This window comes from Uloborus diversus, chromosome 6 (genome assembly GCF_026930045.1).
Source record: "Uloborus diversus isolate 005 chromosome 6, Udiv.v.3.1, whole genome shotgun sequence".
Lineage (NCBI taxonomy): Eukaryota > Metazoa > Arthropoda > Arachnida > Araneae > Uloboridae > Uloborus > Uloborus diversus.
Window position 1 is genome coordinate 38,958,310 of NC_072736.1, and position 144,179 is coordinate 39,102,488.

The following is a 144,179-nucleotide window of genomic DNA, read 5'->3' on the forward strand; positions in this document are numbered from 1 at the left end:
AATTTTTCTGGCAGATTATCACTTAAATTGAACTTCATCACGTTTTTTAAGACTCCACTAAGACTTTCAAATGAGTTAACGGAGTTAGTCACTCAATACATAGTTGGAAAACTGTTACTGCTATAAATGTATGACAAACATGAGAGTTTCTTAAATGGAAGTAAAAATGCTAATAAATAAAAAAGAAACTTGATAAAGGGAAAAACTGGAGACGCCAGTTCTTCTTAAAGGTAACAAGAAAATTATCACCGATTAAAATGAAATCAACCTCAACTGAAATCTTGTTTTCATGAAAGTCTTCATGTCATTACTAAATCTTTGGATGGATTTAATACTCCTGAGTAGAGTATTAAAAGTTGAGTAATGTAAGGATTAGATCCTACTGTAAAACACAAATGGGCATTACAGATTTTTATTTTTAAATCCCAGGTACTGATTAATATTAGAAGAACGTATGAATAAGATTTGTGTATAATGTGTAATGAAAATCAAGCTTTATGATTCATAATAAATATTTTAAATTGCTGTAGTTGCACGTATTAATTTAATATATATCTCTAAAACACATGCATTTTAACATTGGCATGAAAATAATGATATATCAATGCCAATCCATTTCAAAACTCTGATAATAACAGCAACAATACGAAGACAAAATATTGCAATGGGAAATTTCAATAATTAGAAATTGTACGCTTTAATTCAAAGAGAATAGAAAAAGTATTAAATTATTCAAATTTCCAGAAGAGGATTAATTTTTAACAAAGCTACAACGTAGCAGAAAAGATTTAAAATACATAATGGTCTCTTTTTACTAAAACACTTATTAGAATTAATCAGTGAAACACAATGATGCCACTTAATAAGGTTAAAATACTTCTCATACCTACGCAAACTGGAATTAACATTTATTGTTTGTAGCAACAATTTGTTTAGTAGTGAATGTGTTTTTCAGCTTGAATATATGTCGCAATTTTTGAAATTAAAAATTTTTTAATTATATTCACTAAATAATCCCTTTCTACATCGCAATGAGAATGTTTAAATATAGTCTTCAAGATGGCGTTCAAATAGCTTAGTCCCTCTCAGCGTTTTCCGTCAGATTTTAATCATTTTATTATTTTATTATTAAAGAAAGATTGAAATGAATATGTTGTGGGCTCTAACGTTGGAACAGAGTATCGCTGTGTATTTCTTTTTATTGCATGGCATATTGTAATTTCATTACTACTTACTAAAGTTAAACTATATTACTGATAAAAATAATTCGATCTGAGATATATTTACCACTACAGGTATATGCAGCAACATTCTTCAGGGACTTTGTAGCATTGCTTTTATGCTACAATTTATGGAAAGAGAACTCAGTAGCAGTGTAACCCCACACAATTTTATTTTAACGTCAGGAAAAAAAATTTAAAAAATGTATGAAAGTGCAATCTCTTAAACTTCACTCAAAGTTCTAAGTTTAAAACACATACAAATAAATTTTAATTGCTAGGCTTCAGTGAGAACAACAAGAATTAATTCAGGCTTTGCATTTCAATAACTTAAACAGGTCATACAGAAAAAAGGAGCTAGGAGTTGGCAGCATTGCGGCAGTGCGCAGGGTGCACAGTGCACACAAAACTGAAACATTAATTGTGATTTTTTTTTCGTATTTGTTATGAGTCAAAAACTGCATACAGTTCAATAATAGGGTATCTGAGGCTCAGAAGAGTCGTTTCGAATGTCGGAAGTCGTGGGAGCCCTGGGCGTTATTGTCTCTCTTTGTGCTATTAATCTTACTTGTGTTGTTTTATAAGTTAACAAAGAAGTTCAGCCTCCGATGCAACAGCACCCCATATCCTCACAGTGATTTATAACTATGACACACTAACAAAAATATTTCACTTGTAAATGAGCGAGACATTGGGATATGAACCTTAAGGCGACCTTTTCTGACACCTTTACCTTAAAATACAGTGGTGGTATAGGGTGTTATGAAAAATTCGATATCTTCAATGGGTGCCACGAGTCGAAAAAGTTTGGGATACCCTTCTTTAGCCAGTTTGCAATCATTACATAAACATTTTTTTTCACCCGTGTTTCATCAATGTAGTCTTCAAATATGTATAACATACAGTCCGATTGCCGGAAACATTGTTTTCCGTCTGAGTCAGGTGGCATTGTCATCAAATGTATCTTTTCCTACTGAAACGATGATGCTCTCCAATTTCGTGAATCAGTTTTTCAATATCTCCTTCCGTTTTCATCATTGCAATGCCAATCTACAGTTTTCCACCAGGTGGCACATTAGCTAGTTTCATTTAATTGAGCATTGCTACTTCTCCATAATAGTATACCGCTTTTTTGAATATAGCTGCAGCCGTTCCAAAGTACAGAGGATGGGAAGGGACGCACACACTTTATGCACGTATTACACTTAACATATTTTCAAAAAACATTTGAAAACACTATGGATATTTAGTTATTGTTGTAAACACAAGAAAATTTGTCTTAAAAATAAATTAAAAGAAATATTAGTACATCCCCGTATAAGTAGGTGACTTTACTGCTATTGTTATCCACTTTATTGTAGTAAATGCTATCGCTTTCTTTTTTTCCCCTTATTTTAAGTGCTCAAAACATTTTATGGTAAAAACCACTGAGTATCCAAGTAATTGAAGTGCGACCATTAACATTGGAGTCATCTATTCGTGAAATAATATAGTTTGTTCATCTAGTTTTCCGGATTTCAACTAGACACTAAGCAGCTCTTCCTTAAGTAACTTCAATGCTTAAGTTAAAATTAAATTCATTTCTTACTCGGATGTTAATTATGAAGGAAAGATGTGATGTATAAGGGCAATTCCATGAAACTAGAGACAACATAGTAAAAAAAAACTTCATTGTATCAGTACATTTTTTCTTTTATATGAGGAGAAAAAATACTGTATTTTTATAAACCTATGCAGAAAAAGTTATAAACACATTTTTTGTAAGTTTTATAGGCAAATTTGAACAACACTACTCAATGCTCAGGGGTCGTTGTATGAGCGACTCTAAAAGTTAATCCTTTTTTTCACTTAAGAAATTAATTGTTATGTCTACAATCTTATTTTTATTAAAATTTTGTTTACACAGGAAGAGATTAGACCAACAAGAAAATTTTAACTGTTATAATTGTCTTTTAACATTTTTTTTTTTAACTAGGTCTCATACTAATGTAATATCAGTCACAAAATGTATAAAAGTTTGCATTGCTTAAACAAAAACAAACCCAAGTTAATGAAAAGTCATATTCTCTTTATTTATGATAATATCTGTAATATTAATCCCTTAAGTAATTAGAAATAGTTGAATTTAATTATTTAAAACTTATTTAAAATATGTAACATCAGTCACAGTTTTTCGTTTCGGTAATAAACGTCAAAAAAATTGCACAAATGCCGTTGATTGCTGCAGAAAGGCAAAAAAGGAGGCGAGATAATTAAGAAATAAAGGAAAACATGAAAATTACAAAAAGTAAAACAAAGTAGAAGATAAAAAGAGAGGACGATAAAAAAAATGATTTTAAAAAACATAGAATAATTACCAAAGTTAGTTCAGAATGGAACTAAAAAGAGAAATTAGATGATTAAGTAGAACAAGAGTAGAACAAATTTTAAGTGTTTAAGTCTCAGGTTTAAATTATAAGTTGCATTACCCCTCTTTAAAATAATGAAACCTTGGTAAAATCATTTTAATTATTAAAAGCGCTCTTTGTTATATCTTCACAAAAGAAAACTGCAACCGTAAAAGAAAAATCCAACATAAAATTTGACAAACATATGCAACTAATTCTGAATGTAATACATTAAAAAAAAAATTGCTATATCATCGATACAGAAATATTTCTAAATGTCTCAGCTTCATGCAAATTTCAGAGCTATCACCATCCGACTTGCAGCCATGTTATAAAGAATTATATTTGAGATAATACTTTTTTTTTAAATTTATAAACTGCAGCAGGTGTTTAGCAACAACACTTTTTTTTTTTTTTTTTTGCAGTAAAGGAGGGAATCACTTCCAGCGAAATTGTTGACTGCAACTGGAGAACGGGTTCTTGAAGGATAACACTAATAATTGTATCACAAGAATTTAGATGCATTGAAATTAAGAACTAAGAGTATTTAGTGACTGTCAGAATTCAAGCAGAAAGACATTAGAAATAGCCTGTCAATGTGAATGAAATTTTTTATTCACATGAGAAAGGAATAAAATATTTAGTGCAATAGATTTAATAAATGCAAGATGACTTTTTATTTTATGAAATACTTAAAAAATATATCTTGCAAAACTTTATAAATGTACTCATCTTGTAATTTAAATACAATTTTTAACAAAACATGTACTAATTTCATTTTTAAGGAGAAATAATTTATAATTGCAGCAATTTATTGTAAATATAACATCAGTCACAAAATCTTTGTATCATCAGTCACGGGTGTTAACTAATTTTTGTACTCTGAGTTTTTAAGTTTTTCCAATAAAAAAAGTGTTTTCATCAGGCCTAAAATCTCTACTTTAGAAGGAAAAAATATGTTTAGATTTTGCGTTATTAGTTTGAAGAGAATTTCAAATTATATTTAAGTCAATTTTCTCAATGTCTCTTCTGCGTAACGTCAGTCACGTCTTTTTATTCCCTTTTATTTCACACAAAAATATTTCCTCAAGTCTGAAAACAAGTGGGGGCAGTGAAGTACCATATCATGATATTTTAGATCAATTTCAGAAGAAACAACGTTTAATTTCAAAACAGTGCTGAATTTGTAAGTTAAAATTAGAGTCAAATTGTAACGTCAGTCACCGTGACCCATAAGACTGCTAAAAGCAGCAAATAAAGTAGATCGTGCTACAATTTTTCACGCAGAAAAATTTAGGCGATTAAATAAAGGATATTTATTATTCTGTAATGCTGGTTTCAAATAGAATTTTACAACTGAATTTAGCTTGAACTTTTTGCAGAAATTTTGCCGTATCACGCAAAATCGTAATGTGTGCCAAGAAGCAGAGCTGCTGATTCGGAGAGAAAATGACAGACTCCAACTCAAATTCTTTAAATTTTAAAGCCTCCTACTCCGATTTCTTTACCGCAAAATCAAATTCCAACTGAAAGTGCATATTGAGACATATCTTGGATGAAAAAAAGTGCGTTCGTCTGCCCATTATCGAGATATACAGACTTAAAGTCTTCCGAAATTAAAAAGAAAAGCGCCAAATTTAAAGACTTGGCGAACAATTGAACAGGCAATGTTAATATGTCTATCCATAAACAAATCGTGTGAAAGCTGTCTTCAATTCGTCACTGAAACTCTTTAAATTTGGCGACTTTTCTTACAACTTCGTCACACTTTGAAAACTCATATTTGGATAACGGGGGCGCGACGCCAAAAAAAAAAAAAATAAAATAAAATTACGCATCTAGAAACAGGTTTTACAGTGTTCCTTCGATTGCTACTTATTGGAAAACATCATGGCTACACTATCGTGTGGTTTCCTAGTTAAAATAAAAATTTCAGTGTGAAAAACCCAGGAATTGTTGCTGCTGCATTTACAATTACTTTAATAACATTAATGTGGTTCTTAAACTCAGGCTAATGTTTTCATAATATGGCGTTAAAACAACATTCTTCAAATTCAGAAATAACGCAACGCAAAATCATATGGGCGCAAAAATTAACTGAGAGAATTAAATCTCGTTGTTATAAAGAAATATTTTTTAGTAGTTATAAACCAAAATTAACAGTAGTATCAAACTTGGAAACTTTTATCTTAGCATGTTTTCCATCACTAAAAAATTTTTGATAGTGAAATCATACGGTTAACGAAATTATACGGTTAGTGATTTTCTGCGATTAGTGATATTATTTGGTTAACAAAACTTTTCAAAATTTGCTTTCTTTCCTTTTTTTTTCGTTCGTAGTATAATGTTTCTGAAATAAATGTCTAGTTATTAAAATTTTAAAACAAAAGCAAAAAAGAAAAAAAATATGATATTACACACCGATAAAAAAAATCATGTAACGACTATTTTAGAAAGATTTCCACTTCAACTTTAGAATTGTCATCAAGATGAACATCCTATGTTGGAGAAAAAAGTCCAATATTATAAAATAAAACAAAAAAAAAAGTGAGAAACACGGAGGCTATATGTCAATAAAAAGTTATTAATTAAAAGAAAATATTAACTCTAGAAAAAGTAACGGGTGAAAAAAAAATACTTAGAGGAAAAAAAATGCTAATGAGCTTGAAATTAAGTGACATGAGGCGGCGCACAGCAGGCGAGAGTAATTTTTATTGATTGGCAACAGTGTACCACCTTCAAGCTTCCTTCTATTCATGATTTTATCCTTAAGACGAATTGATATTGATTTCAGTTCTGTCAGATTTTTTTGCGCAAGTGTTTCATCATTTGTCTTTTAGATTTCCCCCTACAATTACGTGAACAAATGCGGATAATTATTGTTCTAAAGTCATTTCACACACATTGTTAAAACTCCATTCATCTGAATTACTGATTCCGTGTCTTTTGAGGTGGAATTTAATTATTTGCGCGGAGGCTGCCGGCCAAATTTCAATAAAAGAAGAGACTGGCATTTTTTTTTCTAGTCTTAAAAAATAGGAATTATATATCTTAATTTGTCAATAAAACAAACTTTTCTTGTCTTTTAAGTGTGAAAATAAAATGTATCAAAAGGTGAAAACGTTTCATCTTTTTTTTTTTAATGAAAATGTTGTCGTGAAAATTAAGTGCAAAAATAACGTAGATATATTTTGCTATTCAAATGTAACTCAAAGTTTTTTCCAAAGCTATACTAAATACTGATGATTACATTTTGATTAATGTCTTGAAGCTAAAGATTTTGTTTTGTAATATTAATTACACAGTAGGTTTTAATGTGTATTTTAAAATTAATATTTAACCCGTATAGCTTAGTTTTTAGAAAAAAAAAATATACAACCAGAACAAATACCAGCTTTAAACTAATTTCATTCCGTCGTGTTTATTGGTCCGTCTCTTTGTCTGAGTTATTTCAATCAATTGCATTTTCGGAAGAATTATCTGAACAACTGAACTTTTTTTTTTTTAGCTTAATTTTCAAACACAACCTGGATACCCTTTGTCTTGCATACTTCCAGTTTTAGCTTACACACTTTTGCTCAAATATTTTTAAAAAGATTATGATGATGGGGAAAATTTAATAATCCTTTATACAGTTTGATGGAACTGAAGGTTTCATTTCAGACAAAGTTTAAAAATGAGAAAAGCGTACACATGACTTTTTCGGTTCAATCATTTAAATGATCAGTTCATGTTAAGGTGCGCTTTTCCAGTTTTCGTTTCATATCGCAAAAACTATTCTATTGTTCTTTAACGAACTATAAAGCATAAAATTTCCTTAAAAAATATATTTTATTTTTATTGTAGCTGTACGAGGTGCAGATATATTTAATTTCTTAGTCCATGAATGTTGATCCAGATTCCCAGTTGAAACGAAAAGTGATGTGCAGACTTTTGCTGATATCAGAAAAGCGTCATTTTTCTAAAAATTTCGGCACTTTGAAATTAAATATCTCCGCACCTTTTACAGCTACAACTTTTTTAAAGCATTAAAAAAAATTATATTCTTTAATTGATAAATAAATCATTTTACCCGGAAGTAAATAGTTTTTGTGATATGAAACGAAATCTGTAAACACACATCTAGAATCCAAGATGGTGGAGAGAGTTCCCTCTACGTCCGGTTATATTTTGAATCAAACAGCGTGGCAAAAGCATATTCATCTTACCATAATTAAGGTAAATTAAGGTAAGGCCAGTGCTTCAGTAGGAACCACTTCAAGTTTACTTTTGAACTTTGAAGAAAAAATTGACAATAATAATGTGATTTTTGTTGGCACTTAATGTAATTATCGCATTGAATCAATTTTATTCATCACTTATTTACATTTAAAGTAAGTCATGTAAATACTTCGAATAAGAAAATGTCAAATGGCCACTAAAGAATTTTTCAAATTTTGGATTAGCCACTGCTGGATCAAATCTGAGGTTTGTGAAAAAAATTGATAAAAATTAAATACATTGAAACTCTGGCATTTTTAGAAATTGAAAGGATTTCGAAGGCGTTGGGCTATAAAACACTCATTGAGTTTCAAGAGGGCAATCAATTTTATAGACCTACAGTTTGAAAATGTGCTTCTGCGACTAATTCTAGTGCGTTTAAAACCTTGTTTTACCTTATGTATAAAAATTTTGTTTTGTTCAAAAATAGATGAAGGTAGAAATTTGCTGAGTGATCTTGTATTTAAAGGGTTGAGATACGTTTACTAGTCCACTTTGTTGACAAAGGAAGTTGTAGATCAAGTCTTTTGCTTTAAACTAAAGGCTTTTGCTTTAAACTAAAGGCTTGATTTCTAACGAACTTGAATCTCCATATGTTTTACAGTAATATAATTTGAAAGATAGTGGGGTAGATTAGTTTTTAGTAGATTTGATCGATTGTACCACGAACGATTATTTCTGAAATCGCCGTTTACAGATTTTGGCGCCAATATATATATATATATATTCAAAACTAACTATATGAAACAGAAAATAACTAAATGAAAAAACATTTCCGGGGAACAATTTTGCGCTTTCAAAACCCTTATTGCCTTATTGTGTCAGTGAGTGTTTTCATGCTACTGGGAGATAAATTTATGACTAACAGATTGCATTCTATGCGTTGTACTTGAGAAGTGTAGTAAATATCTTCATTTATATGTGCAAAGTGGGCTTTTGTAAATCACTTTCGTCTCAAAACGGTAGAAATGGGAGGAGAAGGGGTTGAAGGGTAGAGTTGTAGGGTGAAACGTCATCGTTTTGTTTTTACATGTGTCAGTAGTGGTTTATAACAGTTATGAGACTCCGCCTTTTCACATAATAGAAGTAATAAAACAGTGACAGTTTGCTTGGTTTTGAATTTTGTATACTGAATTACACTAGTGTTCCCGTTTGGGAACATAGAAGTTTGATAGCTTATAGCGAATGCACTTTTATGTACATTTATTTTGTCCTGTTTGTTCATCAACATGATCCTTAGTTAAGTAAGAAATAACAACGTCAAAAAGCACAAACTTTTGTCGGATGTCTTTTCATCTATTAGCTCATTTCATTTTGCATTGAAAAAGGCGTTCCCTGTCAGGCTGAAACACGTGTCTACTGTAACTTGCAATTGTGCTTTTTGACGTAATTATTTCTTACTTTACTTTTCCGCACAAAGGTATTTATTTTTCTTATGATCTTCAATTATTATTGTACTGAAATTTGTATAAGCCGTAGGTTTTTTTAGTATATTTTATCCATTTTTTATTAACATGCCCGAAAATCAACAAAAACGATGTGTTTTTGTTGATTTTCGGAAAAAATCAACATTCCCGAAAATCAACAAAAACGATGCGATGTGTTTTTGTGTCTTTTTGTAAGAAACATTTGTTATAAAGGAGAAATAATTTTCGCTCAAAAAAAAAATCAAGTCTACTCTTGATAACTGTTTTAATAACTAGTTAACTGTTACTTGATAACTACTTTTAACTGTTTTTTTTTCTTTAGCCCCCAACTTAATTTTTAACTGATAGAACTCAATTTCTCCTCCTGCAACACAAAGTTGTCACTATTTGTGAGCAAATTTTTCGTTTGATTGCATTTTAATTTTTAACTATTTTTCACTAGTTGTAGATGAGTATTTAGTTTAAATATATTTCAAATACTAAATATTAATGAAATGCTCAACCAATTCATATTTTATCATCTAATTTCATATAAATGTTTACCTACAAGAAAACATTAATATTTTATGCTTGATTTAAACAGCAAAAATTTGGTGCATATTTAATCCTCGAAATGGCTGCTAAAAACGGAACATTTCTTTTAAGAACATTTAGTTCAATTTATTGCTGTGCCGTTTGGAATAACCCATGAATTTTAAGGAAGTTTTTATAAACCGATGAATTACTAAGTAGAAGGAATCACGTTTTCGCATGGTTTTCGAAAATGGTAATTAAGATTCAGTTAAAATGTTAATGATGCTCATTAAAAAAGAAACCATTATATATCATGGGAAGTTAAGATTTTTTTATTATTGTTGTTATTAAACCATCAATGTGATCATATATGTATGATTGCTAGTTGCTGGTGTTAATGGATAATATTTCGCGATATGGCTGATATTAATAAGGGTTTTTAAACTTATGTTAATAAAATAAACTTCTAATTGGTTATTTACTTGTATATTTGTAACTTTCATCCCTTTTGACGGATTTGAACTGAATTTGTCCCAGAAAAAATAATCATTATCTTGAAAGAATTGCATTGTTTCACGTTTAATATCGTCCAAAAATTTAGATGAAACAAAAATGGTTCAGAATGGAGTGGTTGGCAAAATTTTAAAAGTATTTTTTCTAAAAAAGCATGCTTAAAAGGATCTGACCATTTTTTAAATAATTTGACTAAGTTTAATATTTGTAAAAAATTTCTTGAATCGGTGCGCTTTCATTGTTTACATTTCTGTCGTGTGACATCACAAATGATGAAATGCGTAAACTTATTATTTAATTAGACTAGAAAATCGCCCATCATGGTAGGATGGGTGAAAATTGTTTCTACTTTGAACGAAGCAATTGCCTTTTTGGTGATATTTTGAAGGTTGAAATTTTAATTCTAACTCCAGTTGATTAACCCTAAACGCCAGTAGATAGCATTTATTGTTGATTACTTTTTCGTTCCTTCATTCTCCAAAAATTAGTTTTACCAGTAAAACAGTAAACTTTCCCAGTTAAGCCCTGTCAAAATCAAGTTTTTCCGTTCATGTCTAACATTACCAAAATATCATCAAATTATCATGCCGTGGCCCAAGCTTCATTGTTGATGACACCAGGATTGTAACTCGATCTTTGAATTTGGTATTATACAGGGTGTTCCGTTTTAACCTGCAAGACTTTTATTTTCACAACCGTTGGTCCTAGATGTATACTTCTAAATGCAAAAATGTTCAAAATCAGATGCAGAGTTAAGATATTGAACGTTTAAAGTAAAAATAAACATATGTCAAAAAATACTATATATAACTTTTTATACGGGCCCCAGGTCCCCTTACTTATATTTAGGGAAAGTTTCTCCATAGAAAAATCATTCTAACAGAAAAAGTTTGACATAAGTACGAATAGCATTCGCCGAGCTATGAAACGCAGCGTTTTGTGACTTACACCGCTTTACACTAGCCATCAATAACGCCTTTTGGGGGGAAAATAGAGCGCTTAACAAGGGTTTAAAATTATATGTGTGCATATAGTGTGATTTTTCAAATTGTTCGAGGTTTTGTAGTGTGCTTTTGCATATCAAGGCATAGCATTTGCATTTATTTTGGAATAGCAATGAAAAATATAAATACTTACTTTATTTACTTCGAGTACTTGTCATTCTTCTGAAATGGCATCAAATTCCAATCTCATTTTCTGTATGGTTCCCTAAAACTTTGAACTCAAATATCTCCTTGAGTTTTGATCGCAAAAATGTCAAGTTTTTTGTGACAGTAATAGTTTTCAATGGAGATTATTTCTCTAAATATTAGTTAGAGGATCTGGGGTCCGAATAAAAAGTTAATTTTTTTCTTTTTTGACTCATTTTTATTTTTGCTTCAAACCTTCAATATCTTAACTATGCATCTGATTTTGAACATTTTTGCAATTGGAAGTATACATCTAGGACCAACGGTTGCGAAAATAAAGGTCCTGCAGATTAGAACGGAACAGCCTGTATATTGGAGGATTATTTTTTTAGATGACGTGGCGAGTAAGTAACTTCTTACGAGATAAAAATAAGTTTCAAAAAGATGTGATTGACATACCCTCAAAAAACGAGAATAGATTTCTTAGCAAAGAATAAGAATTTATTCTTCACCCTCATGGGGGCAGGAATACACCCGCTCAATGTTCAGCAACTTTGTAGAGCATACAGAACCACAGTACACTCGGGTTGGCCACCAGAAGCCCAATAAAAATTCACCGAAAACGAACAGTTGGTTCTCTATTTAACGACTTTCAAGGGTCCACAAAACATTGTTCTTAAGTAGAATGCGTTCTTAAATAGAATGCCACTAAAACTGCAGTGGAGTATCCTGGACCGTGAAAAATCGAAACTAGGGAAATGCTACCCTTCTCTGAAAACGAAGTTCACTGTTCTAATTAAGCGAATACACTTACTCAATACGGACAAGCTTAATAATTAGTAATATGCTAAAATGCATTTTATGCGAAAAGAAGGATTAAAGTGTAAAGTCTGGATTTGTTTATCCAATAATTACGATTGTATTTAAGTTTTGCATCTTTTTCTCTCAGAATTGCCCGATTAGACAGGATAATTCCGTGCAAAGTAAGTTTTCAACTTTTGTTTTTTAAATTTATTTTTAAAAATACTAGCGGTCAGAGAATTCTGCGATGGGGAGATCCCGGGTTCGAGTCCCGGCTAGGGCATGAATGTTCTTTATCTCTCCTCTCCTTTCTTTGTGTGAATGTGTTGATATGCTGTGATTGGTTGCCTACTCTATAAACGGGTTTTTATGGCATGTGTGTACTATGGAAGTCGGACTTCACACCAAATTAGGTACAGATGGGAAAGTGAAACAGCGTACCCCTAATTGCCGGCCTAGCTGGCACAAAACAACAACAACATGTAAAATAATAAAAATTTTCTGATGCTTTGTGTGGCAAATTTTCAATGTATTTTGTTTTACATGTTTAAAAAGTCAGACAAGACGTCGTTAACTTCAAGGTATTGCAGCTATGCGCAGTTGAGTTCAAACTTTGCCCCAATTATTTTTTTCTACAACACAAACTATGTCAGAAAATATGTAAATCAGCCATATTTTAAAATTTAAATACTAAGCTTTGTTTCATAGAAGTAAGGGTTTCAGTACTGGGTCTATGCTTGGACTTGTTTCATTTAAATTTATTGACAATCAAGACTTTAAAACGATTTATTGCCTTTAAAATATTATACAAAAAGTGATTTCATAATAATAAATGTAGAAACATTTGGCATGAAATATTCAAAACGAACAACGATAACTGACTTTAAAGTCACAGAAACATTTAAAAATACTAATATAAAGGTAATTGTTTACGTAAATACTTTGTATTAGATAATTTCAATTAGACTACATATTTTTTATTTTTTGAAATTAAGTTAAACTTACTTATTAAAAAAATAATTTCAAAATATCCTACTCATATTAGTTTTATAATACAATATAACAAGCTTTTGGCACAAAACATTCAAAATAAAACTGCTCAGTGTGTCGACCGAGTATTGTAGTGGTTACGCGCTGGTTTCTTTCGCTCGAAATTGCAAGTTCAAACCTGGTTCCAGTCAGTAGATTTTCAAGCTGCAGAAAATCGACAGCGTCGATGTCGTATGATTACGAGGCATGTAAAAGATTATTTGAGTACTAGCTTGGCTAGGTTCAATTCCTATTGCAGTTTCACATCGAAGAGAGATCAGGTGGCTACATCAAGTGGGAAAACAGGGACTCAAAGTTCTCGTTGTAAAAGCATCCGCTGATGTTGTGCTACGAGAAAGAATAGATGCTATTTTAAGGGATTGGACTGGGTCTGCAAAGGGTTGTGCCTCTAACGCAGCCCCATTTGAAAGAAAAAAAAGTTATACATTGTGCCCTGGAGCAAATGATATTTATAAAATATACAGAGCAATATAATATTAATTTAGTAGTTCCCCAAATTTATTTTCTTTTACCATTTTCAATATGCTCAGAACAATTTAATTAAAAACTATTGAAAATAGTTTCTCTTAAAAAAAATATTGCTTTTGTATGATTAACAGCCAACGTAAAAAAAAAAAAAAAAAAAAAAAAATGGCACAAAATATTTAAAGTGAAGTCACAGCATTCAATTCAATAACATATATGCCGATAAAGGAAACATAAAACCTTACTTTTTAAAGAATTTTCTTAAACCTGTTAAACATTTTTAAGACGTTTACTTCTTTTTCCAGTACAAATGTAAATAGCTGTGACATTTTCAACTTTTGAGGCGCTCAAAAACGCATTCATAAATCAGCCCCCCCCCCTCAAATGTCGAAACGCCCCAAAAGTAAGAGCTTCGCAAAAAAGTGAAAAATACCCGTCAAAACATCCCCTCCATAGATTTTAATGGCGCAGTTTGCGCCAGGATCCCTCCTCTAGGTGGGCACCTTTGCAGAAATGCAGTGCTGATAAGTAAAGGCATAGTTTAATCTCAAACGAGCACAATGCCATCATACAATTGCAAAAATCGTGTTATACGTATTTTTCACTCACTTTACCAATAGTTGTACTAGATAGTTCCTAGTGTCTAATATTTTTAATTATTTGAAAACAGCCTGTATTGACAAGAAGTTTACAGTTTACGAATTACAAACTGATGTTATCTGTAACACAAAAGATTGTCTATTGTTGTTAGTGTTCATTGCAGGTACGATGCGGGATCGATGGCGTCTTGACCTCTTTTCAAGACGTACGATAGTTGAATTCACTGGCTTAAGAAACAAATGAGTTAAGTAATAAAATGCCAGTTAGAAGCACTATGAACCAGAGATTCATCCACCTTTTTAAGAAGGCACCTAAAAGAAAAATATATTTACAGATTAAAAATTCAGGAAACTATTGCGGTAAATATTACTGTAAAATGGAATGTTAACACTGCAGAAAAAACTTACAGAAAATTGTACTGTAAAAATAAACGAGTGTAGTGCCAATTGATACACCACGTGACTTATTGTGCGGAGCACCATAACGTTGTATTTCCTCTCACTCGATACGTCCCAGCTCATATGGTGGTCAGCCAAGCCGTGTGCCGATACGAAGGACCAGAGATCAAATTTTCCGTCAACGTATTTGCGATTTTTACTCTCGCTTATTCTACCGTAAAAATTCCAGTAAAATTAGGATTTTACGGTAAAAGTTACTGGCAACATGGATGCCAGTAACTTTTTACCGTAAAATTTCAAGATTTTTTTAAAAACATTGTATGTGCATTATTAAAATACTAAATCAGATGAATCGTTTATTCAGATGTTCGTATAACTAGCAGTGAATTAATATTTAGGCTTACAATGTAGACTATATTCAACACAATCAACTATATGAAAAAGAACATGTAACAAAAAGATAAAAATTGACTTTTAAAGTTTTTAAAAAATGTGTACAGAGTTTATACCCTCTGTAGGTTTTTATAGAACGTTTTTTCCTATATATACTGTACAGCCGGTCCTGCATGATTTACGTTTGCCATTTCGTGCTCCAAAAACAGATGAGATTTTATTAGTTAGTCCGTCCATTCTCTTTTGCACTTCCTTACCGCCTCCAGAAAGTTTTTTTCTGAGGATTGAATTCTGGATTGTCTAATGTTTATTGGTGTTTACAGTCTAGGTCTCTGATCCGCATAAAAATATCAGCATTGCCATTACCTTGAAAATTTTTATCTGAGTTTCTATTCGTGTTTTATTTTTTAGGATTATGTCTAATAAAATAGTAAAAAAAATAGTGAAAATGGATATAAAATAGTAAACATTTATAATTTTAATACCCCTCGAATAAATATTTATAAATCTTCCTGTTCAGATTCTACTTGCAATTTGGTCAACAAAATGTTATACGCCAACTCATTCTCAGCTTAACAGCGTAGATACGCCACCTTGAGGTAATTTGAGAAATCAGAAGAAAAAAGAAGGTCATTACTATTTGGCACAGAAAAGGCAAATGTCTGATTGGACAGGTTAAGTTGGTTTACCTTTGTTTTACCTTTGTCAGCAGCCATTTTCAAGATAATGAAAAGTCTCCTATAGTTTATTTTAATTTTCAATATGCAGATAAATCAATTTCAGATCTTAAATATAGGTTTAGAAATAACTCAAAACTTTTTATAAGAAAATAATAAACAATCAGTGTGAAGGTTTTTGATACTTTCTAAACAATGTTTTGCTACATTTACTTCCTATTTTTGAAAAAATAACGGGTTGATTATTTTATTATTGAACATCCCCCCTCTTTCTGTTGTTTATATCACTCATCAAAATTAATGAAATTTATACTAAATATTTCTGTTTTTTTAAAACCTAATACTTAACAGTTTGTCATAAATTTTTTACAGCTTCTGAAGTACATTTCCCCTGGGAAGGATCAATATAAGGCTCTTCAAGAGTTAAAGTTTTAGTCAAAAAGTTCCACCATTATATTTAAAGACTTTCTTTCATGGTGTTGAAGTCTCCATAAAATAATCGTTATACTCTGTCCCCTTTCCTATTTTATCTTCGGACGATTTATTTTTATCTCAAGTGATAAAACTTGAGATATATACAGAGTACACTGTTACGGCGTGATTTAAAGTCGGCCATATAACAGACTTTGATGGGATGGCGGCAAAAAACACAACGCTTGAGCTAGAATGCGCCAAAAATGAAATCTGTCATCTACGTTGAGTGCACTAAGTTAAAAAAAAAAAAAGTTCCATGACTGAAAATATATTAAGGGGTAATAATAGAAAGTTCGTTTTTAAATACGCATTAATAAGTAAATCTTGTATAAAACCTACTTTAGAAAAAAAGCTGAAAATCTTGTAGATAGAACTTCCGCTTAGCAGGAAATAATGACAATCCGAATTATATAAAAGCACTTCTTATATTTTGTTTGTTGTCTGGACAAGCGTTTGTTTTTAATTTAATGTTAATGCATGAAGGTATAATGTGCACATAAAACATGTATTATTATATGGATTTGTTGTTAAAACAGGTTAACTGATAGACATAAGTATCCATTTTGAACTTAGTTAAGCAACTTTTAGGCTTTCTCTCGTAATATCATTTGCAACATAAAATATCTTAAGCACACTTAGACATGATCACCATTAGTCGGATAAGAATGTGTAGCCTCTTCCTGATTTTTTTCAAAAAAAATTAGCATTTAGGAATCACTGAAATTGTTTCTGTGGTCAATTGATTTCTTTTGAAATCTCTCTGGTGACAAATACCCACAGCATGTATTAAAAATACAAACACTTCAGTAAGGAAACGAAAAACATGCAAAATGTTTTATTGTTGACAGTAAATATTGAAAATCATACATTTAAGCATATTACGTTACATATGATCTCGCTGAAAAACTTGAAACAGCTAATTTTTAAAAGAAGGTTTTTTTTCTGAAGGGATCTGAAGTTTTGAAGGGGATTTATTTAACCCGTAACAGAGGAGGTGAAAAGTAGGACGTAACAAGGGACGTGAGGTCTCAGAAACCGCTCTATTTAAAAAATTCTTAAAAATCATGTAATTAAGATACATTCGTGTAATTTCCCTCAGGTTTTCTTTGAACTTTTATTAGCACGTATTAGAACTTAGCACGAAAAAAAATATTTTTTAACTTTGAATCGAATTATACTTCTTCCGAGGAACTTTTGTTAAGAGTCTTAAGATTTTTCGAGAAAGTCATATGCCCTGCAGTAAATAACTCACTATTCTTAATAAAAATGAATCTATTATTTATTAATGATTTCATTTTAGTTGTTTAATATATACGGAACATTTTAGTACCAGAAAATTGATTACATCAAGTTACGGGAAAATTTTGACAGCCCTTTAACTACTAGTATTTCGCGTCGTATTTCGAGAAATAATTTAGTCTTCATTGTCCCTAGAACATCATTGCGTAATGTTTGTGAACATTTCAAACAACTCCCAACCTCATCTAGAATATTTTGCATCTCTTACACATAACGCGGATAAGAGTAAATGAACCTATATCCGCGGTTTCTAACGTTAAGAGCCATGTCTACTACTGACGAAAATAGTAACACTGAAGGGCAGGTGCGGTCTCACAGACAGCTTCTAAGAATGCAATGAAATTTAAACCAGATGCACTTGCCTAAAGATACTGATAATCAAGGAGGGTGTTCAAGGTCAAAAAATAAAAAGCTATTGGGAAAAACCATTCAATCGGACTGAAACTGAAATAGGGGTCATCGGATGAACTTTTGAGCGGTCGGTGAGATCGCACCTCCCCTGTTAAGGGTTAAATACAAAATTAAACGTGTTCAAAATGCAACTACAAGTAAAACAGGTCACTTACCTGACAAATGCTCTTGTGATTCATCCATCTGTGTGTTTGTGGCAAGCATATTGTTCTCTAATGAAGAACCAATTCTTTTATTTTCTAGAAAAAATTAAAAGCATCATTCTCACAAGTAATGGGAACATTTCAAAATGCAAACAGTAATGAGATTTTGAGGTTTAGAGGAGTATTTTAGTACTCGCTATATTTTCAGCATAGTTAATATGCCATACTATGAGGGACAATATATTGTTTAGGTAAAATATAAATATTCCTAATTTCTGGAAGATGTGACTACAGACAAAAGAAAAATTTGCAAAAACGTGTTCTTCCGTATGAGTTCTAGAATCTGGTCTATAGTCCCTTAAATAATAAAGGCTGCAAACAACATTAAACAAACGTTTTTAACACTTACAGTAGATTTCTAACACCAAACTATGACTCTCTTATCTCATGAAATGGATACGCAAGAAGAAAATAAACGAATATATTGCAGCGCATTTAAACAACACTGCTATTTTTCGAAACAAAAAAATCTTTAATCATTTTCAAAAAGGTATCAATAATAACAATAATAACAACAAGCAAAAATAAAAAACATATTAAATTATCTAAATTTTATCCAAAAAAAAAAAAAAAAAAACCCTGTTTGATGCTCTTTCGTTTTGGGTTAAAAAAAAGGCGTCTCGGGATTTATTTTTTCCTTTTAGCAAAATTTCTGTTTAAAAAATTGTATACCTTAGAAAATAAAAAATTAAATAAAGTAGCATAATTTTCATTGAAAATAGGATAATTAAATTATCTTGAAGCTGTAGCAATTGATATAGATTATCCGCCTACTTTGATTGATTGAATTTATAAAAAACTTTCAAATAAATCACAAACTAATGTTCTTAAACGAACCTTCATCAGAAAGAATTTAGTTGTTTTGCCATTCTTTCATCAGCTTTGCCATCAGGTTGCTAAGATTGTAAAACGTTTCCAATTCCAGGTGGTGTTCTTTCCTATTAATAAACTTTCATTCTCTTCTCTTAAAGATCCTATTCACCCTCTTATTTGTTGTGGAATTTATAAAATTAATTGTAGTTGTAAAATTGCCTATATTGGACAGACTCGGCGTACTTTTAAAATTTCGCTTGAAAGAGCATCAAAATCATGTGAAAAACAACAATTAAATGAGTCTAGTATTGCTCAACATTGTTGGGATTCGAATCACGCTTTTGATTTTAACTCTTATCAGATTATTCAAAAATGCCCCAATTCATCAGATCTTGACTTTTGAGGAACAGTTTTAACTTAGTTAATGATCTTAAAGCAGTTTCATATATTTCCAACGTTTGACTCCCATATCTTTAACATAGTTATTTCCCCAACCATTTTTTTTCTATTTTGCATACTTTTTTTATTCCATTCATTTTTATCTATCTTGCTTTGTTTATTTTTACCTTTTTTATCATAGTTGACATTAACCCTTTTTTCTTCTATTTATCTTTATTTTTCATTTTTCCGAATATTTTTGTTTCTGTTTATTTTATTTCCTGGTGTTTTCTTCTTCCATTCAGCTTTTCCTTTCTTTCGGTTCACGGTTATTGACATTTTCTTTTGTTTAAGCTTTGGCTTAATCTTTGTCTAATTGAAATCTTTCTTTCGGGTTAACTGTACCTCAGAGAGAGCTCTTGGCCTTTGCTTGCATTCCAATTGGTTAGTTATCGGTTTATAATTTTATCATCGGTGTTTGGCTAATCCGCTATTTTTATCTTTTAAGCTGCATGCTTATCTGCTCTTGGCTTTTGTCGGATGTCTTTTAGCTCTTTACTTTTTGCATTGAAAAAAGCGTTCCCTGTAACGCGGAAACACGTGTCTGCAGTAATCTGCAATTTGTGCTTTTTTGACGTTGTTTTATCTTACCTTATTTACCTAAGTTTAAACCAAGTCCTTTTTACTGTACCTAGTTGATATATCTCGCCAAATTAGTAGCCTAGCATGTCATAAATTGGCATTGCAAAAAATAATAAGAAGAATGAAGTGTTCCCAAATTCTCATATCTTTCTCTTTTTTTCGTTTTCTTTGAGGTTTTTATTTACTTACTTATTTTTTTTTAAGTAAAGATTTTTTACACTTACATTTATTCTTTTATTCCAATCTCTTTAATGCATTGAAGAGAATATTTAAAGTGATATTCTTAAACTTCAATTCACATTTTGTGTGTTTCGTTAATAAAAAAACAGCTTTGATGAAGAGAGAGCGGGGGAATTAAGAATATATAATGTACTCTTTTTTTTTTTTTTTTTGAATAAAAATTTGAAAAAACTTGAGTAAAAAAACGCTACAAAAGAGAAAAACCTTCATACATAATCGTTCCAGTTATTAAATCGACTAAAAAAAGCTATTCACGAATGATGCAGATTTTACTTCCAACCGTTAGAGTTAAAAAATATATATAAATAAAAGGAAAAAATAATAATTTAAAATTACTGATGATAAAATAAAGCGTTTATTCATTTAATCCCATTAAACATAGTAAATAATTACGTAATAATCACTTTTTTCCAATATATATGTATAAAATTATATGTATAAAATTACATTATTTAAAATTTTCCTGTGAGACTCCGAAATATGGTAAATATCGACATTAACCAGTGAATATCAACATTCGCGTCTTAAAGATATCAGTAGAGGACCAAATATTTGGAGTGAATCACCGGTGACATTCGATATTCTCCAATTTTGGCCTTTTACAGTAACATATGAGGCAGTACCTTTTTGTCTTTACCAATTGCAATTTTTTCGTTTTTTATATACAAAAACTTTTCTTTGTAAGGACTTTAGCAATAGCATTTTTTTTAGTACTATAGCAATTAAAAACAGTGAAGAAAAAAAACGGTGTAGTTCCTAATTTTTTATTTTATTTATTTATTTATTTATTTAAGTTATTTATTTATTAAATTTTTTGTCATTTAAGTCTTTACCAACTACGCCAACCAGCTTTTCCACGTTATACCGACTCGAAATAATAAAATAATAAATGTATTTTTCGCTCCCCTCTGTAAACCGTACGTTTGACACAGTTTATTGGCTTTTGATGTTCCGTAGTTCATAAGTTTTAGAGAATGCTTTTGGCGAGTTTTTAAGTACAACTATTCACAAAATATCATTCCTTTAAAGCTAATTTTATGACGAAGCCTGTCGTATAATAAAGTCACTACATCCAAATGAATATTTCAAGTTTACTTTATGAGAAATAAGAATAAGTTTAGCTATCAATTAAATTGTTTCAGAGACATCATGCAGAAGTATCAATAGATTCAATATGTTTTGAAGAATCTTCAAAAAGCAAGTTTCTACAAGAAATCAATTTTTTTTTCTGAAACTGTGATTTTAAAAAGGCGATTTTATTATAAGCGTAAAAAAATGCTGACTTTTACATTATTAAAATATTGCAACTTTTTCAGAGAAAAAATTTATATTAAATTATAAATTAGCCGGAAAGATTTTATATGATGTCTTATGCAAAATTAAAACATGTGCTTTTTAAGTGATTCAGAGACTGATCTCTTGACCACTGCAAAATTATTTACGAATAAGAAGGTGAAGATATAAAAATTATCTTCTGTACCGAAGTGAATCTTACAAAATTTGTTGATTGCGATTGGTAAATGTATCTTTTGTACCTTGATGAATCTCCTTTTCCATGATTTGCTAATTGCGCTCTGGCTTTACATATTTCTTTATACGTGATGTCTTCTCCTCCGTCCTCTATATATGATGACTCATTCACTATGCCTTTACTTTCGAAATTAACCTTAGAGCAGGAAATTGTAAGTGGAGGAATCAAGTCATTGGCGTAGGAGAAGCTGTGATCCCAAGTCACATAGTTCATCTACGACGAATGGATGCACGCTTCAAGTGAAAATAGTTAAATTAACCTGATTTATTCCAATACTTTATTTTAAAACGTATCACGTGATTTGGGATCATTTCTTCAAAAATTGAAGGCTTCACTCTCTCCACCTTTTATCCGTTCCCACTGGAATTAAGTGGTAAAGCAAGTCTTGAAACAATGTTCGACACGCTACATTCACATTGCGTCCGCACATCCGTCACCGACGTATACTTTTCTCCCTAAAACCAGTTTTCGGCCGGCGTTGCTATGACAGCATGCCGTATTGTGCGGGACCCGTCAACGTGCCTAGAAGCCAGATATCTGACGGATCTGACGTCCATAGAGTTGGGAGTCGCATTTCATTGGTCTCCACGAGATGAGCGCGCTCTCGCTATTGGGTGAGAGTATCGACATGTGCTTTACGCGCGTTCGAATGTATGAATGTTTCCCCCTGTTCGGAAAACGTAAGTGTGTCCGCTTGACGTGGCGAACGTGATGTGAGGACCCTTTTTGAATGTTTCGTAAGAAAAAAGTCATGCTTAACTTACCATAAAGTCTTATGAATCCTTCTTTCTCACCCAGTGTATTTTTGGCCACGCATTTATAAGATCCAAAATCATTCTCTCGCAAATTTCCGATGCGGATTCTCATATGGATCTTGTAACCGTCTCTATCTTCTTCTAAATGATATTTCTTGTTATTGAGTAACATGAGTCCATCGTGACGGATCCAAGATGTTAATGGAGTTGGTGAAGCTTCTAACTTACATTCAAGGACAACATCTACACCCGTAGCAGCACCTATCAGCTGTCTTGGGACACGAATTTTTGGACGGACTGCCAAAACAAAGGCAAAAATAAGTGACAAAACAAAATAAGCATATGACTGAGTTTTTGACAGGATTTTGGCAGGTGTGTAGCAAAAATTTAGATCTGAGTTTATGAAAGTAATAAATTGGAATTCTGCGGCATGTGCACGAAATAAAGATAACCTAAGGTTTAGACCCAGATGTTCTTGCTCATTTAAAAATTACTTGATTTAATAATGAGTTTCAGTGCTTTCTTTAACCTACTCATATAAAATAAGAAAAAAAATCATTCCGTGTGAAAATTTAAGTTTATATTACGTTGTCAGCATTTTAGCGAAAAATGAAAGACTTTCTTTATTTGGAACGCGCGTCCTCAATAAGGTCAACTCTGAAAAAACTCTAGAAATGCTCTAGATTAGCAGTCACCCGTTAACGGGCGATCCTTTCATTGAAGATGGCTACCAAAAAAGCAAATCTTAGTTGCCAAAAGTTTCGACCATGTGTTTCTTTACATATCTAAAATCATTTCGTATATCTACGACAACACGCTTTCGATTCTGAGGCGTCCAACGGTAAGCTTTATGCATATTTTATAACTGTTGTTAAAAGTATCTGTGATAAGAGAGAAATCATGCTCACTTGGATATTTAATAAACTGAATGCGAAGTTATCAATACAAATTTGTTGTTACATAACAGCACCTGTTTTAATTTTAAAAAATATGTCTCGATCTTTTACCATTACTACTGCGATGGTTGATTCTGGATATGATTAGTAGTTGTGCGCAAAATTCATAGAAGATACCGCCGTGCCTCGTATAACATGGTACTTGTACAACACGATTTCGATATTACACAGTACTAAATTTGCGATTATTATCACACGTTTTCAATAAATAAAATCTTAAATTTAGTACTTCATGGTTTTGATATAACACGAAAGTTGTGTTTAAAAAAGATAAAAAGTTTCATTTTTGTTTACTACATTCTGTTAACCTTTGGAAATAACTCCAATAAGTTTTTACTTTGCTTTAATGAAACTTGTCTTCGATATAACAGGGTACACATCCTTTGATTCACATTATTTCTAAGTTTCGTATAACACGGTTTCGATACCACACGGAACAAATTAATCGTGTTTAACAAGGGACGCCTATATATCACTGAGATTCATAGCAGACACATTAAGTCATGGAAATTCAACATTGCGATCTTTTTATTTAAAAAGGTAAAATTACTTGAGTTTCCAAGTCAAAATTCTTCCGATTTCGTAATCAATGAATCGTCATTCTTAATAGTATTCGTTTTGGTGTTTAGAAAATCTAAGTATCAATGGAGGAATGTTTTCTCTACTTACATTCTGTGAAACAAATATATTCCAACCTTTTAAATGAAATATTCATGTTTTACTTATTTGTTAAAATAAAATCTTTATGTCAAAGAAAAAAAAACTAAATTATAATTACAATTAACTTGAAGCATTATTCTCTTGCTTACAGATGGCGGCACACCATTTGCGGCTATGCATAAGTAGGCTCCCATATCTTCTCTTGAGACTTGGCTGATATTTAAGTATTCTCCCTCAACTCTTAAAGCTAAATAAAAATAAAACATTTTATCAGCACTCAACGTGAAAATTACTGAATAAATAAATATAAAGTGAGTGGAGTATCGTATTTCAACTGATCGCTTCATTTTAGACTTATCTAAGGCGGCGAAAAATTTCAGCATTATGTTATGCCTTAAGAAAGTTTAAAAAATTGAATCAGGGAAATTACTATATGAGGTATATTTTTTTCGTTCGAATCATAATTAGCTGCTAAGATAATTACATTTTATCTTGAAGGAAAATAAGGCAAAACAAATGATAATATGTATCTATGATTTTAAAGATTTCCGAATAAAAATAATTTTGTGCTAATTATTATAGAGTAGAAGTGTTTTTTATTTGGGATGATTGGACATATTAATATCAAAGAACCGTGTACGATTGTTAAACCTTAATTCATTTGTATGGTTTGGTAGTACATTGCCTCGATATGATTGTTGAAAGATATGGCGTAATTTCAATCTTTTGGGGATAGTAAAAGTTTAAGTTAGTGAATTATTTATGGTACAAATGTCAAATTAAATGTTAATTTTTCATTGTTTTTAACTTTGGACATTGTGCCTTTGCATTCTAACTTTAACAGAAATTAGGGAGAAAAAGATTAAATAAAATAAAATGAAAAGGGAAAGTACTAAGAAAAAATATATATTCTTTATTCTAAAAAAATCCTTAATTCTTAATATTTTATGTTACGTGCGTGATGTTCCAATTGATAAGAATTCTTTTGAGATGAGAGTGCGGTTTGAATAAAAAAAAACTCTAGTGAAAGCATCAAAGGTTGAATTTGCATCGAAGAAAAAAAAACGAAATGATGAGTGCATGACTTCTTTTTAAGCCAGTTTAATGATAATAGTGCCTTGAAGTAAGCAAAGAAGCACTTTAAAAAATTTTACCCCAAGTTTGCTGCGAACTGAAGCAAAAAAAAAAAAAGTTTTATACAGATTAATTTTTCAACTGTTGGACATTTCAATGTGATTCAATTTGGCAAAAAAACTTGGAGAACAAAAGCTTAGCGATATATCGCCAAGTGTTTGCCAAATTATAACACCACTTGAGTTTGCACTGAAATTAACAACGATTTCCCCAAAAAAAGATCGAAAAGACTCCCTTTAGAACATTCAAATGCAGTCAAAAGAGAAGCTGCACAGCTAAGCCCTACTAGGAGTCTACGTACCAAATTTCAACTTCCTACGACACACCGTTTTTAAGTTATGTGAGATACATACGCACATACGCACATACACTCATACGCACACACGCACATACATGCGTACGTACGGATGTCACGAGAAACCTCGTTGTGATGTATTTCGGGTGTATATACGTTCTTAGATATATATCCACATGTTGTCGGGTTGAAAAAAAAACTCAATATTCATTCGATGGCGAGCAAAATAGAAATTAAGGCCGATTTTTGGGTGAAAATTTTTTGCGAATACAATGCTTCCTTCACTTCGTAAAATGAAGTAAAAATTTTAAGAAATGCTTTATTGGAATATCACATCCTATTTGTAAAAATAAACATTTAAAAGATTTGAACGCAAAGAATACTTATGCTTTGTGCTATGAAGAACTAGAATAAAGGAACACAAAGTACTAATCTTGGCTCCAAAGTAAAACATTATAGTAAAGCACATACTGCCCAAATAAATATACAGGATGTTCTGCTCTAACCTTCAAGACCTTTATTTTCGCAACAGTTAGTCCTAGATGTATACTTCCAATTGCAGAAATGATCAAAATCAAATGCAGAGTTAAGATATTAAAAATTTGAAGCAAAAATAAAAATTAGTCAAAAAAAAAAACAAAATTTAACTTTTTATATGGACCCTAGATCCCTTAACTGATGTTTAGAGAAATAATCTTCATTGGAAACTACGACTGACGCAAAAAGTTTGAAATTAGTACGACTAATATTCACCGAGATATGAAACACAACGTTTTGCAACCTACACCACTTTTCACTCGCCTTCAATAACACCTTTTGGAAGAAAATATAGCAGTTAACAAGTGTTTAAAATTATGTGTGTGTATAGAGTGTGGTTTTTCAAATTGTTCGAGGTTTCGTAGTGTGTTCCTGCGTATCACAGAGAAAAATCAAGTTGAAAGAAGAATAAAGTGCAAAGAGCTGCTGAAAACACTCTGCTAATACTGAAACTTTTTCGAAAGAGAAATTATTTTTTTAACAAGCATCTCATAATAGGAAAAATAACAGGATTCATGCAACATCAATGTAGAATATCAGTTCAACTAAAAGAGGTTCCAGAAACCATTTTCAGTTATAGTTTGCGGTGCTATAAGCAAGTGAGGAAAACTGCCCCTTCTTTTATTGAAAAAGGTGTGAAAATTGACAAAAATTATTATTGACAAAAAGTATTGAAATTATTGAAATCTCACATGATTAAAGATGCTAAAAAAATGTCTAAAAATATTCATTCACATTTCAGCAAGATTCGGCACCCACCCACAAAGCAAGGATTGCTCAACAGTGGTGTAAACAGAATTTCCACAGAACTTTATGCCACAGCAGAATGGCCTGAATCCAGTCCTGATCTCAATCCACTGGATTATTGCATATGGGGATGTATGGAGAATAAATTGAAAAACCTATGTCCACAATTAAATTAAAAAATTTACTACTAAAGATATGGAATGAAATTCCATTCTCTATAGTGCATGCCGCTGCATAAGCCTTTCCAAAAAGAGTGTCATCTGTAGTTACAGCTAAAGGTGCGAGAATACAAACCATTACTAAAACATTGATCAACAATGATGTTACTTTTGTTTAACATTTATTTTATAATTATAGGAAAACTTATATTACTGTAATAAAATTTTTTGTACAGTCAGTTATTTGTGGGCACCCTGTATACAGAGAGAAGGAAAGAATTTAAAGCTAAAAGATAGAAATTTTGTTCCCTTTACCCTAAATACCTAAATGACCCAATCATAACTGTCTCTTTCAAAAAACTCACCTGTGAATTTTCGTCCTCCATAAGATCCGAGATGGATTTTGTTCCCATCTTCTCGACGCCACGTTACCTTAGGCTGTGGATAACCATAAGCCTCACAACGTAAACTGACCCTCTTTTGTTCTTCCACCACAGTGTCTGAGCTCGTGCGACTTTCTATGATTGTAGGAGGAACTGCAAAACATAATATTTTTCAGTTATTCTTTCTTCAATGTATACTTAACAAAGTAAATGGGCGCAAGTACTCGTATGTGCGTATTAAAAATGGTGTTTCATAAATTAAGTTGTTTTTATAAATGAACTGGTTTTTAGTTCAAGGGAGTGAGCAACTTTGATATAAAAAGAAGCGAGACATACATTATGCTAAGGAATTGAAATGATATTGAACACGAGGTGGTAAATAATAAAAATGAGCGGCATACAAAACAATACAGGAAAAAAAAACAGTCAATGTTAAAAAAAATAAGTGTTTAATATTATTTCTGTTATAATTTCTTTTCTTAGCACATCTAAATAAGATTTATAGACATGTCTATTAGAAACAACTTTTTTTTTTTTTTTTTTTTGCATTAATGATTTTTAATTCCCACTATCATAAAATTATACACTATTTTGTCTGACTGTGTTTATAAACATACCTTTTATGATGTACGAGTTGGTTATCTAGTTTAAATACTATTTTGTTCACACGACTCAATATAATGAACAAATTAGTTTCCATAAAATAATCTTCTTCTATTTCTTAACATTCAAAAAGCGTTCAGATAGTTATATTTTAGAAACAGCTTTTGATGTTAATTACAGAGCGTTATACATTTTTAAAGAACTGTATTTCAATAACATTTATTATTTTAAAACAGTTCTCATTGAATATTAATGGATTAAAATGCATTGCAATACTTGTAGATCTAAGAGAACAATACATGCAAAAATATCGTATATTGGAATTCAATCTTATATCAAAAGAATGTACATATTTTACGGAAAATCTTTATACACGGCAAAATTTATGTATATTTTAAAACTGTTAAAACTGCTTAGAAATGCAAAGTAACAGATTTATTTACCATATTCTAACAAGTTTACGTACTTTCAGTAGATGCATTAAATGATATTTGTGATATTTATAACAACATAATGTTTAATATTTTAATTAGTACCTACTGATTAAAACATTTTTAAATTTTTGCAACATTAAGAGTATAAATTTATAGCATCAGTTTGTGCTGAAGTGTTGCAATACAATATGTCACCCATATTGTTCTGTAACATTACAATAGTATGATAGAACGCAAAGTTTGTCCGTTCTGCGCAAATTTTACTCGAGTCCTTATTATATAATAGGGTGGTTCGAAAATATCAAATTTTTTACTTCGGAATAGCGCTACCTCACAAAAGTTGTAGTTTGATGTCCTCAATCAGAGAAAAAAATTTAAAATATACTGTGTTGACATCTTTATTTGACGCATAAGACTGAAAAGTTTAAAAAATATGTTAAAAAATGAATTTTTCCCAAATATAAAAAGTTTTTTTTCTCTCATTTTATAGTACAACAAGCATAAATTATGAGTGTGTTCGTCAGCAATTATTTTGTAATTAGCTATGACATGTAATGTTTTTATATGCAAATATGTGTGTAATTATACTTGTACGTATAATACTGTAATAGAAGATTATATTCAGCAAATTTACGGTTTTTAAAATACTTTTGAAAAGTAAATATGTCATGTATGTATAATTGCATATTAAACACTTTAATTTCAAATTTTAAGCGATATTAACCCAATTCAAGGCGTATGCGGCAATTAAATATTTTATGTAAAAGCTACAAAGTATTTTTTCCAGGTTCGAACTACGCTTTATACTGATAATTTATGGTCGTTCCACTATAAAAAAAATTTTAAAAAAATTCAAAATTTTTGAAAATTTTATTTTTAACATATATTTTTAAATTTTCAACCTCATGCACGAACTAAAGATGTCGACTCAGAATTTTTTCTATATTTTTCCTCTCAATTGAAGATGTCAAACTACAACTAACGCGATTCCACCATAAAAAAAAATCGATTTTTTTCGAAGTGCCCTAATAATACAGTGCTGGCCAAATTATTAGACTAAGACTGTTTTAACAGCGAATTCTTTATTGATTTCATAACTATAGACACATTAACGAACAGTGAAATAATTATCTAATATTTAGTATGCCTTCCCTTGTTCTTGATGAGCATTTTAAGTCTTTTTGGCATACTTTTCGCAAGGTTTACACCATTTCTTAACTTTTTAAAAAAGGAGGTAAAAAAATTTTTATACTCACTATTATATATACTCACATACACATATTCACTAATTATTTAAAACTAACTTTAAATACAACAGAACACACTAATAAAAATAACTAGTGAACTGTTTAAGCTGCTTGAGATTATGTTCCTGGTAAGTAGATAAACAAAGCAGACAGTGCTGCCACCTGCAAACATTAAATTATGCTAAAATAACGTAATAATCAGTGTACAGTATGTACTGTATTTTAACAGTAAAATAAATAGTATTTTAGTACAAATTGTGAACAGAAAAAAAACTCTTTAGTCTAACAATTTGGCCAACACTGTAATGACTGAAATATTTTTTGTTGGAACAATAAACTCTTTCTTACTGAATGTAGTTTGCAACATACATACACTTCTGCACTGGACTTACCCATGACATCAAGGTATCCTCTTTCACTCACCATTGGCTGCGTGTTTATCTGACACATGTAATAACCTCGATCTTTTTTATCTACCTCCTTAATGTGAAGATTCCACTGCATATTGTTGTGTGTGACCCGAATTCTTTGGTCTCTAGTTATGACATTCTTGTGTATGCTTAGCAAGGTCTGGGTGTCCATTTTAATCCATGCTACCTAGAAAACAATCCCTTTAGAAATCATTGGAGTATCGATTAGTGATTAAACTGAGATTTGTTTTTATTTTGCTGCGTTCAAAAAAGGAAACGAAAAAAAGAAAGAAAAAGAAAAGGTATATTAATTTTGAAATGAATCTCCAAGGTACATTATTTTTCGTTTTGTTTGGTGCCATAGCGTGTTACATACAAAGTAGAAGGCATATGGGAGGGTGTCCCAAAGTGGGTAGGTTTTCGAAGAACGTTCGAGAATTGTAGTTTTTGGATTTTTATCGCAACAAATTCGGTTTTATTTCTTAGCTGAGTTCTTAAACTTCAAAATAACACGAATTTCTGTCTAGAACTAGACGAGCCTACTTTCCCGTATAAACATTCTAACTACTAGTACCTGATCAATATTCTCAAAAATAGCTAAAATCGCAAATGTTTTCAAACATATTTTTAAAATACTTTATACTGATTTCTAGGAACAAAATATTCCTCACCCATCTAAAAAAATAGATGCGCATAAAAAAACAAAAAACATAAATAAATAAATAAATAAATAAATAAAAAACCGAACAAATAAAATAGCAGCAACTTTTAAACAAAGCAGCTAATACACTTACACTTTTTTCCATTAAAAAAATCTTTAACAGCTTTAAAAAGGAAAAAATAATAATTAAAATTAATAAGCTCATTAAAATAAATACATATAAAAAAAATCGTTTCTTTTTCCCCTGTTGCCAAAAGCAATTTTTAAATGAATTATTGCACTTACTAAAATAAATAAAAACAATAAAATGTCAACTTAAAGAAATAATTTTCATTGTCAAAATAATAATAATAATAATAATAATAATAATCGTCTGCGCATATCTTTATGTAGAAACATAAATGACTTCGAGTTTATTCGCCGAAAACTGAATACCTAAATTAAAACTTTAGCGTAAAAATAAAAACAAGTCGGATCAACAATAATTATTTCACATTCAAAACCATAGCAGAGTCGGAGTCGGAGTCAATCTCATTTTGGAGTAAAGGAGTGGGAGTCGAATATCTAAGAATCGGAGTCAGTCATTTGTCCTCCGTGTATAAATTTTTGCCGGTGCGAAGTCAGAGTCTAAGTCGGGGAGTCGGAGTCCGATTAATTGTCGAGCACAGGAGTCGGAGTCGGAGTCAAGTGCTTCTATATTCTCGGAGTCGGAGTCTGGAGTCATGAGCTATTTCCAACCAAATTTGTTTGAAGTAAATCCGCCTTCAAGTGCGGAATCTACATTGTCTTTCAGTTTTCCCGTAGGCGCTAATGTTAAGGGATTTGAACTGTTCAAAATTGAACGGAAAATTGTTCAAATCAAAAAGATATTTTATATACAAGTTTTTTATCAAAAGCTTTTTTCTACAAAGTTTATTTGAAGCAAATTCGCCTCACAGTTCGGAATTGCCTTGAATTTCCCCGTAGGCGCAAATGTTAAGTTTTTTTGAACTGTTCAAAATTGAAAGAAAAATGGTTCAAATCAAAGAGTAAAATATGGGAATGAAGTGTCCTTGCCGAGATCTTTCGAACAAAAAAAAGTTTTTTCGAATCGGACTATTCATTCAAAAGTTATTAGGGTAGGACAGACAGACAGACCGACAGACCGACAGACATTTTTCCCCATCTCAATACCCTACTTTCCAATTTTTAATTTTTCAATATTTATTTAATTATTTTATTTATTTTTGACTTTTTTTTGTTGTTTTTCGCGATATTTTTAAGATACATTAAGCCTTCTTTCATGCTTTTTTCTTCTTTTTCTGACTTTTACTGGGAAAGTAGGCTAAAAAGTGATTTTCGCATTGTTTCAGACTAATATTTATTTATTATCAAACTTTACAAACATTTCAAAAACCCGCTTTGCCCTACTTGGAAGCCCAAAGCGGGTAAGCTTAAGTAATTGTGTTTTAGTACATTTGCCAATCATATATGAAGTTATAAATGATTAAAATAGTTGACTAGATACCTGCGATTATAAACAAAAAAATATATGTAAAACAGTTGTACTTATCCAACTTAAAGTCAGCACATTTGTTCATAAAACACAAAGAACTAAATAATTTAATTAATAAACTAATTGACTTCCATCCTAAAAAATAAATTTTTAAAGTTATACTTATCCTATTGAAATAGAAAATCTAAGTCAGCACACGAGTCAAGAAATTATAAGTAAATATATGATTAAATCCTATATCCGCTTTGCCCGAAGGCACGTTTTTTATTTCAATAATTATAACCTTAAATTTAAAAAATAAACAAGCGAAATGACTATCGTAGTATGTAGGTGGATGGTGTCTCAAAAACGTAATATTATTGACAATAAAAAAAAGCTGGTCTTCGACTAATCACAAGCTACAAAATTTCATTTCTTTTAAAGTAGCTTTTTTTTTTTTTTTTGAACTGTTCAAAATTGAAAAATAAATGGTTCAAATCAAAGAGTGAAATATGGGAATGAAGTATCCTTGCCGAGATCTTTCGAACAAAAAAAAGTTTTTTCGAATCGGACTATTCATTCAAAAGTTATTAGGGTAGGACAGACAGACAGACCGACAGACCGACAGACAGACCGACAGACATTTTTCCCCATCTCAATACCCTACTTTCCAATTTTTAATTTTTCAATATTTATTTAATTATTTTATTTATTTTTGACTTTTTTTTTTTTTTTTTTTTTTCCGCGATATTTTTAAGATACATTAAGCCTTCTTTCATGCTTTTTTCTTCTTTTTCTGACTTTTACTAGGAAAGTAGGCTAAAAAGTGATTTTCGCATTGTTTCAGACTAATATTCATTTATTATCAAACTTTACAAACATTTCAAAAACCCGCTTTGCCCTACTTGGAAGCCCAAAGCGGGTAAGCTTAAGTAATTGTGTTTTAGTACATTTGCCAATCATATATGAAGTTATAAATGATTAAAATAGTTGACTAGCTACCTGCGATTATAAAAAAAAAATATATGTAAAACAGTTGTACTTATCCAACTTAAAGTCAGCACATTTGTTCATAAAACACAAAGAACTAAATAATTTAATTAATAAACTAATTGACTTCCATCCTAAAAAATAAATTTTTAAAGTTATACTTATCCTATTGAAATAGAAAATCTAAGTCAGCACACGAGTCAAGAAATTATAAGTAAATATATGATTAAATCCTATATCCGCTTTGCCCGAAGGCACGTTTTTTATTTCAATAATTATAACCTTAAATTTAAAAAATAAACAAGCGAAATGACTATTGTAGTATGTAGGTGGATGGTGTCTCAATAACATAATATTATTGACAATAAAAAAAAAGCTGGTCTTCGACTAATCACAAGCTACAAAATTTCATTTAAGTAGCACTTTTTTTTTTAATTTTAAGCCTGGTTGCATCATGCCGCTTTGATGGGACTGATTAAATCTCGGGAGTGTTCATGTACACACGACATACGTATGCATCGGCGCTTACACATCCTCGGGGGGCATACGAAGGTCTACCTGCTTTGGGCGACCTACCCTACGTATCTAAAACCTACCCTACGTCTCTACGTATCTGTTTTTGTCCCTTTAAAACGCTTTTATATTATATTTTTTCTTCCGTTTAACTATTAATATATGAATTTCAGATTTCTGTCACTTTGAAAAACATTGATTTTGTTTCATTTCGGAAGTGATATTATTTGTAACTGCTTTCATACAGATTGGAAAAAGTAAAAGTAGCTCGGACGATTCGATACAATTGAAAGTGAATGTATGCATTCCATTTCAACATTTGCAGAAGCATCAATACATCGCACAAAAAACCTACAGTTATTTCCAATAGAATGTAGTAACTGCCCATACAGTCCGCTGAACCATGGATTACCAATCCTGACAGTTGTCAGCAAGGGTCAATCTGGTGCCAACCTTGGATGCCACCTCAGGTCACGTAATACGATTGTGTGTGATTACTTAAGTGGGAAACCCTCGCGTCTAAAGTTCATCAAAGTAAACCACGTGGTCTCCAAAAAGATCGATTTAAGCTCTTAACGAAGCCAAGCTTTGATCTTCTTTCTGCAACTTGCTAAATAGGACCAAAAAAAAAAAAAAAAAAAAACGTAATGACAGACCGTGTTTTTTTATCTCATCCATTTTAACCAGGTTAGGGAACTCATGACATTCCTTTGCTTTGTTTCTTTGTGAACTTACACTATTTTCAAAGCCACATAAATTTGTTCCACCCAGTAGATATTTAAACGTGTGCTAGAGCGGGTATTTAAGACCAAACTCTTGCAGTGCCCATCAGTTCGAATCTTACAAAATATTTGAGCGCGGAATAACACAGACACATCGTAAGTGCACCACATTTTTCCATACGGCGTGCACATGAACAAAACCAATGGAAAGCGATCAAATGCAATACTTCTAAGGATAAGAAACCTTAGAGACAGTCTGCTCACAACCTTAGAATCAATACATGTCGTTCTCAGCGCATTTCTTTGTATATATTTTTCTTAATGTTTCATATACCTGTAATAACGTTTCGTATAATAAATAATTTATATTGAATAGCTTAATTAACAACTTAAACACAGAATCACAGCTCTCCCATCACAAAAAGTCGCATTTTTAATATAGTTTTGTCCTTTTTTTAACATGCATTTTATACAATGTTATTAAAGAGAGAAAAAACTAACTCAATGCCTATTTTACAATTTACCAAGAAGTGTCAAATTAGGATTAAAAAAAGCTTTTCAAAGTCCATGGATTGAGATGGTTTAGGTACTAAACGCCTAAACTATTCTTTCCATGAACAAGCTTAACTTGTCTTCAATCTTAATCTCCTTTTGACGCGAGATTTGAGTATAGTTTATTTATTGTAATTAGGTATGTACTTTAATACAACTGTTACAGTCACTACGGAGTAGAAGTAGTACGCATAGTACTATTTCCGAGCTTCATTTATCTTTGAAGTTAACCTTATGATGTAGTAAACTACTTAAAGAGGTTTGTATGTATTACTTCTCCTTATAAATTGTTACAAGTTAAAACTCCAAAAATAAATAACGAATACAACAAGCATAGCTTCTAACGCGCGTATATGAGAGCACCCACCCACAGTCTCTATAATTTTTTTTTTTAATTTTTCCTTTTCGTTTTGAAACTATATCTTCGTAGAAATTAATGTTTGGAATGCAATGTAAAGAGATATATTATATGGCTATAACAATGTACCACAAGACTAAGCTGATATCATCAGACATAAATATCAAATATAAATCATCTTACCTTATAACTTCCTAGGTTCTCAACGGTGCATCTCAGGAGAGCATCGCGACCAATGGGAACTGTGACGTTAGGAATTGTTTCGGTAAACTCAGGTTCTAAGGAAGCGACTGGAAAACAAAAGAATCATCTTTGTTTTAAACAACAATAATGTTAATATTGCTGAAATAAAGATATGCTTATTCTTTTATATGTCAACGTTACCTAATCGTTAATAGATAATCCATCGTAACCGTAGAGCTGTGGGTCTCAACTTTAGAATAGTCCTGCTCCCCCCCCCCCCCGCTCCCCATTCAGTTTGAAGGGAGACGCGAATGTATTAAAAAACTATTTTGAAAAGCAGAACTAAACATACCTAACTCCGTTTTGTGGTCAAGTTTAACTTTTTTCTACACTATCCTTTTTTTTTTTTTTTTTTGCTGTTTTTAGTGCAGTTTTCATCCACTTATCTCTGTGAATCTGGATTTTTCAGCAATGGCATAAGGTCAAAATATTAAACGAACTTGGAGATTAAAAGTGTTTGTGATTCGTTTTGTCGCAGTCACAACGTGCTGTTCAAAAGTATGTCACTGACAAAAAGGGGCAGCCCTCCTATCGATGTTCTGAAAGTGTTTCGAAATACATGCCAATCTTTCCTATTAACTAAAATTAATTTATTTTTAGTTCGTTGTTTCTCTGATTTCATGTTTTCTAAGAGAAATGTGGTTAAAATAAAGTTAATGTGAGTAATAACGCATCTTTAATGCGAAAGTACTATCTATATTTCAATTAAATAACCAGCATCAGCTGTACTAACCAGCATCAGCTTCAAACTGCGGTTGTATTGTGAAAGGGGATGGGGCGCGACCCTACTTCAGTGTCCAGAGGCAGACGCAGAGCCTGAAAGGTTGAGAATCTATCTGAACCTACTGGAACCGGTCATGGCTCGGATAAGCCAAAGTTTGGATAACAGGACAACAAACTTCAGTGATACTTCTGAGTACACTAAAGCTAGCTAAATACATGTTTTGAATGAATTGACTTTATATTATCATTAAATGTACTAGTGAGTAGTTATATCCTTAAATAGTGTATGTGAACAGCTTTTTTTCAACCTTTATCTAGACTTAAGACTTAGAAATTGTCTTAACTTTGCTTTTTCTCCTTTGCGAAATCCATTCTGCTGCACATTGGGGTTATGTTTTCGCCTTTGGTTGCTCAGTCATTAAAAAAAATTAAGAAAAACAAAGTGCTCGAACAATTGGACATTTCATTTAGTTGGATCTGAGCTAATTAGCGTGCTAGAGTGTTTTAAAAATGCTTTCTACAAAATTTTGGTCTATTTATGTTTGTTACATACTGTGTTTCTTCTTTTAACATTATGCATTTAGAACATTATTTGTTGTTTTGTGCTTTTCATAATTGCGGCATCCTGTGTTTTGTGAAAGGAACTTTAGATTGCAATTAAGCATCCCGTATGATTTAAACGAAAGATATCAGAAGGTTAGTGTTACACAATAAAGAGCACTATTTTTAATAGAGATTTATCTATAATGAATTACTGTTTAAATTGTAGTAAATAATGTAGGTGTTTAAAATTGAATAAATACATTTGTTTTTGAAAAAAAAAAAAACGAGATAACAACATTTAATTCCACGAAATTGCAGATTATCTGCAATTAAATAATAAATTTTGTGCAATTAAACCCTGTTGTTTCTTGTTTTTTTTTTTTTTTTTCTTATTTTAATGTAGGCCTTTATTTGTCATTTGTCATTTGATTACTAATTAAAATGTAGTGAACAACCTAAATCTTTAAAATTGAATGAAACCTTTGTGCTTGAACTCTTAGATAAGAAATAACAGTGTTTAATTGTACAAAGTTGCAGATTATCTGCAATTTTTTGTTCGATTAAACGTTGTTATGTCTTGTTTTACTTCCTATTTTAATGTAGGACTATATTTGTCATTCAGTTCTTGGGCTCATTCCATCCATAGTCTTATTTAAACCCTTGTAGTTCAATTGAGGCAGTGAGAATTAAAGGAATGCAAGTGGCAAAATTAAAAAGTTGGAAATAACCAGTACTAATAGTAGACAAACCTCTCCACTGTCTTGGGGTAAGAGATGGTACTAGTATCCCTGGTAGATGCTGTAATACAGCATGAGTTGGAAAAATTATTTCAATGAAAGCTTACCAGGGAACTTATCTTTAAACACGTTTTACTCAAAACTTGAACATGTTCATTTACATCTCTTTGCTCTTCACTGCCTCAATCGCAGATTAACAAAAATAACAACACAAACAATTGCTAAAACTCGTAACTTTAAACTATTTTTCAATAAACCTCAAATGTATCAAGAAATTACATTTAAAACATTGCGCCCCGTCGCTGAAAATAAAAACTGCCTCCTGGTTAATGTTACATTGTTTGTAACTGCCAGCAAAATATTAAAGACACAATGCAGGACGTATTTCCACTTCCAGTAACACTTTAATTTTTAAAAAGTCCCTAAAATGAAACTGAAACATAAACGTCCTTCCACATTTTTATCCAGTGCATGATGAAAATTACATCGCAAGTGAATTCCCCCGTTACGCTGCCCCCAAACCCCGTTAGAGGTTTCGTTGTGAAGAATAATCTTATCACAGCGATTCGCCCCGTCTCGAAGTTCACCCAAGCGTCCCCTACTTTCGACTGTCGGGGACTGATAAGAGAACTATAATTTTCCGAGAAAAGCGATGCTATGCATTTGATGTGACGAAAAATTATTTGTAATTTATTACATGGTATCTCCGGAATTTTACATTAAAGAAAAGAAATGCCGATTCTTGTAAGCTAAAAATTAGAGGACGAAGTAACGTGTGTTTTAATTTGCTGAATAAATTTGAATAATTTTATGTACAAGTTTCGTGAGTTACTTGTGACTCTTTTTTAGATATATTTTGCAAAATATCTATGTTACAGAATGACTGAATTTCAATTTGTTATTGCGATTGGGAACGCTGTGATGCAGTGTAGTATTGCTTGATAAATGATTGATTTCGTGTATTTAAATTTACTTGCGTAACTTTAAATAATAATGCCATCTAACAATCAAAATTTATTTTTCTTAGTATTTTTAGCATTTTAATGAACTACTTAAGTTTATCTGATAAGAATTTTCTTGGAGAAATGAACGTTATCGTACACAATTTAAATGAAAAAAAAACTCTTTTCGTACAGTATTTAACCCCCCAAAAAATGTCTACGTACATTTTTAACATTGGTTTCACCAGCTCTATCAATATTTTTTGCAGTTTTGAAGAGGATTTAAAAAAAAGGGGAACAAAAAAGGAGAAAAGTAATACAGTTTAAGAAAAAATAGAAATTCATTGCGACGTTTCTTGGGATTCGAAAGTTTATTTATTTATAATTTAATTAAAATAAAATTCTGTGTTGTAACTCATACATTTAAAACCAATCTAATTTGTAAAAGGAATTTCTAAAGTGCGCCAAATAACGCCAAACTAGGATTCAGGACCAAGTTTCTCTTTAATTTATATTTTAAATTTCTCCAATTTCCATACATTCACCAAATGACTCATAATTTTTTTAAAAAAAGGCATTCGATGTGAAAATTTGATGTTAAATTATGTTTGTCAGCAGATTAACATTTTGTAACAAATTAGTTTCACGATAAACATATATTCAAAATACGGCCAAATCTTTAAAAATAAAAAACGCTAAACGCTAAAAAGAACTATCTAACTTTTCGTTAAAAAAAATGTCAATATAAAAACGTACTAAGCTATAATTGGTAATAAGCAAGCAGATTATCAAAAAATTCTTATTAACTTCAATGGAAAGGGAAAAGATCAATTGTATCATTCGCATTAATGATAAGTAGATATTTTTAATTTTTTGGTCACTACTGCGTACAGCTTGTGCACATATGTAGCAAAGGGTTATATCCTCCACAAATCAATAATCAAATGACAGAAAAAAAGGGACCGTGCACAGTAACATTTTCTTTTTGAATTTATTAACTACATAAATTAGTACCTAATTTATATAGTTAATAAACTCAATCTTCTAGAAGAGTTAATATTGTTGAAATGAAGATAATAATAGTGAACCATGAAGAAACAAAATTCACTGTAACATTAAAACAGGCGGTTTTAACAAGATTTTTAAAAGTATTGTATCTAAACTTTGTCTTGCAGTTGACTAATTAATTGTTCATTTTGCTTTATCATCAGTTATACTTTCTGATGAATATAAAATCAGAATCTAGTGTATTTCTGCAGTCCTAGAAAGGGGGGGGGTAGCTTAATTCGTTTACAAAGCTTATTCGTTTACAAAGCTTTATTTGGCGCTTCCTTCTAAGATGTTTTAGCATTAATCAAGATAAAGCAAATCAATCCGTAACCAAATATATAGGAATTTAAAGCACGCTCCAGAATCGTATATTTTAATAGGCATTGCCAAATCTATTTCAGTTTAGGGAATCTTTTTTCATACATGGAAAAGCTGTATAAAGCATGGGCTATGTAAGAAAATAAAACATCACTTTAAAAAAATGTCCTCTTCTATTCTTCTTTATGAACCCGTGTTACATTACAATTAATTTTGAATGCTTAGCTTATCTTAAATACAATACTTATTTTTTCATAAACTAAATATTATGCACTACATACTCGTATATACGTAAAAAGCGATTTTGCACATATAGGCAGAAAAAAAGCATTAAATTCAATTGAAACTCATAAAAAGCAAGGAAAAGTTCTGAATTCTCTAAAATAACTCATAGGCGTCTAATAAATCTATAGCGAAATCACAAGTTGTTGAATGATGAATGAATTTCCTGGAGAAAAACTGAAACCGATCACTAATATTATTCTCCATCATTGGGAAAGCATCATTACTGTTTGAAAATCCGATAGAGGGAGAAAGTTGCCAAAGATTAAGTTGTACTGTATCGAACCTTTTTCCGATAAGATCGTACGTTTTTATGTTTTCTCCACCTATAAATAATGTCATAAAGAATGTGAAAGTGAAAGTAACAGGACTTGATATTCTCCTGGTTGGGAAATGCAAAAAAAATATTTTTTAGGAGGTTCCAGTTCTAATAAAAATATTATTTGTTTTTCTATATAGGGGGAGGAGGGATTTTAGTATACGTTACTGTATACTTCTATTTGTATTGCCGAACAAAAAGTATTTAATTGAAGAACTGTTCATACGGAACTGGCTCTTTGCCAGTTTTGGATAGTATTGTGTAATTGTATTTATCTATTTATTTACTTATTTTGTAAAGTTACTTGTTTTAAATATGCAAACTAGAAAAATCAAATGGGATATAAAGAACCGGCCATTAGACTTTTCAGATAAGATCGTACGTTTTTATGTTTTCTCCATCTATAAATAATGTCATAAAGAAAGTGAAAGTGAAAGTAACAGGACTTGATATTCTCCTGGTTGGGGAATGCAAAAGCTATTTTCCAGGACGTTCCAGTTCAAATTTTAAAAAAATACTTTTTGTATAGTATTAGGGGACTCTGCCCCCTGCTCACTAACGCTCGCCAACCCCCGAATATTGCTTCCCAATCTTATTTGATTCGCAAAGATTTAAATCACCAATTGGAAAAAAAACTGATTAAAAACGCATTATGAGCTTTCCTTGGATCAAAAAGCACACCTTCTCCGGGTTTCAAAATAACAGAGAGCCGTAAGGGCTAAGGGGCTCCTGAGCATTGCAAAACTGCAGTTGTGTACGCTTGGAAAGTCGTTTTCATATTCGTAGTCTCTAGTAATATATTTTGCTCTTTAGCTAAAATTGGGTCGAGCTTAAGATTTCCCGTTAAAATCGAAAACCTTGAAGTTTGTGAATAAGAAAGAAGAAACCTGCGAATCGAAAAGACGTAACTATGGCAACGCCAAATTGAACATCAGTAATTTTAATGCTGATGAGATTATTCCAACTTGATTTTTTACGGCTTGTAACTTTTTTTCCTTTGGAGATAAAAGCCTAGTTTTTCGACCATAGATCGAGTTAGATCTGGAGTAAAAAAAGACGCTTTTTCCAGTGGTGTCAAAAAGAAAACTGTAGGACAATTCCTTCAAATTTTACTGATTGATTTAAGGAAGAAAGTAGTGCCTAAATTTAAGCTAAGCCTAAAACAGTTCGAGCTAAAAACGCAAATTACTACTGCCGCATTTAAGTTAAAGCATTGAAATGAATTGCGTAGAACACGGAAAATTCTACCTTTTCAAAAGATGTATTATATTACTATGTTCAAGTAACGTTTCACCCCTGGAGGAAAATTTGTGAAAAAAAAAAACGGTTTATTTAGGCCGCGCGGTTTAATCTAGAAGAACGCCCGTATCCGAATAAACATGTATCAAATTTTATTATGTTTATACGTTTCCTTGATTTTACATTATTTGTTATTTTATAAAATAAATAATTAAAGAAGCTACATCACTTTTTAAAGTATTCTATTTTTAAGTATGTAATGGAAAATTAAAAGACGTAACTTACTTAATCTAGAATTCTATATAGTGAAATGTGAACATTTTAAACAGATCATAAGTTTTAAAAAAAATAATAATGATTTCATTTGAAATTCTTTGTGAAAACTATTTCAAGGAGCAAGCTATTTACCATGCGTCTCTTTTTCTATAAAAACAAACTCTACTAAACCTTTTAGTGCTAGGACTAAGTATTGTATAATGTATTTAAGGGAAATCTTATTATTTTAATAAAACCGTAACGTTATGTTAATTACTACCTGGAGAAGACGAAAAATCGCCATAAGAAGCAATTGGGAAACATCCTGAAACTGTCAAGTCAGCTCTTCTCATTATTATCGAACAAAACAATGTTCGCGAGCAAAATGGGATAGACACATCCTCTGCAACTCTCGGTTCACTGCGTTAGCGAAACTTGATTCTCCAAATCTTTTCTTTACTTGTTGGGAAGGAAACAAAAGTTGACAAATCACAGAATTGAGATAGTATAAGATGACGATGGGAAAAATGCAGAGAATAAATATCGTGTTTTGATATGGTACATAAAAAGGGGAATTCTTTTTTTTTTAAGCTTTATTTTGTAACTAGCAGTACGTGCACGGCTTTGCCCGTAGAAGAAAAGTAATAGGTCATTTAGTTTGCCTGTATATTTAAAAATAATGGATGATGAATTTCTCGCCAATGTGCTATGGTAATTTACTGGTCCCTGTTATTATAGTTTACACACCCATTATATGCCTACACACATATAATAAGTTTACGTATCCATAATTTGCTCCGTATTGCTGCAGAGCAATTAATTTCACCAATGGTGGCTTAAAATTGGAACATTAAAAGAACAAAATCGAATTTTTGAAAAATCGCATGGAGGTGCTCACCCCTATGTACGAACAAATTTTATGCCAAATTTCATGAAAATCGGTCGAACGATCTAGGAACTATGCGCATAACAGACATCCAGAGATCCAGACATACAGACTTTCAGCATTATTATCAGTAAAGATTATATAACGTAACTCAAAAAAAGCTACAATCATGTATAAACGTTTTGAAAGTTTGAGAACCCTCTCTGGGCATTACCGTGCCATGCAATCCTCATTCAAGTACAGAATGAGTATGAAAACTGCGCGTTGAACATTTTCGGGTTTATTGTTGAAATTTCAATGTGACAACGGTTCAAATGTGAATTTCTGAAACAATAATAGTAATAAAAATTATATGTGTAGAAAATATGAAAAAATCCTGACCGTCAAAAAACATATTATGGCATGCAGTACTCAAAAATGTAAAGTAGCATGAATTGCGAATTGTTGTAGGTTCTGAAAGAAAGGGAACTTAAAAAAGAGAGTAGGAGCAAAGAGGGCAATGTGAACTTTTTTTTTTTTCAATCAAATAGACATTTTATTGAGACAAACCCTGGAGCGATTGGTTTAAAAATTAATCAGTACCAATTTACAAGGGCTGCACCATTAAGCTCATTTGCGTGCTGAGATTCCAACTGTACCTTCTATATATTTTAGATATTTGGCAAGGTAAAAAACACCGAATTCGGATAAACTATCAACATAATGCTAGACTGACTAGAAAACATATTTTACGTATGTTATACAAGCAACCGTTAGTCCTGCATACTACGAATTGCAAAAGTGTTCAAAATCACACTGCAAATAAACCTGCACAATTTGGAACACTTTGTTTCAGAAAAAGTGATCCTAATATGTGAATGTGCACTATGACGTGTTCTGAATATACTCCGTCAGAAGGAAAATATTTCAAAAGTATTCATGATACAAACTAACTTTGCACCAAATATCATGAAAATTGGCCGAACGGTCCAGGCGCTATGCGCGTGACAGAGATCCTGACAGACAGAGAGAAACTTTATTGTTAGTAAAGATTTAATCTGTAGTTCAGAAAAGTTTGCTCTATGTTTAAGCTCAGAAGTCTAGTTTCCATTTACTTGCATTTCTTGAAGACATGATATTAAGTCAGAAAACGTAAATCAAAGATTATTACAAAATGAACCTAAATAAATGCAATAACTCAATCTCTCAATGTGAACAAAATATTTTTCCACAAGTTCACGAAGTTTCCAAGCTTTAACGAGTCCTAAAGACAACTATTGCTATTATTGAAAATTCGTTTTGTAATAAACTATACGTATGATTTCATAAATTTGTTTACTTTTTAAAATAAAATAGTTTTTTGACTTTTCATGTGAACATTGCAATTAACATTCCAAGCCATTTTTATACTACACTGGGTCTTTAAAAGCTAATTATCAATTCTTTTCTGATCTACATGTTTCAAAACAATCCCTTTTTCAACCTACATTTATGTTAAAGAAATAAAATCGTGCTTCATATATTAATATATTATTTATAAAATGCAATTGTTTGCTAACGGATCCTGAAAAACCATGAGTTAATTGATTTAAAATTATTCTTTTAAAAATTTTCGTAGTTCGTTAATCCAAATGTTCCAAAAACCTTTTAATATTAGAACGGTACATGATAGTAATTCGGGGAATTAAAGTATAATCCCTAGCAGATGTCAGTGGGCGTTACATACACACAGATAATTTCGCATCAATAATATAATTTTCCATTTGTTTTTACTTTTTCAAAAAAAAGTAAATAAATAAATAAATAAATAAATAACACTTTGCAATAAGGTACGACGATAATAGGTTGTTCCTATGAATATTCTAGGTAATATTTTATATATTTTACATACGTTTTTTGAATACATCTTCTATTGCTATTGTGTATTTTACTCTTACGAAATAAGGGGAGATGGGGCACGTTGGTCCGCTTTTTACCCGACTCCGCGAGAGCGACGCAAAGGAGGGTGATGTATTTTTAAGTCTGTGTATGTATGTTTGTTCCTATGTGGCGCGGTAGAGGCTAAACGCTTTGGCCAATTTTAGTAATTCTTACGTCAATCGATTTGTTTTGAAATTGGGAGTGTCACTAAACACATGAAAGTATTCAAGTCTACCAATTGGGGCCTCAGTGGCCGAGTGGTTTAAGCGATTACTTCTCACACTTGAGGCGGCAGGTTCAATTCCCACCCTCGCCCCGCTTCTGATGTACTTTCCCCGCTTTCTGATGTAAATTCTTTCATGTGTTGTTTATATGGATTCTGTACTGCAATCAGTTTCTGTACTGTATTTTGTAGTGTAATCACTTTTAGTTAATAAAAAATATATCATGCGTAAAGGAGACAAGGCACCTAGATTCTAATCCTCATCAAAATAAAACCGTGCAATAAGCACCAAAAGAAAGAAAATCTACTAATTCGATTTTCATCTCGAACACGTTGCATTTAATTTTATCGTGATTCAGGCGACTGAGTTTCACGACGTGTATTTTCTTGACAGTTTTTTTTTTAGTTTTGCGAGAAAGATTTGACTGACGACGTTTCCTAGCTCTCGTCATTATGAGTTATACAGGCTGTTTATACAGGGTGAATTTGGTCGAATCTGCCATACGAAAGGGGGTGATAAAAGAGCTCAAGCGGAGCATAGAACCACCCATTATCGTGTCCAATCCTTAACCGTCACCGAGTTATGGTAGATATAAGGAAACAGAGTAAAAAAATAAACTTCTGAAAAAACGATAGATTTTCGAAATTCCAGTAAAACCTACACAAAAAATAAGTGCATATTTGGAAAGAGCAGATTAAATCCTAAAAAATGACACTTTTCTAATCAAGATAATCGCATTTTGCAGCGAGCAACAAGCTTGGAAACATTGAACACATTCAGAATTAAAATGGTGCCAAAGTTTTGAATCGACATTTTTAAAAACAACCGTACGAGCTACAATCGGGCAAATCTACCAAAAACTGACTCACTTTATAAGCTTTCAGATTATACAACAACAGATCATATTGGGCTTCAAGTTCAGCAGAAATTTAGGCTTTTGTTTGAAACAGTGTAAAAATCTACATTCGTTGAAAAAGGAAAACCAGCGAAGAGTCGCACTTTTCTGTTTTAAATTTTCTGTTTCACATAAGCATGTTGCTTTCTTTGTTTAAGAAAATGATATTTTTATACCAGAATAATAATTTTAATATTTTATTAAAATAAAAAACACATGAGATAAAAATTCGTAGAAAAAAAAGAATTACTTTCCTGTGCTTTTCACAAATGAAAAATCAATAAGGAAAAAGTTACACCAACATTAATGAGTACATTAAATCAGTCTTCAAAACTAACAATAGATGCTGAAATTGGTCGCCGACACACCTGATACATGCCCTTGTGCCCTTGCTTTTTTGCCAACGGAAATAACCGTTGCTCGAAGTGAATTTTCATTTCTTAATTTCATTACTGTTTCATCAAGCTGGTTGCTCACCTCCTGAAAACTGGCTACTTCTGCTTTGTAAACTTCTTGTTTTAAGAATCCTCAAACAAAGAAGTCCAGTGGAGTCAGGTCTGTGGTCTAGGTGGCCACGGAATGGGACTGATACGATCGATCTATTGGGAATACTGTTCAGTCAGAAAATTCCTAACGGTGTTTGAAAATGAGCAGGGAGGAAAAAAAGATTTCCGCTCTCTCCGAACTAGGACAGGGGCCAGGATAGCGGTTTTGCCGATGTTGAGGAGTATGTGCTGGACCGAATGGTGGAAAACCCAATTGTGTGTTCACGCACGATTGCTAGAGAAGGTGGTCTTACACAAAATAAAGTTATGAAAACATTGCACCAAAACAAGTATCACCTTTGCAATTTCACACTAGTACAAGAATTGCGCAATTCAGATTTAGAAAAGCGGGAAACATTTTGTAGATGGCTAATAGTCCGGGACATTGAAGAACTCCATTTTCTAGGAAAGATACTAGACAGATGAGTCGTTGATTACTAGAGGGGGCTTCATAAATTTACAAAACGGGAATCAGTATGCTGAACATAATCCTTTTTTCCCCGAAGCTCATCTTTCCAGTGTGTCGATTCAGCTTAAATGTTTGGTTTGGCGTAACCGGGGATCATTTGACTAGTCCGTATGTGTTTCGAAGTAGCCTAGCAGGGTACATATATTTACAATTCATTGAACATCATTTTCCTGGCTTACTTGATGCTATTCTGTTCCAGAGAGAGCGGAAATTATTTTCCAACATGATGGAGCCTCTACACATTCTTCAAATGTCGTTCGGGATTTTCTGATTGAACAGTATCCCAAATGGGTAGGTCATACGGGCCTCATCCCTTGTCCACCTAGACCACCAGACCTGACTTCAGTGGACTTCTTCGTTTGGGGATTCTTAAAACAAGAAGTTTACAATGCAGAAGTAGACAGTTTTCAGGAATTGAGCAACCGGCTTGATAGAACAGCAATGAAATTAAGAAATTAAATCTCACTTAGAGCAACGGTTGTTTCCGTTCGCAAAAAGGCAAGGGCATGTAGCAGGTGTGCTTGCGACCAATTTCAGCATCTCTTGTAACTTTTTAAGATTGATTAAATGTACTCATTGTGTGTGATGTTGGTGTAAATTTTTTATTATTGACTTTTCCTTTGTGAAAAGCACGAGAAAGTAATGCTTCTTTTATTTCTACAAATTGTTATCTCATGTGTTTTTTTCTCTTAATAAAATGTTAAAACTATTATTTTGATACATCATTTTCTTACACAAGGAAAGTAACATGCTTACGTGAAACAGAAAATTTAAAACAGAAAAGTGCGACTCTTCGCTGGTTTTCCTTTTTCAACGAATGTAGATTTTTACACTGTTTCAAACAAAAGCCTGAATTTCTGCTGAACTGAAGCCCAATATGATTTGTTGTTGTATCATCTGAAGGCTAATGAAGTGGATCAGTTTTTGATAGATTTGCCCGATTGAAGCTCATACGGTTGTTTTTGAAAGTGACGATTAAAAACTTTAGCACCATTTCACTTCTGAGTTTGTCCAATGTTTCAAAACTGGTATCTAGCTGTAAAATGCGACTATCTTTATGGGAAAAGTATTATTTTGTAGGATTTAGTCTGCTCTTTCTAAATATGTACTTATTTTTGTGTAAATTCTTTATGAATATAAGAAATCGGTCGTTTTCTCAGATTTTTGTTTTTTAACTCATTTTCCTTATAGCTACCATAACTCGGTTACGGTGAAGGATCGAACACGATAATGCGTGGTTCTATGCTCCGCTTGGGCTCTTCTATCACCCCTTTTGTATGGCAGATTCAATCAAACTCACCCTGTATAGCTGAGCTGTGGTTGACTTAAGTTCGTGCATTTTTGCTGAAGGTCAAGAACATGTAGCTTTAAGCCGAGTTAGTTCGGTAGAAGGACTAATTATTAGTAGTTTTAGACCGCCGCAAGTTACGTAATTAACCTCACAAAACGAACTCTCTCAATGAAAGGACAAGACTGCAAAAAGTACTGTACTATAATCATAATAGCTAAATCAACGAAAATTAACTAAAAAGTGTAAAATAAAATATTATTAAATAAAAACAAAAACCGAACTGCGTAAAAACCAAAAACAAAAAACTAAAAAGAAAAATGTATAAGCCTAGTAGTTTAGAATGTAATAAATACTACTGAATAACTACACCGTTGAAATAGTTTTATAACCGTACACAGATAAGACACATTGTAAGTTCAAAAGCAGAATTGAAGTATCAACAGTCAGGGCTCACTCCTTTCTGATTCAAGGAGCCTCGTAAAATTTGAATGGGCCCCGACTGTTGATCCTTCTATTCTGCTTTTGAATTTATGATTTGTCTTATCTGTGTATGATCATAAAACTATTTCAATGGTGTAGTTATTCAGTAGTACTTAATAGCATTCTAAACTACTGGGATTATACATTTTTCTTCTTAGGTTTTTATTTTATTACTATTATTATTATTATTATTTTATTTTTTTTTTGGTTTTTACGCAGTCGGGTTTTTTGTTTGTATTTAATAATTTTTTATTTACTTATTATTTTTTGTCTCATCAAAAAACCTAATGAGAAATTTGATTTTCTACAAAAAGTTTCACTAAAGACTCCTCAACATCACAGATTTTTTTTTTTTTTTTGGAACTTTTCAATTGATAATTTTTTTAATGCTATTTTTTCAACGGAAGACATTGTAAAGTGGACTAAAGATGTGTAAAATGATATCTGGGAATATAAAAGTGCTACTTCCATAGGTTTTAAGAAGCACTTTTTTGGATTGGGTTTAGGAAGGATAAGTCATATATTACTTTTATGGAAAGTAACATCAACATTTTTTGCTAAGGGGAAAAAGCTCTTTTTTTCCTTCATTGCATTGCATGAAACAACTTCAAGAAGAAAGGAATCCTGTTTTACTAATACCATATATTTCAAAGAAAACGTAATAAAATTGACAACTTTGTGTTCTAAAATCAAATTTTTAACAATGAAGTTAGATAATCTTAAGTAAAAGTATACTTGTTTATTCTTTTAATCAATTGTTTGTTTTGTTTTGTTTCTATGTAGAATACTTGCTTAGCAAAAATATTTTGTTTAATAAAGGAACTTTATCGCAGCATGTATTGCATATATTTTTTGGAAAATATGAATAGTAAAAAGTGCAGATATGATATAAATCTTTTGGCAAATTTAATTTAGTAAAATTTTTGTTACGTAATTAGAAAATATAGCTTTACTTTTTTCCCCCAAGTTTTTATTATTATTGTTTCGAAACATGTGTAACATAAAATGAAATGAATGTATAATATCCAAACACTTTGGATATTGTTATAATTACTGAGATTTAAAAGAGAAAAAAATAAGCTTTTAATTTATGTGGAATAGGTTGGTCCGATCCAAGTGCCACACAAAGAGCGAACCAATCTACCCCACCTTTTTGGTCTCAAGAAGTAATGTCATAATTTTTTCTTTTCACAAAAATTTTTTTTAAAAAATGCCAATAATTGTGAAGAAAAAAAAAACGAACTTTAAGAAATGAGTTCACTTTTTTCCCACAATCTTGATGAAATTCATTAAAAAAAATTAAGTTACAGTTTTCTGAAAATTACTCAGGACTACTGAAATAACACTTTCTGGAATAAAATTAGTACAATATGACTGTACCATGTGATTTATTATAGGATTTTGTAGGATCATAGATGCTATTTGCTGGTCATAAAATAAAATAAAAAATATTAATAGTATTAAAATAATTGAGACTTGTCCAACGTGCCCCACGGTCCAATGTACCCCACCTCCCACCAATAAGTATGGAAAAGTTAAGTACAGCTAAATATTATTTAATAAATCGTGCTCAAATAGTAGCTAGAAACGCTCCAACTAATAAATAACGCTCCAACGCTATTAAATAAACTTCAATCTGCTACAAGTTAAAGATAAAATCTACAAAAACATTTAAATACATTAAAATGCGCAAATTTGAAACAAATTTCAGAATAGTGTTTTGGGTTTCGGCAGCTGAAAAAAAAGCATACAAAAATATTTTTTGTCAGATGTGTTTTTAACCACACTTATTTTGCATTAAAAACAGACTTTCTTGTACTCGTATCTCAAAAACACGTAACTGCATTTTAGAGCAAATCTGTAAATGTTTCATTTCATTTTTTCAACATTTCAACCAAAGGTATAAACCTATTTCTTTATCCTATTACTGTTAGATTCAGATAATTAGTAAAACTACTTGATACAATTACCATAATAACATACTCTGATATGTTTCGCGCCAATGAAAGAGCAAAATTAACTTCAACTTTCATCACGTATGAAATAAAACTCGATTTAACAATCAGTAAAATCTTTGTTAAAGAAATGTATTCATAGAAAGAGGTTACATTCTAATTGAGAATGCATTGCCCAAGAAAATCACCGACGAAGATGAAAGAATAGACAACTTTTTTCGCGCCAATACCTCAGAGACAGCATGGGGCAAACACAGTAAAAATAAATGTCGCGGAAATGGAACCACGATGACGACAGAGAGCGAAGGAAAAAAAGCGAATGATGAAATTGGCTGATGTCCGGAGTTGTCGAGTCAGCTTTAGGCATTAGAGCCTCAACAAAACAACATTTACTAGGGATAACGGAAAACAAACATCTTTCATTTGGCTCTTCTTGGGTGATCAAGTTTGTAAAACTCGATTCACCCGGTCCTTCTGTTCTTTGGTTCTGAAGAATAACGAATCCCGACATAAAATCAACAGCTATATATTTTGAAAAATGGTGTTATTTGCTTAGAATGGGGTTATTTGCGCAAATTTAAAAGCATTTTTTTTTCTTGAAAGAGCATGCTTAAAAACATAGGATTTAACTTTTTTTAAAAAATAATTTGACAAACTTTAGTATTTTACTAGCTTATTACCCGGCGTTGCCCGGGTGCTTTTCAATGCAACATATCTTTTGGATAATCATATAAATGAATTCTAACTGAATGAACGTAAAAAATTACATTCACACCGCTTTCTAGGTTCAAATCTTCAAAATACTTTAAATAACACAGAAAATTAAGCATTTGCCGAAAAAGTAACATCAACTTAAAGCAAAAAAGTATGAGGAATATTGTTTCGGCTCTGTAGTGTCCACTGGTACGTTGTCTGAGGTTAAATCAGACGGGCGGTACATAAATTGTCTTAATGCAAAGACAAATGTAGTCCGTGGAGTTTGTGATAAAAATACCCAAAACATTTCACTTCCGGATACCAGTCTGAAATTTTTCACAATGCTTATGTACATATCTAAGAACAAAAATCCGCCGGGAGGCATTTGATCAGAGGTCATGAACTCTTAGTGATGACGTCATCAAAATCCCCGCCTTATTAAGAAAAGTACGTTTGTTTAACTGCTTAGAACTCTATAATGGATCTTAATATTGCGATATTAAAGTATATCATTTAAAAGCGCTTTAAAAGAACTATTTAATAGTGATTGACTTATTTTCTTATCACAAATAGTTTAAGAGTTATTACAATTAACGTCATCAATATGGCCGCCTGGAAAGGTAAATACTTACGTTTAACTGCTTAGAACTACATTACAGATCTTTATATTGTGATATGAATGTGTATCATCTGAAAGAGCTTTCAAAGAGCTATTTAACAGATATTGATTTTTCCTCCTAAGACAAGTAGTTTTAGAGTTATTAAAATTTCCGTCATCAAAATAGCCGTCGTGAAAAGGTGAAAAGTTTCGTTTAACTGCTCAAAACGAAAATAGAAATCATTCTTCCGTAAAAAATAGGTACACTAAATAAAAGCTCTGAAACAAACTATAAAAAAAAGCATTTCTTCTCCCAACCTTAGTAAATAGTTCAAAAAATTTCACTGCAATAACGTAACTACATGGTGTGGGAAGGGGGTGCATTCTTATTGAACTGTTCCAACTGTTCCGCCGCATCTAACCGGCACTGAAACTTTTAATTAAAAATTTCTTACCGGATTAAATACACATATGTATTGTCACACAATAATTCACTTCTCCTGCAAGTGCGAACGTCTGTCGTGTAGCGGCAAGAACCAGAACGACTACTCGATTTTTTTTCCGCCAACAAGCTGTAACTTTGGATTGTAGTCCGCCTCGCTTGTTTCTTTCCAGTTCTGCTGTTCTTAGCAATAATTAATTCCATAGTGATATGTTTATTATTTAGATATAATTTTCAATAACTGAATATTTGACTGGTTAATGCTGCAGCAAATAATATCAAATAAAGGTGAGTCATATAATTCTATTACGGTTTGAAATCGATAACTTCAATTGTTGGTTCCATCTTGCATTAAAATTATCATGTAGCTTTTATTCATTCCTTTACGTCCTTTGAAATAAACAAAACGTATTTAAAATTCGCAATATTTTTCAGAATAAATTTTTCTCCTTAATTTTGGTCCATGTGACCTCGAAATGCTAACATAGCTTGCAAACATTTCTTTCATGTGCTTTTGAAAAAGTAAAATATTTAATGAATTGAATGTAATGTATGTCCCATCTACGCCCTGCTAAAATCTATTCAGTGGGCTATGCTGAATGAGTATGGCGAAGATAAAATGTTGGGCATGTTAGGTGGTCTCCACATAGAAATGGCTGTTTCATCTGCAAAAGGTACATGGCTTGAAGGAAGTGGATAAACTGAACTCCTAGTAGAAGCTCATGTAACAACATCGGGAAGAACGGAAAGAACACTAAAAGTTTCGCATGTGAAGAGAAGTCGATACGCTCACGATTTTGCAGTAACCACTCTCCAAGTTCTGTTAGAGAAAAGCGTTTCAAAATCGAGAAGATGTAAACTAAACATTTACAGACTGGGTTAAGCGAAGATCAGAAAATTGGCCTCAGTTTAAGTACTGGAAGATCACCATGGAGCTAGAATGTATACTTTTAAATCTGGTGTGCACTATTCGACAAGGAAATTTCTCAGATTTTACTGTCACTCTTGAGAACATATGTCCATGGATGTTTACTCTCGGTAATACAAATCATGCCCGACGGCCTTCAGTATTTCTGTTCAATTTGAAGCAGTTAAATAGAGATGCATCCAGCTGTTTTTCAAGAGTTTCATAGGGAAAATATATCTGGTTCCAAAACTGAGAGAAAATTTTCCAGGATGGCACACGACCATTTGTATGAGCAAAACAACAAATTAATTTAAAAATCACCAACTAATCTATCACGTTTAAGTCATGAGGCGTCATTAATACAATGGATGGTTGCTGGACCGGAAGTTGTGCGCATGATTGGGGAGTTTGAAGAAAATTAGAGCCTGAAGTCTGACGTCATTACTGAAAGCTACATATTAGATACATGAAGATACTAGAAGCTTTTGTATTCGGTATGAAACTCATTTTTCAGCCTAGTTGAAACATTTGAAGAACACGGGAGTCCAGGAATCTTTTCGAAGATGACTATTTAACAACAGTAAGCAGCAATAAAATTATGCTCTCGGAAAAAAGTGCCATTTCTGTGATGTCAGCGCAAGCCAATTCAATACATTTGTAGAAGATCGCTTAGTGTTAAGAAAATTATCCATACATGATGTTATTAAAAGAAACAATCTCCTCTTGATGAGCAGAAAAATATTTCTGTTCAGTCCAAAGACAAGCAAAACATTGTTGATTTGAGGAAGGACAGCACTCTTTTTGCTAAGCTATATGTTGCCTGTCAAGCAATTCAAATGGATGTAAAATATTTTTTTCTCATGAAAACAGCTCGTGTCCACCTTCTATATCCAACCTTGGCAAATTTAGGAAACCAAGAAAAAAGTCCGATGTAGTTTATTCTTGCATCGTCCAATCAACTAGACTGGTTTTGACGGCTATTCCGGAACCAAATTGTTCATTGATGGGGCTGCACTGATTCACATGTTGTTCCTCAATCTACTCGAACTGTCCAACAATACTGAGATCAGATTGTGAAGCCGTACATATTAATGAGACTAAAAAGCGTTCATAGGGTAGATTTAGTTTTTGATCGGTATTCAAAAGGAAGTTTTAAAAGTGACACGAGACAATTGAGAGGATCTGGACTAAGAATAAGTATTAAATCCAATGTTTTGATACCAAAGTCATTTACTAAATTTCTTGCAAAAGATAAAAATAAAGAGGAGCTTTTCGAATTTTTGGAAGAAAATCTCGTGAAGATGGATCTACCAGATGGGAAGTAGGTTGTATGCTCCTACTAAGACACTGTAATTGCTTCAGTCAAGAACAATTTTGAAACCATGTCTCCCGTATCCCACAAAGAAGCCGATGCGAGGTTATTCCTTTATGTGCAGCATGCAATAGAATACTCGGGTCATGCAAAAGATGACCGTGAAAACTGTTGACAGTGATGATGTAGTTATTGCTATGTTCCGTGTTCCGAAACTGCAAGAGCAATGGGTGGAGTATGGAAGTAGAAAACATCTGCGGTATCTTCTCATCTACGCTTTTGCACCGTTAAGTTCCACAAGGTGTTCCGGATCTTTTGCCTCTTTCCCATGTCTTTACATGAGCATACGGTGTCTAGTTTTGCCGGCATTGGTAAAACTAGGTACTACACAGAAAATGTGGATGGCAATTAGAGATGTTGACGAAGTTTTTTTGTACTATACTAAAGTATCCGAGAGCATCAATGAAGACGATGAGCATTTCCTACTTATTCAGCGCTTCGTAGTCCTGACGTATCATTCATCAAGCTCAGTGGAAACCATAAATGAGGCTAGGAGAATTTTCTTCACAAAGTAAAAAAAACCAGTTGACTGTATTCCACCATCTAGCAACGTTCTTCTGCATCATCTTAAGAGAGCAATATTGCAATATTTACTATGGACAAAATGTCTTCAGCAAAATTTTTAGCTCTTGGATCCATATCAGTGGGGATGGAAAAAAATCGGTGAAGAGTTTGAACCTCTTTTATGCACACCCTGAAATAACAATGGAGAAATTACAGGAACTCATATCATGCAAGTGCAAAGAGATGTCTACACGATGTCGGTGCGTCAGATGAGGTCGGAACTGTACACTTCTTTGTAGTTGTAAGAGTCAGTGCAATACGTAAAACGTTCCTTAAAAAAACTTATTACAGTTTTTGTTATAACAGGTACTTTTTCTTTGTTATTAAAACATGTAATTTTCGTCTATTTCTTTTATATGTTTAAAATGTAAGCATTTTAACAAAACTTTTATTGTACGATAGCATTAATAATTAAGTTCTCAATCCATTTTGGGCGGTGACTTTGATTATTTCTGCATTTTAACCTCTCTTTCATTCAATATAAAAGTAAAATACTGACAAAAAGTGTTAAAACATAAAGTACGAATTTAAATTTAATGAAACTGGAAAGGTTATTTTATAGTGCAGGTATAACAGTAAAAATTTTACTCCAATATCGCAGAATACAGGAAAGTCATTGTTTTCCTATCAATTTTCACGTTGATATTGAATAATTACTAAACTATTTGTCTTCTTTACTAATAATAAAGCTCAAAGTTTGTCTGGATGTCTGTCGGGGTATCTGTCCGGATGTCTCTCTGTGACGAGCACCTAAACCGTTCGGCCTATTTCCCCGAAATTTGGCACAGAATTAATTTGTAGCATGGGGTGTGCACCTCGAAGCGATTTTTCGAAAATCCGATTTTGTTCTTTTTCTATTTCAATTTTAAGAACATTTTCCTGAGCAAATTATCATAACGTGGACGAGTAAATTACAAAATTGTCATAACGTGGAACGGTAACATAAAAAAAAAAGTTGAGAAGGTCAGGGTCTACCCAGGGTTGTCGTGCAACTGAGAAAGGAAAGAAGGAAAGAAGTCCGAGCAAATTAACATAGCAAATTGGGGAAAAATTTATCATCCATTGTTTGTAAATATACAGGTGAATCAAATGACCTTTTAATTTTTCTACTACGAGCAAAGCCGTGCGGGTACCGCTAGTGGAAAATAAAACTAAGCACTGTTAAAGAGCTTTTTTAAATGGCTTTCAGATAATGTATTTAAATTCTACAAATTTATGACCTATTATGTAGTTCTAAGCAGTTAAACCAATGTACTAACAGATATATGGCGGCCATTTTGATGACGTCACCACGGGGGGTCTTGACCTCTAACAATTGCCTCCCGGCGTTTTTTTTTTTTTTTTTTGCTCTCTTATATGAACATAAGTGCTGTACAAAATTTCATACTGGTATCCGGAAGTGAAATGTTTTTGCACAAACTCCACCGACTAAATGATTGTCTTTCGCACATCTTGTGGGAAAATCTTTTACGTGATGCTTCAAATGTTTTCCCCAATACATCAAAAAATACAACAGTTCTTTTTACATACATTTTATTCGGAAATAAATCATTAAATGTTTCCTTAGAAAGAGTCGTGAGTTCGCCAAAAAAAAAAAAAAGTCAATCCTTATTATCAGGCACAAATATATACAAAATAGTCTTCTTGGACACAGTCACAATACTTTCAGATTAATTTAAAATCATCCTCAATGTCCAAAAGCTAAACAGATAACCCACCGTACAGAAAATTAAGAATTCAGTATGTGTTGTTAAAAGACGTTTTTTGGCGATATTTTTCGAATGAAGCGACCAAGTGATAGGTTATTTTGTATGTTTTCAGGCAAGCACAGTTCGCAGAAAAATTTTGCCTACTATAAAAAAAACTTTACAAAATGTGTATGCTCGCTCTTTCTATGGTGATTTAGTGCCATGCATTAGAATAAAATTGGATCAGTGTAACTTGCCTAAAAAGAGGCACGTCAGCTACATTTTATTTTCTTATATTGACGTAAAATTTCTATTTTCGTAAGTAAAAATGATAGTTAGACAGTAATATTAATGTCTTGTAATGATTTGAAATTTGTCAAGATTTAAGTTCTTGTTCAAAATTTTAAAACCTACAACTTGCCGTAAATGTTATATATATTTCACACTGATGCAGGTAGAGAGAGCACGTGTATAAGTTTTGTTGCTTTAGACAGAGTATTCCTTAGAGAACACCAAAATTTTAATTTTTTGAGACGCAGTGGTCATGAGAGGTGGGAATGGGTCCATTGACTACATTACAGTTATTCTTTTAAATATTTAAAACAATAAAAATAGAAGTAAGTGGACGTGAACTTATTGAACGAACCATTTAAATACCGTTAATTAAACTGCGTTATAGAGAAAGAAGTAGGCGTACGCTTTTTGGTTAATATCCGTGTTAGATTTTTTTTTTTTTAATATTGTTTACAGTCCATGAAATTAAAAAGAAACGTCTTGTTTGTACTTACAACTGCCTAATAGACAAATCTTTTGTTTATATTTCACAGAATCTTGTTGCATATTTTGTTCCCCTTATACACAGCTTAAAAGTAAACGAAATGTATTTTCCGTTTTGAAACGTAGTCTAAAAATTCAAAACTTAAATGATTCAAATTTTTCTTATCCATAAATTTAACTCAAAACTTTCTCCTAAATATTGTTCTTAGTCCCCCTCCCAGCACCAAGAAAAATTACATTTGTGAGTGAAACCAACCGAGCAAGTAACATAAAGCTATCTATATCGAAAATAGTTACATCTCAAATGCATCTACAGCACTTAATCGACTGCTCTTATGACTTGTTGTTCGTGACAGAAAACGAAAGTCTCACTCAAGATTACAATCTTTTGAAGTTTAAAAAAGGTCCATTGTGATTACACGTGAGGATACAAAGTATTTCACCTTATTCCTATACTGTTAAAGAGAATTTAAGCTATTACAGTGATAATTTTCCATTCATATCTCACAGTACTTCTTCAAAGACGGTTGAAATGCTTAGAGGTAGCTACAAACTTCCAATATTTTTCGATTGTTTACAATAGCAGTTATCGAACTGAGCTTTGTAATTGCGAACGTAGCTTTGTTCAGTTTATTTCACGATGAAGAAAGAACTTCATATTGTGGAGCAATATTTCATCATGCTTTTTCAAGCGTTAAGGTAATATAAAATTTCAAATGAAGAAATTTGTTTACATAAAAAACGTAGCAATTTTTTGCAGTTTAATACAGTTTAAATTTAAATTAATAATTATTTGCATTTTTTCCAAACTTAAAACTCTAACCCTCCCAAACTGTATGAATTCCGCCGAATTATATTTCCGCGTGGTTTTGCGGATAAAAAAGGTGCACAACCTTTAGTTTTAGCACACATTGGCAATCCTAGTATGGTAGTTTATGTGCATGTAAGAAACGTTATGATCATCCCCTCTCCCTCTTGAAAAACAAATTACAGATACGCTACTGCGCACAAATATGATTATTTTGCAATTTATTTCAGAAATTAGTATTTTTTACCCCTGTTCTTTGTTAGCCTGCAGCGATTAAACTTAGTTGAACCGAATTATGTAAAGATCCGACGTAAATCATGGAATAGTATAAAGAACATATGCATATTGATTTTAAGGACCATCCAACATTAAATTGTTGAAGCTTGTACATAGATAATGAATGAATTATTGATACCGAACTAATTTTGGTATTTTCTGGTCTGTTCATGTGGAAAATACTGATCCATAATTTCGCTCTACCATTAGTGCCTTAGACCGCAATGCACTCCTACTTTGCAGGATGCTATTAAAATAACAATTAACAGCAGCATTTCTTTTCCGTTCGGCTTTCTTGCCAAACATGCTTTGCGCTTGTCGCTTATCACCTTTATAGCCACTGTTAAGTATACCTTTTGTGTTGATTGCATTTAAAATATCTCCTGGTGGTTATATGTTGCTGAACATTTTCATTTGCTTTGAACCAAGGTTCACGAACTTAACGATTACAGTTAATCTTTGAAGAGACTTCATTTAGGGCATTTTTTACAGGCTTTTCATTCAGACCAAACTCATAAAAAATATGAAAATTCGTTACATCGAAAACAGCCTTTTTATGATTAAAAATATAAACTTTAACCTCTTTGGATCTTTTTTAAATTCCAAAAACCAGCCTATATGAAGTCCTCAGCAATAATTTACCTCTGCGCCGAATTTGGAAGAAATCCGACTAAAACTGAATTTGTATAAGGACACACATACACACACACACACCCACAAACATACATCGATTTTTATATATAGAGATGCATGTAAGGAAAGCCTTGACCACATCCCTCCCCTTTGAAAGATAAATTCCGAATGCGCTATTGTGCATTACTATGATTATTTTGCAATTTATTTGCTTTATTGGTACCCGCCTGGCGCGACTTCTATTAAACCGAATTAAGTTATCGGTTATAGTTGAACCGAATTACTTAAAGATTCGACGTAAATCAAGGAATAGTATAAAGAAAATTTACATATTGCAAATTGGTTTCATAAAGATCATAGAACATTAAATTAAATTTCTGTTGTAAGGATGAAATAGATGTGGTTTTAATAAAAGTAGTCTAATGCTGAAACATTCGAAGATTGTACGTCAATATTGAATGCAATATTACTACCTTACTCATGTTCGTATTTTCTCTGCTATTAACGGGAAAAACACTATTCAAAAATTACACGCAACCCTTACTGTTGTAAATTTTATAGTTAAACAATATTTAAAAATTATTATTTAACGGTAGCATTCAAATCAAGTAGCACCAATGGACCCCTGGGGCTTCGTAGGTCGCAGTTTAAGAAACGATGTACAGCATCATATCTTATATCTACGGCTTTCTCGCCAAACATGCTTTAACGCTCTCGCTAAATAGCATTGACGGCAATCGTTCAGGATATATTTTGTGCTGATTGCATTTAAAATAGCTCCTGGTGGTTAGATGTTGATAACCGTTTTCATTTGCTTTGAACCAAGGTTCACAAATTTAACGATTAAAGTTAATCTTTGAAAAAACTTCATCCAGGGCTGTGTTTTACTGGCTTTTCATTTAGACTAAATTTATAACTATACAAAAATTCGTTCGTGTGGAAAAGAGTAATTTTATGACCCAAAATATGAAATTAGACCTCTTTGGGTCATTTTAAAATTCCAAAAACCCGCCTATATGAATTCCTGAGCACTAATTTACCTTTGTGCCAAATTTGGAAGAAATCTAACGAAAACTGTGGATTTGTATAAGGAACATACACACATACCCACAAACATACATCCATTTTTATATATATAGATAACAATTATTCTAAACGGTATACACCTAAACCTGTTTTTGTGAGGTCTTTTTTTTTTTTTTTTTGGTTCGAAATTTTTTTGTGCCGTGTATGAAAATTATTTGAAAAACGAGAGGAAATTATTTATAAAACGAGTGCGAAGTAGTATCTTCAAGTGACGACAGGGACATCCCGATGAGAAGTCCCTGTGACCTCACGAAAATTTCCTTCTTCGAGAACTTTTTCGGGAGTCGGCAAAATTATCATCACTTGGTTTATTTTAATTCCGTTTAAAGATACCTTTTTGGGTTATTTTCTACGTGAGACTTTTTTTTATGCAGTCCCTATCCACCGCATAAATGAAATATTTTTTAACTGTGTTGCGAAAACAACTTTTTATAGCTACTAGTGAAGTTTCGAACAATTTTTTATGCGGTCCCTTTCCACCGCATAAAAACAGGTTTGAGTGTAATTTAATTGTTTACGCTTCTGCATTTGACATCACAAATGATGAAATGCCATTCACTGATGCCATTAGCGCCGAGGGCAATATTTAATTCGCATCTTTACTCACATGTACTGGCAACGATATGGTTGATAACAAGCGTAGAGCGCAATATTAATTTCGCTACTGAATTAGCATAAGCTGGAAACCCGGTAGACAGCAAGCGTAAGCATTTAGCGCGCCAGTGGAGATACGCCAAAGTACATCACTTGTGATGTCATTTTGACCATGCCTTATTTTCAAAATTGGACATTTAAAAAAAATAATTAAAAAATAAGCGTTGGGAAAATGAAAGTTTTTTTTCGCTCCATGTTATTGCTATTATTTTTTTTTCTCATTCTATCAATTTTAGGGATTAAAAGTAGTTCTTTTGACTGAAGGAAATAACCTAATTATTTTTTCTTGCAAACATTTTCCGCGTAATGTAAGCTAATTTCTGCAGAAAATGATAAATTATGCATTTATAAAAATATATATATGCGTTATGTATTTTCCCTGCTTTCTTTCAGGGTAACATCCAAATGTAACGTTTTCTTCTGAAAAATTTAAATCTTTATACGATAAAGTATCAGTTGTCGGCAAGTTAAGAGCTCGATGCAAATTTTGAAAGCGCTATATAATTTCTAAATATTATCCCACCAAGTTTTTATACAGCCAAATAGCGAGACAGCAGCGCAACAGCATCGGGGACATCAAATTAGCATTTGTTTTACTTTTAGACAAATATTTAAAAAAATGTATCGTAAAGTATTGCAGCAATTTGTTATCAGTTCGAATAAATTATTTATAGCAAATACATTCGTAGTTATACTTGAAATTAATAACTTTTATATAAAGGGCAAATGAATGATCATGGAAGTGGTAAAAATAAAAACGTGGTGCAAATTAATGCGCAAAAATAGGATTCGCCACCCCATCTATTGATGAAAATATCATATCATTTTTTTACTTTTTCTGCTTCTTTTGTTTCAGATAGTTGATGAATTCGTGCTTTTGAAGCCGAATTTCATCAAAAGCTTGAGTTAGGTACCAATTGATTTTAATCAAAAACGAAATACATATCTAAATCTACAGTAGATATCTAATAAAAAAACTGAAAACTCTTTAAAAATATACTTATCATTTTCATCTAATACCGAAAATACTGGTATTTTACCTCAGCAAATACCGGTATTTGGTATACCGGTACTGCAATCACTAATCACTATGTTGATGTGTGTGGTTCTGTATCTGCCGTTTTATAATAAGTTTCTTTTCAAGTAAATGCTTAACAATTTTTATTGTTGTCTAATTATGAGCTCTGCTGCAATAAACAAGAGTATTTGTAAAAAAGTTGCTAATTTTGATTTTATAAAAAAATATATAAAAAAGTCAGTTTTATTCTTTTCACTATGAATTGAGAAGAGTTTATTTTTTCAGAGTAATTTGCGTACACCAAACACACACCTTTTCAATCAATTTTTGTTAAAATAGTAGTTATAATAGTGATAAAATAAAACTAAATAATTCCTTTAGAGGAAATACGGTCTGAAAACTGTCCCCTTAAGGATATGAAAATACTGTTTCATAAATTTATTTCACAATGAATAGGAAGCGACCGTATCGATGTAAAGTTGCAATAAATCATGGAAAATGGAGCCGCTGACACGTGACCTGAAACTCAACTTTATTAGATTTATTCGATTTGAGGCTAAAATATATGGTAAAGTGAGTGCGGTTTAAATGCTGTCAATAATAATATAACGGCTAGAATGCTGGGATATAGTGGTAGAAGAAAAAACGTTAATAGTTTTTAATGATGCTGATACAATATAAATTTACGACAGGGCAAAATTGAGCAAAAATGCTAACACATTGTTCTTTCTTTATGTACTATCATTTTCAAAACACATTTCCAATCTGTTCATTTTGAAAAAACTAAGCCATCTTAACCATTTCACTTTCCCCCACATTCCCCTACATATTTTTGTAAACATTAATTTAATTATATTTAAACAATAATTTGGTTGCTTTACATTGCTTTTGAGTTTTTTTTTTTTTTTTTTTTGGCATATTGTTTCTGTGTTATAAGATAGGAATATTTTTTAAAAAAATGCTCTCATTAACTCCTAGCTAATTACAACATTGTTCTGATGTTTATCTTTTTGTAAATATATATATTTTATAATGTTTCTAAGAACTAAGCGTGACCTTTCATATTGTTATAGAGGCGGCACCCGCTAGGACGTTAAAAGATTTTCGAAAATATTACTAAAGCAATGCTCTAAAAGAATTGTTTTGTATACTGCAATAAAAAACATTTTGGAATTTCGGTAAAAATGTATATATATTTATATATATATTTGTTTTAGATTAAACGAAACATTGATCAACTATAAGAAATGACATTCGAAACGTCTTTTGCATATTCTAAAAAAAGCAACAAAATGCATCGTGTTTGAAGTATTTCTGTCATTTTTAAAACTTGGTATAGATAAAATAAATATTTTCTACCGTATTTTTACTTTATCAAAAGTTGACTTTAAATACTACTACATCTTGTGCAGCTTGAACAAAAATGATTTAAACTTAAGAATTAAAACAAAAAACATATGTATTACCAGTGTTTTCCTTGTGTGAGATTTCATTTACTTTTCTATCCTTTTGCGTGACATTTATATTGTTGAAGTGAAAGCAATAAATAAAGCATCATAATTTTAAATCCTACATAAGAATGCAGAGGACTTACCTGAAAGTGAAAAGACTACTAAAATTGCGGGAATGACTAAGTATAAGTCCATTTCTCGCATGTTAACTCGTCGAAGTTGCATGGTAAGGCGGCATCACACTATGCAACAGCAGGCGGCCTCTAGTTGTGGGATATCCTTTTCTCGTAAGCTTCAAACTTCAATCCATCATTATTAATCAGTACCATTTTTTGAAACACATATGATATTTAGTTGGTAAAATAACAAGTTGAATTGGTTTACATACGGAGACACATAATTTTTTTCTTTCAATAAAAAAAACCCTACAAAATGTCAACCGTTATGTTTGTAGTCTTTAACAAACTTCATGCCTAAAAAACTTCACTGTCACATGTGATGTCAGTATTTTGCACATTATATTAAAGACTGATATCTAGGAATTACATGAAAATAATACATTTTTGCTTTAACTGTCAGTCAGGAAATATTTTTGCTCTAAATGTTCAATGTTCATCCTCTTTTTTTTTTTTTATTTTGATTCCAACTACAACCACATTATATGCAATTTAACTGAATAGTTAAAGTATAAAATACTGTATTGTTTCTACGCATTTACAGTTTGTTTTGCTATAACTATGATTTAGTCTATCAAGTTTATCGAAACAGATGAAAAGTGTTTCTTTTTATTGTAATGCTAGATTACTCTACAAAACTTCGTTTACTTGCGCAGGGTTCAATAGGAAGAATCACTCATTTTTGCCGTTTAGATTCTGAAACACAAACTCCAATACTTGCACAAGCATTAGAAAGCATGTATTCTTCTTTTCGTGTTATTTTTTTTCCCATTTAAATAAATCATACAATAACTTAAAATGTTTCGGGCAACTATCAATTCAAACTTCTTATAAACATAAAGTTTAAAAAAATCCTTATTTCTTCAAAAAGAGTAAACAGAGTTCATTTTTTAAATGCGGCAACTATTTTATCGTTTAGGTAATGAATGTTCAAATATGACCTTTTAACTCACATCAAAATATGCATGTTTTTCTTTTCATCTTACTTTATTTTGCCTTCCTCAAAACATATAACAGTTCAGACTGCTTTGGACAAAGATTAATAAAAATTTCTACTAAATGCAAAGTTTAAAAAAATCCTTAGTCCTTTAAAAAGTTCACTCTCACAATACAGCACTTTTTTATCTTTTAGATTATGAAACATCAACTTCAACTTTTTTCTACCATTCAAAATTACAAAATTTTCTTTTTGTATTAGTTAATTATATCACCTTAATAAAGCTTATCATAATTTAAATTGTTTTAGGCAACAATACATAACAGGGTCTTGTTAACTAAAAGTGAGAAAAAAATCCTTATTCCATCAAAGGAAGTAAACAAAGTTCATCCTTAAAATACTGAGAGCACGTTGCTCCCGTCATTTAACTACAGAGTGCACATCGTCCGACTCGCATCAGCCGCAGTTACACGCGGAATGAAAGATTCGCTTCCGCTAAGGTGATTTCCGAGTTATGAAGGCGCCCGCGCATGGCGAATAAATTCGCCTCTAAAATCTTAACTTACTTTTACTGCAACTGAAACAATCGTCGAATGAATTTTTTCTATTTATCGCGCGTTGGCTATCTAATATAGGACGTTTTAGTGAAACATCTCACACATTTTACGTGTTTCACTGTTGTAGATTCTGTTGTAGGGAAGGTATAGCGCAGTGTCTGCAGAAATAATTTTTTCAGATGTTTAAAGAAACGTGTTTTGGATTTCATATTAACATTAGGGTAATATCGGAGTTTGACACTTTTTTCGTGATTTATTTTCAGTGTGAACCAAATAAGCAAGGTTGTAGAAGAAAGCGAAAATGCAATGGATGACGAAATGCAAAATGAAAAAAGAGAGAAAAAGAAAACTTTGCAGTTATTGCACTTTACCTTCTCGCGGCAGCATTTCCTTCAAAATTTACAAAGGAAAGAGAAAGAGATTCAAAAAAAAAAAAAAATGCAAGAAAAATGAAGATTCGGGTGCCAGAAAGGGTTAACTTTATTTCTTAAATACTTTCAGGAACTTTCACAAAAAAAAAAGTTTAAATAATTCATTTTTTTGCGGATTTGTCGTTATATTTAATATTATGTTAAAATTTAACTCGATGAAAGCAATTTCAATTACACTTTAATAAAATATTATGCTCATTCGTTTGTTGCGTATTGGAACTGCTGAGTTCATACTCCAAATTCTTAAAATGACTTAAAACAAATTTTTCAGGGCAATATTTCCTTTACATTTTTCAAAAAACAAGAAGTAGAGATTCAAAAATAATGCATGAAAAATGAAGATCTGGGTGCTAGAAAGAATCAACTTCATTTCTTAAATACTTTCAGAAATACTTTCCCAAAAGAAAGTTTAAATGATTAATTTTTTGCGGATTTGTCGTTATATTTAATATCACGTTTGAATTTACCTCGATGAAAGCAAATTCAATTACAATTTAATAAAATGTGATGCTTATTCATTTGTTAAGTATTGTAGCTGTCGAGTTTATACTCCAAGTTTTTAAAATGATTCCAAAAAAGAGATTAAAAAAATAATGCAGGAAAAAACGAAGATCTCCGTATCAGAAAGGGTCAGCATGGTTAAAGGCTTCTTTTTCATTTTTTTTCCTTAACTTTTGATTATTTAACTGTGATTTTGCATTTCTAGTTCATGGAAAAATCTATATCTCACCGTGTTAGAACTTGGAAATTGCGCTTATATTGCATTTATATCTTTTTAACATAAATTGGATTACACTAGTTTGACCAGTTATGGTCACACTCACTTGGGTACGGGTATGCTAAAACCTAAATGGCCAAACTAGCTGCATTCAATAACACTTTCAGGAAATACACAAAAAAATAATTCAACAATTTTAAAACACATATTTTTCTTGCAATACAATGAAATTCAAAGATGGCTATCCAGCTTTAATATCTTCACTGAAATAACTTACTATAAGCTTTTGAAAGGTTATTGTAAATAACAACAAAAGAAAATAAATAAAAATAAATAAATAGAACTGAACTACTACTACCATTTTTATTTATCTTTTGTCAAATTTAAATCATTTTTTACTATCAACTATGAACAGTAATTCTGAATAAGAATGGAAAGCAAAATATTTATATTCATATATTACCATAACTAAAACATATACTTTGAATTGATTAATTATGGGCACACTAGCATGAAAGGATCTTCTTTATCTTTATTAATGGCAAAAATTTATCTATGTGAAAGAGAAAAAAAATAGTTACCAATAAAACCGCAATCTGATTTTGAAAAAAAAAAAATCACTTTCATGTCCATAAGAAAGAAATCCTTCAAACACTTAAATGCAAAGAAAGTTATCATTATTAGTGTCTGGGAAGCACTATCATAATCAACTGCACTATAGATAAAAACTTACGTTTAGATAATTGTAGTGGGGATAGATCTTTGAAAGATGCTATTTTGAGAATCCACTGATGAGGATCGTGGAATAACGATGCCAAACTTGATATTGACAAGACAAGACAAACCAGCGCATTACTAGTTGGGTGCCCATTACTAGTCATTTACCCTACAAAGAACTCATAATAGTCATGCTAGCTAAATTAAGTTATCTTCAGAAAATACACAAAAAATATGTATCAACATTAAAATACTTCATTTTCCTACAGTATTGTCATTTTTAAAGTATCTTGACTTAACAGTTCAAGCAACATCAAAATTGAAAGATAAGATAACTGACAAATCTGTACCTCAGAGCCAGAGTGAGGCAAATCACATAATCGTTAATTTACAGGAGAGAAGGAAAGCGTTTGCCTGGTGCATACAAAGGATGGGACTTACGCTGTTCTAACACTGGTAAATAGTTTCAAAGGATTTTTTTTAGGATTGCTTTCATATGACTCGATATAGAAAAGGATTATGTGTATGAGGCAGTGAGAAGCAGGGGATGAAAATAGACTTCATAGTTTTGAGTAAAATGCGTTTAAAGTTCAGATTTTAGGTAGGCTTTCATTATTTTTTTTCCAAACTATGCTGTACAACAGCACCTACCAGGGCTACCAGTATCATCTCTTGCCCCAAAGCAGATGAGAGGCTCCCCTACGACTTGAACTTGTTATCCATATTTTATTTAAATTTGGCACTATTTTCATAATTAAAAGCCATGTAACTGAGCCCTGGTGGATTCAGTCTGCAATCTCTCTCTCTCTCTCTCTCTCTTTATCTGTTGCCGAGATAGAGAAAACTTTTTTTAGTGTTTTACCTGTTTAGAGTCTTATTTTTAGCTATTCCTTACTTTTCCTAATCTCTCTGACGGATTTTTTCAAGTTTTTCTACTGGGCCAAAGTAGGTCAAAGTTTTTAGTTTAAGGGATATGTTGCCATTGTCAAATTTAAAAAAAAATGGAATTAGAAGTACAACTATACTACGGCATAGAGTATAAAATACAGTGCTTGCCAAATTATTAGACTAAAGAGTTTTTTTTTATTACACTATTTGTACTAAAATACTATTTAATTTACTGTTAAAGTACAGTACATACTGTACACTGATTATTACGTTATTTTAGCATAATTTAATGTTTGCAGGTGGCAGCACTGTCTGCTTTGTTTATGTTCTTTGTTTATCTACCTACCAGGAACGTAAATTCAATCAGATTAAACAGTTCAATAGTTCTTTTTATTAGTGTGTTCTGTTATATTTAAAGTTAGTTTTAGGTAATTAGTGATTATGTGAGTATATATAATAGTGAGTATAAACAATTTTTAACTCCTTTCTTAAAAAGTTAAGAAATGGTGTAAACCTTGTGAAAAGTATGCCAAAAAGACTTAAAATGCTCATCAAGAACAAGGGAATGCATACTAAATATTATATAATTATTTCACTGTTCGTTAATGTGTCTATAGTTATGTAATCAATAAAGAATTTGCTTCTAAAACAGTCTTAGTCTAATAATTTGGCCAGCACTGTAGTGCTCATAAATAGGTACTTAAAAAACTCTTAGTTGACGTAAAACTGCTTCTACCTGTAAAAGTTTCAGAGGTTATGAAGACACATGTTAGCACAAGGAACGCAGAAGCACTAGTGTCGTTTCTTGAATAGAGCAATAAAACTGCTTGGTATACATTACAGAGTGCTTGGGGATGCTCTCTAACGGTTTCTGTCAAAATTTGTTTAAAAATTGCATTCTGAAGGTTTACAGAGAACTGTGTATCTTTTTCTTCATTTGGGGCAAAGAAGGACCCAAGGGTCAAAGTAGCCCACGTTTACGGTATCTATATGTAAAAAGTTGCTGTTTATTGGATTTTTCATGTTCCATATCCAGATACACGAATTCACATTTGTATTTAGTTGTAATAAGAAAACAATGCAAATCTTTAAATAAAAAACTTTTTAATTTAAAAACTATACAAAAAAAGTAAAATTTTACTTCACTCATCCCCGTCTGTTACAGCTCCTTTCTTTTGCTATGTTCTAGAATATTACTTGGTGATTTCTCTTTTTTGTACATAATAAAATGTAATGTTTTCTTAAATTTCAATGCAAAATAACAGATTAGCAAATATTGAAATAATAAATAATTTTGTCTTTATCTTTAATATTGTACCAGGTGGTCCACTCCTTGCTCGTTTCGCTCGCCAACTCCTTTTAACCACCTGCAGTGGGTGATAATTGATGATTAAATGCTTTACCTCTGGTTGCCTTCACGATATCCAAGAGTGAGAATGTCCTCAGGATATCCTCCGGATTGAATGTTCGGCGCTCTGTCTCCTACCCTTTAAGGTTTAAAGGTGTGATACAAGGCAAAACTGCTTTCCTTTAATGCTCTTAATCCAACGTTACCAGTATCGACCTGGTAGCCATTACCAATCCAGTGGAGATAAAGTTACAAACACATATACACACATACGCACATATACCCTCACACGCACTGTAACGGCTCTGCGTAAGTAATTGTTACGTATCGCAGCTGCCCCGTTCTTGCTCCAAACGCAAATAATATTCATGGATTTTCGTTTCATGGAAATTTGTTGGATACATGTTCGATGTGTCTTTCATCTCTAGCTATAATATGGCGTAAACGAATAGCAAAATTCTGCATCACTCGCTGAAGGGTCGAATTTTCGGTGCTTTCAATAACAGTCTGAATCCCAGCTTTGAGGTCTTCGATGCTCTTGGAGGTTTCTAGTGTTCACTTTGTCTTTGATACAACCCCACAAAATGAATCGCAGGGGTTCAGGTCAGGAGAAATTTTTTAATGAGCCAAAATTCGCTCATTAAAAAGCTCTTCAAGTAGATCAAGCACTTCATTCGAACGATGAAATGGTGCGCTGTGTTGCATGAACCACGCGCTTTCCAAATCCAGCTCACTTTTAAGTGTTGGAATAAACTGATTTCCCAAAATTTCCACATATCGTTCAGAAGTGAGTCTGTTCGTTGGCTTAAACTTAAATTCAGTCGCAAACTTTCGTTGAGTCACAATTGGGTTGTTGTTGTTCGAATAATACGTTCTAACCCTGCAAATGCGCTCAAAAACGCTATATCTCCACATTTCCACTGAAAAATAAATTACAAAAGCCAACTCAATGAGATTACGCAAAAAAATCCGCCAATGCACTGAATCTAACTGCCAAGTTTCGAATTTTGGATATTGAGATTTCTTTTCAACGCGTTAATTACTAGTACTTGAATGCAAAACACAAAAGTAGAGCTCTCTCCTTCAAACACCTAAGGGGAACTGTGTTATCGCTGTGTACATTGATACAATTTATTTAGAGTCATAAAATGTCTCACTGAGAAATAGGCAAACGAAGAAATGTATTCCAACTCCAAGTCGATCATCATCGATTGCGTAATCCTTCCTGGAAGCAGAAAGAAAGAAATAGCTCGATGAAGAAAAATGAGGAGGAATAGAAAAGGTGAGAAAAGGAACACATTGGTGGTGCATGAACGTTTGCTCGTGAAACGAAAGGTAAACAAATGATCGCAAGAATCAAAGCTTGTGGGAATAAGAACTAAGATTTTTTTTTTTACAATTAAGTAAACTCTAAGCTTTTCTTGAAATGCATTCAAAAGCATCATTTACTTGATTAGTTTTACTTTCAATCAAAGAAATTCAGTAGTAAATATGATAATACTTTTTATTTTTTGTTTATTATTAATAAGTCATCAATGACGGAAAATAATTTCATTTTAATTGACAAGCTTGTAAACTTATTTCAAAAAATATATTTTCAATTGTGACTCGGAACCTTCAAAATAGTAGCTCAAAAGCATTTTAAGAATCCGATTTTGGCAGTAGGACGATCTAATCTACTGTCAATAAAATATTCATACCATTAAAACCTATGCGCGTTTTTTTTTCTCTCTCTCTCTCTTTCTCAATGTGTGTGTGTGTCTTTAACCCTACCTCCTCCTGACTGTGAATGTCTACTAGGTCATGACTGGTACTAGTGTTTCCAATCCCGTAATCCCGATCCCGAATACCGTGGAATCCCGCATGATATTTAGCGGGATTAATCTCGCAGGATTGAGAGGAAAATCCCGCGGGATTTTCGAAGATTTTGCGCGAAGATTTTACGTGCAAACGTTTTACAATTTTTGCCGTCCATAAAACGAATATTTTTGCAAGCATCATCTGAAATGTTAATCTCCTTCCTGTCTATCTGCTAGACGAGCAAAAAAAAAAAAAACTTGATCTCGCGGGATCCCGGAATATGATGAATAGTAGATTTACCATTCAAGAAACAATACAAATAGAGTATATTTTTGCTGAGAACTATTTGGTATTCGCGTTCGAGATTTCAGTGTTCATTTGATCAGCAATTGCGAAAACGCGTAAAAATTATACGCCTTTTCGAAAACAATCACTAAATATTAAAACTTAGGAAATTGGACTTTAGGAGAAATTTAGAAAGTGTATTACAGAGAGAAAAATTCACTGGAGTAGCCTGAATGCAATGTTGGAGCGTTTCTGTAAACTTAAGGAATGCTCTCGAAACCTTTAACTTAATAAATGTGCACAATATTTTTTTCCGAAGAAAGAAAACAATGTTAAAAATGGCATTTTTTATTTTTGCTCTCTAACCTGTAGTAAGAGCCTGTCGATGTCTTTTTCACCGTGAATCAAATACTAATTCAAATGTGGGTGGTACCTTGAAAATTATGCTGGGTGAGGATCCACAGTCGGGGCACATTCCTTTTTAAATCAAGGAACCCCGTAAAATTTGAATGGGCCCCGACTGTCGATCCTTCTTTTCTGCTTTTGAATTTGTGATGTCTTATGTGTGTATCGATTATAAAGCTAATTCAATGGTGTAGTTATTCAGTAGTGCTTAATAAAATTCTAAACTACTGGGTTCATCTTTTTTTTTTTTTTTTTTCAAATTTATTTATTTATTTATTTATTTATTTATTTATTTATTTATTTTTTATTTATTTTTTTTGTTTTACGCAGTCGGTTTTTTTTTTTTTTTTTTTTTTGTATTTATTTAATAATTATTTTTATTTTACACTTTTTAGTTACTATTCATCGACTTATTATTATGACTATAAGGCGGTAAATTTCGAAATCTTGTCGTTTCATTGAGAGAGTTTATATCGTAAGGTTTATTAAGTAACTTGCAGTGGTCTAAATTACTAATCATTTTAACTCGGCTTCAAGCTACATGTGCTTGATGTTTAGCAAAAACTCGCGAACTTAAGTCAACCACATCACAGCTATATAAAGAGCCTAACTCATGATGACACGAAATCGGAAACGTTGTCAGTCAAATCTTTCTCGCAAAACTAAAAAAGACCATCAAGAAAGTACACGTCGCGAAACTCAGTCCTCTAAATCGCGACAAAAACAAATGTAACATCTTAGAAAAGAAAATCGCGTTAGTGGACTTAGTAAACAAAAAATTCAGGCAATGAAAAGAATACCTGTATCCGTCGCACGCAGGTAGCACGCGACACGATCCCGAAACGACAAAAATGACGACTGATTACCGATGTGATGAATTTTGATTGCTGTCATGTGTTTAGTGACACTCCCAAAGTTAAGACAAATCGATTGATGTAAGAATTATCGAAATTGGCCAAGGCGTTTAGCCTCTACAACGCCACATAGGAAAAAACATACATACATAGAATCATAAACAAATTACCCTCCTTTGCGTCGCGCACGCGCAGTCGGATAATTATTAAATAAATAAAGTGGTATGAACTCGAATTTTATAGCTTTAATTTTTATTTTTAGTTCTATAATTTTGAAGTATACTTTTCAATCGATTGCAGACAAAGAAGAGGTCATTAAAAACCTGATTTTACATTAGAATAGCGCCAAAATTAAACTATATTGAAATAAAGAATCGCTAAATTTAAAACTCAGCAATTCATTATCGAGCCTACATTGTCGGAATATTATTCCGAAAGATTCAAACATTTGTACTAATTAAAAGTCTAGACCCTTTTTCCCCCTTGTTTCAACATGTTTTGCTTTCCATTCAATACTTTTCTAACATGTATACATATAAATGTTAATTTAAGCTTTTAAACAATTTTTTACTTTTACTGAGACAACAGGTTTATCAAAGCATCGAAATGATAACTACTTTTTGTGTATAATTCACTTTTGCTCACTAGTGATTCAACTAAAGTCTTGTCTAACAACTTCACAAGTAAATAATATTTCCCAAGGAGCAGATGGAGTAAAAAACATGAATTAAACATGAGTTCACACTGTCACAGAAATGTGCTACATAAAACAATATATTTGCTTATTAATAAAAAAGGTATAATCCTCTATCATCCTACACCACACAGCTGAAGAAAAATTCAAAAATAATTTTAATTACGATTCCTAAACAAAGTACATTAGTTTTAAAATAAACGAAAAGAAAATTTTTGTGTGCCCAGAAATTAAACAGGACACTAATGTATTAATTGCTTTAAATAATTTCCTTTTGTGTTTTTAACCGAATATCAAGTAATGTTTTTAAAATAAAAAACACAGTGTTTAAATTTTTCTTTGGTAAACAATAAAAAGGAAGATTACTATTTACGGAGAGAAAAAATAGTATATCCTATTAGAACACGTAAAGAAAGAACAGTTTTTGAAGACAAATATTGTGAAGAGTTTTTTTTTTTTTTTTTTTTTTTTTTTTTTTTTTTAATGACATTAGGGTAGTACAACTTGTTTTCTGGTTTGAAGAACGTACATTATTAATCCAGTTCAAATAATGATACAGCAAGAAAAAAATATTTGTTTTACTAAATAGTTATTCTTATTAAAAAATATCTTTACGTTTTAAAATGAGAAATGTTTGCTTCAACTAAAAAACGTGAAATAAAAGAAAAATTTATTTTAATCCTACATTTTTTTCATTTCAAGTATTGAAGTCTTTTTTTTTTTTTCAGGACTTGTAAAATAAAATATTTTTAAGGAAATGATTACCAAATCGTAACTTACTAATGTTTTCTAACCAAAAAATTAACAGTCCAATCACAGTCTGGAATGTTTCTAGAAAATAAATCGCAGCTATTATGCCTAATTTCTGCCAGTAATATATCTGGCAAAAAAAAAAGACGAAACTTTCCCGCTAAAAGTCAGTTATCTTCCAAAGAAGTTGGAAAAAAAAAACTTCCTACAAAAACCAGTCTCGCTTCAGGAATTAAATCAGGAACTTTCCATTAAACTTAGATATGTCTATAGTAATAGCTTGGCAAATTCGTGATTGATTTTATGATTATTTTTTTCTTATTGAAAATGCCTTTATGCTCTAAAATAAAAAATGTGCATCACGAGATACTCGGCAGAAGTGATATTTTTCATATGTTTAAATTATTATCAGTACTTAATCCGATGAAAGTAACACTTGGCTTATGGTAGCTATAATAAGCAACGAAATTTTTGCATTGTATGTTATCTAAAAATCTTGCTAAGACTGCATGAAGTACAGTTCCGTGACTTGTAGTGGCTTCTTCTGGCTTATTAATCATTTGTAATAGTAATTTGGATTGTAGAAACGATAGTAAATTTTTAGCTCAATCAGAAGCAAAATTAACATTAAAATCTCCGGTCAAAATAAAAGGAATTGTATAATAATCTTCATTAACTAAAGCAGAACCTTCTTGTGTATAATTTAAAAACTGTTTATGAATAAATTAAATAATACTTGAAATAAATTTTTTGGAGATGTTTATTGGCAATAATAATTTGTTGCTTTGCTTCATTGAGACATTCCACTACACACATTTCACCAATATCGTTTTGTGTAGCCGTATTAAAGGTTGTAACATTATTAACATGTAATCCTATATTTAGATTGACAATATTTATGCAATCAAGATCATTCTGATAATTTGCTACGCCTCTTGCTCTTATGGTTTATTTTGACGCTTTAATTGCGCAATAGGTTTAAAAGATGGAATAATTTTAGTATCATCATTTTGCCCCTTCCCCTACAAAAATCACAAGACTCAAACCGAACACTTTATTGGATCCCCCCCCCCCTTAAATTACTAACTTTTTAACGAGTGATTGTTTTAAAGTTACAAGTCAGTTTAGATTTTATTCTGTGATACACAAATTAAATGCTTATTTATTATTTTTTCACTTCAAAAATTGCCTTCCTCAATAAATGGACTATTCAACATCAAAATAGTTTTTCAGTTCGAACCAGTAGTTCCTGAGATTAGCGCGTTTAAACAAACTCTTTAGCTTTATATAATTAGTTAATTAAAAGGAAAAATAAGACAATGATACGTATGAAATATTTTTTACGAACAATTTTTAGCATCGTTTAGGACTTTCTCTGAAAAGTACTTTCGAGATTTGCCTCATGGCTGAGTCGAACCTACTCCCACTGGATCGCAAAGGTCGCACTTTCAGGTCAAGCCACAATGGCTACTCATATTCTGCGTTCCAAACATTTTATATAGTGATGTTATATAGCCTATAGCCTTTCTCAATCAATGGATTATTCACAGAAAAATAATTTTTCAGTTCGAACCAGTAGTTTCCGAGATTAGTGCGTTCAAACAATCAAACTCTACTGTTTTATATTATTAGTCTAGATAAAAAATGCTTGATTATCTGAACGGAGTCAAAACTTTAAAAAAAAAAAAAGGAAGAACACCCTTCGATTAAGGTTTTCCAACAGCAAGGGACGTTTCCAAAAAATTGGTTTTTAGACCGTAGGTCTATTTTTCTTCATTAGCCGGCCCGGTAAGCTTTTATATGAGGGTGGAATTTCTTCAAGAAAAAAGAAAGATCTCGCATACCAACAGAAAAATAATCCTCAGAAATAATATCTAAGAAACGATATTGAAGAGAAATGTTTTTATTTTTGAAAATTACTACAATTTTTGTTATCGCAGGCTGCTTGAACTCTTTCTGCTTAGATGGCAGCACGTGTTTATCATTTAGCCGCACGGTTAAATACAAAATCAGTTGAACTAAGTTCGTTTTTTTTAGCGTAACTTTTCGAATGTAGTAAAAACATGACTGGCTATTTGTTTTTTCAGAAAGAGAAAAAAAAAATATTTTACCCATCGAGCTGTTTGTAATTTCAAAGTTTTGCCTCGTATTCTAATAAATATTCAAAGGTTAACTAAATGAAAAGCGTAATTTCAATTTGGGGTAGTAATTATTTTACTTGTGCAAAGGGTCAAAAACTGTCATCAGAAGAATCTACATTTCAGCATACGATTTTTTTTCTGAGCAAAAGTTATTCTATTGTAGTCTGAAATCTTAAACCTGATACTTATATTTTCCCTTATATTATGCTTTAGTTTTCTGATCGAAGCCCTAAGTTTCAAAAACAGAAGAAAACAAAATCCTCACAATTAAGAAACAATTTAGCTACAGGTTGCATCAAGTTTTCGCAACAGCAAAGAGCATTCCAATCTCATATATTTTATTGCCTGACTCGTGTTATTTTTGTATTTTAAGTGTTCATGCAATGTGTGATTAGTCTGGCTTTTCGATACAGATAGTCCAGGCTGGGCCCGAACACTCATTCTTTTGGTTACCAGTCGAACGCTATGTCGATCGAGCCATTTAGCTCTGTCAGACACAGCGCAAGTTGAACTTATAAAATTAACCGAAAACCTCAGTCCGGTGCTTTAAAACAGGTTTTTTGGACAAAAAAATTCTTAGAACGTGGGTGTAATTTTCGCCTTTAGCCTGCACGATAAGCTTTAAAATGAGGGGTAAATCAAAGAAATCGATCAAGAAATCAGGAAGATCTCGCATAGGAACAAAATAAAGGCTTCAGAAATAATATATAAGGAGTGTTGGTTAATTTATAAGAAAAATATGACATTGATGCGTATATATATATATATATATATATATATATATATATATATATATATATATATATTAGGGTGCTCCTTATTTTTGAAGTTGTAGATATTTTATACGACGCCCCCTCAATTTGTTTCATTATACAAATAAATGATCCATGCAAAATTTTAAGTCAATCCATGAATATTAACACGTGTCCCTAGGGCCCCCTTTTTTTGAGTTTTGAAGAAAAAATTGCGGAATTTCTCATTTTGATGTAAAAATATTCCTAGTTTTCATATTTAAAGTAATTTTGAACATCAATAGATGTTGCTACTTCCAGACCAACCATTCTCTCACTTTCATTCTGTAAAATTTTACATATTACATAGGGTACAAGTACACCAATAGCCTTGGGGCAGGCATAACGCTATTCGCGCTCGTTTCAAACCAAGCGGCAGGGGAACATTTCTTTCCACCAAGATGGACACAAGGGATTCTAAAGGCCATTAATGAATGGCCTAGGCCATTTATGAATGATTTTTGACAACAACAAATTGCCTCCTCCAGGCTTTGGGTGTGTTGATTTAGAAAATTTTCTGTGTATGTAATAGGTGTGGCAAATAGGGTCACTAGGTTTTCATGCTATAAATATTAGTAATGACAATTATATTTTAATTCGCTGTTCTTTATTTAAATACTTAAATGTTTATACATTCTTATAATTTAAATTTTGAAAAATCCTCGATTATCCTACCATAAAAATAATCTCTATTTTCAATATCTAAAATATAAATTTAAAAAATTCCAGATCGGAATAATGTAAAAATCTATACTTTAAACTGTCTTCTATTTCAGTACATAGTCCTTTATTATCATCAAATTCCTCTTGCATTTCACAAGATTTAGAAACCGAAATGGGTATCTATTTTAACCAGTTGAACCTTTTTTTCTATATTTGGTCTACCACAACGCAATAAAGCTTGACAACTATTGAGATCTGCTCGCCTTTCATCAATGTTAGACAAATGCCATATTAGGGACAAAGATGCTGCTCATTTATTAACAGCCTATGTAGATGCAGTAAATTTAAATCCAAATAACCTTATGATCAATCGTACATCCCTTAAGAGAGCAAGAGAAAATCTTCGAGAGGTAAAATCAGATTTCATGAATTTAAATCTAGGTTTTTTTATTTATTCCCTGGGATACAAAGCTACATCCAGATGTAACTGGAAAAAAACGCCCGATAGGCTTACCATGATAGCTTCAGGTTCCAATGTTGAACAGCTACTCAGAATTTCTGGGATATTTCTTCAGTTGTATATGATACCTTAGATGATTGCTCTTTATTTCTAACTCTTCAAGCTGTAGTGTTTTATACAGCCGTATAAATTGTGCATGTAATTTTCTTAGAGCAAAAGCTGAACGGTGATATATTGCTTTTGTATTGCCATCATCACGCACTTGAAATCGTACTGCAGAGTGTCTTTAAAGAAGTTCTTGCCTTTCTTAGTTCTAGACTCGATATTCCATTATTTAAGCGCTTCAAAATTCAAGAATTACGCATACCACTTAAATTCTAAAAGAAGAATTTGATGACATATTATTGTTCATAGAAAGCAGAATTAAGAAATATTACAGAGAATTCTCAGAACGTGTAATAATATTTCTTGGTGAAGTCCTCGCTCCTACAGTGATATGTTTTCGGCAACCTGGAGCTTATCTGTGAGCCAGTTGGGTGGTAAAAGTAATTTATAGCTTGAATATTTATATATTTAGGAAACAATTTAAATTGACCTTACATGAAGAGATTGCCCGTAAATGCTGTTTTAGTTAAATGTTGTATGAAGATAAAGCTTTTCGCAGCAACCCTTTCTAGGCCTTTTAAATTAATATAAAGTCTAGTGTCTAAAAAACCTGCAGCGCACAAAATGATGACAAACATGCAGCAGAAGCAGTGATTGAAAAATTCATAAATCACTTATGGTACTTAGGGGATGAACTAGTAGCTTTGTCCGTATTGAATAAAGGAATTAACTCTTTGAAGATAGGAAAAGACTACTTCAAAAAAATGCTTGCTGAATAGGAAGACGTGTCTCATGACTGTATAAAAAATTTCAAATAACAGTAGATGATTTGGAATACTTTCTTAGTAAAGATCTCCCTCTTTATGGAATGAATTACAAGTCAATAAAACTGTTTGATAAGTTACAAACACCAAAAGATGTTTTCCTATTTGATCCCGATTCATGCCAAAATGAAGGAAGCTATTTAAAGAGAAGAAATATCGTTAAAATGCTGAAAGTTGTGAATGATACAACTGAAAGAGGAGCACAATTAATCGAAGAATTTCACAATCAATTTACCAAATATCAGTCACAAAAGCAATTTAGTATTTTACAGACACTCAAAGACTATCAAAATAAAAATGCACGTGATTGAGATACATTGAGAAATGCGAACGATTAAGGTAAAGTTTCTAAAGCAATATTTCATTCTTATTCAATGTAAAATCTTTCGACGATATAAAGTAATTAAAAAGATTAATTTTAGTGCTACCTTGCTGTAAAAATATTTTGCAAACATAGGAGAAACGATGTACGGAGTTTGAAGTAAAAACTCGAAGATTTGTGGAAAAATTATCGAAAGTGTTAAAGTTCAACGTCCTAGGGACACGTGTTATTATTGACCGATCGAGTTCAAATTTTGCACCGATTACTTTTTATTATAGTGTCACAAAACTAGGGGCGTCACTTGTTGAATTCCGAAAAAAAAAAATTCTCATATAAATAAGAACCACCCTAATATATACATTCAAGAGCCAAAACATTATGACCACCTGTCAATAACGAGTTGGCCCACCTTTGGCGCGCAACACAGCTTCAACCCGCCTTGGCATGGATGCCACAAGTCCTTGGTAGATGGCCGGAGACAGATTGTACCAGATGTTTAAGCAATTGTTAAGAAAATCCGAGATATTGCGAATTGATGGTCTTTGAACTCTGAGCTGCCGTCCCATGACATCCCAAATGTGTTCTGTCGGATTGAGATCCGGTGAGTTAGGCGGCAAGGACATTAACTGGAATTCAGCATCATGTTCCTCGAACCACTCCAACACAATTTTAGCGCTGTGACACGGAGCGTTGTCCTGTTAGAACATTCCATTTCCAGCTGGAAAAATAGAGGACATGTAAGGGTGCAACTGGTCCGCAGTAATGTTCAAATACCCTGTGGCACTCAGGCTCTGCTGTACCACAACCATGAGTCCCAGAGACGCCCAAGAGAACGTCCCGCAAAGCATAATACCGCCACCACCGGCCTGTGTATGACCTACTGTACATTCAGGGAGCAACTGTTCGCCCGGAAGACGGCGTATTCTGACACAGTCATCGCCGTGATGCATGACAAAACGTGATTCCTCTGAGCAGGCAACTCTCTCCCACTGATCCATGGACCAGTCGCGATGCTCCCGAGCCCAGCACAGGCACAGTTGGCGGTGATTCTTGGTCAGAAAAGGCACACGAGTGGGACGTTTGCTGCGTAGCCCCATATCCAACAATGTCCGCTGAACAGTGTGCTGCGATACTATTCTACTCGGCCCTGCATTGTATTGCGCTGTCAGCTGAGCCACTGTCTCGCTCCGGTTTTGCTTCACCATGCGAGACAGTCTATGACGACCTTTTTCTTCGATAGCGTGTGGACGTCCAATACCATGTCGTCTACTGCTGGTTTCACCGTCATTCATCCACTTTGCATAAGTACTAACAACTGTAGGTCGCGAACAACCCACGAGTCGTACAATTTCTGAAATACTTGTTCCGAGCCTTCAAGCCATTACAATCTGCCCTCTATCAAAGTCGCTTAGATCCGCAGCTTTTCCCATTACACATAGAAGTAAGTAAAAGAATGATTCTTCAGACTCTCCAGCAGCAGTTAAATACCACTTCCACCTGATCACGTGCCTTCCACGTCATCCAGGCGAGTTCATTGCAAAATGTAGGGGTGGTCATAATGTTTTGGCTCTTGAGTATATATATATATATATATATATATATATATATATATATATATATATATGGGGTTTTTTAAATCCTTTTTAGCAACATTTAGGATTTTCTCCGAAAAGTGCCCTCGAGATTTGCATCTTTTCTGACTTGAACCTACGCCCGCTGGATCGCGATGTCCGCGCCTTCAGGTCGAACCACCGCACATAGGAGTATTTGTATCAAAAAACCGGACAAAATTATTTGATGCGATTTTTTGTGATAAGATGCTTTGAAACTTGCTACTCAATCAAATCAGGGTGTTTATTAAAAGGGAAAAAGATATTTCTTAGAAAATTATTATCTTTTTTTTCCTCTTCTATACACTTACTGCAATTAAACGGTTGCTCATCTAGTATTTATTACAGCGTGATTGCGTCCTGCGATCATCATATTTACTCCTCCTATGGAAAACGACTTTGTTCTTTAGAGCTGCCTAGGTCTCCTACCACTTCTTTAGTAGGGGTTAGAATTTCCTAAGTGTGTGTTTGATCTGCATCTGTTACAATCCACTCGTAAAAATTATCGCGAAAAATGTACTCGGTGATGCGCTTATTTCGGGTTACAGCTGCCTTCTCTGAAAACTAAGCAATTGGTTGGATTGCTTAAGAAGTAAACTTCAGCATCTGGCATCAAAATTTATATATACTTTTAGGCATAGGATTATAACCTTACTCGTATAGGTCGACAAAATCTAACACAAGAAGGAATAATATATTGTAATTTTGTTTCCACCACCATCAATAATTACAACTAGTAGTGTGAGCTCTGTCTAATATTCGCATCGTTTTCGGTAATGTTTTAAAATATTTATTTATACTGTGCTGGTTTTCATCATCACCCTATTTTTATATCAGCACCATATTTTGCTTTTTTCCCTCTGAAGACGTTTCTCCATCCTGTACTATTATATTTATACAGTCGCAACATATCGTGGTCAAGCAGTACGTGAAGTTGAATTTCAGAGACGGTATATGTAACTCGTACTGGGTCCTCACCCGGGTAACATTCCTTCTAAACACTTTCTGCAATGGAACATCTAGGGGTAATTGATTTTGTTATCATTTTAATTTCTTCCCACTACCTTCTAGAGAAGTCTGTCTGCAAAGATTGCGAGAGCCTCTTAAAGTGTCTGTTTCATAACAACAGTTAAATTATTATAGAGGAACTAATAGTTTTCTCGAAGTTTGGTTGATCCGGTTGGTAAAGAATTTAGTTATTTTATGATTTGGGATTTATCACTGTTTGTACAGCGCACTGGTTTATACCAACTATATTTGTCATCTCTTCAGCAGGTACCTATTTTTGTAGTTCTTTAGTTTTACAATTTAGTTCTTGAAAGGACTTTGATGGTTTCTGCTAATTGCGCAGATTTTGTGTACCAGTTATGAAATATCTTAGTCATTGTTCTTTATTTTTCAAGAAACGATCATTAATATAGCATTCAGAAGCCTCTTTACAATTGAACTCGGTTTAAAAATGCTTCAAAACATGACTCAATATGTGATCTGCCTATTTCCCAAATTCCTCAAGTTTTCCTTCCAACAATATAAACTTTTTATCCAGTATCATGGCTTTGAGTTCTTTCATGATATCATGCAATCCTATTCTGGTAAAAGATTTAGCAGTTTCAGAAGAATTTATAAAGAAATAAGATAAATTTCCGAACTTGAAATAGTTAAGTCTTTCTTACTCACCAACTTTAAACTCCTAAAAAACAAAATGGCGGAAATAGGCGGAAGATGTTTTTACAGAATATCATAGCAGACAGTCTATATTTTATGCCCATAATAAAATACAGCCCGACTCAGCTCGGAAAGGAAACAAAAACTTTAATTTCTAAAAATTTTAGTTAAAAATAAACACCCAATTTTGACTTAATTTCACAGAGTAAAAAATTGACAAATGATAAAATAATTCAACGAAGCAGGATTTTAGATGGAGCTACATATCTCCCTTTTCCATATTCAAAGATTTGTTTTACTAAATTCCATCGCATTCAAATACAGTAACAATAAAACGGAGACTTAGCACGAAAAGCGTCGAAAGCAAAAGCGAGAGGTTCCAACAATGTCCAAGTTCCGACTAGCGTACACCAACGGAAATGCAACAGATGAGATTCTTACTGCTGTCCTTTGATAGAACGGTTATCTGACTTGAAGTAAAGCAGGTTTAAAACAACTTTCGTCAAACTTTTGGATTTTGCTTTTTGTCAGGTTTTACTGGTCGAATACTCCTATGTGCACCGTGGCAACGCATATCATGCGTTCCTAGCATTCTAATTATAATTAAATTTACGCTGTTACGCGCGTTATGTCACAAATCGGTTTACCCGCCCATAAGAAGTTATCACTTCAAAAACGTTTGCTTCGGTCAAAATAAGTGAAATGTAAAAAAATAAGTGAAATGAAAGAATTTAGTTTAATCACACTATTTTTTATTTTAAATATTGAAAGTTTTTTTTCTTCCTTTTTTCAGAACTGTATATCAAAATACTTTCAAAGAAATGATCTCCGATTACTAACTAAGGTAGGTGCGGGTATTAAGGCCTGTCGGATAATAAGGCCTAAACAGCGAAAATATAATTTAAAATGGTTGTGGCCGCTCAAAAACGCTATCGTAGATAGTTTACACTCCCAGATGGCACCTCAAACTGGTCGCAACGCCATGCTCAGTTGTTTTGACCAGCGAGCCCAGATTCATTTTCACGGAACGCTTGTAAGACACGAATAATAAAAAATCGTCAGATTGAAATGTAAGTAATTTTTGTAATATCATACTTTTATGCATAGTTTTGCGCTACAGTTATCTGTCGTGAATGCTTCTATCGATATTTCATGTCTGAGGGAAATAATATGATCGAATTATTGTACTTTTTTGTATTTTTTTAAATTCGACGTCAGCGGCTAATAAGGCCTACGAAAGTTGACCGTAGGCCTTATTATACTCCTTTTTTTTGTAACGTAGTTTTTCAGCTGTGCATCTTATTTTGAACCTTTCTCAACATGGTATGAGTGTTTATTAGTAATTGCGGCTGTTTACGACTTGGTTCATTCTTATTTTAGTGCCTACATCACGATGCCCCCCAAACGAGCACTGTGGTCTGATAATGACTTAGTGTCGGCTGTCCAAGCAGTAAGAAGAGGTATGCTGAGCTCATATAAAGCAGCTGTGAGGTATAATGTTCCCAGGAGAACCATTAGAAACCATCTCCAGACCGGAAGTTTGAAAAAAACACTTGGTAGAAAATCTATTCTCAGTGATGACCAGGAAGCTGATCTTGTCATCAGAATTTTGAGGTTTGCTGAAGTAGGGTTGCCTGTGACACCACGTATTCTCCGACGCTTGGTTTATAAATTTTGTGAGCTTAATAACATAAAGCATAATTTTAATAAACTTGCTAAAGTTGCTGGTAAAGATTGGTTTAAAGCATTTATGAAAAGACACCCGGAAATATCTAGACGAAAAGCTCAATTCATGAACCCGGCCAGAGCTCAAAAGCTTAACAAATTTATCGTTAATGATCACTTTAACAGACTGAATGAAATTTATGATAATCTGGACTTGAGAAGTCATCCTGAAAGAATATACAACATGGATGAGAAAGGCTGCCGTCTCACAGTTCACCACCAGCAGACTGTTTTGGCAAAGAAGGGGACTAAAAGAGTGCATTTACAGTCTTCGGAACACGCCGAAAGTGTCACAATAGCTGGATGTGTAAATGCAGTTGGTACTGCTATACCACCAATGATAATATTTAAAGGCAAACGGTTGAAGGCAGAATTATATGATAATTTGCCACCGGGTTCTTTGGTAGAAAAATCTACAAAGGGTTACATGACTAATGAACTTTTTACAGAATTTCTAAAACACCTATCGAAATTTAAAAGTGCAGGAAAGTCCCTTTTAATATTTGATGGAGCGGCTTGTCACCTAGACTTAACAATCGTTGAAGTCGCCGATTCTCTCGATATATCATTATACTGTTTACCTTCGAACACCACTCATGAACTCCAACCCCTTGATAAAGCCGTCTATCGATCATTTGAACACCACTGGGATGCAGAAGTTTTATCATTTATGGAACAAAACCCAGACAAAAAGCTCAACAAGGCACGGTTTAATGTTATTCTTTCAAATGTCTGGTCTAAATGCATGACACATAGTAACATTACAAGCGGCTTTAAAGCCACTGGTTTGTATCCATTGAATCCACAGGCTATTTCAGAAACAGCTTTTGCTCCGTCTGTATTAACAGAAATTCCAGCTCCCGAAGCTGACAAATTTCAAGAAAAAAATTCGCAACCTCGCACCTCCCTCACGCCAATAACCCCAAGGCCTTCCCCATCGACAGCACAAGATGAAATAATTAACAGTACCCCAAACAAACCTCCTGGAGCGACGTACGGCATGGTTTACGGTTCTAGTTCGGACGATGAAGAGGACAATGTACCACTAGCTCCACTAAAAAAAAGGCATTTCAGGAGCTTATGCGTACTCCAGTGAAAAATACTGAAAAAACATCAATTTTAAGAAGAAAATCTATTAATTATCGAAGAATTAAAGTCACCAAAGAACTGTTTGAAGAATATAGAAAAGAGAAAAAAGCAAAAAATGACGTCAACCTTCAAAGAAAGACGATAAAAAAAAAAAAAAAACGATGCAAGTTGGTGCTGTCACGCTTGTGAGGAGGATAAAATGATTGACATGAGGCCCTGTTCAAAATGCAACAGGTGGTATCATGAGCAATGCGTCGGTTTGACAGCCGATGACGAAGATATTTTTGAGTGCCCTAACGGCTGTTAATTTTTTTTTTTTTTTTGTTATTTTGAAGATTTTCAGCATGAGTAATGCTTAAGGATATTACAAATGCTCTCAATTACCAATGTTAATAGCTTATTTTGATTATTTACGAGTGTTAAAATATTAGGCCTTATTACCCTACCGTAGTATAATAAGGCCTAATTGCAAGGTTTTTTTAAATAATTAATTTTATGTTTGTTTTCGGCAAGAAAGGCCGTTTTTTGTTATTTTCGTGTAGTAATTCAATGGTACTTTAATTAAATTTGCAATTTGCTGATTCGGATCCTTTTCTTCCCATTTTATTCCAAATCTCCCTTAGGTAGGCCTTATTACCCGCACCTACCTTAACTAATTTTTCTAACATAGTCCTCAATAGTTCACTAATTTTTGTTTTGCTGCATCAGATGACTGCATCAGATGAATGAATTTCTTTTTTTTTAATATTGCAGTACTTTCCTTTCAGAACTGTATATAAAAATATTCTTCAAGAAATGATTTCCGATTTTCAACTAACTAATTTTTCCAACCCGACCACCAATAGTTCACTAATTGCTGTTTTCAGATGACTGCACATTTTTTTTTAATTTTAAATATTGAAAAAATTTTCTTTTAGGACTGTATATCAAAATATCATTCAAAAAATGATTTCCGATAGCAAACTAATATTTTCCTACCTAACCACCAATAGTTCACTAATTGCTGTTTTCTGATTATTGCCTTTTTCTTTAAATATTAAAGTGTTTTTCGTTCAAGACTGTATATTAAAATATTTTTCAAGAAATGTGTTTTGATCAGTAACTAACTAATATTTTCTAACCGAAAAATCAAGTCCACTAATTGTTGTTTTCAAATGAATGTATCATAAGCATGCAAACTACTAAATATTAACTAAAACTCATTACAGGATACAGAGAAACATTCATCTTCTTCATTGTAACACATTACCATGATGAATGAATGCCTGACATTCGTGCCCCATACTTATTGCAAAAGCATGTTGTGTCTCTTGTTCAAGCATTTTCTTTTACGCTCTGGCTGACGACGAGTGTCAATGTAGATAAATGATCTTTTAACAATGCGTGAGCAAATTCACAGGCAGAACCGTTGAAAATGTAGCACATAGTTGTCGTAAATGCAGATGATGTCATGATTAATGACTTTCGCTGCTTCAAAAGGGATGGATTGCTGAAACAGAAAAACGTGTAATTTAGGAAATAAAAGAAGTTTATGTATTTATGTACCTAATTTAGTGTAACTTTTGCTTTCTGTTATATAGTTATCTGGTTAATAAAGGCTTAACAAAACAAATAGTTTTGTTTTCTTTTTTTAACCGTAAAAATAATGAAAGGAAATTTCATAGCCCAGGCAAAAAATAGTATTCAATATTTTTTATTTTGGCTCGGCATTTCGCGAAAAGTGTCCAAAGCCACCGAAAAAACGGCCCAAGTAAAATGTGCATTATATTTTACAAGTATGAATGATTTTTCTATGTAAAATACATGCTTTAATACACGTGTAAGCCCTGTAAAAGAATTCAGGAACGTTCCTAGAAAATGATGGGCCACTAGTGTACCTAATTCCTGCTACTAATATAATACCAGTAGCAAAAAAAAAGGAAGTTTCCTGCTAAAAGTCAGTAATCTTCGAGAATAATTCAAAAAACTCCCAAATAAATGCCAGTCTCGTTTCAGGAATTAAATCAGGAACTTTCCATTAAATTTAGGTATGCATATAATGATAGCTTGCCGCCTTCATGATTTACCAGGAAGTGTCCAAGATCATTTCAAAAATTATGGCCTAAGGTAAAGCAAAATCGCAAACATATTCTACTTAGCAGCTTATTTGCCTCCAATTCTCGCAAAGTTACAGTATCCAGAGACGAATTTATGACCTTGAAAAGGCCGCAACACAACTGCAATACGCCCTTGTCTGAACCTCAGTCAATCTGACAGGTTTGCAAGTTACTTATAGGCGAAGCACCTAATGAAGAAGATGAGTTTATCTTCGAAGTGGTAGCTAAAATATTTTTTCACAGCAGTGAAAATCCTGCAGAATCATGTAACTGTAGCAATTCAGGGTACGTTTTGCAACTTTACTTGTTTTTCAAAGGAAACTGGTGGAAAACCATGAAATCCCGAAACGATACATTGAAATAATATGTGACGTTTCCGAATTTTCTTACAGGAGAATAGATTTCGGGCGTTTTACATTTCTAATAAAATACTAGCATCAGGTTATTTTTCCCAGTGATCAGAGATATATATATATATAAGAAGCGTGATGACCTCAAAGAGTGTGTAGAGGTAAATAAAATACACAATTTTTACGAGCAGTCATTTAAGCAGTAAATAAAATACACAATTTTTATCTGCAGTCATTTAAGCAGTAAATAAAATACACAATTTTTATCTGCAGTCATTTAAGCAGTAAATAAAATACACAATTTTTATCTGCAGTCCAAAATGAGTCATAATTACCTTTTTCTGACTGTAGTCCTACCTACATTCAGAAAAACAACGATCAACATAGCACTATTTAAAGTTCATAACCAAATACATTTTAACTCAAAGAGCTTCTTAGTTCTAGATAAAGTTTATCCTAGTAGAAAGCACCTTCATGGCCACCTTCATGTCACAATAATGACACAGCACACGAAGTGCATATAGTAAACTATTTTGAGCACATTGAGACTTAAACAGAAATATGCTCAATTTTCATTCTAAGTGAGTAAAAATATGACAGCGTGTATATATGTACAAATAAAAGCATTTAAATAAAGTTTAAAAAAAACTCTACAAACAGTTGTTTCGAAGTTATATAATCAAACCCCTTCTTCAGTGCATAAAAAGAACAATGGAACACTCAAGTCCAACAACGGACAAGTGAACAAGATTTTTTTTCTTTTTCACTAGTCCGTTTTTGGACTTTGGTGTTCTATCGCTCTTATACTGCACTGAAGAAGCGATTTGATTTTACAATCCCGAAACAGCTGTTTGCAGAGTTATTTAACTCCTTTTAAATGCATTCATTTGTACACATATTCATGTTATCAGATTTTTACTCATTTCATTGCAAAGAGTTTTTGACTGCATCTTTTACATATTTAGCCCCACTTGGGTTAGACGGTACGCGCTGCTTCACTAGTGTATGGAAGTACAGGCCATTGATGCAGAAAATGTTAAGTTATAGGGTTCTGGTCCTAATTTTTAAGATTATCTGCATGCCCATATAAACTAAGTTAGTGTAACTATTTTAATACTTTAATGCCGTCATATTGTTATCATATGTATCATTCGTTGAATCATATGTATTAGAATTTTTCGTCACCGATTGCCCTTTATTTACGATGCTTTTTAGGAAAAGTGTCAGTTCTTTTTTTTCTTCACTAAGATATCTGGAGATATTACCAAACCACGAGAAGCTGTGATGTACAGTCAACTCTCAATATCATGAAGGCTCAAGGGACCGGCTAAAACGTTCGAGTTATTGGTAGTTCGAGTTATGGGAAGTTTCTACAATTCTCAAAAAATCGGGACCCAATGAAAACTTTCAGATAAAAAAATCGAGTTATAAACTTCGAGTTATCAAGATCCGACTGTATATGACTTTTCATAAATTATAACATTACATTTTCTAAATTTTTTACTTAAGTACCATTAGGGTGACTATTGTTTTTAAAATTAAAAATCCATCAGTTCATTAAAAATCATTTTTCCCTTTGTCACAAAAAGCCCCTGCTTGAAATAATTTTAATATTAACTCAATGTTGGACATGTACTGTTCAGAAGCTGTCTGAATTACAGGCTCATTAGCATAACCATTGTCAGATTTACATGCTTTTGAAATTTTATCATTTTTTCGCAGTAAGCCCGGAAATGCTCCCGTTGGTTACATTAACGGGGCATCCCTTATCAACAAGAATATTAAGATAAAATTTGCAAATGATTGGTTTTTAAGAATTGCAATTCGCAATTCCTAAAAACCTGAAAGTCGCCTGTCAAGGGATGACAGGTAAAAATTGCTTCTCTTCTACATTTTAACGAAGTACTTGCGTGTTCAACTCCAGTTGATTAATCCTAAACTCCAGTAGGTACCGTTCATTATTGCCGACCATTTTTTCGTTTCTTCATCCCACTGAAATGACACAGTCTTACCAGTAAACTAGTTAAGTTACAGGATCGTGTTCAGCCTTGTCACGATAAAGCCTTTCCCTGCATGTTAAATAATACCAAAACATATTATCAAATTATCATGCCGTGGCGCGAGTTTCATTGTTGAAACACGCGGGTTACTCGATCATCGGTTGTTATATATAAGAAGATAAAAGCACATGCGGACTATTTCATTATAAATCTAAGGGCATATTGAATAAAAACGTCCTTTGTGTACTTAATAACATTATCGTTTGTAAATATAAGATGATATTTAAGTGTCAAATAAACTTATTTTCATTTTACATTCCAATATTTTTTCTACCCAATTCTCGGAAGTAGAATACACAATAAAGTAGAACTACAAGCATAAAGTAGTTATAAAGTAGAATTTCAATAATAGAAAGCATTATTAGTTCTCTCCTATGCTAAGATTTTATTTCAACTCTAAAATAGTTTAAACTAGACAAAACGGGGAAACCTTAAACTAAATTTAAATTTTCAAAAGAAATATGATTATTTCCAAACAATTTTTTTTTCAGCCAGAATCAATGTAGATGAATGTTTTTAATAACTAATTATAAAAGTTGACACATTTCGTTTATCCTATCTTAAAAAATATTCGAAATTATATCTGATTAAAATTAAAATATTTCAAAATATTCTTTCATTTCAAATGCAGTAGTTCTATTTATACTTAACTCAAAAGAAAAAGATCGTATTGCACTCGGTATTCGAGTCACAAATAATAGCTCAATTAGAAAAACAGAACTCGCAATTTATTCAATTCCAAGATCATAGCGAAAATCGTAACCAAAACAAAAACTTCAACAAACTGAGCTCATTTAAACTTTCAAAATTTGAACCCCCACTGGGAACAGTCGAGAACAATAGCATCGTCAGAACAATAGCAGTTTTTATTCAAAAGTAATTTTACCTTTTCGCGTACATGCATGTTTATCATACTCCTGTAAAGATTTGTCAACTTTTATATGTCATATCCCATTTTAACTGGATATTTTCTTTAAAAAAATCATCAATAAATGTTTAGGCATTTTAAATGGAAGTATTAATGCGAGAGTTTTTTAAATCCTTTTAGAGAAAGAAGGGACGAAGTACTGAATGAAATTACACGTTTTCTAAAAGTTTTTTTTTTTTTATCTTACCTTAAATACCGTAAGATAGTTACTTCGATGCTGATAAGAGATTCTTTCTTAAAAACGTAAAACAATACTTCGACATTTCGTCGTCTTTTCAGAATAATTATTATTGATTTCATTCTACGTTTAACAAAGCTCTTTTCTGCAAAAAGGTAACTCTCTTGTTTGTACAATGACGATAAGTATCTATAAAGTTGATTTACTCTGCTAATTTTCGGTTGGAGGAAGAAATTTTCCATGCTAGGAAAATAAAAAGTAAATGTTGAGTTTTCTTTAAAAGAAAGCTCAAGGTTCTTAGACAAATACGTTTATGGAGTTAGAGATCAAGAGAGAATTTTCTTGAGAAAAAATGCCGAAGTAAAAGGAATAAAAAAACATCTAATAAAAGTTTGTGGCGTCAATTAACTCATTATCTTGGAGCTAAGTGGAACATTTAACTATTGGCAGAAATTTGCTAGATGCTAAAACGAAACATAAAGCGTTTTAAGAATGGAAGTAAATTAATAGATGTATATGCGTTTTAACTTATTGTTTCAAATGTCTTTTCACTGTATAAGATTGTTCATGCTAAATAAACGTTTCATTACAATGGTTTAAGCTACTAATGACCATTGAAGAACATTTGACACACATGTTCGTTAACATTACCAAATGAATTTAAAATAAAAAAAAGGTTGCCATTTTTAACTTTTATACAATCTAGTAACTATTTCCAATTCAATTTTTATAGTAATGGGTCAAAACTTCGTGGCCGAAACTTCGCCGAACAAAACTTCGCGGCCAAAACTTCGCATTTAAAACTTCACGTGGTCAAAACTTCGCGAGGTCAAAACTTCGCGAGATTAAAATTTCGCGCGGACAAAACTTCGCCCGAACTTTGATTTTAGTTTCAGAAAAAATGTTCAGAGGGAAATAGTGTTTAAACTTCTATGTGGTAAACTTAGCCTGGACAAAAATTTGTGTCGTCCAAATTTCATGCGTGCAAAACTTTGAACGTACAAAACTTCGTACTTGTATTACTTTTCACATCTAAAATAAAACTTCTTAAAATTAAATTATTTTAGTTAATATGAAAAAAAATCTTTAAATTACAAAAATATTTTTCAACTTGACGGTTTTGATTTAAAAAATAAATATTGTTGAGATAAATTTAATGTTTAGGAAATTCAATGCATCATGCATAAAAGTTAAAATGAGAAGTAAGATAAAAATAGTTTCTATTTGGTTTCATTTAGTTATCATTTTTTATTTATTTTTTCCTAAATTTGTATATCATAAAGCGTTTTTGCGCAGATATAGGATCAAAACTGTCGAAAAAAAAATCGATCTACCTTACTGCAAATGTTTGTCAATTTCTCGCTCAAATGGAGAGGCGAGCAATTTATGAGTGACACCGCGGTAACCAAGTTGGGGGGGGGGGATCACTTCCGAATTTTACTGACAACTTTTGAAACACTAGGCTTGAAATAGGATTAGGTACAAATGATGAAAAAATAAAATGAAACATAAAATTTTTAATCATCAAAAATTTTTCAGTTATGTATCAATGGAACATTAAATTATTATTACAAAACTAATAACTTTTTACATTCTTTTATCGTTTTTGGAATAGGGATCATTTAATTTTAATTTAATCTTCAAGTTTTTATCAATTTGTTATTTCGTTAACTTTCTATTCTTTAATTTATTTAAATTTTACACAATTAACTTGCAATCAAGTAATTCATTTCGAAAAATTAGTTGGTTATACAGTGTGCGTCTAATGCATTCCTGAAAATCATTGAACAACAACACCCCCTCCATTAAAAAAATGCTCATTTTTACTTGTTTGCAAAGTTTATATAACTTTATTTTTATATGAAAACGCGAAGTTCTGAATAGGCGGAGTTTTAGGCACGCGAAGTTATGGATCGGCGAAGTTTTGACGCGCGAAATTTCGTACATGCGGAGTTTTGACCGCGCGAATTTTTGTCCAAGCGAAGTTTTGACCGCACAAAGTATTGTCCAGGCAGAGTTTTGACCGCGCGAAGTTGTGGATCGGCGAAATTTTGGCTATGAAGCGATTTATTCGGTTTGGCTATGAACCGAATAAACATCAAGCATATACATTTTACACATAACCCTTCACAGAAAAATGTACTCTTTCAATTACCTCAAGTTTTGTTGATTAACCACAAACTCCTATCTGCCTCTGTTGAATTTTTTAACTAATAAATTAAACACTGAGTTAGTTTTAGAAACATTTTATGGCTTTTAGCAACTGCGATCTAAAATCGTTTATACCGAAGCAAAATAAGTCCAAATCTAAGCTTTACTAATGTTTTGTTAATGGAAAACTAATGGTTTGCTAATGTTTATATTTAGTTAATGATAAAGTGCTTCGTCAACGTGCCAGTCTTGATGTTCTTTATTTTCGAGAAATAATTGTACTCAGTCTGTTATTTTGTAGCAATTTCACATGTATCCAGGGAACCGGAAATAATTACTACGCTGCATTAATAGAATGTTACACGTGTTTTATTTTTCTTTAAAAAAAGCAAGAATTCTAAAAATTCCTTTAAATCTTGAAAACTTTGACTACTATCACTAACTTGTGAGTCTATAAAACAACGAATCTTACGTTAATGGTTTTTTAAACTAAATTTAGTTAAACATGATTGATTGCTGACCATAACAGCTAATGATTATTAACTCAATGATAAATATAAATTATTACTCCTTTTTCCGAAATGTAAGGTTTATTAAAAACTTTTTTATTCCAAAATTACTCATTTTCACGTCTAAAATTGTAACTAACTTAGGAATTGTTCTTTTTTTCCCCCATGAAAAGATTCTCCAAAAAAATATCACCATAAATCAGAAATGTTGCATCTTTAGTTCGCGTTCAAAGAGGTTTTTTTTTTTTTTCTTCGCTAAACTTTTAGTGTATAATGCTAAAACTGCCAAAAGCTCGGCCAAAGAAAACGAATGAAAAATTCCATGGTTTTCTCTTCAAAATCATGTTTTATTGCATTTGTAAAAACATGTTACATCTATTCAATATGTTTTGCTGGTTAGTTACCAACAGTCAAGAAAAATAATCAAAAAAAAAAAAAAAAAACTTATATTAAATAGTAAGCATATATTGATTGCATTTCATTTGTATGAATTCCTAGATTTTTCTAGATGCAGTTTTATAATATCAACTATAGTGACAAATATTGTACCATGTGAAAACAATTGCTATCCGTGTTTCTTTAAGAGAAAAAAACACATTTGAATTTTCTTGTCTCACTGTAGCACTCTTCCCCTACATGCAAGGCACATCCAACAGCATTCACACAAATATAAACCCAGTGCTTGGTGTACAGAAATCTCGCAGAATAACATATGTAGGAAAGTTTATGAAACAACATGTATATTTGGGACAAAATTAAACTTTTATTAAGAAGCAGGTGACTTAAGCGTTATTACTTGTGTGTTTATCCAGATAATAATTGATGAAAGCTCGTTATATTCGCAAAAACATTTCAGATTTTGAACTTCAAAAAAATTATTTTTGCACGAGGCTTAGAGAAAAATGTGGCCGGTCAATTTTGTAACGATCGGCACCAGCAACAAACATTCTTAAGACATCGCTCTGAGATTAACTCAATTTTCTGAGCATTGTAATGTATTTAGACTTTTTAAAACTATTTTTCTCTCATGCAACTACAATCTCATCAAACGTTTGGCTGCTTCTGGATCCTCTGAATTAGTGAATTCTATTTTTATTTGCTCATTTTTAAAAAAAAGGCCGACCCCCAGTAACAGATACCGACAATTATGATGATACCGAGAAACGGATAGGATGAGGAAAGGAAGAGTAATGGATAGAATTTCCCTTTTCTCTTCAACATGTGCAAAAGTTCTTTATTTTTTGATCTGAAACCTATTGAAATTCAAATGATCATGAACACAGGCAGACCTCATGGTGGCTGTTAACAACCTTGTGCCACTGCCTTGTGAATACCAACTGGCTCATGAAATTCACTTTGATAACACTAGATGGTTGCACCGTATCCATGGGTAGCAGCAACATCAGATTTACCAGCCAAAAGTTCTTATTATTTAAATTCAAACTTACGACTGCCCTTTACTAGATCCTTGTCTGTTACTGATGACGTTGCCCTATCTCCATCTACCGAGGCTAAAACCCCTATAACTGGAGAGGCCGACGTATCTGCCATTTTGGAGCAAGCGTGCAACAGGGAAAGCGACCTTTATTGGCACTCATTCTCCAAATAGGGAACGAGAGAGTCAGAGAGCGAAGGTGAACATTGGCGAAATTTTAAAAACAGTTGGCGTCGTTTCCAGGCTGCCAGTCACTTCGCAGACTGTTAATTATCCATTTCTTTTTTCTTTATGCATTTGCTGGAAATCTGAAGTGCTGAAATCCATTTTTGGAGCTGTTTGCACAATTAACAGTCGAACAACCACCTATTTGACTCAATTTCACACATGCTAAAGAAATGTAAACATCAGCAGCAATGCTATCGCTACGAAGCACTGGATCAAGTTTGCTCCAAAATGGCAGATGCGTCAGCTCCTCCACTATAGGGGCCTTAACAGCGTTTACTTTACTTGTGTAGCTAGGATGTGGTTAGTGAAGGCAAGACACTGTTAAGTGATCAATAGTTTAATAAAATGATGCAAATAATTGTCAGATATTTAGTATGCATACGAAACATCAGAAAAAAAAATGATGGAGACAAGATTTTTGTTCTAAACGATCCGCGGCACCTTTTATAGTTTTAAAGCTTAACGAAAGTGTTTGAAGGATACAGAAAAGATATTACGCATCCACACAATATTCAATTTTTAAATATATATATATCTATTTTAATGCATATAATAATTTAACGTATGTATATTTTATATTTTTGAGAGTTTTATTTTTCCTAAAAATAAACATTGTTCTTTTAAATTATGTGTATTTTCCAGTTATTAAAGTAGCAAATGGGTAAATTGCATGAACTCCTATATTTATTGTAGAAAAAATTCATCTATTGTATAGTTCGTCTATTTGTTAGAGTAAAAATAGAGTCGATAGCGTACATCAATCAATTTTTTAAGTAACAAAGGCATAATTTTTATTACGCATACATTTTTTGCAGGTGAAAATGCTTCAACCACAGATGTTCATCTAGTTATTAGAGCATCAAATGAACCAAATGTGCATATTCGTATAGCTATTAGAACCAAAATTGCATCAGCTTCACAATAAATTTTACTACTAGAGTAATAAAAAGTACATAAATTGAATACTTCCATATAATTACTGCAGACGCACACAAAGGAACCTATTACATGTCACCGTCTAGTAAAAAATGTCTCATATTCATCGAATGCATATTTGTGCATTAATTTATACCAGTAACACTTGGAAATAACTCGTCTTACAGTAAATCAGAAAAAGATTTTTAAAAAAAAGCAATAAGAAGCTTTAAATTACATATTGATTTTAACCTAAATGGCAAATACGCCTTGTTTTTTTATTATTATTGCTAGCTGCATTGTCGACATTGCACGTCTACCTCTAAAAATGATTAGTCAAGTGATGCATGTTCAACAATCAGGCTTCAAGTGGAGGGAAAAAAATCTAAAATTTCCCGTCAAAGTAATCATTCTCAAAAACAGAAAACGTCATATCAAGAATTCCAGAATAAATTAAACGCAAACCTCCGACAAAAAAAAATTATTTTGATTTCTGAAATTTTGAATTCAAATTAGTTTTTTCGCAATCACGAGCTGCGTCAGGACTCTACTCATTGGAGTTATTGTTTTTAGAAACGGTTCTTGTCCCACCAAGCCTGCCCCTCCTCTTGGGCGGTTACGTGTGTATAGTTGTGTATGTGTAGGCTTGTGTGTGCGTAGAACTGTGTGAATGCACATTGGCATGTGTGTAAAGGCGCGTGTGTGAGTGTGCGTGAAGAAGCGGATTCCGGGGTACAGTGCTCAGTACCGGACCTGGAGGAGCCGCGCCTGCAGGGGACGGTGGGGTTGAAAAAGGAACCAAGGGCGGTCAAATGAAAACAATAAGCAATCGTGATTGCTCAAAAAGAAAAAGAAAGAAAGAAAGAAGATAAATCGCCAAATAATAACCAAAATGGGAAATTTTTACCTCGAAACCTAACGAAATTTTATTTAGTTATTCTCGAGAAAAAAAAATGGCAATCTTCTGAACGGTTTTATTAACGCTAATTTAAAATGAGATCGATAATTTTCCGATATGAGAATAAGATTCCATTAGGCTTAAAAGTGCTTTATTTTTTCCCCCGGTGATTTTACAGCCTTTTTGTTTTGAAATTTGAAGGATGCGGATGAACCCACAATGGGATTTTTTCGCAGGCTTTCGAATGGGACCTGAATCAAAGAAATCGGATAATTATTACGGGTAGAAAAAGCCATTTTCAGATCCTAAAATTAAAATTTTAACCGTTCGGTTCTTTTTTGGCGTTCGACCCCCCCCCCCCCCCCTATGTTCCTTCTCGGGTGCCCAAGTACCTCCCTGCCAAATTTGGCCGAGACCCGGCGAAAACTGGATTTGTATAGGAAACATACACACACACACACACACACATATGGATTATCATTTGCTTCATTTCATTTACTTCTGCGTACTTATTAACTTATTCGTACATTCTACTCATGATCTCCCCTTTTAACTAGTATTCGATTTTCTAAAAAAATGGTTTAAATAATTAATGCATATTTTTAGTAAAATTTTGGTATTTTAATTTAGTAATCTAAATAACTACAAAAACTAAATATATTATAATTCAGTAAATTATATGTTTTCCAAACGTATCAACATCTTAATAAGGAATTTCGAATGCGAAATACAGCGTGTTCGAGAAAAATATTAACTAATCTTAACATCAATAGCAAAAACACTCTACAGGTGACTAGAAACGCAGTTTGGTGTAACAAAATGAAGAACTCCGTTTTTTTTTTTTTTTTTTTTTTTTGAGCAATCACGATTGCTTATTGCTTTCATTTGACTGTCCTTGACGTTACGGTTCCTTTTTCAGCTTGGACCAGGGCTGCAGCACTACCGTCCACCGGCGGCGCACAGTGTGGCATAGTGGGCAAAAATCCACCGAACTCGCGGGTTTTGAGCTAGGATCTTCTATTACGGCTCAAAATGCGGCAAAATTCTTCGACTATTTCGTAGTGGTGCTACAATTTTGAATTTCTTAACCCCTTAAGCCCCGCAGAGCTCAGAATGAACCCAAGTCGCGATTTCGAAAACTAAAAAGTATGACCATATTTTTTCCCTGATATGTGGCTCAATGCTTAGTATAAATCGAGGATTTGGATGATAAAACACAACTTTTGATCGCTGCCGGGTGTTTAGAAATGCTTTTTTTTTACCGTGTAAGTCATTAAAAACATGATTTTTCTTTTTTTTTTCCGTTGAAAAAAATCGGTTTTAACGGTCTTCACCAATCTCTCGCGCAAGAACAACTATATATTTTAATTCTAAACTACTACTTTTCAATCATTTTTCAAAGTTCAAAATGTAAAATCCTCCCTACAATGCCGAAAAATCGCTCAAAGTCCGAATTTCAGCTCGAGATCCTACCATTGTCAATGTGCAATAGCGACAAACAGCTTATTTTGTATGTATACATTTATGTGTATACATTTCGAGAATAAATCGTCTGCGTTCAAGTAAAGACCTTTGCATTTAAAATTTTCAAATATTTTAATTTTTTTTAGAAAATTTAATGTATTAAAATAACAGTTCAGCAAACGTGTAGAATGTTTGTCTGTTTCCTTGGAATAATCGTAATAATCGAATTGTAACAGGTATTTTCACTCTTTTACGTAAGTTTTTTTGTTGAAATTCTAATTTAAAATGTAAAAACACATGTTAAAATTTTTATGTTTTAAACTAAACAATTAATTCTCAGATGAACATTTTTAGCCTCAGTGTTGTTCCTAACAACATCATTTATAGGTTATAATGCAACTAAATTTAAGGTGGGACTGAAAGGATAAATGACAATATGATTTTACTTCACTTTATTTAATTTAAAAAACGAATATTTACAAACATATGTCCATTAAATTTCACTTTAGAAGTATGAAAAACAGTAAAGACATGTTATTTTAACTATATTATAAAGTTCGATTGAATTTATATTAAAGTCATTGTTGTTTTGTTTATCTAACACGCAGATACTATTTTTTTTAAAAAAATGTAATTTACATAATTTGTTTAAATACTTATTTATGCAACAGAGGACAAAGTTTTCCATTTTGTATACTTATGTAAAAGAGTAAACATACCTGTAACAATTCTAATATTACGATTAATCCAAGGAAACAGACAAACATACCAATTTTGCGTTTACACGTATGCTCAACTGTTACTTTAATGCATTAAATTTTCTTAAAAACATCAAAAGCATTCGGAAATTTTAAATGTAAAGGTCTTTATTCGAACGCAGACGATTTATTCTCAAAATGTATTACACATAAATGTATACATATAAAATAAGCTGTTTGCCACTATTGCACAGATGTATTCTCGTGGGCAATGGTAGGATCTCAAACTGAAATTCGGATTTTGAGCAATTTTCGGTGTTTTAGGGAGGTTTTTACCTTTTGAACTTTGGAAAAAGTTGTAGTTTAGAATTAAAATATATATTTGTTCTTGCGCGAAAGATGTGTGAATACCGTTAAAACCCATTTTTTCAACTAAAAAACCTGAAAAATCATGTTTTTAATGACTTATACGGTGGAAAAAAGCATTTCTAAACACGCGGCAGCGATCAAAAGTTGTGCTTTATCATCCAATTCCTCGATTTGTACTAAACATTAAGCCACATATCAGGGAAAAAATATGGTCATATTTTTTAGTTTTCAAAATCGCGACTTGGGTCCATTCTGAGCTCTGCGGGGCTTAGGGGGTTAAGATATTCAAAATTGTAGCACCACTACAAAATAGTCGAAGAATTTTGCCGCATTTTGAGCCATAATAGAAGATCCTAGCTCAAAACCCGCGAGTTCGGTGGATTTTTGCCCACTATGCCACACTGTGCGGCGGCGCGGCTGGTCCTGAGCACTGTCCACCGGAATCCACTTTTGCGGGGCGGTGGCGTCCATGTCCTACACACGCATGCTCATATACACTCCCCTGCGTGCGCACGCCTTTACACACATATACACACGCCTACGTGCACACACGTAAGCCTACACACACAACTATACACACGTAACCACCCAGGAGGAGGGACATGCTTGGGGGGAGGGGAAGCCGTTTCTAGAAGCAATAACTCTAATCAATAGGGTCTTGTCGCAACTCGTGATTGCGAGAAACATGATTTGAATTCAAAGTTTCGGAATTCAAATTGGAATCAATTGGGGGAAGTAGGTCACAGATTTTACTTTTGTATTTATTTTATTTTATTTATTTATTTATTTTTTTTTTTTTTTGAGCAATCACGATTGCTTATTGTTCTCATTTGACTGTTTTGATGTCCTATCTTTTTATTTTCCCACCGCCACCCTCCGCACCCTGTCACCGTCAACCGGCTCCTCACGATGCTGCTCCTATAGCGAAAGCCGTCTCCAGGTTGCATCCATGTCCTATACACACGCGCATACATACGCAGCTACACACACACACACGCACACACATACACAGACATACACACAACTACCCACACATTCATGCCTGCACACTGACACAAACACATATGCCTACACACTCATACACATACCCCCCACACACATACACACATTCATATACACAACTACCCACACACTTATGCCAGCACACAGATAAACACACATGCCTACACACACATACACATACCCCTACACACAAACACACATACCCCCACACACAAACACACACGCCTACATACACACACTTGTGATTGCGAAAAACATAATTTGAATTCAAAATGTCAAAATTCATTTTTTTTTTTTTTTTTGTATAAATTGTCTGAAGAAAATAGACTTCGTTGCCGGTCAGCTGAGTTAAGAAATGGAAAAAACGACTTCACAGGAGGAAGTACTGTGTGCATGGCGGTTAGTCGAAGAAAAAAACTCAAAACCGTGCAAAAATATTTTTTGCCGGAAAAAAATACTATTTAATCCGCCAAATGTCACACTCGGTTTATTTTTTATTTATTTTTTTTTTTTTTTGCATTTTATTAATGACTTTGTTTTGGCTAAGCGCAATGCATACTACTTTCTCATGTGTTGTCGCCATTTCCTTTTCTTATCTGAATTTCTACTATCTACTCCAGACAATTAATGCCAAAAAAACCTTCCCATCACGTCTAAAAAACACGTTTTTCACTGTTATTCAGCAAACTGTGCTTCTTTTCACCTCCTAGTATTTTTGTTATTATTGCTTAGACGCTCAGACAAATTCGAACATTTCTCTGACAAGCTGTATATCAAACCGAATATGCTTAGAAAATAAAATTTAAAAGTGCGAAAACAGCCCAAGTAGTTTTCCTCGTCATATAAAAGCTTTACAATGGTTGTCAACGTTGGGATAACCATTTTAAAACGTTTAAGAGACGTTTAAGCGCTATTTGTGCTACGTGAGAGCTACCGACAACAGCAGTTGCGCTGAAAATTCAACTAGTATTTTTTCACTGATTTTAGTACAATTTTCACACTAAATTGTATTCAAAACTTTAAATATATATACTACCTTCATAAACATATAGAGCTAAAGAACGTGGTGTAGTTTAGGCATATGATCGAAATATTTTCTGAGTCGGGTAATAAAGCTAATGCTTTTTATCTTTACTAATAATAAAGCTGAAATTCTCTCTGTCCGGATCTCTCTGTCTATCAGGATCTCTGTGACGCGCATAGCGCCTAGACCGTTCTGCCGATTTTCATGAAATTTGGCACAAAGTTAGTTTATTGCATGGGGGTGTGCACCTCGAAGCGATTTTTCGAAAATTCGATGTGGTTCTTTTTCTCTTCCAATTTTAAGAACAAAATATCATAAGATGGACGAGTAAATTACGAAATTATCATAACGTCGAACCGTAACATAGGCACAAGCTAATTGGCGGGATACAAAATTATCATAACGTGGAACCATAACATGGATACAAGCCAATTGGCGAGAAAATTCACCATACATTATTTTTAAATATACAGGCGAATCAAAAGACCTTTTAATTTCTCTATTACGGGCAAAGCCGTGCGGGTACCACTAGTACCGAATGAAGAAAAATTTACAAAGAACCCTGGAAAATTATAACTGAATGACACTTTATATTCTAAAATAATTCTAGCGCACATGACTCATTACTAATCAAAGGCCATAGTACCTATAAAAAAATGAATTGAAAATAAAAACATTTTCTAAAATTCATATCATTCTTGCTACAATGTTAGAAAATGCACATAAAATACTTATTCAAACAAATTTACAAAATATTTGTGTTTAAAGCTGATAAGAAAATATTTAAAATGCAATGAAAGAGAAACCTTTTCACAATGAGAGAGAAATGAAATAGAGGAAGAGACCTGTCTTGGAAAATGTAAAGCAATATATCACTTCAAACTGCACATTTCAAGTAAAATAAAATTTATCACATCCCTCAGCTCCCACAAACACGCAGTCTAGAGTTTACTTCAAAGCTTTTTTATAAATACTTTTATCAGTAAGGGACTTTAGAAAGGAAGAATGTGTTTTGTATTGATTTTTTTTTCTCTCCTTGAAAAATGTGTTGTTTTGTTCTTTCCCTTTTCATCTGTTTATTCGGAAAAAGGTCGTAGGAATCCTTTTGGAAGTATGAAATCCCATTTGAAGCTAAGAAGTATTTTCCGATTCTCTCCGTGTCACTCGTGTTTTGATAAGTTTAAAAATGAACATATATTTTACAGGTTAAAAGTTGCGCTTTCGGTTTTCAATTGATATACAGTTTTTATTAATTTATAATCTAAATGTTACATTGTGATTTTTTACTTCCTTTTTCAAAAAAGGAAGTATTGTATTCGCGAAAAAAATTTCACTCAAAAATCGACCTTAATTTCTATTTTGCTCACCCTCGAATGAATGTTAAGTTTTTTATCGACTCGACCACACGTGGATAAGTGCCTAAGAACGTATAGACCCGAAAGAAATATCCATTTTGAAGATTCCCGAGTTAGTTAGAACGAGTTTTCTCGTGAGGTCTGTATGTACGTACGTATGTATGTGCGGATGTCTGTATGTATGTCGCATAACTCAAGAACGGTATGTCCTAAAAAGTTGAAATTTGGTACGTAGACTCCTAGTGAGGTCTAGTTGTGCACCTTCTCTTTTGGTTGCATTCGTGTGTTTCTTAGGGGGTCTTTTGTCCCTTTTTTTGGGGGGGGGATTATTGTTAACTTCGATGTAAATTCAAGCGGTGTTACAATTTGGAGGACACTTGGCGATATATCGCCAGTCTTTTGGAAAAGATTTGGCGATTTTTTTTAAAATCTGGATTCAATTTGGCCCCTGTTGGTGATATTTAGAGAGTAAACTATTGAATCACATTAAAATTGCCCATGATGGGAAAATGACGTTAGATTGGACTAAAAGGAAGTCATGTGAGGCACACAGCTCGTTTCCTTAAAACTGTCTGTTGTGGTTTCTTTGGGGTGACCTTTGTAACTCGCACGTGGGGAAAGTTACAAGTAAAATTAATATCAAGTCGTTTTTTAGATAGGGTCTATTTTAAAGCGTCTGATGGGATCCGTGTGAGGAAGCGATAGAAGGTCATTCCACGGAAAACGGTAATTTTGTCCCGCACGAAACGCTTCATACATTTCACTAAAAAATTATTTAAAAGATACTGAACATTATTTTGTTGCTTAAAAAAATCACACCCGTATGTGTGACTTCTTAAACAAAAACGTTCGTCATTATCTTTTAAAACTATTTCTTTTTTATGAGATACCGGAATTGTCATATGCTGGAAAAAATGACCATTTTCAATGGAATGGGCACATACATATTTTTTTATGTGGTTTAAATATGAAGTTCTTAACTAATGAGGTATGTTTCCTTTACGTTGGAACCTTAAATTTCAAATCCTATAGTTTGTTTGGTCATTCCTATATTAATAGAGCAAAAATATTAGCTTATTCATAAGAAAGTTACAAGATGTTGACTTTAGTTGTCAGGCACGTTGCGCATGCGAATAAGGTAAATTTTAAATCACAAAATTGTTTACTAAAAATGTAATTGTGTCAGGATTATCTGTGTATCAAATGTAAAGATTAAAAAATTTTCTTATCCCTGTTTTATTAAGAGATTAAAAGAAATGACAAAATGTTTAAGTGTCTTTTTGTGCCACACGTGTCTGTGTAACGACCCTAGATCTGCTTTATGTATTACCTACAGAACAGTTATACAACCTTTATTTACTTACTGTTGTGAACCACTTAGTGTAACACCAAATAACCAAGCTTTACAGAGCTGGAAACTTAACAAAATTAATCATCAAGGCTTATGATAGAAGTGGTTAAATTGACTCTAATTGGTGCAATGCTACAACTTTCAAAAAATAAATCAGTTAAAGCTATTTTTAATGAAAATGCTTTTCTTTATTATGAAACATTAAGTACAATAGACGATCTTTTTTGTACTAATTTTCCAGCGGATACTTGAAATTTAAAAGCCAAAACGATTTCATTCTATCTGTTCAAGCTATCAGAATTGATTATGAGTTAGCTCATAATAGAGAAAAATGCATGGCCATGAAATGTTTTGAAAGTGGTACAGACTGAAATAAATTTCAATCTTTGGGCACAGGCCTGGATCTGAGTACCGCAGACCCAGGAGCGGGGGGGGGGGCATTCCTTAAAGGGCCTAACGTCCAAGGAAATTTGAAGAAAAATGGGGAAAAAAACTATCACTGCGACTTATTAAAGTTGAAAATATACAGTGAGAGGCCCAACAGCTTTCGTTGCACGGAGGCCCAAAATCTTTAGATCCGGTACTGTTGGGGCTACTTTAAACAAGAAAGATGCTTCTGTTAAAATGTTATTCCCATGAAACAATTGACTTGAATTTCCTGGTTTCCGAGTGGTTGCATGTCTACACAGCTGTCACACTTTCTGATGATTAATGACTGCAGGGTCATGAGTTTTTTAAGCTCATTCACGTTTTATGCATTTGCGTAGATATACAGAACATCATTCGACGGATAGGCAGAGGTCATTCAAATTGATTTAAAGCAATTATTGGTTCAGAAAGATAAATTTACAAGAGCATTTCGGTTCTCCGATTCCTAAGTAGCAATCCAACTTAGTAGCTCAACCAATCTTCCTTCATTGGCAAAATCTCTCAATTTCGGGACCATTTGCATATGTTGGCTTTGAAAAAAAAAAAAAAACGTTTGTGGAGCTTTAGTGGACACCTGGGGACAGTGGGGCAAACGGGAACGAACAGGTTGCTTTCCTTGTAGATAATGTGTCGAGATTGATCCAGCTAAGATGTTCAGCAATATCTTACCACTCCATTATGCTGTATATTTACCAAATTATGTTAAATAATGTTGGACATCAGACGAAAATGAATCAAGGCATTCTTAAGAAATTGAGCCGTACCCAGTCATAAATCACAAGTGGAATCATAACATTTAAAGGAATTTCTAATTGCTTGGTTAAAAAAAAAAACATGATCTTCGGACAGTTCTTACTTTGTAAGGAAACTATACCTAATATTTTCCATCCAATGCAAAAATATACGATTAAAATTTTTTTTACATAAATTTTTGCACAAAAATCAATTCTTGCTTACCAGAGCAATTCCAGAGTCAGATTTTTTTAATGTAATTCTTATAAGTATTATCAGTGAAGTTTTCTTCAGTGAACAATATCCAAACAAAAAATTTTATCCTATTTACAATGAAGTTCATTAAATATGAAAAACGGAAAGATAAAACAAAATTTTTATTACGATTTCTATCGTTTTAATTTCATTCTCAGGTCATTACAATGCCAATTGTAATTTTATTAAATTCAATGATATCACTGCGATAGAAAAAAAACACCTTCTTCTTCAAATATTTTTCAATGAATAAGATATTTTTTTGTTATGCAACAATTGTTTTGCTTCAGCTCCGTAAGAAAGTGAAGAAAACCGAAAATGATTAGAGATCGGTTCTCTTTTCACAGGAAACGGCAATTGACACAATTAAGGTTTTATCTTTTGTGGGTGCTATCTAAAGAATTCTGCTTTTTTGCCGACCCAAAAATAATTATTATTTTAGTTTAGTTTGATTTTCCGCTATTTTTCCACAAAGCCATGTTAATAATCTATGCCCACTGAAAAGAAAAAAAAAATTCTTTAAAATTGTAGAAATTTTTTGAAGAACTTATGTCCACTAAACGCAGTTTTCAGTGCACATTTTGGTATTTTGTTTGGCGCTTTTGTATATTTTACTTTTGGTATCGTTTGTATATTTTACGAAAATTTCCGGTAGTTTATTTTAGTGGCTAGAGTTCTCTTCTTATGCGCAATGTCGCGAGTTCTAGATTCCAGTCGGTAGAACTTCAAGATTAGAAAATATTATGCACTCACGGCGTATATTAGTGCGTGCTGTTGAATGTCCCTTGAGCATAGTAAGTTTGGCATTAATCAAGAATTGTATTTAATTCCCCAGTCTGAAATAAAAGTTAATATTTCAATTCCGACCGAGATTTTAGAAGGGGGGGGGGGTGACCTTCTTACATTCTTGAATTAAGTGGCGGAAAAAGCTTACATTACTGTCACAGAAAAGTCATCAGAATTCTGCTCTAAAATCTCATGAATATATAAACTGAACTCATTGCAGAATTCTGAACTACAGAATTCCACATACAACTTATTTATAGTGTTGTTAAAATCAGGAAAAAGTTAGACATATATTTTAACAAGGTAAGTCGCAGAACAACTTTATAAATATATATTTTAACAGGACGTAGTTATCGATTTCAAGGTGGAGACCTAGTAGCTCAGTTGGTAACAGCTTTCCTGCTATTAACACGGTCCACCTTTTGACCATAAAATGTAGGTGCAGTATTCTGAACTACAGTAGTGCTGTTGCATTTAAATTACAAAAAGAAAACGTATGACATGTTAAATCGTGGATTATATTTATAATTTCTCAAATGTGTTTTTTGTGAGCACTGCATTACTTCTTTCATACTTCATCGAACTTCAAATGTAAGACATCATTTTCATGACTTTTTAACCACTTTCAGTGAAAACAGACAAACAAGTTAAATTTTGGCTGTTATCGTCAAAAACGGGTGAGAATGGTTTTGAGGGTGAGAATGATACAAGCCTCAGTTTTGACGTAATAAGAGTTTGTAGTGCATTCTTGGCTAGCTCAATTTCAATTGAAGCTATTATGCAACCTTCTCTGGTGATGAGAGAGTTGTTATCACTGTCGAAACAGCCTGGCAGACGAATAACCTGGTGATTGTAAATTTATTTGTTTTGAGCAACTGGTACTAGGTGCTTGTAGGTAGCTCGGAAATTAACGTCGGTGGACTTTTAGTGCAGAAGGAATCACAATTTCGTAAGTACCTTTCGCTTTTATATTACACAAAGAAAGTTACCTCCATGTTTTATTCAAAAGTAAAATATTTTGATGTTGCTACAGTTACGAATGAGTAAAGTTTATAATTTGGAGGGTGATTGTGGTACAGTAATTAGTCGAAATTTTGGAGGGTGCGTTGGATTATCAGGGGAAAAAGTATCCAGGAAAAATCACGGGTATAAATGCAAGTGAGTTTGAAGTTTCAACAATGTTGAAGAGAGAGAAGTTTTGGCAGTGGCCTGAAAAAGATGATAAGATTTGGTATCCATCTTCAAAAATCATGAAGAAAATAAAGTCTTTGTTTTATCTTGATTTTATGATGTACCTGACTCTTCAAAGTTCAATTTTCAGCATAATTTACATCAACAGCTCTCTCGTTAAAATATAAGAGTGGTAGAGTATGGCGCAAACCAACAAAACCTATATAAAAACGTTGAAACATTTGCTGTACCATTCTCACCCGCAATGAGAGGGTGAGAATAGTTCAAAGAAAAAATTCTCCCCAGGGGGTGTAGGTAAAGTTTCAAATTATTTCAGGGTCGGAATCGAAAGTCAAGGTCCTAAACTATAATAATAACACAACTTCAATTTTTTTGAATGAATGTTGACTAATTAGAGTCAGAAATGTACTAAAACTGTACCATAGTCACCCGCTTATACGATATTCAAAATATTACGCTTAAAAAAGCAGATTTTTTGAATTTCTGCTGTTGAGCGCGTATTCGTCGCACGAGTCAACTAGGTGGCATATATATCTCTTATTTAGTTTTTTAGTTAATTTTAAAGTTAGTGGTTTAAAACTTAGAATGAGCACGAAATTGTTTTTATTATTATTATTATTATCGTTATTATTCTCGTCTTCGTGTCACAGCAACACGTGGCAATTACGTATAAAGAAATTTAAAGATGTTCCTTTAAATGAAACACTTGAAACTAGTATATTTCCTCAATGCAATTCAAAAATATAATTACACGAATAAAATTCAAAAAATCTTACATGAAAACATTAAAAACATTTTTTTAATCACAAACATAGTTCTTAAAGAAGTACAATTTCTTTTTTTTATATTTATAGCCATTTAATATCCATAAATATTTTCACATTGTGATTGGAGGAACAATCTCTTTATCAAAAATGTTTTTTGTTCTTTTTTTAATTACTAGGCATAATCACGAATTATAAATTTATTTTTTGTGCACCATATTCATACCAGATACCTAAATCTATTAACAAGACCCGAATCAATTATTTTTCACAAAAGAATTTGAAACCAAAAGAGGATAAACCATTAAAAAAAAATTCTCTTAAAAATATAACAACTGGAATAAAAAGTACGTTGTGTTTAACTAATATTCGCAAGTAGTTACATCTACGCTAATAAAAATTACCTCATGGGAAAAAAATCAGATAACATTTTATCCACTTTTCAAAGTAATTATTATTGATTTCACTCTTAGCATAACAAAGCTCTCTCCGGCAAAAACCTTAACTTCTTGTTTGCTCAATGAAGATAAGTATCTAGGAAACTGATTTAGTTCATTAATTTTCGTAACAAGAAGAAATTTTCTTTTCAAGAAAATTAAGAAAAAAAGAAAAGAAGAATGAAGCGTTTTTGGTAATGAAGATTTCAAGGTTTTTAAGTAAACATATTTCGAAAGTTAGAAATGTTGAATTTTCTAAGAGAAGAAGCACAAAAACGTTTGATAAAAGTTTGCGGAAGCAATTAAGTCATTATCTCGGAGCTTTAAATAGCCATTGAAAAGCTCCAGCCCTTGAAGAATTGTGCTTTTCTACTAAAAATGCGATTCCATAAAATAAGGCTTGAAATTTGAGATTCAGGTCTGTGTTTTTTTATTTCTTTTTAGTTTGCTAACTTAATTTTTAAAAAAATATTGTAATTATCGAATGAATTATATGCTAATCCAATAAGTTTTAGATGTTTAAGGCCTTTTATAAACACTTTTTTTTCATCCTTGATTTTCAGAGGATATTACTAATATTATTATTACTATTATTACCATCATCGTTCTTATTAATCTTATAATAATAGTAATAATGATTATTAATGTTATTATTATTATTATTATTATTATTATTTCATTATCATTATTATTATCGTTATTATTAGTGTTGTTGTTTTTGTTGTTGTTGTTATTACTTATTTATTAACAAATATAATAATAATAATAATAATAAATATTTTTTACATACTTATTAATATGTTTAGTTAGTTGTTTCTTTGTTTTCGCAAAATCTTGGCAAAATTAGACATTTAGTTGAGAAAAAAATCTTCAATTATTTCTAAACTTTTAGTGATTTAATTTAAGCGTCAATATTTTAATATTTTGTAAAGCAAGAATTAAAATTTTTTTAGCGAGATTTTTTTAATTAATGAAATTCTAGCGTGTACCCTAAGAGAAATATTAATCAAAGCGTATTTTAAGTTCTACGGTCTCTTAAATCAAAAGATAAAATTTTTAAAAGCTATATAACTTCATATGCATGAAAAGGAAAGTACATTGAAAATAATTAATAATACATACCACACTTTATTACTTTTAATTAGCGGAAAATAATTAATTTAATTGCTTTTATTTTTTATGTCACATCCACTCCGTTCGAAAAAAAATTATTTAATTATTTGTAATGAAACTGACGATCTAATGGTAGTTTGGTAATTTGCATCCAACTGCATAATCAAAGTTTTACATTTATACTAGTGCATTTAATTTAATGAATAAGTAGCTGTGTCTCCTAACTTTGCACGGTCTATCTTGAAAATAAAAGTTGTTTCAGGTGACAAATGTTCATGAATTAGGTTTAAATAAAAGAAAAAAAGCATATTGCAAGATTTCCCGTCAGAATAATAATTACTAAATATTAAATATCCAGAATGAAATTTGGGCATAAGTCTCTAAAAATTCCCATTCAAATGAGAAATGTTTGTAAACAAAATTGACACTCCCTTTAAGACGATAATATTCGAGTGAAAAAGGAGAAATATAGCTGAAAGGGTCATAAGAATAAAAGCAAAGGCTCCAAAATAGCGTCAACAGATCCAATAAATCGTCATTAGAGTTAGGACAGTAGTCCTTAAAAATCCCCAGTACAATGTAAAAATTAGTCCCTAAAAATCCTCATTTCAGTGAGGAACACATACCTTAAAAATCCCCATCAGAGTAAGAACAACAGCTCCTAAAAATTCCCATTAGAATGAGGACAATAGTCCCCCACACTCACAATAAAAAGAAGAAAAACACTACGTAAAACTTCCCATCAGAATAAGTGCTTCAGCTTCTAAAAATCCCTGTTAGAATAAGGGTGACAGTTTTTAAATACATCAAACAATTTCTCTAAAATTATCTATCCGGAGAAGCATAAATAGTTTCCATAAACAAGTTTTAAGAGGAGAAACAAATTCTGAATAACATAAATATTCTGCTTCAACCCCAACAGTACTGGAACAATGCGCTTGAAAATAATTCCCTTTTGAAGCAGTTCAATAGTCACCAAACGTAACATTAGAATATCAACGTCAGTGTCGCTCAAAGTCCACATCAGCATTAGCCTTTCTGAAATAATGTTAACAGCAAATCTAAAAGTCCCGATTAGATTAAAGGGAATAGTGAAAGTCTCCATTAATACAACTAAAATCCTTGATTAGCTTCTGACGACAATACAAAAAAAAAAAATAGATAACTGGCGAGAAAATGATGAAAAGAAGGAATTTTAAATTCAACCTCTACAGGAAAGTCTCAAAGCAAAAGCAAAAAAATTACTTGTTAACTGTTGTTACATATGGCTTTATTCAAGGCTACTGGCACCAGCACGTCTTTTCTCGTAGTAGAAAATCAAAAGTTCATTTTGTTCACCTGTATATTAAGAAATAATGGATGATGAATTTCTCGCCAATTTGCTATGTTAAAAGTCTTCCCCATGTTATGGTTCCACGTTATGATGATTTCGTAATTTACTATTCCACGTTGTGATCATTTGCTCAGAAAATTTTTTTTCTTAAAATTGGTATAGAAAAAGAACAAAATCGAATTTTTGAGAAATCGCTTCGAGGTGCATACCCCAATGCTAAAACTAACTTGGTGCCAAATTTCGTGAAAATCGGCCGAACGGTCTAGGCCCTATGCGCGTCACAGAGATCTTGACAGACAGAGATCCTGAAAGACAGAGAGATACGGACAGAAAGACTTTCAGATTTATTACTAGTAAAGAAAATATTAATCCTTATAAATTTACATGTTAAATAACAAGTAAGAAATGGCAACAGATATTTATTCAGATATTTCTTTTCAATGATTTTTTTCGCTCAATATTTTTGCTCGTCCAGACGATAAATTTCTTATTAAAAATTAATTCCTTTACTTAAAAATGCTTATGACTATTTTTCTGATCAACTTAGAGACGGCGAGTTTTCAAATACGAAGAGAGAGAGTCTCTTAGAGGGTACTTTTCACGGACTTTCGAAAGAAACTGAATTCCAGACGAAGCGATATTTTTTTCAGGTGGAAATTGCCCTCTTAATCCCCTTTTTAGGTCCTAAAAATAAAAATTCGAGCGGTTGGATATTTTTTTGACGTTTGAAAACCCTCTAGGACCTTTACTGGGTGCAGTAGTACTTCACTGACACGTTTAGTCGAGATCCAAAGTAAACTATAGATTTGTATAGGGAGGAAACACATATGTACATTCTCCCACATACATACATGCTTATATATTCACTGCTTTTTGTATATAGAGTATGTTACCTTGCAAATGAGACACGTTGTAGGTCTGACTTGTTTTGGGAATGACATACATTAATATTACATCAGTAAAACTATAAAAGTAAAGTAAGTGCCATCATTTTAGTTTAAAAAAATCCAACATTTTAAGCATAACAATATGCAGATGTTGAAAGTGCAATATTTTATGTATATTTATGTAAGTCCCCCCCCCCCCCTAGAAAACATAGATTTAAAAAAAAAAAAAAAAAAAAAAAACGAAATAAGTAACCAATTTTTAAAAAAATCATTGCCCCTAATGGGGTCGTTTCCAAAATTTCAAAAGTATTTTTTTCTGAAAGAGCATGCTTAAAAATATAGAATCTGACCGTTTTTTAAAATATTTCTTTAAGTTTAATCTTTTTAAAAAAAATACTTAAATCGGTGCTCTTTCATCGTTTAACGCTTCTGCCGATGACATCACAAATGATGAAATGGTATTCAGTGTTACCATTTACGGTCCAAAATATTTAATTCGCAACTTTACTCACGTGTATTGGCAACGATATGGTTGATAGCAAGCGTAAAGCGCAATTGTAATTCGGTTCTTGATTATCACAACGTGGAAATGCGGTAGAAAGATGTGCCATAGTGCATCATTTGTGACGTCATTAAGACCACGCCTTGTTTAAAGAATCAGACTTTTCAAAAAATTAATTGAAAAATAACTGTTGGGAAAATTAAAGTATTTTCAGAGTCCATGTTATTTTTTTTTCTGCTTATTCTATCAATTTCAGTAACAAAAAGTACTACTTTTGACTGAAGGAAACAACCCCATTATGATCTTATGGCAGTAATTACCTATACTTTTTTTAGATCACAAACACTTATTAACATAATAACTAATTTTCTGCTTATGTATTTCACACCACGCTGAGAACTTCAAACTCTCAAATTTCGTGACTTTTGAAAAGGGTAATAATTTGTGATAAGCAAAGATTCTCAAATGCACTTCAGTATTGGAAACTGTCATATAAGAAAAATAGCTTTTAACGGAAATCGAAGAAATTCTTTCGAGTTTACTCGATAACGATAATCCAGGAATTTTCTCCTACTTATTTCTCTTCTTTTCATGGGTTTCTTCTTTTTCCATTTTCTTTCTCCCAACTTTCACTCTTTGATGAGGGAAGGCGGGGGAACGGAGATGTAACTCATGATTCTACAAGTTCGAAAATGTGTGTGTGTGGCTTCTTTTTTTCCTCGTGAAAGGACAAATTTACCTAGAACAGTGAAATTGTATTTCTAGTTTCGTTCGTAAAGATTATTTTAATCATTTTTCAACATATGTGATTTTTTCATGAAAATAACCTTTGCATTCTTCCACTCAATTCTTTTTTTTTTTTTTTTCTGAGCAATGGGGTTTTTTTCCTTCAGTCAAAAGTAGTACTTTTTGCTACTGAAATTGATATAATAAGCAAAAAAAAGAAAAACATGGACTAAGAAAATACTTTTATTTTCCCAACAGTTATTTTTTAATTATTATTATTTTAATGTCCTATTTTTCATACAAGGCGTGGTCTTATGACGTCTTTATGCGCATCTTTCTATCGCGTTTCCACGTTATGATAATGAAGAAGCGAATTAAAATTGCGCTCTATGCTTGTTATCTACTCTATCGTTGCCAATACACGTGAGTAAAGATGCGACTTAAATATTTTGTTCTGTGAATGGCAAAACAGAATGGCATTTCATCATTTGTGATGTCATTCGAAGAAGACATAAACAATGAAAGCGTACCGATTTAAGTAATTTTTTAAAAATATTAAACTTAAACAAATTATTTAAAAAATGGTCAGATCCTTTGTTTTTAAGCATGCTCTTTCAGAAAAAAATACTTTTAAAATATTGGAAACGACCTCATTGCGAACTGTTTATGATCTTCACTTGACCAAAGTTGATGTTGCTTAGAATTTTCAGTTTACCATGACGACGGAAATTTTCGTCGTCATACTTACAAATCCTCCGCCGTTTTATTTCATTCATATTTTTTTTCAGAGTAACTTAAATAGTCTTTACACTTTTTTTTTTTTTTAAACAGCAAAACATTTAAACACAAAACTTCCAGATTACAAATGCCCATCATTTAAGATTGATAAGAAATAAAAATGCGCAACGTTATACGCTGTAAATAATCTTAATGATAAGCGTACTGGTGGATATTGGCCTTAAAATATTTATTACTACCGCATCTTAATCACCATTTCCCCATTATGAAAAACCCTAGTATTACTTATTCTAGAAAATCACCAGTCATAATGTGACGGAGGAAGATTTCTTGGGCATTTTCATTCTATTCCATCAGTAGAAAAAAAGAACCCAACGAGTAGGGACCTAACGCAATTTGTGAGTACAAAAACATAGTTTGAATTAAAGACATCAAAATTCAAATGAATGTTTTTTCCCTTTTCTAATGGACCTGCGTTTCGCGGCGTGGCTTTTTGTTGACCTAGTACGATATGGCATCCAGTCTTCCATGTGCCATCATTAAAGCGAGCATCATTGGCAGAGATAATTTGCCTCCCCGTTTTCACCAAATGAATGCAAAACTACAGTAGGGATTCATTTTGCCAAGGGCATTGAACTCGAAATTCAAAAAATGTAAGTAATGCATTTAAGTTCATTAAGAAATGGTTGTACGCCTCGTTTTAGCAGTTTTCAGCGGAGAGTTTTTTTTTTTTTTTTTTTTTTTTTTTTTTTTTTGAGGCGGTTGTTTGGCAATTATGTATTTAAATTGTTACAAGAATTTTTCATTGAGTTGAGTAGTATATATATTGTCTTATGATATGACAGAAGATTCTAAATGACTTTAAAAAGGCGAGATGTTCCAGTGAGTAGCTTTCTTTCTTTCTTTTTTCTTTTTTTTTTTTTTTTTTGCTGTATTTTTGAAATAATGTTTGAAACGTATGGTTGTGGATACTTGATTCTATTGAACAAGGGAGACTTGATATGGGCGATTTTACACCTAAAATGCAAGTATAAATAAATAAATGCTATTTCCTCTACTACTTGTTATTTAAGAGAAATGCAGTTGTGTTACAAAATACGTATATCCTACAGCTATTGTGAAATCCTTTTAAATGACGATAGCTTTAAAAAGCTAAATTGAAAAACAGTTACGTTATCATATTATAAAAAGTGCTGATACCAACAATAAAATCTAGTGCATTCGAACTCGCTTAGAACGAGCCCTGATTTAACGAGAATCCGGGTTTAGCGAGGAAATCAGAAAAACTTGGTTGGTACAATGTTAAGTCTTTGGGAACATAACTCGCTTATAACAAGCAAATCCCGCTTAAAGCGAGTTTATATTTTTGTGATTCGTAAAATTTTTATTGACTTCCAGATTAGCTTTTCCTTTTTTTTTTTTTTTTTTTGGTAAATTTTCTTTAACATTCCAAAGTCAACCAAAGTTAGTAATAAATTAGACATCTTGAGAACAGGCGATGACAGCTCTTTTTTTTAATTTGTGGGATAAAGAAGCTTTTAAAAATTATATATGTATGTACATTTGTATTCCTCAAAAACAGTGACATAAGAAAGAGACATTCAGATTTCAGGCAAGTCAAAGCAAAGCAACAAACTTATTTTGTACTGTGCAGTGATTTAAAAAAAAGAAGTAAAAGCAACTTTTTTTTTTCACAAACTCGCTTTTTACGAGCACATTCTTGTAAAGTATTAATATCGCTGTCCCATTGTGCTCGTTATAGGCAAGTCCGACTGTATTAAGCTTATCGAATGCTTTGCTGTTGTTGTCTAAGTACCCGTAATTAATAATTACTCCAACAAGATTGGTGCCATTGCATCGAGAGGTTGGATCTTTTTATTTGTTTACAGAAAAAAACAGCATAAGAAAGATTTACTGCATGAAGAGAGAAAATAACGCACAAGGCGCCGGGGGGGGGGGGGGGGTAGGAAGCAAACCCACGACCTTTGGCGTATGAAGCGAAGCTTCTACCACAGAATTAGAGGCCCAATCGGATGATTTTCTCTTCTAACCTTAATGTTGTTGAAAATCGAAAATTAGTGCTTTTTTTTCTTTCTTTTATTGCGAACTACTAATTTCCGTTAATTGTTTATGTCAATTTTGAAACATTTTTACAGTTAATGAAGTTAAAACACTTAGTTTGTGCATCACTTATAATATATATAAGTTAAATTAATACAGCCTTCAGTGTAATAAAAATGTGTAAGGTTACCAGTATTAATGGATAATGTTACGCGAATTCTGAAAAGAGTAACATCATTGTTTGAAAAACTCAAATTGTTGGGGGATCCTTGCACTATGGTTTCAGTAGAATTCATAGCGCATGAGTAAAGATCAGAATCGGCACAGAGCAGGTAGACTCTTATTAGCGGAACGCAAACCGATCTTGGTAGCCGAGTAGTAGAAGCTATTGCTTTGCGAGTAAGTGAGATTCGCGTTCTGAGTTCTGACACCATTCAGGTCATTTCCTCTCTTAGTGCAATAAAAATATCTTGTTTGTATCTTTACTAATAATAAAACTCAAAGTCTCTCTGTCTAGATGTCTGTAGGATGTCTGGATCTCTGTGACGCACATAGCGCCTAGACCGTTCGGCCGATTTTCATGAAATTTGGCACAAAGTTAGTTTGTAGCATGGGTGTGTGCACTTTGAAGCGATTTTTCGAAAATTCGATTTTGTTCTTCTTCTATTTCAATTTTAATAACATTTTCCGGAGCAAAATTATCATAAGATGGACGACTAAATTACGAGATTACCATGACGTGGAATGGGAGAGCGAATGAACATAGCCAATTGGCGAGAAATTCGTCATCCATTGCTTGTAAATATACAGGCGAACCGACAACTACGGGCAATGCCGTGCGGGTACCACTAGTATTAAAAAATTAATATTGTACATTAAAATAGAGCTGTACGTTGGTTGTTAAAAAGCATGAAATTGTTAAATTGCTCAAGAAAATCAGATGAAAGCTTAATTTTTGGTAATGTGTAAACCTTTCAAGCAATTCCTCAGTAAGCAAGCATAAAATTATGGTTTAACCTTACGCAGAAATGAGTGAGGCGTTACGCTATAGTACATTACCATGGTGTAAACTTTCACAAGAGTTCTGCATTTTTACACCAGTTATATCAGTTAAGTTACTCCTGAGCAGTGAAGGCAGCTAAGCACCGATACAATGAAGTAAGGATGCACAATATTTTTTACAGTGTTGTAATATGTATTTCTTAAAATTCACTGAATACTTAACCAAGACCGATGAAGAAGTATAAGTTTCTGTAGCAATGTCAGTTATTTAAAATTACAGTGTTGATTTTGTTTATTAAATATTAGTTTTAGTTGCCTTTTTTACTTCCTTTTACAAAAAAGGAAGTATTGTATTCGCAAAAGAATTTTCACTCAAAAATCGACCTTAATTTCCATTTTATTCATCCCCGAATGAATCTTGAGTTTTTCTTTCGACTCGACCACACGTGGATAAGTGCGTGGATAAGAACGTATAGACCCCCGAAATACCCATTTTAACGATTCCCGAGCTAATTACAACGAGTTTTCTCGTGACGTCTGTATGTACGTATGTGCTATGTGCGTATGTACGAGGCGTGTTTTTAAAGTAAGTTCCGTTTTGAAATAAAAAAAGAACGAGTACAAATAGAGCAAAGAAATTTATTGCACAAAAATCTACCACCCTTACGCTATTTTTCGACATTGCTCCCGTGATTTTCCGAGCATTTGTCATAGCGTGGTGCAGGTTTTTGTATACCTATTCCTACAAAGTTGCCGCCCGTGTAGTCAACCATGAGACTCTTACAGGGCTTTGAGTGGGACGTTTTTGAACATCCTCTGGTATACCCCCACCTTGCTCGCAGCATCTTTCACTTGTTTCGGCATCTAAAGTCTTTCCTAGGTGGTCTGTGGCACAACAGCAATAATGAGCTCAGAGAACATGTTATCCCAAGGATGACTACACAGGCGTCACCTTTGTACGAATATGTATACAAAAACCTGTACCACGCTATGACAAATGCTCGGAAAATCACGGGAGGAATGTCGAAAAATAGTGTAAGAGTAGTAGATTTTTGTGCAATAAGTTTCTTTGCTATACCTGTGCTCGTTCTTTTTTTATTTCAAAACGGAACTTACTTTAAAAACACGCCTCGTATATCGCATAACTTAAGAACGGTATGTCCTAGAAAGTTGAAGTTGGGTACGTAGACTCCTAGTGGGATCTAGTTGTGAACCTTCTTTCTTGGTTGCATTCGAGTGTTTCTAAAGGGGTGTTTCGTCCGTTTTTGTGGGAAAACCATTGTTAATTTCGATGCAAACTCAAGTGGTGTTATAATTTGGCAACACTTGGCGATATATCGCCAGTGTTTTTTTGCCAAGTTTTGTCGCTAACTTGGCGACAAATTTGGCGATTTTTTATTATTTGTTTTTAATTATTTTTTTCAATCTGGTTTCAATTTGGCCACTGTTGGTGATATTTAGAGAGTAAACTATTAAATCACATTTAAAATGAAAATAATGAGGACATTCAATTGGAGTAAAAGGAAGTCATGTGATGCGCACATCAACTTGTTTTTTCTTGCATTCATTTATTTGACGTGGAAATTTTCATTTTTAAAAACAAGAAAGAATAAACAGGTCTCATGTTTGAAAGGTATTTAAAGAAATTAATACATTTCAAACATTTAAAATTTATCCGCAAGAATCAAAACTGCTGGAATAACGAAGCCTTGATGAGTTTTCATAATTTGGATTTTTTTTTTTTTTTTTTAATATTTAGTTATAGCAAATGCATTTTTTAAATGGAATAGTATTTTGATCGGCTAAAGACTTCTAAATATTCAGCGTGAGATCATTTAGTCATATTATAGTTCAATTAAAAGTTATTATTAGCTCCATCAAAAATGGGATCAACATTTAGAAAAAGGTTTCAATGAAAGTCTACTTAGTTTTTAAATTTTTAACTCGCTTACTCATAACTTTAAACCGTCGAGTCATATCATTTTGCTTCTCAACGCCTCGGATGTTATTAAAATATCAAATTTATAAAAATGGCTATAATGAGAACTGTTGAAACCAATTTAGAAATTTTTAGGTGTCAAATGAGAGCGAAAAATGTTATTTTGTGCTACTTTTGAGAACTATTGATAAAATTAGAAAATCTCCCGTCAAGATATGACGAGTTAAAATTGCCTCTACATTTGAACGAAGCAAGTGCATGTTTGTTGATATTTTGCTAGTTAAAACTTTAACCCTAACTCCAGTGGATTAACCTAAAACTCCAGTAGATAGCGTTCACTGTTGACCACTTTTCCGTTTCTTTATTCCCCTGAAAAAACGCAGTCTTACCAAAAAAAAAACCGTTAAGTTACCGGACCCAGTTCAGCCTTGTCACAATAAAGCCTTGCCTTGCATGTTAAACATTATCAAAACTTATCAAATTATCATGCCGTGGCGCGAGTTTCATTGTTGACGACGACAAAAGCGTTACTCGATCATTGGCTATAATATGTACGAGGTTATGCACTCTGTTATATTTCTCTTTATGCACTTTTAAAAATTAAATTCAATAGATTCACTGGTACAAACGAGCTATTTTCGAATATGCTGCCTGGAAGTTTTATAATTCAGAACTAAGAAGGCACATTTTATTGCTTTGGAACTCTGTTCTTTCAAAATTTTGTGACATAATGACATCAGTATTGAGTTTCGAGTCGTTATACCTACCCCTCCGAATCATTTTAATTGTTGGATAAAATTTTCGTTTTAATCGTAAAAGTTCGCAAGCATCAATCTTTAATTGCGAATGTTAAATCAGATATGCACAAATATATACTTAGAGCAGTTGTTTAAAAGCAATTTAATCTTTCAAAATAATTTAAAATCTCATAAATATTCATTAGGACTAATATAAAGGATAATACGTTCAAATACACATTATTATTAGGTTTATCTCGAAATGCGCAGCTGTGTAATTTAAAGACAGACATCATGCAATATTCATTCAAATACAACTATCAGTTTAAAGGTTAAAGCTAATGTTACACACATTTTTAACAAAAGGAATTTATATTCATTCGGCTTTTAAAACCTAATGGTACTTGAAAGAATGCATTCAATGTTACGCTTAGAAATGAAATGCGAAATATTAATGAAATACGTTGCTTAAATAAGAAATAAAGTATTTCAAGCAGTAAATAAAATTCTCAAAGTGTGTCTACGCATTTTATCAAAGTGATAGTATTTTCTAATTTATAATGACATTCAGATAAATAGTTTCAGCTTTATTTCACAACTGCAAATGGAAAGCAGCTAAATTTAATTTTCAACATCATGATAATATTTTGACATTTGTACTGAAGGTTTTAAACTTGAGTCGAAGCATTAATGAAAAGGTTGCTTAAAAATAAAGGTGGAAGCACGTGTATGAAGTTAATAAACTATTCTTAAATTTATCATTTTTTTTAATACTGCCATTCACTGTAGAAATTCTTGCCAAATAGGTTAATAAGTATTGAAATCACTATATCTTGCATTAAAAACATGCTTAAACATTATTCTGCTAATAACGTTTAAGTCGTTGTATTGTCTGTAATTTTACTTCATCAATCCAAATGACAACTTAAAAGTTTCAGTTTTACTGAAATTCTGTATGGGAATGTGTTGTACCTTCGGACGTTTGCACCTTGGGACACTCCTATTTTTTGAAATCTATTTTTAGCAGTCATTTTTTTGTAATCTCTAATAGTAACCTTCACCACTAAATGGTGCCACAATAAAAATCAGCATCAAATGAGTAAAATTGACAATTTTGTGAGAAAAAGAAAATTTCATGACTCCAAAGTAAATATTTTCTTCATTTTTATTTCATTTTCTGGCTTTGTATTTGCAAGTTTAAACAATTAAATATTATTTTAGTATAAAAGAGAAGTACTTTAAATTTTTTGCTTATGAGAAAATAATGATAGTTCATCTAGATTGACCATTATTTTGTTTTTTTTTAACCACGTGGTGATTGTATTTTGGGATAGCCTTACATTTGGTACCTTAGTACACGTTCCAAGGTACAACATATGCATGGCTCTTAATAATTAAGATATGATTAGGATTATGGAACAATGTTCTAATATTATGTAATGTTTTAAACTCATTTAATGTTAGTAGTTCATAATTCATTATTCATGCATCATAATTAATTATTTATGATTTAGTTCACTACCATGAAAAAACTGTTTTTTTTCCTGGTGCAAACATTGGTTCAAGTATATGGCTGTTTCCTGAATCATGAAGACTTTCCCATAGTACAACAGGATGTTTCCCAAGGTACAATAGGATGTTGTACCTCGGACAGCTTGGAACTTTTACTTTAAATGGCTGGCAATATTTTATTTTCGAACTGTCTGAATTAAAAAAAATATATATTGCATAGAAGTATGTTGGGGTATTTTAATGTGACTTTTAAAGTTTAAATATGATTCAAGTAATTGACGTTAAAAATTAAAACATAAAAAGTGTCCAAAGCTACAACACTCTCCCCTGCAGTAACAGTACTTTGAAGCGTAAGATTTACTCTGAATAATCTTAATTTAGCCTTTTGATTGCTTCATTGTGTTAAGAGAAAATAGTTTAAATTCTAAGTTAATAACATAAAACATGCTATCCGAAATTTCAATTGTACGAAATATTGCACAAATTATTTAGTTGTGAACCATCTAAAAAATTCTGAAGAATTTTAAGGTATCATATTAAATTTCTTCACCATTTTTGCAATCATTAAAATTTAAATGAATGACATAAAATATATAACTAAATATCTGAAATTGTTCCATTGTACTAAATATAACTCTCATATATTACAATTACAATGTAGTTCACGTGATTTTTTATGCTTTGAATTACACTAATGCATCATTTGTATTGCTTTATGATTTTAACAGATAATCTGTTAATTTTAACCAACAAAATAAAACATGCAACATAAAATGATCCACGGAAATACCGCGAAAATCGAAACCGCGTAAATTGAGACCTAATACTAGTGTTAAAATAGGGGTTAGGTTCCGTAGATAATAAAATACTTCATTCAAGTGATGACTAATTGTCTAAGTTTAATGTGTACTTACATCGACTTTTATGCACAACATGCATGAAGAAAACATAAATTAATTTCTTGTTCTGTGTATACTGGCTATGATAGTCTTTTGGCAGTCATGAAGAATTTTTCTCTATAACTCTTTGCAGAGCATTAATGCATCCATGATCACTTGCGTCATTTCCATGATAGGACCTTCCTTCACTAATAAATCAGAAAGATCATTTCTATTGTCTAGGAATGGCCCAAAATTTTCAATGTGAACGTTTCTGGTTGTGCGTCACCGACGTTGGTATCGTCGTTGGTTTTGGCCCCTTTTGTCACTCCAAAGAACTTTTCTTCCAGTGAGTTCTGAACTGTGCGAGCTTAATAATTTTACTTCTAGAAAAAGCTCTGAACCAATCGCATAAAATGTCTCCAGTTGCCCAAGTTCGGTTATTAGCAGGCCAAAATGCAGTTGACTACTCGTAATCTGCAATCTTTTGGAGTTTGGATTTTGAACGAGGGTAAAATTTTATCTGTTTGCATTGCCACATCCGCGAAAAACGGAAACTCATCCGCGTAAAATAAAATAAAGGTATCAAATCTTAAACCGTGTATAATCGAAACCGCGTAAAATGAACCCACGTAAAACGAGAGTCTGTTGTAGATGCAAGCACAATTTTCTACTTCGTAAACAGAATCGTTCATTAATTTTCTTTTTACAGAGTGTACTAACTTTTTCCCCTTCGCAGGTGTTAGTTTCTTACTTTTTTCTTTGATGTCTTCTATTTCTGCTTCAATAAAACTTGTAAATTTTAAAGTAATTTTCCCTTTTTGTTTTGCTCTGCACATTTTTTTTTCTTTGCAGCTTCTAACCGCTCTTGTCTGAGGGCTTCTTTAATCGAGTATCAGTTAGGATTCTGAGAATCCTTATTATTTTTTTTTTCCTTTTCTGGTTTTTAAGCTTTGGTGCTACTTTTTCAAATTATCTCAGTTGGGGTGATACATATGTGACAATGTGGAAGGCCTACTAAAAAAAATACTTGGATTATCGATAAGAATGTTCATTATTTTGACATCTAACGTGGTTCCGTTAGTGTTTTGAACTTAATGTCTTACTATCTTTAAAATTAAGAAAATGTATTACAGGCTGAATAGTGTATAAAGTTAAAGCTGAACAATCATGAAGACAACACTATATTATTGAAAGCTATAAGATACGAATCTTTTACTTAATTTAAAATGAATGGTGATTTTTAAAACTAAATAACCTGAAAATCCTAATGATTTGACACAGTACAGAGCAAAAAAAGTTTCAGAGGTCCGGTTATAACCTTTATAACTTAAAGCCCAAGTACAAGCTCTATCTCATACCAAAATTCCACTTAAATATTTTACCCGAATTTCAATAGTTCTTGGGCATGCGACGAATCGCAAGGGATCGTTTGCAAATAAGGGGAATCGTTTGCACTTTAAAAAAAAATCCAAAGATTAAAATTAAAAATGTGAGTCATAAACTTGCTTTTTTCTTTTCGTTGTAGGGAAATTTTACTTATTTTTTTCTTTTACTCAAGCTTGATTCTTGAGTATGCATCACTTGGCATAACTTTGTTTTTCGAGGTAGTCCGTGCAACGCAGCTGTTGTCCGTTCTCGAAAGCAAAGATTAGCACATAGATTCTACTTTTAAAAGGGGCGATAGGTTGAGGATGGGGACTTTCTGCTCGCACTTGCTATCTCTGTTTTTCGACGCTACTTTGGAAGAACTGCTGAACTCGTCATTTTTCACCTTTTACTCCCGGGTTTCCTTCCCTACTCTGATAAAATCAGAGCAGATCTGACGCATGCGCCAATTGGCGGAAGGACTCAGCTAACGGAAACAGACAGTAGTTATATCTAAATTAATAACTCTTCTGTTCTTTTCTCTTTCTAATTCTAATACAACAGTTTTAAAAAAATAAAAAGAAAAATATTCTCGCTAAACACATGTTACAACTTACTCTTTTAACGAACCATTAATATTTCGTTCAAAATTTGTGCTTAGACTTCCCTGATAAGCGAATGAACAATGCAACAAACATAAACTGTCACGACTTGTATTTTTTTGAAAAACTTATTTGTCACACTAAATTTCCTACACAGTTTAAACAAAAGTCTTTTACAAATTTGTGTTTTCTCAAATCCTATTGCATCTTTGAAATGCATTTGCATTGTTGTTCGAGGGATTCAAGCGAACCAAACACGGTCTTTTTAATGAGATATTGATTAACGACTCCACCACTCAATGAATCAAGTCTGTTTCGTTATGCCCGTTGACAAGTGCTTTAGTTATGAGGGCTAAAACAAGCACAAAGAGGTAAAACTGAACGCGTTAATCATACTCTTCCCCGTTTAACTGCCATTTCGTGGAAAGAACAACAAGTGAGATATTGAACTAAAGATTCAAAGAGTGTATGTATGATGTAATTCCAATAAATGCATAGAGGTAATTATTATTCATTCTCTAAAACTGTTGCTTTTGAGGTTGTGGAGTTCACCGCAGTATTTTCGTGTTTAAATTCAAGCAAATACAAATGCAAATACGTAATTAAGCTTAGGTACTTTCTCACACACTCTGTATAAATTGTGAGTTTTACTTTTGTAGAAAAAACGTAAAAACAAATTTATTTTAAATTCATAAGGCATTTTCAGTTAAACTTATGAAGTTGTAATAAACAAGCTTCTACTTTGGCTATTGATTCAAGTGTTTACGCTATGTGCAATTTTTTTTTAAATTATACATAGTCTTATATTAGTTTTTACAACTAATTATTTTTAAATGAGTTTTTCCTTTCTAATTTAATGTTTAATTTTACTCAAAACAGTCAGGCATTCTGTACATATATTTGCTTTAATTTTTTTGTCTTCCTTTCTTTATTAGTATGTTGTTTCAATGCTTTTTTAAAATAATTTTTTAACGCCTTTTATAACAGTACTAATACTTTTTAAGTACGTCTACCGCTGTTTGCATGTTGTTTATATAATGTGATTTACTGTTTGCTTCAAATGTTGACACAGAAATTGCAACTCCAATGTTTGTTTGCTTAAAGTAAAAACAGCGCATTCAATAGATAAGAGCGAATTTTCGCTTATATGTATATTGAGTATTTAGTAAATAAAGATAATAAAAATTTAAAAAAAGAATCATTATAATTTCTTAGCACACAAAAGTAAACCGAGAACAGTATTTTTTACATTCACAAAACCTCAAAAATTGAGTTATTTGATCTTGATAATTCCACCGATATTAAAAATTTTGAAATTGGTACCAAACATGTTGAAGGACCTCTGCATAACAATTTTTCACCACATTTGAATTTTTGCACTCTCTCTTTTTGCGCTTGTTTTGAGATTATGAGTTAGTTTATTTCATCCTAAGGTCTTTTCTGCTTCAGCCCTGGCAATAGAGCGGTAACTTCTTGAATATACCTGCATTGTCTTTAATTTCGAGTTGAACCGAAGCACTGCTTTAGTCACTCGTCTGGTTAGTGCTCATTATGTATTAGCTACCAGTTTGTTTGGCGTTCTTGGCTTCCTTAAGAGGTTTTCCACCTCCAGCTCAGTTACTCCTATGCCGGGCTGATGAGTGCTAATAAGCACGAAACTGCAGTCCTCAGCTTGAATTGCCTGAGCTGTCGATGTATTTCTGCTTCAGGCCTGGCAATAGGGCGGTAACTTACTGAATATACCTGAATTGTCTTTAATTTCGAGTTGAACCGAACCACTGCTTCAGTCACTCGTCTGGTCAGTAGGACTCGACCGATGCATCGGCCTGGCCGATGAATCGGCGCCGATGGTTCAACAATTTAGCCATCGGCATCGGCGGCCGATGCTAACTTGCGGGAAACATCGGCGCATCGGCCTTAAAAAAACATTGAAAAGCCGATGGAATTGGTCGATGTTCTTGAAAAAAAAGGACCTTTGCTGTTTTACTTTTTAATACAAAGTAAATGGAGTTGTTGTTTTCATAGAAAATTATTTACTTAAATTTCAGTATGAATTTCTATTTTTAATCATCCCCAGAAGAGTTTTTAATACTACATTCAGGTACCAAACAAGTTAATTATTGCGTTGTTTCTTGCAGCAGGATGTAGGTATGTATCTGTCATAAGTCATCACTCAAAAATGATAATCTGTAGAAGGTTAAAGTTACGTATGTGCCTGTACGTGTGAGCCTAGTTAAGAGGGAGAAGGCCAATCGCAATTTTAACCATAGGCTAACACGATGTTTCATCATTTGGAAGCTAGGACTCGACCGATGCATCGGCCTGGCCGATGCATCGGCGCCGATGGTTCAACAATTTAGCCATCGGCATCGGCGGCCGATGCTAACTTGCGGGAAACATCGGCCCATCGGCCTTAAAAAACATCGAAAAGCCGATGGAATCGGCCGATGTTTTTGAAAAAAAAAAACATCGTTGAGTTGTTGTTTTCATATAAAATTATTTACTTAAATTTCAGTATGAATTTCTATTTTTAGTCATCCCTAGAAGAGATTTTAATACTACATTCAGGTACCAAACAAGTTAATTATTGCCTTCTTTCTTGCAGCAGGACGTACGTATGTATTTGTCATAAGTCATAACTCAAAAATGATAATCTGTAGAAGGTTCAAGTTTCGTATGTGGGGTCTGCGGACGTTCTAGTTGTGCACTTCCCTTTTTGTTTTCGATAGGGTGTTCTGAAAAACCTGTTTAGTCATTTTTTGTGGCTATTAATTACTTATTTCAATGCAAAACTAATATAGCGTCTCAGACTGACGATCATTTGGTGACATATTGCCGAATTGGAGACCATTTAAACAAATATGAAGTGGCGAAACCGATTTTTGTGTCATTTTATTAGATTCCCGTTGAACCGACGGTAATTTTTAATTTTTCGATAATTGTAATATGAATCACAGTAATGCAGTCTTTTCTGTATCGCTTCGGCGGAGTTACAAGTTTGGGGCCCGTCGAAATACATTTTGGGGATCACAGAAGTTGTAAAACATTTATTATTCGCATTTTTGTAACTCCTTCGGTGGCCCTATGGTTATGGGGCCTCTCGCGCAATTGCAACATTTGCTATATTTTAAATCCGCCATTGCACGTCAAAACAAACTCGGGTGCAAGTTTTGAAAGGGTTTTCTGCTCAATGTTTATGATTATTTTAAACTCTGTTTTTACGACTATTTTTTGAATTTCCGAGAACACTCGTGTGCCAATCCTCCACTCCCTCAATTTCTAAAATTAAACTCTAGTTGTACTTCTGAGTTGTTTAAAACTAACACCACTCATAAAATTGGAGATTTTTTTTTCAAACTTTATCTATTGTTTAGAAAGAATTTAGGGCATTAATGTAAGGAATTGATTAAAGACGTTTTGAATGGTGACATAATTCGGAAATCAAAAGGACTTTTGAATTTTTTTTTTTTTTTTTTTTTTTTTTCGGAAGTGCTGAAGTAGATTCAGAAACTCTTCCGAGGCGTTGGTGGTAGCTGTTCTGTACTAAAAAAATAAGGCAGAGGTTGGGGCCGAAGTGTGATTTACTCCAAAATCAGAGGGTGACACCCCTAACCCTACCTCGTCGTTTCAAGCATTTCTTAAATATTTAGCGATTATTTATTTTGGTCAAGAAATGTCATTTTGCGTATTTCTTATACTTGTTTCACCTGTATTTCGTTAAATTGCCATCTTTTTTGCATCATTAATAGCGATTGTTTTTTTTTTCTGTTGTAAGCAACTATTTTTATGTATTTATATAAAATCAATAAATAAGTTATTTTAGTTTTTTATAGAAAAGTTTCAAGGAGTTTCTATTATGCAATTTTTCAAATTTCAGAAAATTATTGCTAAATTGAAAAATTTAATTTGAACTTGTTTGTAAAGCTTTATAAAAGATTAAACAATCAAATTGTTCAATACTATGTGTGCAAACATCAAATCAAGTAGTATATATATTCAGTTATTAACTTGGTGTAAATATTGAGTTTGTTTATTGTACCTGCGTATTAAGAACCTTGCTCTTTTCATGGTTATTTTTTTTTCAGCAAAATGTATATCACTGTTATAGCTGTTATCACTGTTTATATTATAATGAAAAATGCAAACTTTTCAATCCATAAATTTTAAATAAGTATAAAAATATTCCTATTTTGATTTAATATTGTAATTTATCTGTTACCTTTTTTGTTTAATTTGATGACTAAAAAATGTCTACGTGCAATATTTCGACTTTAATTGCGTAGTTTGTTGACGGTTTCATAGTTCTATCTTTTTTTTTTTTTTTTTTTGAATGATTAAACAACGTAATTTAATTTTTTTAACTATGTTTAGTGTACCTGAATCCATACATTATTACAACATTACTGAAATCTTAGTTATATGCTCAATTTAAAAAAAAACAAAAACAAATCAATTGGTTATTAAACAGGCTCTTTGTTTTTCTTCCTTCTTTTTTTGGCTATTATTCTTTCTCTTTCATCATACAGCAGTCAAAAAAGGAGAAGCATAACTACACCCTATACAGATTGTACGTAGTACGATGCAAAAATTCGGGGACAAGCTGTATAAAATCTTACCCAGAATAGTTCACATAACCGAAGCACATCCACCTTCAAAAGGTCGCCTTGAGGGACTATGTACTTCTGCCAGTGTTCGTATAACTTTTGGAAACACTCCTGGAAGCCATTTTTCGCTACCTTCTATGATGCAGCTCTATCTTCTCCTGACGGAAAAAAGCGGCGTCTATGCAAATGTTTTTTTGCTGGGAACAGGTAAAAGTCCCACGGAGCTAAGTCCGACGAAATGTTATGTTACTTGTTTGTCATATCAGAGTATTGATAAATCGAACCGTGCATCCTCAACATGAAAGTCGCCTTCTTCCCCACGATGACGTTAAAGCAGCAGCGCAAGAGGCCTTACAGGAATTTGCGAAAAATGTCTTCCAGGAGTGCTTCTAAAAGCTATTCAAACGTTGTCAGAAGTGCATAATCCATCAAGATGACTATTTTGTAGATAGATATATGCTTCGGTAATGTGAATTATTCAGGGTAAGGTTTTATACAACTTGACCTCGAACTTTTAGATCATACTACGTACGTATGAGTTTTCAATTTACTATTTCATAACGTTTTTGAGTGACGCAAGTTTACGCGCATAAAGACATCACAAGAGAATTTGCGATAATTAACTGAGGAGGCGTTCAAAATGGATATTTGGTTATCTATATGTTCTTAGGTACAGGTGTATGTACAGACGTGCCGAAAAAACTTGTGAAAAAACATTGTGAAGGTATAAATTTGGTGATAGCAAAATAGAAATTTAGGTCGAAATCTGTTTTTTTTGTGATTACAATTTTTTATTCGTAGAAAGGAAGTAAAGTGAAATGAATCAATGATCCTTTAAATCCCTGATAATCTTATCAATTTATTTCTGTTTGATTTTTTTTTTTGCCATCGGCCAACGGCATCGGCCATCGGCCATCGGTAATCGGCCATTTGGAGGAAAACAATTGGCCATCGGCTATCTTTGAATAATCGGCCAACAATCAGCATCGGCCCATCGGCCAAAAAATGCCATCGGTCGAGCCCTATTGGTCAGTGCTTATTATGTGCTACCAGTTTGTTTAGCACTCTTGGCTTCCTTAATAGGTTTTCTACCTAAAGCTCAGTTACTCCTATGCCGGGCTGTTGAGTGCTAATAAGCACGAAACTGCAGTCCTCGGCTGGAATTGCCTGAGCTGGCGGTGTATTTCATGTATAATGTCTTACTATCTTTAAAATTAAGAAAATGTATTACAGGCTGAATAGTGTATAAAGTAAAAGCTGAACAATCATGAAGACAACACTATATGATTGTAAGCTATAAGATACGAATCTTTTACTTAATTTAGAATGAATGGTGATTTTTAAAGCTAAATAACCTGAAAATACTAATGATTTGACACAGTACAGTGCAAAAAAAGTTTCCGAGACCCGTTAAAAAGTAAGACAGAGTAGTAAGATACAGTAAGAACTTGCGTAAAGTGACCCAATGAAAATGCCTAATTGTGACCCGTTGGCAACTTTGGATTTATTTTTAATGTGCAAGAAAATTTAATACCTTTTCTGTCCATACAAATACAATTCTCAAAAAAGGATAAAGTTCTGCTAATTTTTATATATTTTTTTGTTTTTGACTCTGTATTATTTACTTACAATAAGCTTCAAAACGATCAACACAAAATTTACTCAATTTGGTAGAAAACAGATTTTCCTATCCGCATGCTAAACCGAAGCTCGACTGATGCTCAAAAACTTGTGAGAATATTGGCCAGGGAGCAGCATCCCTCTGATATGACTGTTGGCTCTCCAGTTATAACTCGTTTTGGAAAAAGGGCACTGCGTAAACGTGCCCAATGCGTAAATGTGCCCCGGTCTACCCTAAAATAATCGTGAATTTAACTCGTTTATTAAAGAATGAATGAGTTCAAGAACCATTGTGAAAAAAAGGAGGGTTTTAACTTTGACATGTCGTTTATTTAAAACAATCTCGCAAAATATCACAAACACTAAAATTAAACACCAAAATTCATACAGACAGCGGCGATAGAACAACAGTAGGCTGTCACCGAGATTTGGCGTGAGTGACGTGAGAGCTCAAACAGGTTGGAAATTTTAACATCTTCGTTAAATCAAAAGTGAATGAAGTGGGACTACTAATTGTGGCTTGTTATTGTCTTTCTAATCGCGATCATTTTTGCAGCAAGAGTTTAAATTTAACGATTTCTAGTTTTTAATGCAGTTAGGACATTAACTTGTACTTAATCGAAAAATGTGTTTTTTACCATATGATTAATAAATAAACTCAGATTCATGGAGTGCGAAATGTGTTATAATTTACAATAAGTTTTTGATGAGATATGGACGTTTTAAACATCCATATCTCATCAAAAACGATTAATTTATCACTTTGCAGGGGCAACAGATAACAAGTTATAACCTTCATAACTTAAAGCCCGAGTACAAGCTCTATCTCATAACAAAATTCTAGTTAAATATTTTAAAACCTAAAAAGATATCAGCGATCATTAAATCGCTGATATTATATATCGCAATTGATATATCGCAGAGCCAAATTTCAATAGTTCTTGGGCATGAGACGAATTGGAAGGGGTCGTTTGCAAATAAGTTGGTTCGTTTGAATTCAAAAAAAAAAAATCCAGAGGTCAAAATTAAAAATTTGAGTCATAAACTTGCTTTTTTCTTTTCGTTGTAGGGAATTTTTACTTATCTTTTTCTTTTACTCAAGCCTGATTCTTGAGCGTGAATCACTTGGCACAACTTTTATTTTTGAGGTAGTCCGTGCAACCCAGCTACTGTCCGTTCTCGAAAGCAAAGATTATCACTCGGGATAGATTCCACTTTAAAAAGGGGCGATAGGCTGAGGATGGGGACTTTCTGCTCGCACTTGCTATCTCTGTTTTTCGAAGCTACTTTGGAAGAACTGCTGAACTCGTCATTTTTCACCTTTTACTTCCGGGTTTCCTTCCCTACTCTGACAAAGTCAGAGCAGACCTGACGCATGCGCAAATTGGCGGAAGGACTCAGCTAACGGAAACAGACAGTAGTTATATCTAAATTAATAACTCTTCTCTTCTTTTCTCTTTCTAATTCTAGTACAACAGTTTTAAAAAAATAAAAAAAGAAAAAGAAAAATATTCTCGCTAAACACATGTTACAACTTACTCTTTTAACGAACCATTAATATTTCGTTCAAAATTTGTGCTTAGACTTCCTTGATAAGCGAATGAACAATGCAACAAACATAAACTGTCACGACTTGTATTTTTTTGAAAAACTTATTTGTCACACTAAATTTCCTACACAGTTTAAACAAAACTCGTCCCATGAGTCTTTTACAAATTTGTGTTTTCTCAAACCCTATTGCATCTTTGAAATGCATTTGCATTGTTGTTCGAGGGATTCAAGCGAACCAAACACGGTCTTTTTAATGAGATATTGATTAACGACTCCACCACTCAATGAATCAAGTCTGTTTCGTTATGCCCGTTGACAGGTGCTTTAGTTATGAGGGCTAAAACAAGCACAAAGAGGTAAAACTGAACGCGTTAATCATACTCTTCCCGTTTAACTGCCATTTCGTGGAAAGAACAACAAGTGAGATATTGAACTAAAGATTCAAAGAGTGTATGTATGATGTAATTCCAATAAATGTATGGAGGTAATTATTAATCATTCTCTAAAACTGTTGCTTTTGAGGTTGTGGAGTTCACTGCAGTATTTTCGTGTTTAAATTTAAGCAATTACAAATGCAGATGTGTGATTAAGTTTAGGTACTTTCTCACACGCTTTGTATAAATTGTGAGTTTTACTTTTGTGGGAAAAAACACAAAAACAAACTTATTTTAAATTCATTAGGCATTTTCAGTTAAATTTATGAAATTATAATAAGCAAGCTTCTACTTTGGTTTATTGATTCAAGTTTTTACGCTATGTGCAATATTTTTTTTTATTATACATAGTTTTGTATTAGTTTTTACAATTAATATTTTTAATGAGTTTTTCCTTTCTAATTTAATGTTTAATTTTACTCAAAACAGTCAGTCATTCTGTACATATATTTGCTTTAAATTTTTTGTCTTCCTTTCTTTTTTATTATGTTTTTTCAATGCTTTTTAAAATAAATTTTTAATGCATTTAACAATACTAATGCTTTTTAACTATGTCTGCCGCTGTTGCATCTTGTTTATATAATATGATTTATTGTTTGCTTCAAATGTTGAAACAGAAATTGCAACTCCTATGTTTGTTTGCTTAAAGTAAAAACAGCGCATTTAATACGTATAAGCGAATTTTCGCCTATATATATTGAGTATATAGCAAAAAAAGATAATAAAAATTTTAAAAAAGAATCATTATAATTTCTGAGCACACAAAAGTAAACCGAGAACAGAATTTTTTAAATTCACAATACCTTAAAAATTGAGTTATTTGATCTTGATAATTCCACCGATATTAAGAATTTTGAAAGTGGCACCAAACATGTTGAAGGACCTGTGCATAACAATTTTTCACCACAATTGAATTTTTGCATTCTCTCTTTTTGCACTTGTTTTGAGATTATGATTTGGTTTCTTTCATTCTATGGACTTGTCGCTTAGCATTTTAAAGCGAATGTTTTTAAAATCCATATGAAATTTCCTTCTTTTTGTTTCACTTTTTGTGATTTTTTTTCTTTTTGGGCATTAGTCGATAAGTAACAAATTCAACTGTTTCTCGTTAATATGAGGTATGAAAAAGTGCAAAAAATCTTTGGGGAGGGGGGAAACATTTTCTAAAAAAGAACTTAAGGCAAAAAGTGAGTTTTGTTCATTTTTTTAAAAATTGGTTCCAATATTAAAAGTGAAAACAATATTTTTTGTTCTACATCCAAAATGTCTTTTGTACATTTTCACACCTTGAATTAAAAACATAAAAAAAGAACAGATAAATAAATACAGACAAATATAAACACATAAAAGCAAGATCATTTGCTTCTAAAATGCAAAGGTTCCAAAACCACCCTTTCGATATTTTGAACCAAAAAACTTATGGCAGTTTCGATTTCTTAGTTCACAAAGAACGCAAACTTTCCAACAGAAAACAAATGCTTTTTCTTGAAAAAAGTGAAAGTATTGATTTTTGCGTGATGAATTGTAAGCATGTCTGTATATTAGTACAGTGCAATTAGACATGAACCTCAACATCCAAAGTAAAAGTTTTCCGTCAACTCCAAATTGTTGTATACTGTCCACATATTGATTGGTAAAAAGTTACACCGTTTTCAGCGTCGGGTTTTGGGGGGAGGGGGGGGAAGAAGTTGGTAAATTAGTAGTTTTTATCAGTTTTTCCGAAATATTTAGAAAACTCTGGTGTTTAGCGCGAAAAGTGCAATATACAAAATAAGCTACACTAAATTACAAACAAAATGGTCCTAAACATTATTTTGTTAAGTGAACGATTCCAGAGTTACGGCGGGTGTAAAAGTAGAAAATTTTCGCATTTTTAAGATTTTTTGGGAAGTGCAATTCTAACTACTACGTAAACAGAAGTAACTAAATAATTTTATTAAAAACTAATATTGTACATTCGTATTCTAGTCAAAAAGAAACTAAGAGGCACCACATGGGGTTAGAAACGTAGAAATACTGGGAACGAGAACCGATTTTCTGCAATTTGCGTGAACTGTGATAAAGCACTTGAAGTTAGACTACTAGCTTCAAAAAAGATTGAGAACAAAACATTCAGAGATACTCTTGAAAAGAAAGTTAGCTGTTCAGTCTCTAGCCTCTATTACCAAGTCTATAATAATTAACAACACCAGTGTATGTGTGAACACTAATACCAGGGGTGTTTGTGATCCGAAACTTCAGAAATTTCCAAAACTTATGGGTTGACAACACATTCTAAAACTGAAAAATTATTTCAAAAAATAAAAAAATAAATAAACTTTAAAAATAATTTTCATTAATGATTTAAATGATTTTTGTATGCATATTTGAAGAGTTTTTACTGGGGAGGGAGAAGGGTCTAGCTTCCTCATAGTTTGAGAAAATTTCACACTGCCTTCAAAAAATTTTACTTGAGTCCACGTGCACCCCTGCCTAATATTCTCTCACATCGGATGGTGCGCACTGTAAGAAGATATGAGAGACTTTAAGAAATACTGTCGAACCAGCTTAAGTGAATAGCCATTTTGCCACGAAAAAATATTCTAATTAGCGGGATATTCCAAAAACCGGGATAAAAATAACACATTACATTTGTTTGGTACATTGAAAATGTATTATATTAAGCGGGATATTCTTTTAACCGATATTCTAATAAACGGGCTTGACTATTTTAATTCGAATAACGTGCATATCATCCACCCTTGTTCGACGAATCTGGCTTGATGAGGAAGGGGAGCAAATCTCCAATGGTGTCTGTTGTGGTTCCAGATTCAAATGAATCATCGATCACCCCTTATTTAGAAAAAGCGTCCTATATCATTAATGAAGATCACCTTCTTCATCGTGTTTTCTGACGTTTCCCAGCTACCTTCAGACAGATTTGCGAGCAGTACATAAATTACGTGATTGCTCATTATAGGCCAGCAACTTGTTTTCGATGAATACGAGCAAGGAACCACAAAAGATGAAGAACAATTATGTAGATCACGTTCTACGACTAACATTGAAGTCAAAGTTGAAGACTCAATCTATGTAACTATCAACCAACGTGAATTTCTAGCTAACACTAAGAATAAAATGGGTCTAATTTCTCTCCTGACAATGTACTTGCAAAGAGGCGGTTGCACAGTTCATCAAGCATCGGGTGACGATGACTTATTTATAGTTTTAACAGCGATTGATAAAGCTAAGAATGGAGTTGAAGCTTCTGTGATCGGTGATGACATGGACTTACTAGTCCTGTTGAATGTTCACACACCATCAGAAAACAAACTGAAAATGGTGGTACCCAAGAAAGGCAATCAGCAGGAAAAGGTGTGCACTGTTTCGGACATTCAGCGAAGCATTGGAGACATGAAGGGTGTTGCAATATACACCTTCACAGTATGTGACAATGTACCATCTTTCTACAAGAAAGGGAAACATTTCACCGTATAGGAAAGTGTAAGCCAACAACGCTCTTCGTACGAAGCTTCTAAGTCCTTAACGATTCCAAAGCTGACCCCAGAGCGGTGGCTGACACAGGAAAGTATTTCTTTCTTGCGATGTTTGGAGCAAAGAATACTGTAGATCTAGATAGCTTTCGCTACCAGTGTAACTTGCAGGCTATTGCAACGCAGCCCATTCATTGTTCAAGTTGGCTTACTCTCACTTCTACAGCTACCAGGCAGCATTCATATACCACCAGGTTCAGCAGCAGCTGGATGAAGAAAAGAATTTACCTCCAGTGGGGGTGGAAGAAGATTGGTGAATACCTGAGACCAATTACAACAATGCCTTCTGCAACTCCCTAGGAATTACTTTCCCTCATAGTGCGCGTTTAAAAAGCCGAATACGTCCATAACTGCGAGTGCAGAAGTAGTGGTCTAAACTGCTCAAGTATGTGCAGTAATTGCTCAGGTCTAGGAAGTAATAACAGGGGCACTAATATCATAGATGAAGATCTAGAAGAGGACTGTGGTATGCTTGAAGAGGACTGAATCCTGATGAATACTTTACATCACAATATGTCGCATTCAACGTTCTACATTTTTATTAAATATTAGTATTGAACTCAGTGTACGAACGTCAAAAATTTTGATAAAATATGGTTGCAATATGCAGGCGAATATGCCTATTTTCTAAAGAAAAAACTTCAAAAGCTGCACTTATAAAAATGTTATTATTAAAAATGATATAACTATAAATCATTGTTATGAATTTTTATAATTTAAAATCATCTATGTTTAAAATATATTTATTCTTATTGCGACATTGTCTAGAGAAAGTTTAGGTCTCTCCGTGCAGCAGATTTATATAACCACGGTCCATGAATGCTTCTTTTCTCTTAAAAGTAGAGCCCCTTGAGTAGGTGGTGAGGTTGTAGTTCCTTCTTCTGACAAACGTACCACCGGTCCCTAAAATCGCAATTTGCTTTTAAAAAACACTCCTCATACAAAAAATTAGTTTCCTGAGTGATAATGAATTTTTTTTCTGAAAAATCTAAAAAAATACGAAAAACTTCTATTTTTCACCTATCGTAACTCTGGAACTGTTCACTTAACAAAATAATGTTTAGGACCATTTTGTTCGTAATTTAGTGTAGATTATTTTGTATATTGCACTTTTCGCGCTAAACACCATAGTTTTCTAAATATTTCGGAAAAACTGATAAAAACTACTAATTTACCAACTTCTTCCCCCCCCCTCCCCCCAAAACCCGACGCTGAAAACGGTGTAACTTTTTACCAAACAATATGTGGACAGTATACAACAATTTGGAGTTGACGGAAAACTTTTACTTTGGATGTTGGGGTTAGGCCTTTTTTCGGTCTATTTGCACCGTACTATATCTTAAACCATTTAAAAACTGAAAAACTGTCACCTTCATTTGAAAAGAAGTTTCATTAAATGGCAAATCCTTTTTGTAGTTTGTTTTTATATGAAAGGAATTTGCAGAAAACTAATGAATGACATGCTTTGAGTTTATATTCGTATATTGAACACAAGTTACATTGAGAATATGTATTTTGACGCTACTGTCCATTGTAGAGTGCACGTATGGTGCGGGATTTCCCTTTCAAATATCACCCGAGACAGTTTACTCCAAGCAATCTTCATAAAATCGTTCTGAGCGAAACCAGTTTTTTTAGGTTGTAACATGATGAGACGGAAAAAATCACTCGGACAAATATACGCCATCAGATATTTCCGGGAAAAGTACTACGAAAACGTAACAAATTCTTCAACAGGCCTTTAAAGGTGACTACTTGTCAAGACATTAAGTTGGGAATTGGCACAAGTCAGAAGGAGGACTGATAATACGTCGTTGATGAGCCCTTCTCTGGAAGTTTCCCATCGCCCCTTGCAGTCCCAGTCTGGCTCCAAGTGATTTGTTTTTCTTCTTTACTTAAAGAAAAAGCTCGAAGGAGAACATTAGTAGTCTGTAGAGAACATTTGAACCCATTTTACAAAGTTCCTTAAAGACATACTTGCCGAGGATTTCCAGGTACATATTCGTCATTACACAAGTGTACAGGTGTGAGAAGCGGATAGTTTGAAGAGTTTTGGTGGTTGGTACAGATTGTACCAATAAATCAGGTTTTTTGAAATCATGCTCATGTCTTTTATAACGTACCCTGTCACTGAAACACATAACAAGGTCCTTAATTTTTGACGTAACATTGTTAAATGTTTAAAGTTAGAACGGTAACGGTCAAGCTAAATTATTAGACATAACAATATAACAAGTAGAAGATTCTCAAAATATGCTAAAATAAACTCGTTGAAAGTAAACTTTTTTTTTGAGCTCAAATGTCGTCCTTAGTGACAGAGTTATATAATTTAAAATCGCCCTCATTAACCTGGAAAAAAGTAAACCCGCCTACTTGATCATGATACATTTGGAGGGATTAGCCAATCAACAAAGTGTCAACATTCCAAAGTGCTTATCTCCCGAAATCTTACTCAACCAGTCTACACGTGTTGTAACATAGCCACTGAATATAGTCAAAAATTTACGAAGTTACGAAAAGTTAATTATGACAACAAATCACTTAATACATATGTTACTTTTTATGCATAAAGTTTTCATCACTGAGAGGAGTATATAATAAAATAGAACATCAAGCATTGATATGGTGGGCTAAAATACTATAGATTACACCATTATTAACCTAGATATCTGAAGAACTTTTGAAAATATGATAATGAATCGCACCACGTGAAAAGGATTGCATCAGAAAATGTTAATAAATGGTAATAGCTTTTTTTTTTATTTCGGTGTTAGCTAATTTTTTTTTAAACAATGAGACATGGACCTGAAGTAAAAAGTAATTCTTTAGTATTCAGAAAATAAACATCGATTTACATTTTTTTTTTTTATTATTTTTTTTTTTATTTTATTTTTTTTTTTTTTTTTTTTGAATTAGAAATTTTAGAAGTTATGCCCTTATTTTTTTTTAATAGTTGAATTTGAATAACCCTTTTAATAGCATTCTTAAAAATCAGACTGAAATATTTAGCTAAATTCACAGTTGTTACGGAACTTCACGGAAAATATTGAAAATTCCAGCTTCTCAAATATCTGTAAGAAAAGAGCCAACGTATTGGTTGGAACAGCTTTTAAAACGTAAGACGTGTTAATTAAGCATAAGGAATTCAATTAAACCCAAGCTAATAGATAACGGTATGTGTGAGAATGTACAGTTGAGTTAAAATATTTAGTCGTTGAAGGAAACGAACTTCAAAAGTTAATTACCCCATTCGTGGCTGCATTAAAAGCATTTTCTGTAAAGTTTGCCATTAAATTGCTTAGGGAAGATTTTGGGATATTATTTTGTGGGTAATAATATTATGTTCTTCGATCTCTTGTGGCTATAAGCAAATCAGAAATTTTGTTCCAGATTAGTTGTAGCATATAAACACTTATTTATCTAAGAATAGAAACTGAAGATTTTATTACTTTATTTAAAAAAATTTCGTGAATTTCAGGAATCCATTCTACCTGACAGTCGGTTAATTGGCAAACATTTCCTCCCAAATTGTTTGCAAATTACTAATTTCAAAATTTCACAGATTCGCACACTTAAGTCGCACCCCATTTCGTAACGAATCTTCCACCAATAATCGTATAAAACTTTCTTCTACCTAATGAATCACTTATTTATTAGAAATCAAAACAATATTTCTCCTAAATTGGAGGCAGAGTCTTTTCAAAATAGAGCGGGGCGTAAAATTCTGCGCACTGTAGAATTTGATACCAATTCGGTACTGATTAAAGCGGGAAGGACGGAAAGAAAAAATAACAAGTAAATGTTATTAATTCATTACCTAGCGCCTTGAAATCTCTAAAAGTTATTTGCAAAATCATCAGTATTAACAATCCGTACAAATGCATTCAAATGCAGTAACTTTTTGATAGTAGTTACTTGCATGAAATATATTCAAGAATAATTTTTCATTTAGAAATCAGAGCAAATTCTCATTTAAGTTATATTATCATTGTCACAAGTTCTATTGTGATATCTGTGCATATTTTAATTGGACGTATGCTACAGAACGTCAGTAAAGTAAACACACCAGTAGTGGCCAGTGCTTCAGTAGTGACCACGTCAAGGTTTATATTTGAAAAAATAGAATTCCAGGTTTCCCAAAGGATTCAAAAGTGCATCAAACTTGCATTAGGTATGTATTACCTCCTGCACGTTTGAATTCCTGAAGCAGGTCATTATACCAATAGACTTGGTGTTTAGGGTTTCCAATCACGCACCAAATTCAGTCCTGTGGATCCTGTGGGATTGACTTGATTCTTCTAAAAATTACATATTAATTTCAAATAGAAATAATTGTGCTTTTTAGGAAAGAGTGCTTTTATTACTTGAATTAGTAGTCTTTTTGAATTCCGTACACCAATTGTAGAGCACCACAAAGTCAGATCCTAATGAGAAATTATCTTTTGTTAAGCAAGAGTGTGCCGCTATAATGTGATGGGAAACTATTTTTGCTCTAAATATAGTGCACTTGATGAAAACACGTGCTGTTGCTCCATTGTAGTTGATTTTAATGAAATTAAATAACTGTGGACACTTAGAAAAATATCTCCATTTACTTCTTAACATTCTGAACTAGATGTTTCTTTCCTTATGCTTGATTTTTACTCAAGAACTTTTGCTGAAAAACTTAAATATGGGTCATAATTTGAAAATTCAAAAGCAACAAGTTAGATGATCCTCTTCAGCTATGAACATGAACACCCCATTTGTTAACACCTTTATTTCAAAAATTACAAAACAAATGATTTAGACATAATTAAAAGTATTATATAAAAAGGAAATATTTGATAAATTTCTAGAAAACAAATTTGAGTGATTGCTAGGTAATATTTGATTACCTTTTTTTATCGTGTAGCAAAGTGTATAAATGTTGTCTAAAAATCAAATCACCGCAGTTAAGGCGCAAACTCAATCCTTCTCTGAGCATATTCTGCGATACCTTACTAAACGGTGTTCATGTTCAAGGGATGTTTGATTTATTTATCCTTAGAACAATACGCAGTAACAAATACAACAAAGAAAAAGGAGGAATCATCTAAGAAAACGCGACACTTAAGAAATGGTCTTGTGTCACGGCATAATTATTAAAAGAAAATATTTTCTGTGACTAACAACATCAAGGCACATTATTTAACCATTTTCTTTTTTTTTAACACTAATGCAAGCTATTCACAAAATTATTCATGAGTTTTGATTTGTTTCGGCATTTAGTTTCGACTAATAAAACCGTAATTGTGTTTTTATGCAATAATTTTCTTGAGAAACGCACTAAAAAGGGTTTTCGTAAAAAAATAATAAGCAAACATTTAACATCTTTGTTGACACATCAGTTCAATGTAAACACATTAGTATTAAAACATAAATTTTGTATTTGCATGCATGTGTTTATGATCGTATCAACATCATTTATTTATTAGAAAATAACTTAAGTTTTGCGAAACAGGACAAAATGAGAATTTATTTCAATTAATAAGGCAGTTGTTGTTTCTAAATCTAAAAAAATACCTTATTAACCCACCACTGTGCAAAAGAAAGAATTTTAGACTAATTATAGTAATTAATTAATAAAATTGAAACTTATTTAACTTTCAAGTTTAAACATCACGAAAGAAGCATATATTTCATATTCATCATTGCATGCATGTAATTTACTCTAGTAAACTCCTCCTAAATATAGAATGACAGTGGTGTAAGTTGGTGAGAGTTTTTTTAGTACATACGTTTGGTAAAATATGATTTTAAAAAAGGAAAAAACAAAGTACCTGTGTTTAAATAAAACTTTCTCAAAGCTTAAAATGCATTTTTAAAACTTCAATTCTGAAATTTTTCCGAAGGACAGCCACTTACTAGCCCTTTTTCCCTTAACTTGGCCAAACATAGCCTAAAACAGCATTTTTGGGGCTCCATTTTCAACCCCTCCCCCTTCCCCTCCACAATCTAACGTTTCCAGAAATAGATGTATCATGCGCTTTTAGGTCGACGAATTTAGACCCCTTCCCACATAATAAAAACGAATAAAGCTTTAAATTGCGTTATTAAAGCCTCAATAAATGTCACATTTTTCGGAAAGAGCAACCGAAACTTCCTATCCTATAACGTCATCAAAGAGCCCAAAAACGCAGTTTTATTCCTTCAATATCTCAAAACATTTCCGTTTAAAACTTCAATATCAACAAATTCTTCCAGGCAGTCCAATTGTGACTGGCCTGACCCTTCCTTTAGCGTGATGTAAGATAGTGTAAAATGTGTGTTTAGGACATCAACTTCAAACTTGAAAATTCCCATCTCTTCCAATATCTATAAAGATCGCATAAAGATGAGTTTTTGAAACTTCAACTTCAGAAATTCTAAGAAAGAGGCTCCAAATCTCCACGCAGTCACCTAAGGTCACAAGCTGGCTCAAAATTTCGTTCTTAAACATCTCTGAATAAAGTCCGCGAAGCCATTTTTTTTTTCTCTCAATGATGAAGAACCTAAAAAGAAAAACAACTTCGAGAAAGACTTCGAGTGGGAAAACAGCATCCGACTTCTCTTTCATAACGTTGTCTGTCAAACAACGGTTAAAATCACGTTACTTATAGGACGTCATTTTCAAGGGGGGACGGAAGAGCTATCTAGCTTCCCAAGGTTTTTAGAAACATTCAGCCACTCCCTAACGCCCACCAAAGATAGCCTACTGTTGCGTTTTTGAAACTGCGGCATCGAAACATTTCCAGAGAGTTCTCCGAAAGTTCCCTATTTTCTTTAGCGTCATCAAAGATAGCCAAAAATAGATTTTTATATGGAAAATATTTCGGGAGGAAAATCCAGTGGAAAGCCCTTACACCACTAAATAAAGCCTACACATTTGTGCTTTTTATAGTCTAGTGAAATAAATTTCCAGACAGTGCACCCGAACCTCCCCCAATTTCTTCACGCATTCAAAGATATCCTGAATTGCTTTTTAAACACATCAATTTCGGGAAATTTCCTTGAAAAATCCCCACCCCTAACGTCCCCAAAGAAAGCCTAAATTTAGACTTAACTTTTGGATTTTTTTGGTGGGGCTCTGATCGCTTTTTTTTCCCTTCTGCAAGAAAAATATGAAGAAAAAAAATAAGTTACCTTTCTTCTTAATCGTGTTCTTATTTTTACTTTAAATACTTTTGATTATTTCTCATCAAAACGGAATTGAAACTAATTGAGGAACCGCCCCGGGCGGCAGAAAGTGTAGCTACGCCACCACAACTAGACCCCACTAGGAGTATACTTACCTAATTTCAACTTTCTACGGCATACCGTTTTTAGTTATGCGAGGTCCATGCGCACACACGCACATACATACATACATACATACGTACGTACATACGGACTTCACGAGAAAACTCGTTGTAATTAACCATATGTTCTTAAGTATATATACATATGTGATCGGGTTAGAAAAAAAAAACTCAACATTCAATCGGGGGTGAGCGAAATGGAAATTAATGCCGATTTCTGAGTGAAATGTTTTACGCGAATACAATACTTTCTTTACTATGTAAAAGGAAGTAAAACGATCTAGAGATTTCCTATTATAAAAAGGTAAGAAAACGTAAAAACGATTAGATTAACGCAATAAAAATTTAAAAATATGAAATCGGATATTAATTTAAAAAATTTAAAAACAAGAAAGAATAAGATACGATAAAGAAAAATGCAAAAACTGTGTGCCAATGTGATTGTTTACCTGTCTATCTCTCCGTCTCTCGATTCAGAGAAATTTTCGCGAAACCTCTTTGAC

At 32.6% G+C, this 144,179-nt stretch overlaps 1 protein-coding gene across 1 annotated transcript; it reads right to left on the reverse strand.

Moving 5' to 3' along the window:
- Positions 1-13,110: 13,110 nt before the first annotated feature.
- On the reverse strand, positions 13,111-65,270 carry LOC129224258 (lachesin-like). Its single transcript, XM_054858685.1, has 8 exons — positions 63,822-65,270; positions 35,598-35,704; positions 30,127-30,331; positions 27,433-27,603; positions 24,315-24,443; positions 22,590-22,877; positions 18,174-18,257; positions 13,111-14,677 (listed from the first exon to the last, which is right to left on the reverse strand). Exons 1-8 carry the CDS (start codon positions 63,901-63,903, stop codon positions 14,595-14,597), a joined length of 1,149 nt encoding a protein of 382 aa, XP_054714660.1. The 5' UTR covers positions 63,904-65,270; the 3' UTR covers positions 13,111-14,594.
- Positions 65,271-144,179: the final 78,909 nt, after the last annotated feature.

Excerpts from the sequence above, each read along its gene's own strand:
- LOC129224258 (XM_054858685.1), bottom strand. The coding sequence starts at position 63,903 with ATGCAACTTCGACGAGTTAACATGCGAGAAATGGACTTATACTTAGTC. Across the intron at positions 30,332-35,597 it reads AGAACCTAGGAAGTTATAAG|GTAGCATGGATTAAAATGGA; the intron begins GTAAGATGATTT and ends ATTGTTTTCTAG. Across the intron at positions 22,878-24,314 it reads AATAATGCTTCAAGTTAATT|TCCGTCCAAAAATTCGTGTC; the intron begins GTAATTATAATT and ends TTGTTTTGGCAG.